The following is a 121,896-nucleotide window of genomic DNA, read 5'->3' as shown; positions in this document are numbered from 1 at the left end:
CTGATGAGACCAAGATTAATTTGTTTGGTTCAGATGGTCTCAAGCATGTGTGGCGGCAATCAGGTGAGGAGTACAAAGATAAGTGTGTCATGCCTACAGTCAAGCATGGTGGTGGGAATGCCATGGTCTGGGGCTGCATGAGTGCAGCAGGTGTTGGGGAGTTACATTTCATTGAGGGACACATGAACTCCAATATGTACTGTGAAATACTGAAGCAGAGCATGATCCCCTCCCTCCGGAAACTGGGTCGCAGGGCAGTGTTCCAGCATGATAATGACCCCAAACACACCTCTAAGACGACCACTGCTTTATTGAAGAGGCTGAGGGTAAAGGTGATGGACTGGCCAAGCATGTCTCCAGACCTAAACCCAATAGAACATCTTTGGGGCATCCTCAAGCGGAAGGTGGAGGAGCGCAAAGTCTCGAATATCCGCCAGCTCCATGATGTCGTCATGGAGGAGTGGAAAAGCATTCCAGTGGCAACCTGTGAAGCTCTGGTAAACTCCATGCCCAGGAGAGTTAAGGCAGTTCTGGGAAATAATGGTGGCCACACAAAATATTGACACTTCAGGAACTTTCACTAAGGGGTGTACTCACTTTTGTTGCCGGTGGTTTAGACATTAATGGCTGTATATTGAGTTATTTTGAGGGAAGAATAAATTTACAGTGTTATATAAGCTGCACACAGACTACTTTTCATTGTGTCAAAGTGTCATTTTGTCAGTGTTGTCCCATGAAAAGATATACTTAAATATCTGCAGAAATGTGAGGGGTGTACTCACTTTTGTGATACACTGTAGGTGCAATTTAAAGTGACCAATCCACTTTTTTTCATGAAGTGGTAGGAAGTACCTGGAAAAATCCCATACAGACATGGAAAGAACATGCAAAACTTCTTACATATAGCAACTAAAGATTTCAGCATTTAGCAGCAACTTCATCCAAAGCGACTTACATTACAGTTAGAGTCTGAGCAATTGAGGGGTAAGAGCCTTGCTCAAGGGCTCAACAGCAGCAACCTGGCAGTGGTGGGGTTTGAACCACCGACCTTCTGATAACTAGTCCAGTACCTTAACCACTAGACTACGACTAGTATGGAAAGTGATTGAAGTCAGGTCTTCAGGACTCATATTGTTGTGCAGAACTTAGTCTACCAGCTGTGCTACTGTGCTGCCCTCTTGTTAAAAAATGTGTGGCTTTATCATCTCACCATTACTGTCTTACTGGAGAGGTGAGCAGCAACATCAGACTTTCCTTCTTAGAGGAGCTGTCCACTGCCTATTTAAAGAGCCATACATTTCAAACACTCTGGAAGCATAAACCAAGCAGCCATGCAAGTATTCGCCTTCAGTAGCATATTAAAACAATATAGAACTGTTTAACTTATATAACTAATTGGTTTAAAAAAAAAGCCTAGCCCAACCCTGTGGAGACTTGAGACTGGGTCCTAGCTGTACCACCGATCTGATCAGAAACTCAAGACACAATTGGTCTTGTGTAAGGAATAAATGGACGGTTTGGCAATCATTCTCGTCATGCAATGCAACAATGACCCCTAGTGTCTGCTCAAGGCACAGCATGAATCACAAAAGAAAACAGAAAGCAAAGCGTGATCCTCCATTTGTGTTAAGACTCTCTATAAGAATCTGCCCCAGGGCTGTGAAAGAAAGGTTGGCAGCTTCATGTGCTGGAGGCATGTGCTTGTCTGTGGCCCTTCTCGAATAGTGAGGTTGTTGTCCAAGTGGCAGGGGTCACCAGAGTGCACAAGAGAATTGTTTATATTCAGAACGAGGCAATGCAATGTGAAAAAGTTATTTTAGACTCTAAAAATAAGTCGTGACTTTATCTATAGCTTAGCATTAAATAACATTAAACAGCATAACATTAAGACTTATGGTTTTCCTATCAATGTATACCATAGTATCAATGTACTGTGACATCCCTAGTTTAAGTAAATCTTGGCAAAACAAGACAATTGGATGCTGTTTTTACAGGAAATGATGAAGTTCATTGTATTCTCAGTCAACACCTGCACAATGTTGTATGAACACTTGCCATCTCAGTCACTGGCACATACAAACACTAAAGCAATGCAACATAAACCCCATGCTACCAAACTGCTACATCAATCACATTACTGCTTTATAAACATTATTCTCACTTTTTTGTAACAAAATTAAATTGTACAAGCCTGAAAGGCATTTTCCAGGATGAAATGTCTATCAGAAACATACAGAACATTTTTCAAGTTTCGATAAAAGCAGTTCAGTATTAGGTTTCATTTAAAAAATGTGTGTTTTGGATACCATAGTTGACGCTCCACATACTTTTATTGTAATTAAGTTCTGCTTTTCTTCATTTTTTAGTCCACCATAAATGAGTCTCTTGCAGCCCATTGTGGCAGTCCAGTGTTGCAATCCAGTGTTGCAGTCCAGTGTTGCTCCAGGCACCTGCCATCACACACATATAGAACATACAACCTGTCAGTGTAGTTTATTCAGTGGTGCACAAAACACTATAAAAAGCAATAGCCAGGAGTCTTGTTGCTCATGTTTTACTGTCAGCTCCGGCAACAGCTTTGATACCTGGATTGTATCTGGACTTAATCATGAAAGTGACAAACCGATTGTAATATACACCGATCAGCCATAACATTAAAACCACCTCCTTGTTTCTACACTTACTGTCCATTTTATCTGCTTACCATATAGAAGCACTTTGTAGATTTGCAATTACTGACAGTAGTCCATCTGTTTCTCTGCATGCTTTGTTAGCCCCCTTTCGTGCTGTTCTTCAATGGTCAGGACTCTCCCAGGACCACTACAGAGCAGGTATTACTTCGGTGTTGGATCATTCTCAGCACTGCAGTGACACTGACAGGGTGGTGGTGTGTTAGTGTGTGTTGTGCTAGTATGAGTGGATAAGACACAGCAGCGCTGCTGGAGTTTTTAAACACCTCACGGTCACTGCTGGACTGAGAATAGTCCACCAACCAAAAATATCCAGCCAACAGCGCCCCGTGGGCAGCGTCCTGTGACCACTGATGAAGGTCTAGAAGATGACCAACTCAAACTGTGCAGCAACAGATAAGCGAGAGACTTTACATCTACAAGGTGGACCAACTAGGTAGGAGTGTCTAATAGAGTGGACAGTGAGTGGACACGGTATTTAAAAACCCCAGCAGCGCTGCTGTGTCTGATCCACTCATACCAGCACAACACACACTAACACACCACCACCATGTCAGTGTCACTGCAGTGCTGAGAATCATCCACCACCTAAATAATACCTACTCTGTGGTGGTCCTGTGAGAGTCCTGACCATTGAAGAACAGCATGAAAGGGAGCTAACAAAGCATGCAGAGAAACAGATGGACTACAGTCAGTAATTGTAGAACTACAAAGTGCTCCTATATGGTAAGTGGAGCTGATAAAATGTATATATATGTGTAAAATATATATGTATGTAAATACAGTACTGTGCAAAATAGTTTATTTTTGTCAATTAACAAAATGCAAAGTGAATGAACAAAGGAGAACTTTAATTCAAATCAATATTTGATGTGACCACAGCATTCTTGCAACACATTCCAAAATAATTGGGACATTGAAGTATTTATCACTTTACAATGTTGACATTCCTTTACACAACACCTAAAGATGTTTGGGCACAGAGAATAAAAAGCGATTTAGTGTTTTGGGTATTATTTTGTCTTTGAAATGTCTGGATGTGTGCAACAGTATGGGGTCGTCGTCAACATTTTTGTTTTAAAATTCTCCTCACATTCTTTATTGGAGACAGATCAGGACTCGGGACCCTCTTCCTTCGCAGACATGCCTTCGTAATTTGTGCAGCATGGGGTTTTGCAATGTCTTGTTAAAAAAATGCATTCCTGACGTTCCTGAAAATCTCAGTGCTCTAAAATCTCAGCATACTTTTCTGTATTAATTCTGCCAGTACAGAAGCGTAAATTATCTTTGCCAGGGGCACTGACACAACTACATACCATGGACTTGTTGCAATTAACAGGCTGGGTGGTCCTTTTGTCTATGGTCTAGAGCACACCGTCTTCCAAAGAAATACTGATTCGTTTGACCACAGTGCACATTTCTACTGTGTGATGTCCAGAGAACCTGATGCTTCTTCTAGACATGGTTAATGTAAAGCTTTATTTTCCACAGCAAAGTTTTAAGTGGTATTTGTGTCTGTACTGTAGTGCTTAACAAAGTTTTGCCGAAGTCATGCCCTGTTCATGTGGTATCAGCTATTAATGAATGACAATTCCTAATGCAGTTCCGTCTATGGGATTGGATATCACAGGTGTTCAGCTTAAGCTTGCGCCCTTGCCCTTCACACTCTAAAAATTTCTTTAGATTCGTTGAATGATATTATGCACTGTAGAAGGAGAAAAATGCAAATAATTTCCAATCTTTTTTTGAGGAACATTGTTTTTGAACATTTTAATAGACCACTGAAGTCGTGTCGTCATTTTGTAGGCCACGCCATGTTGTTATGCCCATATTTGGTAAGCCTCTCTCGCATCCTGTAGTAATAAAACATTTTCCAAAGCTGTTACGTTTTGTTTTATGGAGATTTTTCTGTCTATTATCACTGGATCCTCTGAATTATGAAGTCGTTAAAGAGTCAAAATATGAATATTGCTACATGTAAGCTAATGCTACTGCGCACTGAATTGACGTCACTAGACTGGAAGCCTCTTAATGTTTTCTTTTTTTTTTTCTTTTATAAGCCTCTTAAATAACCGCACAAAGCAGCGCGATTCACCGGTGTAACAGTGGAGTGATATTCACAAGTTTTGGTTGCTATTTTTAGTAGGTAGCTACATTAAAGTAGAAAGCAAGGATGGTCGGGTGTTACGCCTTTGGTTGTACTCACCAAAAGCGAGCCACTCGTTCCGTTGATTTGATTGGTGTAGTTCAGTGACGTCTAATTAATGTGCAGTAGCATTAGCTTTCGTGTAGCATTATTAGTATTACGACCCTTTAACAACCTCGTAATTCAGAGGATCCAGTGATGTACAGGAGAAAAATGTACACAGGACAAAACGTACAGGGTTCTGAACATGTTTATTTAGCACAGGATGCGTTAGAGTCGATTTTTTGAAAACCCCGTTCATTTTTCCCCATAGGAAATCTGAGTTAGACCCGGGTCTCCAAATATGGGCATAACGAGGACTACAGAATGACGCACGACTTCAGTGGTCTATATTTTCTCATGCATTTGTTGACAAATTGATGATCTTCTGCCCATTTTTGCTTCTTAAAGACTCGCCTTTCATGGATACTGCCTTTGTTCCAAATCATGAGTACAATCACCTGTTGACATCATCTGTTTGAAATCATTACTAGCCCTAAAATGCCCCTGTCTCTTTTTCAACTGTGGGAATGGATGTATATTAACAAATGAAATGAAGTTGACCAGACAAAACATGAAATATCTTGGGTTTATACAGTCTACACTAAAATAAAAGTCAAAGTAAATGTAAGTATGTATTATTTACATTTACGGCATTTAGCAGACGCTTTAATCCAAAGCGACTTACAGTTGTGACAGTATACAATCTAAGCAATTGAGGGTTAAGGGCCTTGCTCAAGGGCTCAACAGTGGCAACCTGGCAGTTGTGGGGCTTGAACCGGCAACCTTCTGATTACTGGTCCAGTACCTTAACCACTAGGCTACATCTGCCTTTTAAAATTGAATAGCAACTGAATACTATTTTAAATACAAGTATTTGAACATCTGACCATGAGTTTATTGGATATTCCATTTCAAAAACAAATGGTGACATTTATCAGTTGTATCTTTTAGTTATAGCATCAGCCAATCTTCTGAGAAGTCTTTTCACAAGACTTACATATCTGTAGGAATTTGTGCCCATTTAGTCAGAAGAGCATTTGTATGACTGAGCACTGATGTTGGTCAAAAAAGCCTAAACTGACATTCCAGTCCAGTCTGCTGGTCACTGGACGTTCTTTAAACCAAACTTCTTCATGTCTTTATAGTGGTATAATGGTAAAGACAAGTTAACCAATCTTAAATATAACATGTAAGTCACAGATGGCCTGCAGATTTCACATTAAATTATTAATCACTGATGTGTTCTCTGTAACAGCAAACTATTTTCTCCAGTGAACAAAGCCCACAGCTAAGGGAAATGAAGAAAGAGCTGTCCACTGGGACACTTTTAAATAGATGGGTGTTTTTCCTCTCCCACTAGGCAGAATTACGTTTATCTGTGTTGATATTCCATCATATCTGAGCACTGTGATGTAAACTGGTTTACTGGAAAATATCAAGTGACAGTTTTTAAAGGCTACATGGTATGGTGGCAACATTGTGGGTTCAGCATAGTTTTAAATTCTGTTTTTTGGACAAATGGTGTGTTATCTCTCTTAATTTATCTGGAGATGTAACTGTAACTTTTTCCATCTGCAGAATGTTGCTTGTATTTGGTGGTAAGTCAAATAGATAAATATAGTTGTGAAGAAAAAAAAGGCATTCACTTATGATGATTGCTTTGAAAAAGCCTCTTACCACCAAGACCGTAAAAGCCTGAAAAAAACTCTACTTAAACTGGGTAAAAGCTCTCTACACAAAGAAAAGTTACTTCTAAAATCCATCATGGACAATTTCTTTTGCCATAATGAAGAAAATATAAATGATTGTGGATTAAAACAGTAACGTAATAAATACTCTCACCAAGCACTTTATAAGTAATACGTCTTTTAAACATGCATTCATTGGCTATTTTATTAGCTACAACAACTATACATATAAACTTTGTAGGCATGCAATTACTAACTGTAGCCCATCACACACAATTCAGCTCATTGGGTGGAACGGTGGCTCGGTGGGTAGCACTGTCGCCTCACAGCAAAAAGGTCCTGGATTTGATTCCCAGGTGGAGCGGTCCGGGTCCTTTCTATGTGGAGTTTGCATGCATGTGGAGTTCATGCGTCTGCGTGGGTTTCCTCCGGGAGCTCCGTTTTCCTCCCACAGTCCACAGACATGCAAGTGAAGTGAATTGGAGATACAGAATTGTTTATGACTGTGTTCGATATAACCTTGAGAAATGATGGACCTTGTGTAATAAGTAACTACCGTTTCTGTCATGAATGTAACCACAGTGTGTAAAACATGACGTTAAAATCCTAATAAATAATAATAAAAAAATAACTTAAGCGCATTAATGAAACATACATATAAACAAAACAAATAAAAAAATGTTTAGTGACAATAATTGATGCTAATCGAATTATGAGGGCAGTAATGTTTTCACAATTGATATTAGCATTGAATAACTTAATTAAATTAATTAATGCTCCCGATTTTTAGCGCGTCCAATTTTTTACCCAATTGCATTACACTTCCTCTCTACTGGTGCTGACCTCCGCCCCGATTGAGGAGAGTGAACTGACACACGTCCCCTGCGACACGTGAGCAGTAGCCGACTGCATTTTTTCATCTGCACCAGCCAGGTTCATATGCGAATCAGCCCTGTGCACGGCGAGCCACAACCTGATCAGCATTGTTCCTCTACTCTGTGCAAACGCCATCAACCAGCCAGCAGAGGTCGTAATTGCATCAGTAATGAGGTCCCTATCCGGCTTCCCTCCCTGTATGAACAACAGCCAAACGCTGTTCATATAGCCGCCCAGCCCAGCTGGATGGCATAGCCGAGATTCGATTCAATATATTCGAAATCCCAGCTCTGGTGTGCCAGCGTATTTTACAGCTGCGCCACCTTAAGTTTTTTGTCTTTTCTGCGTAATGTTTGGTTTAATGTTCTAAAAATTTTCAGTGTGATAAACTGCAATCAGAAAGGTGCTATTTTTTCCCCAGCGTTATATAAACACAACCAAACATGAGACACATTACACAGGACACACTAACACACATAATATGACTGATTTCAAAACAAGTTAAAAAGACAAAAGGAGAAAACCAACACTGACACAGTAAGATCATGCCTTATGAAAAGTTGGCTCCCACTACTCCCACTTTGCCACCCTGCCCATTAATCAAAATCACTTATTTATATACTTGATTTTTGTAGGTGGTTAAAACTTTCTATAGCCAAGAAAATGTGGACTCCCCCATATTAATGAGTTCAGGTTTAGCTAACAGTTATATAAACAGATAATGTAAAATCAATTACCCCGACTAGGCATAACATTATGACGTGAAGTTAATAACACTGATTATCTCTTCATCACGGCACCTGTTAGTGGGTGGGATATATTTGGCAGCAAGTGAACATTTTATCCTCAAAGTTGATGTGTTAGAAGCAGGAAAAATGGGCAAGCGTAAGGATTTAAGCAAGTTTGACAAGGGCCAAATTGTGATGGCTAGACGACTGGGTCAGAGCATCTCCAAAACTGCAGCGAAAAAGCATTAAAAAAGTGGGGAATATGTTTGTATTACTCTTTATGAATAATTGTTTAAATGATTAAATTGGTTCCTTGGAACACGCTGTTTCTATAGAGAACTGTACCAGAATAATTACAGAAATGTGTTATACACATTTCAACAGGTACATTTACAAAGTCGGTTGTTATTATTACTCTCTTTTTATTGGAATAATTTCCCAGTACTAAAAGAAAAGAAAAAAACTGAACAGAAAATGAGGCTGATGGGACCAGACTACATCTCTGATGTTATTATAGCCGTTAAAGACCACGGTGCCTTTCATAATGTGCACTACTCTTAAATAACACATCTTAACCGAATATCCTTTTTCAACACTGTTCTAAATTACATATACTCAATTACCCTGTGCACTCTGGTAACCTCTCCTGACTGCTGGTAAAGGACACTCGAGCTAGCACACTGGATGAATTTATCCAGTAAAGCTTTTTTTCTTGCATTTTTCCCAAATTTCCTCCCAATCTAGTCGTATCCAATTACCTAATTGCATTATACTTCCTCTCTACTGATGCTGATCCCCACTTCTGATTGAGGAGAGCGAGACTGTCACACGCCCCCTCCACATGTGCAGTAGCCAACTGCATCTTTTCACCTGCACGAGGTGAGTTTATATGCGGATCAGCTTTGTGTACGGAGAGCCACACCCTGATCCCCATTATCCCTCAACTCTGTGCAGGCACCATTAATCAGTTATGAGGTCCCTATCTGGCTTCCCGCCCTGTATGAACAACAAGCCAATCGTTGTTCATATAGCCACCCAGCCCAGCCGACTGGCAGAGCTGAGTTTCAAACCTACAAGTTTAAAATGTCAGCTCTGGTGTGCTAGCGTGTTTTACCGCTGCGCCGCCTGAGAGGCCTGTAAAACGTTTAATTTAAAGCAATTTTACAAACGTAGAGATAATCTTTTTAAATTACACTATACTGCCAAAAGTATGAAGTTGTTACCCCCTGCCAGTATACCAGTTTCCACTCATCCAGTAAGGCTTTCCACATCATTTTAAGTGTGTAATAAATTATTTCGCATAGTTAATTTTATACACTTGTTGACAATGCATGTGGCAAAAACACCATTCACCAAAACTGCCTGGCTACAAACCACTGAAGAAAAGAGTGGCAGTCACACATGTATAATACTAACAACAACAACAATGATAAATATTATTATTATTAATGGCACTCACTTGGTCTATTATGCTAACCCACTGCATCTGAGATCAGGGTACGAATCTCAGTGGTGCTACTGGCTGGGTGGGCATCTACACAGACATAATTTCCAATGTATTGGTGCGCTGTCTAGGGTATTCCTGCCTTGTGCCAAGTGTTTTCCAGGTGAAGTACTAGATTATGTTTTACACTGTGTTAGTTTTACTTACATTTTATTTCTGTTTTATTTTGTTTTGTTTATTGAACTGAAATCATTCAGTGTGACATTGTGTCATAATAGATGGAACTGGAAGGCTGGCAATTACTTCTATATTTATCTCAGGTGGTTGTTAAAAATTAAATTGAATACAAATGACTAATATTGGGTAATCTAATTCCTCTTTGAATGTGAAAGTGTGTGTTGTGATGGATTGGTGCCCTGTGTATTTGTGCTTTGCACCCATTGTTTATGGATAGTAAAGGTGCAATTGCAACCCTGACCAATTTAATCATAAAGCATTAATAAATAATAATAGGAGCACCCAGGTGGGGCAGCGGGATATTCCAATAGCACACCAGCGCCTAGATTCTGAACTCCTTGGTTCGAAACTCAACGTTGCCACCAGACGGATGGGCGCCATCTAGCAGGCATATTTTACAGTTCTTGCACAGAGGAATGACAGGACTATTTAGGCAGGGTCTTCAACGCTGTGTCGGGACCCTGATTGGCGGATAAAGGCGCCTGTGCAGAGTGCATGGGTGGAAAAGGGTTCTGTTAAGGGCTGCGTGTGGGTCAGAGGAGGCGTGAGCAGCAACTGCAAAAAATCGGGGATACCCAGCAGCGGAAGACAAATTGACTATGCTAAATTGGGAGAAAACTGGGAGAAAAACCAATAAAATATATAAATAATAAAAAAAAGTCTGTTTTTTATCATTGCAATATGATTAATAATTACCTTTTAATCGCATCTATTCTATTTAACTTTAAAGTTCACCCTCTTTCATATTTAATTTGTATTATGTTTCTACATCGATCAATGTTTCAAAAATGTTGTGCAGTTGAATTAATGTGTGTTTTTCAGGAGCTGAAGCAAAAGGAAACCAATGTGATTTATGTGCTGCTGTAAATATTTCTGTAAGAGAATGCAAGTATGTGCAGGAGAGATAGGAGCAAGTGGAAAATCAGCTTAAAATAACTGTGAGTATGTGGAGGCGCAAAAATGCAATATACATGGATATACAGACCAGAAGAAACCATGTCTTAGACATAGCACCTTAAATTGAAATTTAAATCATTACATTTTTCAACAACCTATTTTTATCCAAAAGTAAAACTCAAATAAGAAGGTTTTAACTGTGCACTTTCAGTGCATGCTCTCACCAAAAAGACATCATCATGAGGTTTATTCTCTGTGCTGAGGCATTACATTTCTTTGAAGGAAACGTAAATGGAAAAACATATTTTATTCTTATTGAACAAGAAACTTAAATAGAATTATTCAACATGAAAACAAACCCCAGACTTAAAGCTAAAAACACCTCAAACTGATTTGTAAAAAAGAAATCTTCTGATTTTAGTTTAAATTAAACCCTTGTATCCTTAAAGAATTAAAGCCAGTTTGCCAAGAAGAATGGGACATAATTGAACACAATATACATCAATCAGCCATAACATTACAACCACCTCCTTGTTTCTACACTCACTGTCCATTTTATCAGCTCCACTTACCATACCGGAGCACTTCGTAGTTTTACAATTACTGACTGTAGTTTCTCTGCATGCTTTGTTAGTCCCCTGTTCTTCAATGGTCAGGACTCTCCCAGGACCACTACAGAGTAGGTATTATTTAGGTGGTGGATCATTCTTAGCACTGCAGTGACACTGACATGGTGGTAGTGTGTTAGTGTGTGTTGTGCTGGTATGAGTGGATCAGACACAACAGTGCTGCTAGAGTTTTTAAACACCTCACGGTCCCTGCTGGACTGAGAAAAGTCCACCAACCAAAAACATCCAGCCAACTGCGCCTGTGGGCAGCGTCCTGTGACCACTGATGAAGGTCTAGAAGATGACCAACTCAAACAGCAGCAACAGATGAGTGATCGTCTCTGACTTTACATCTACAAGGTGGACCAACTAGGTAGGAGTGTCTAATAGAGTGGACAGCAAGTGGACACAGTATTTAAAAACTCCAGTAGCGCTGCTGTGTTTTATCCACTCATACCAGCACAACACACACTAACACACCACCACCAACATGGTGTCAGTGTCACTGCAGTGCTGAGAATGATCCACCACCTAAATAATACCTGCTCTGTTGTGGTCCTGTGGGGGTCCTGACCATTGAAGAACAGGGTGAAAGCAGGCTAAAAAGGTATGTAGAGAAACAGATGGACTACAGTCAGTAATTGTAGAACTACAAAGTGATTCTATATGGTAAGTGGAGCTGATAAAATGGACAGTGAGTGTAGAAACTGTCTTACTGTAGCTGTAGTTTCTAGCAAAATCTTTGCAACAAAGTATTAATGACATTCAATTGTGGTGTCTTAAAATGTTTTTTTCTTTCTAATAATTTAGATGTTTTAAACATGCTTTGTGTATGAACAGTCAAGCTGGAAAGTCTGCACACCCCTTTCACCTTCTCCACATTTTATTAGGTTACAGACTCATTCTATAAAAGATTGAGTTCATTATTTGCCTCAAATAATGTTGTTTCTGGACATTTTTGCCCATTCCTCTTGGCATATCCTTGCAAGCTCCGTCAGGTTGGATGGGGAGCGTCGGTACACGACCATTTTCAGCTCCTTCCACAGATGTTCGATTGGATTTAGGTCTGGGCTCTGGCTGGGCCACTCAAGGACATTTACAGACTTTCTTCACTCCGTTGTTCTCTTGGCTGTGTGCTTCGGGTTGTTGGCATATTGGAAGGTAAACCTTCGCCCCAGTCTGAGGTCCAGAGTGCTCTGGAGCAAGTTTTCTTCTGGGGTACTTGTGTACATATGATATTTTACATTCAGATTTTTAATAAATTAGCTAAAATATGTCTAAAAACCTGCTTTCACTTTGTCATTGTGGGTTATTTTGTGTAGAATTTTCATCATCGTTGGTGATTCTGCCAATTATTGTGATGTTGTCGGCAAACTTGATGATGGTGTTGGAGCTGTGATTTGTGATGCAGTCGTATGTGTACAGTGTGTACAGCATAGGTGAGAGGACGCAACCTTGTGGGCATCCTGTGCTGAGTGTGAGGACAGGGGAGGTGTGGTCGCCCATCTAACAGATTGTGGTCTGGAGGTAAGGAAGTCCATAATCCAGCTGCATATTGTGTGACTGATCCCAAGTGTGCTCAGTTTGGAGACCAGTCTAGATGGGATGATGGTGTTAAAGGTAGAACTGAAGTCAGTAAACAACATCCTGACGTATGTGTTAACTCCATCCAGGTGACTGAGTGCGGTGTGCATTGCCAGAGAAACTGCGTCATCAGTAGATCTGTTGGCGCGGTAGGCAAACTGATGAGTGTCCAGGGTGCTAGGAAGACTACTCTTTATATGACCCAAGATCAGTCTCTCGAAGCTCTTCATCACTATGGGTGTGAGAGCGATGGGGCGGTAGTCATTCATACATGTGATGCTGGACTTCTTTGGGACTGGTATAATAATAATACATCACATTTATATATGGGGTGGGGGGGGGGGGGGGGTTCACTGCGGCAGGTTATAAGCAGAACGGAAAATGTGTGTTTTAAGGTTGACTTTAAATGAGGTTAGTGAGTTTGATTGTTGAATATGAGGAGGAAGGGAGTTCCAAAGGCGTGGTGCAAGTCTGGAGAGTGCTCGATCACCAAAGCTATGGAGATTAGAGGAAGGAACGGTAAGCAGACCAGCAGTAGAGGAACGGAGAGCACGCATAGGCTTGTAGATGCAGATGAGGTCAGAAAGATAGGACGGGGCAAGATTATTGAGGGCTTTATATGTGAGTAGAAGGATCTTAAACTGGATACGATATTTTATTGGAAGCCAGTGGAGGTTTTGGAGAACCGGTGTGATATGGTGATGGGACCGAGTGTAAGTCAGAGTCAGAGTCAGAGAGGTTTTATTGTCATTTCAGCTACATACAAGTACATATTGAAACGAAACAGCGTTCCTCTAGGATCACGGTGTAACACGGTACAAAAAGTGCAAGACAAAACAGTGCAAATACAACAATAAATACAAAAAATCCTATAATAAATAACTACAAAAGATATTCCTAATTATCCCTAATCTAAACAAGTAATTAGAACACAGGACTAAAGACAAGTGTTAGTACATGATGGTGAATAGATGGTACAATGGTTCCTGAGGTAGTGACATGTTGTACATTAGCAGCGTAAAATTGGCAATGCAGATAAGGTGCCTAAAAAGTAGATATGGTGCAAAATACAAGTAAGGTGCAGAAATTATTGTGCATTTCCAGGAGGTGTGCAAAAATACAAGTAACATAGTCAAAAATGCAAGTAACAGTCAATACAGTTCAGTGTGTGGCAGCAGAAAATTTCCGGAGGAAATTGTTACAGTACTGAGTTGAGGAGTCTGATTGCTTGAGGGATAAAACTGTTACACAGTCTGGTTGTGTTAGTCCGGATGCTGCGGTATCGTCTCCCAGACGGGAGCAGAGTAAAAAGTCCATGTGATGGATGGGTTGGATCGTCCACAATGCTGAGAGCTTTGCGGATGCAGCGGGTGTTAAAAATGTCCGTGAGAGATGGAAGAGCGACCCCGATGATCTTTTCAGCTGTCCTCACTACTCGCTGGAGAGTCTTACGGTCCGACGCAGTACAATTTCCGAACCAGACAGTGATGCAGCCGCTCAGGATGCTCTCGATTGTTCCTCTGTAGAACGTGGTGAGAATGGGGGGTGGCAGATGAGCTTTCCTCAGTCTTCTCAAAAAGTAGAGACGCTGCTGGGCTTTCTTGGTGATGGAACTGGTGTTAAGGGTCCAGGTGAGATTCTCCTCCAGATGAACACCGAGAAATTTGGTGCTCTTGACGATCTCAACAGATGAGCCGTCGATGTGCAGTGGGGAGTGGTCCCTTAGTGTCTTTCTAAAGTCAATGACCATCTCTTTGGTTTTATCCACGTTCAGAGACAGGTTGTTGACTTGGCACCAGTCCGTTAGATGTTGTATCTCCTCTCTGTACGCTGACTCATCGTTGTTGCTGATGAGTCCCACCACAGTTGTGTCGTCTGCAAACTTAACGATGGAATTCGAGCTGTGCATTGCTGTACAGTCGTGCGTAAGCAGAGTAAACAGCAGTGGACTGAGCACACAGCCTTGGGGAGCGCCGGTGCTCAGTGTGGTGGTGCTGGAGGTGTTCTTACCGATCCGGACGGACTGAGGTCTCTCAGTCAAGAAGTCCAGGATCCAGTTGCAGAGAGAGGTGTTCAGGCCCCGCGTGCTCAGCTTTCCAATTAGATGCTGAGGAATGATGGTGTTGAATGCTGAGCTAAAGTCTATGAACAGCATCCTGACGTAAGTATTCTTTCTGTCCAGGTGTGTAGAAGCCAGGTGAAGTGTGGTGGATATGGCGTCGTCCGTTGAGCGGTTAGGACGGTACGCAAACTGCAGTGGGTCCATGGTGGGAGGCAGTAGGGTCTTAATATGCCTCATGACTAGTTTCTCGAAGCACTTCATGATGATAGGCGTGAGTGCTACGGGACGATAGTCGTTGAAGCATGACACAGATGACTTCTTTGGCACGGGTACGATGGTGGTCGTCTTGAGGCACGTTGGAACAATGGCGCTGCTCAGGGAGATGTTGAAGATGTCAGTGAATACATCTGCCAGCTGGTCTGCACATCCCTTGAGCACTCGGCCAGGAATGTTGTCTGGTCCAGAAGCCTTCCGTGGGTTGACTCTGTGCAGAGTTCTCCTCACGTCCGCTGTGGAGAGACGAAGCACCTGGTCGTCACAAGGTGGGATCATCTTCCTCGCCAACATGTTGTTCTGCGCCTCGAACCGAGCGTAGAAGTCGTTCAGCGCATCTGGAAGGGAGGCATCACTGTCACAGACGGGTGGGGTCGTCCTGTAGTTGGTGATGGCCTGGATGCCCTGCCACAAGCGCCGTGTGTCACCGCTGTTCTGGAAGTGGCTGTGGATGTTCTGGCCGTGTGCGCGCTTTGCTTCTCGGATCGCCCGGGACAGTCTGGCTCTCGCTGTTCTCAGAGCCGGCTGGTCACCTGCTTTAAAAGCGGAGTCTCGGGCCCTCAGCAGTGCACGCACCTCTGGAGTCATCCACGGCTTCTGGTTGGGTCTGGAAGTGATGGTTCTAGTGGTAGTGACGTCCTCAATGCATTTGCTGATGTAGCAGGTCACTGAAGTCGTGTACTCCTCTAGATCAGTGTAATCGCCGTATGTTGCAGCCTCCCTAAACATGTCCCAGTCAGTGCACTCAAAACAGTCCTGAAGAGCAGAGATGGATCCTTCTGGCCAGGTTTTCACCTGTTTCTGTACAGGTCTGGAGCGCCTGACGAGTGCTCTGTATGCTGGGATTAGCATTACAGAGATGTGGTCTGAGTATCCGAGGTGGGGGCGGGGCTCCGCCCGGTACGCACCGGCAATGTTCGTGTAAACATTATCCAGCGTGTTCGCTCCTCTCGTAGCAAAGTCCACATGCTGATGGAATTTAGGGAGAACAGACTTGAGATTTGCATGATTAAAATCCCCAGCGATAATAAACAGTCCGTCTGGATGAATGGTCTGCAGTTCGCTGATGGCTCTGTAGAGTTCGCTTAGTGCTAACTTCGCGTTCGCGCTGGGCGGAAGATACACCGCGACAATAAGCACGCTGGTGAATTCCCGTGGTAAATAAAAAGGTCTGCATCTAACAATAGCAAATTCCACCATCGGAGAACAGTACGCCACAACAAGCACAGAGTCCTTGCACCATTTGGTGTTAATGTAAACACAAACGCCTCCTCCTCGTGTTTTACCGGACTGAGCTGCATTTCTATCGGCGCGATACGATGCTAGCCCGTCTAGCTGAATGGCACTGTCTGGAATGTTGTCGCTAAGCCATGTTTCAGTGAAAATTAAAACACAACAGTCCCTGTACTCACATTGGGTAGTTCGCTGAAGTCTGATACAGTCCAGTTTATTCTCCAGAGAGCATGCATTTGCGAGGAATAACGATGGTAGAGCCGGCCGGCTTGGGTTAGCTTTTAGCCTAGCACGGACCCCGGCTCGCTTTTCACGCTTCTGCTTCCTCGAGCACCGCTTGCGGCGCCCCCTCCCCGGTCACCTGCTTCAGGTAACTCCGAGGACTGCAGGCCTGGTTCGCGAAGTAGGCAGAGTTCATGCAGAGTTCGCCGCAGATCATCTTGGAGGTTGGTTTCTGACTGTTTTCTCAATTGTAGCAGTGTATGGCGGTTGTAAACTGAGTCAAAAGTGGTTTCCATACGTTTATAAACAAAACTGTCCTAAACAAAACTTACAAACTTTTCTGCAAAACAACAAAAAAAAAAAAAAAACTTTCAAAAAAAAAATTCAAAAACTCCAGATGGTTCAGAACTCAGCTGCAGGTGGGCAGCTGAGTTCTGAACCATCTGGAGTTTTTGAATCAGAGAAGAACTGATGCCTGCAAGAAGGGAGTTGCAGTAATCTAAACGACTAGAGATGAAGGCATGGATTAGTGCTTCAGCAGCAGTCTGGGAAAGACATGGGCGGATTTTAGCTATATTGCGCAGGTGGAAGAAAGAGGTTTTGACAATGGAGCTGACATGGGATTCAAGTTTGAGTGAAGAATCAAGCAGAACACCCAGATTCCGGACCAGAGAGGAGGGAGACAGAACAACGTTATCAAGTAACAAAGTAAGAGGACCAGCTTTATTAAGGGCAGCTTTTGAGCCAATAAGAATGAGTTCAGTCTTATCACTGTTTAACATTAGTGAGTTGCATTGCATCCAGTTCTTAATTTCCAGGAGACACGATTCTAACTTACCAAGTGACGGGTTACAAAGGGAATCTAGCCTTAGATAAATCTGTATATCATCCGCATAACAATGAAAGTCAAGATTAAAGTGGCGGATAATCTTACCTAGTGGGAGAATATATATAATAAATAATAGTGGTCCAAGGACTGAGCCTTGCGGGACACCTTGAGTGAGAGATGAGGTAAATGACCTGTGCCCAGAGAGGGTAACAAATTGCTTGCGATCAGTTAGGTAGGAGGTGAGCCAGTCAAGAGCAGAACCACCAATGCCCAGCTCACTCAATCTATTCAGGAGAATGGAATGGTTCACTGTATCAAATGCAGCACTTAAGTCTAGTAGAACAAGAATGCTGATGGCACCGGCATCGGCAGACACAAGCAGGTCATTAACTACCTTTATGAGGGCAGTTTCGGTGCTGTGCTGAGACCGAAAACCAGATTGGAAGGGATCGAGTAAGTTATGGGAGTCCAGGAACGCTTTGAGCTGAATTGCAACAACGCGCTCCAGGACTTTAGAAAAGAATGGAAGATTTGAAATCGGCCGAAAGTTATTCAAATTGGATATATCCAGATTGGGTTTTTTAAGGACTGGAGTAACTGCAGCTATCTTGAACAGAGAGGGAACGTGGCCAGAAGACAATGACTGGTTAATGATGGAAGTGAGATGGGGAACCAAAGCAGACGCACAAGCTTTGACTAGAGGTGTAGGAAGGGGATCAAGGCAGCTAGTCGTACTTTTGGAATTTGTTATGATTTCATTGATAAGAGATACCGGAACAGAGTTGAAAGCAGGAAAACAGGGGGAGTTCAATGGCTGGGTAGTCAAGGGAGAATAAAGGGGATTTGTAGGCGATGAAGCCATAAGAGAGGTGTTGATATTGGTATAATGGTGGTGGTCTTGAAACAGGCAGGAACAGTAGACTGTGCCAGGGAAAGGTTAAAGATGTCTGTAAAGGTGGCAGCCAGCTGGTTGGCACATGCCTTCAGGACCCGTCCTGGAATGCCATCTGGACCTGTTGCTTTCCGGGTTGGCACCCTCATCAATGCTCTTCTCACTTCGTCTGTAGCTAGAATGAGTGCTGGCTCTTCTGTGGAAAGAGGCACTGCAGACGTGGTTGGTTGAGCCTGAGCAGTGGACTCAAAGCGGGCATAGAAGGTGTTCAGTTCGGCAGGGAGTGAGGCGTCTGTAGTCTCCAAGTTACTGACTTTGCTCTTGTAGTCGGTGATTACTTGTATCCCTTGCCACATGCGTCAGGGGTCTAAATTGTTGTTGAAGTTGGCTGCAATTTGTGTGCTGTACTTGTGTTTAGCAGCCTTGATGCCGACCCTCAGGTTACGTCTAGCAGTCTTGAGTTCTTCGGGGTTGCCAGATTTAAAAGCTGCATCCCGTTCTTTCAGTAGATTGCGGACTTCGCTGTTCATCCATGGTTTTTGGTTTGGAAATGTGCGGATTTGCTTTGTTTGAGTCACATCATCTACACATTTCTGGAGGAAGCCAGTGACAGATGATGCATATTCATTCACATCAGTCAGTTAGTCACTGCTGGCTGCAGTTTTAAACATATCCCAGTCCATGCACTCAAAACAGTCCTGCAATACTGATTCTGCCCCTTCAGGCCACACACGCACAGTTCTCACTGTAGTTTTAACCCGTTTCAGTAGCTGTTGGTATGTGGGTTTCATCAGTAGCGAGATGTGATCACTCTTACCGAATGGAGGCAGCGGGATGGAGCTGTAGGCATCCTTGACATTCGTGTAGACGTATATATATATATATATATATATATATTTAAGGGGAGGAGCATTTTCATGTAATGATGATGTGATAGCAGTGGTGCATCAGTGGCTATACGCTCAACCAAGAAAAATATTTTGCTGATGGCATTAAAAAGTTGGTACGACGCTGGGAAAATTGCATCGGAAGGTGACTTTAAAAAAGTGATGTCATTTGTTTTTGAAATTCTTAATAAATAAAGAACCCTTGTATATATGTGTGTGTATATATGTATATAATATTCAAAGTAAAAGACAGTAATTGTATAACCCAAAAGTAAATATATTTGCCTAAAGTACCTGAAACAAAACTTGTTTTCTACTACAATGTATTTGTTATTACAATTATAGTATATTAATATTGTGGCTTATATAGGAATGTAGGCCTAAAACATTGCCGTTATGCTGCCTTTTTAATGTTAACAATAGCATAACTCAACTTTTACCCTTAATGAACCATTCAACTGGATGTTGTCTGAAATTATGTAACTACTTCTTCATTATTGTTACTATTATTAGTAAATATATGCGATATACTCTAATATATTAGAGTTAAAAGACAATAAAGTAAAACAGCATGTAAACCTAAAAATTGACAGAAGTCCCTAGGAACAAAGTCATACAAATGGGCTATACAGTTTTAGGAGATCAGCAATGCAGGACAGAATCTTTCAATCAGTCATTTATTGTCTGTTTCACCACTGAGCCATCCCGGTCAGAGTCACGCACACTCACACCTATGGCAATTTAAGTAGTTCCAATTGACCTGAGTGCATGTCCTTGGCCTAGTGGGAAAAAATGAAGGACCCTGAGAAAAACTCACACAGACACAGATCCACCCAGAGGGGACCCTTCTTACCTGGCTGGGAAATCGAACCCAGGCCCTTCTTGCTGTGCAGCGACAGCACTACTCACTGTGCCACCATATATTTATACATTATGTATATTTCCCAAGTTATGAGTACAACCAACGGTATTTATTTGTATTGGAGTTACCTGCTACTGTGTCCTCTCAGAATCCAGTTTGGTTTCCCCATTCTGCTTTTCACTGTTGGACTTCTGTGAGAGACGGGTAGACATGGTGGCCGCCTGAACTACAGCTTTAAAGCTGCGCTTTCGTTTCTGCACATTCTGTTCAGGATGAAAGACGATGATGTACACTTTTGGTATGTAGAGCATGCCCAGAGACACAGAGGCACTCAGACTCATGGACACAGTCAGTGTTGTCGTCTGAATGTACATCTGCAATAAACAAGCCATACACAAATCTTCTATAACACAAATAACACATATAACACAAATAATTATTAAATTATAATTGACTACAGCCCAAAATAAAAGAAAAGTTAGAAGAGGTTTAAGGCTCAATCATAACAGCTTTATGTTAATGAACTACATTGCCGACCTCCAGTGTAAAGAATGCATAACAATGTGTCCAGTTCAACTTTTTTCCAAAGTTTTGGAACCATCAGCACGACTGCTTTACTTTTAATTAGCTTAAATGAAGGCTGAATTAATTATTTAAAAAATCCAATGTACGAGGATTCTTTAAAAAGTTTCCGCACTTTTTAAAGCTCTATTTATTAAGAATTTCTATTTATTTATGCAATTTCTCCCATTTTTCTCCCGCTTTAGCTGAGTCAATTTGTCTTCTGCTGCTGGGGATTCCTGATTGCATTTGAGGAGGGTATGTTGCTGCTCATGCCTCCTCTTACCCGTGCACAGTCCTAGTGGACCCCTTCTTTTCGCTCATGCATTCTGCACAGATGCCTCTATCCGCTAATCAAAGTCCTTGCACAGCGTTTTGAAGACCCCACCCACATAGTCCGGCCATCCCGCCCGTCTAAATTCATTTAAAATGTGAATTGCATATTCAATGGAATCTTAAAATATTTTATCCATTCCAAAAAGTCATGCCTAACATGCACATTGACATCATTTAGCAGAGTCTATTATCATATACAGAGTCGAGACTTATAGTAGAGACTTACAATTGTGAATGAAAATGCAATCAATTGAGGGCCAAGATCCTTGCTCAAGGGGAAATTCATAGACTAAACTGAATTTGCAATCTAGTTAGTACTCAGGGTGGCACGGTGGCTGGGTGGGTCGTCTCACAGCAATAAGGTCCTGGGTTCGATCCCCAGGCGGGGCGGTCCGGGTAATTTCTGTGCGGAGTTTGCATGTTCTCCCCGTGTCTGCGTGGGTTTCCTCTCACAGTCCAAAAAACATGCAGTCAGGTTAATTGGAGACAATGAATTGCCCTATAGGTGAATGGGTGTGTGTATGTGTTTATTTGTGTGTGTGTGTGTCTGCCCTGCGATGGACTGGCGCCCCATCCAGGGTGTTACTGTGTGCCTTGCGCCCATTCTTGTTTGGATGGTATGGTATAATGGACTTCAAGAGGGTACCAGAAGATTTTAGGCTCTCTTTGCCAACAAGCTAGAACTAATCAGCATTAACATAATCAAATCTTTTGCCATGGCCACCCCAGTCCTCTTGAATTAAGCCCAATTAAAACCCTGTGGGCTGAGCTGGGAAGAAGCATCTAAAAGAGAGGACCTGGTATTCTCGAAGATCTGTAGAAATGTTTTGTTAATGAGTGCTTTCCTTGCCCTGAATTTTGTAATGTCATTACATATTAAAAGGGCAGATTTGTTGTAATTTAGGCTATGGGAGGTTGCACAAGGTGCTTAATAAAGAGCTAATGCAAGTTTAGTTTAAAGCAGTTAATTTTTGATAATGGTTTTCATTTTCTAAGTATACATTTTCTTTGAATTATGGTTCAGTGTAAGTTCAAACTAATCACAAATGCAAATATGCCTTCGTATGCATTTTTACCAGGGGTGTCAATCAATCTGGAGCTGATTTTAAAATAACTTTCCAGCATTTTTTATTCCTGCTTGTGCATGTATTTTTAAACAGCTGATTCAGAAACAGCACACCCACACTGCCTGACTTATTGTAAATGAGCTTATAATTGTATAAACATGATCCTTAAAACCCTGATGTCTTTTGAAAGACAAGATCTATGATAAATAAATCAAACTCAGCTGACAAGAGCCCACCAGCTGTAATCATGTACACTGTCAGAGGAGTTAAAAGAATGATGTCGCTTGTGGTTGTTCACCTGGCAAAGGATAGACCGAGCAAGCAAACACTCCAATTCCTAATTCCCGCGTCGGCTGCTCTTGGCTTTTTTAAGTCGGGCGAAGGCATTGTCTCTCTGGCTCCCCCATGCTTGTCTTATCTGCCACCCACCACAATTAAACCCCTTGCTGCTATGAAGCTTTGTCTCCATGTCATGGTGTGTCTCCAGGAGATAAAGAAGGGAGAGGGGAGGAGGAAACGATGTATTTTCTGCACCTCTCATCTCTTCTTATGTTTTCTTGTTGCTATATGAAAACTCACTTCAAAAGAGAAACTGCTTAAGATGTAACTTTGGTGTGTTATCAAGGACCTGGCAGGTTGCAGCCACTTTTGGCACATTCATATTGGAATGCGTTTATTTTGCATAATTTTGGCACTTAGGAATGTTTGGCCCTTTGTTGCTGTTGAGCTGGGAGGTTAGATATTGTTGGGTAAATACTAGCTGTTGCTAGAAAGCAATTATTTCTTGTTGTGCAGATAAAAGCATTATGGGATTGCTTGCATTTTAAAGTCACCCGACAATGTAAGAACTGGATAAAGTTTTGTATTAGGCATAGTTTACCGTTGAGGTAAAAAAAATTATGTACACTTGCATAAAAGTAAGTTCTTTCGTAAGTTTAATGAGTTCTAGCAACCTTAGGGTGGAAATACACATACAGTGTATCACAAAAGTGAGTACACCCCTCACATTTCTGCAGATATTTAAGTATATCTTTTCATGGGACAACACTGACAAAATGACACTTTGACACAATGAAAAGTAGTCTGTGTGCAGCTTATATAAGAGTGTAAATGTATTCTTCCCTCAAAATAACTCAATATACAGCCATTAATGTCTAAACCACCGGCAACAAAAGTGAGTACACCCCTTAGTGAAAGTTCTTGAAGTGTCAATATTTTGTGTGGCCACCATTATTTCCCAGAACTGCCTTAACTCTCCTGGGCATGGAGTTTACCAGAGCTTCACAGGTTGCCACTGGAATGCTTTTCCACTCCTCCATGACGACATCACGGAGCTGGCGGATATTCGAGACTTTGCGCTCCTCCACCTTCCGCTTGAGGATGCCCCAAAGATGTTCTATTGGGTTTAGGTCTGGAGACATGCTTGGCCAGTCCATCACCTTTACCCTCAGCCTCTTCAATAAAGCAGTGGTCGTCTTAGAGGTGTGTTTGGGGTCATTATCATGCTGTAACACTGCCCTGCAACTCAGTTTCCGGAGGGAGGGGATCATGCTCTGCTTCAGTATTTCACAGTACATATTGGAGTTCATGTGTCCCTCAATGAAATGTAACTCCCCAACACCTGCTGCACTCATGCAGCCCCAGACCATGGCATTCCCACCACCATGCTTGACTGTAGGCATGACACACTTATCTTTGTACTCCTCACCTGATTGCCGCCACACATGCTTGAGACCATCTGAACCAAACAAATTAATCTTGGTCTCATCAGACCATAGGACATGGTTCCAGTAATCCATGTCCTTTGTTGACATGTCTTCAGCAAACTGTTTGCGGGCTTTCTTGTGTAGAGACTTCAGAAGAGGCTTCCTTCTGGGGTGACAGCCATGCAGACCAATTTGATGTAGTGTGCGGCGTATGGTCTGAGCACTGACAGGCTGACCCCCCACCTTTTCAATCTCTGCAGCAATGCTGACAGCACTCCTGCGCCTATCTTTCAAAGACAGCAGTTGGATGTGACGCTGAGCACGTGCACTCAGCTTCTTTGGACGACCAATGCGAGGTCTGTTCTGAGTGGACCCTGCTCTTTTAAAACGCTGGATGATCTTGGCCACTGTGCTGCAGCTCAGTTTCAGGGTGTTGGCAATCTTCTTGTAGCCATGGCCATCTTCATGTAGCGCAACAATTCGTCTTTTAAGATCCTCAGAGAGTTCTTTGCCATGAGGTGCCATGTTGGACCAGTATGAGAGAGTGTGAGAGCTGTACTACTAAATTGAACACACCTGCTCCCTATGCACACCTGAGACCTAGTAACACTAACAAATCACATGACATTTTGGAGGGAAAATGACAAGCAGTGCTCAATTTGGACATTTAGGGGTGTAGTCTCTTAGGGGTGTACTCACTTTTGTTGCCGGTGGTTTAGACATTAATGGCTGTATATTGAGTTATTTTGAGGGAAGAATAAATTTATGCTGTTATATAAGCTGCACACAGACTACTTTTCATTGTGTCAAAGTGTAATTTTGTCAGTGTTGTCCCATGAAAAGATATACTTAAATATCTGCAGAAATGTGAGGGGTGTACTTACTTTTGTGATACACTGTACATACTGATGCTGTGATGTGGTATGTGGTTGTGTAATATATTTTACCTTAGTGACATGGCTTACTTATTACTAATTAGTGGTTTTGATTGACCTCAGGTGGTAACTTTTTGTGTCTACAGTATATACAAGAGATCTTCAAAATGTTTCCACACTTTTATATTTTAGGAAATGGTGAGTGCAGGGGGAGTAGTAATTGGTCGTGTCTGAGAGACTGAGAGAGAGCTTATAGTCCAGATTTAGTGCCATCTGATTCCACCTTTTTGGACACTCAAAGAAGCTATAAGGGGAAGAAGATTTTCATGTGATGATGATGTGAAAGCAGCGATGCATCAGTGGCTACACGCTCAACCAAAAACATTTTTTGCTGACGGCATTAAAAAGTTGGTACGACGCTGGGAAAAATGCATCAGAAGGTGACTATGTAGAAAAGTAATGTCATTTGTTTTTAAAATTCTTAATAAATAGAGTTTAAGTACCCTCGTAAATTGGGCTAGTCTGACTGCACCTATAAGAACAGACATTACACTAGAACAAAGTGGATCATGGCTTGTCATATGGAGTGAATAACAGGTTCTAAAACCATCTGTTCAACTCTTTTTTTTTTTTTTTTGTTTGTGCATTTTCTTCAGTTTGTCTTCCGACTTTTATTGTATTTAATTACCCAACTGCATTATGCTTCCTCTGTACTAATGCCAATCTCAACCCTGATTGAGGAGAGTGAGACTGACACACACCCCCTCCGACAGTAGCCGACTGCATTTTTTCACCTGCACAAGGTGAGTTCATATGCGGAACAGCTTTGTGTACGGAGAGCCACACCCTGATCAACACTTTATTCCTCGACTCTGTGCAGGGCAGGCGCCATCAGTCAGCCAGCAAAGGTCGTAACTGCATCAGTTATGAGGTCCCTATCCGGCTCCCATCATGTATGAACAACAGCTAATCGTTGTTCATGTAGGCGCCCAGCCTGCCGGATGGCAGAGCTGAGTTTCGAACTGATGAGTTCGAGGTGTCAGCTATGCGTGCTAGCGTGTTTTACCACTGCTGTTACACCGGCTGTGGCTGCTCCTCCTCACCACCAGAGGCCACTGTCTCCAGAGTTGTAAGTGCAGCCACTTCCTGTTTGGTGGCCATTTTGTGAGGGTATAAATACCCCACATGTACAAACACAAGTTGCAAAGTCTTGTTTGGCATTACCTGCAATTCTGAGCAGTTTCTTGTGTATCTGATTATTGTGTATCTGATTATTGTGTATGACCTTTATTATTCTGTTTCCTGACTGTGAGTATCTCTTGAACCCTTTGGATTTGTTTGATTGATTATTTGAATACCCGTGTATGACCTTGGACTGTTTTTGGATTTTGACTTGGTGTTTACCCTAAATAAACCTGCACCTGATTCTAACTATTGCTTGTGAGTACTTCGTGACAACTGCGCCACCTAAGCGCCTAGTGTTTATATTTTGAATTATTAGAAGACTATTTGTGTCGGTATCGCCAATTTTCATTTCAAACAAATCACTTGACATTAACACTGATCATTTTGCATCAAATCAGTTCAACTGATAATGCTTTGTTTTCATTGCAAAACAAAAGCCTGTGGTAAATTGTAGAACCAACATACAAAAACAAGAAATACAAATGCTTCCCTTAGCTTGTGTTCTCTAAAATAAAAACAAATTTACATCAGTGTGTTATATAAAATTGAAACAAAAAATCAAGACGCAAGTTTAGCGTTAAAAATGGCGTCTCGCATCACCACACAAGTTTCATTTCAGGTCAGAGTTCAAAATGCATAACAATCATGCCTATGCGGCTCATATATTATTGCAGTTGTGATAATAAAACAAATATTATTGCAGTTGTCATAACAAAGCCCACCTATTTAAAAGGACAATATGATTTGTCAGTTTTACTGTAATTTGAAATTGGTCTTTCGTTTAATTCCTATTGTTTTCCCCTCTAGCTTTTCAAATGATGAGTATGTAAAATATTAATATTATGTGCTGTATAAACAATGTCTGTCTGTCATGACCAAGGCTGGAAGCTCTTATTACTTATAAACATCATCAAATAATATTAGTCAGTTTAATGTTAATTTGTGCCTCACAAGTGTGAAGAACACATTTAATGTAGTAAAACAAAAATATCTTTTGCCAGGCAAAAACTGTGTAGTTGCTGTAGCATTAGAAGAAATATTTATAGAAGGTAAAAGTAAATAAAAATCCATTTTACCTTTTCAGTAGACTGTGCTGTTCCAAAGAAGATGGGCACAAATGCCAGCCACACAATGCAGGTGGTGTACATGGTGAAGCCGATGGGTTTGGCTTCGTTGAAGGTTTCAGGGACGCCCCTGCTTTTGACAGCGTAGACAGTGCAGGTGACCATCAGCACAATGCTGTAGCTCAGGCAGCAAATGAGTGACAGGTCGGACATGTCACACTTTAAAATGCCACGTGCCAGCTCTGGGTTGGGTGGTCTCAGCTCATCGTAGTCCACAATAGTGTGCGGAGGCACCACACCAAACCAGACGAAGACTCCAAATACCTGCACAAAGACGATATGAAGATCTGTGGTGACTGTGGTAAGATTTTTGATCCACATTTCTGTAAAAGGAAAATGCTGTGAGTTACACTTGTTTAATATTGTTTTAAAGTAAACCCTGTTTGGTATGTCTGTTTTCTGGTCTATTATTTATGCTTTGCAAGTAATTTATAAAAAATAAATTTTATCAACCGCTTTATCCTGGTCAGGGTCTTTGTAGTCCAATGCCACCCAGAAATGCTGAAAGTATAGAAGAAAAACACCCTGGACAGGATGTTAATTACACAAACATTCACTTACCTGCTTACACCTACAGCAACCAATTTACCTTCTGCATGTTTTGGATGGGCACCCTTTCCATGGTGTGTTACTGCATTGCACCTGGTGGTTCCGCTGGGTTAAGAGTAGTTCTGTGTGGCCCTGAACATGATGAAGCATTGGTATAACATAAAAATAAAATAAAAATGTTTTGAATGGTAGGAGGAAACTGGAGTAGCTAAAGAAAAACCTCTTGAAGACTTTGTAAAACTTCCCACAAACACCCAGGATTGAGAACAGGCCTTTGGGAACCACGTCCCTATGTGCTACCCACTCTATCAGCTTAGCCACCTTGGCACTCTGTCCATCTATTCCTAATTATTGTGTTTAGGTCTTTGTTTATGTAAATGACCTTTGCCAAGGGCACTGACATAGTCACATACCATGACAGACCCTGGCTTTTGGACTTTTTGCTGATTACAGTCTGGATGGTCCATTTCGTTTTTGGTCCGAAGCACATGGCATCCATTTTTTCCAAAAAAGACCTGGAATGCTGATTCATCTGACCACAATACACGTTTCCACTGTGTAATGGTCCATCCTAGATGCCTCCGAGCCCAGAGAAGTCGACGCCGCTTCTGGACATGGTTAACATAAGGCTTCTTTTTTGCACAGTAAAGTTTTAAGTGGCATTTGTGCATGTAACTCTGTATTGTAGTGCTTGACAAAGGTTTTCCAAAGTTATCCTTCACCCATGTGGTTACATCAGCTATTGTTGGGTGGCGGTTCTTGATGCAGTGCCGTCTAAGGGATCAAAGCAAGCAATCTTTCTTTGAGGTACATTGTTTTTAAATCTTTCAATAATTTTCTCACACATTTGTTGACAAACTCGAGATCCTCTGGCCAACTCATTAAAGACTCTCCTGGATGCTTTTGTACCAAACCATGATTACAATCACCTGTTGACATCACCTGTTTGGAATCACATCATTATTTAGTTTTTTCACCTCATTACTCGCCCTAAATTGCCCCGTCCCAACTTTTTTTGGAATGTGTTGCAGGCCTTAAACAACAAATAAAATAAAGTTGAGCAGGCAAAACATGAAATATCTTGGGTTTAAACTGTCTGCAATCAAATAAAAGTCAAAGTGAATGTAAGGAACACTGCATTTTTATTTTATTTGCATTTTCCATACTGTCCCAACTTGTTCTGATTTGGGGTTGTATTTAATGCTGAATGTTAAACTAGACCGTATCCAGCAAGTACTGTGTTAAACATGTTCAAGTCTTAAATTGCAGTAAAAGAACATCCTGTTTTAAATCTGTAATTGTTGTAAGCACCCCCAGTACAGCTAAATGGGTTTAAATTTGGGATCCTAAATAACCCCTCTCCAAAGTAGAAGAAGGACCAAACTGCAGCAAAAGCTGTTGTGTGTTCATCCACTAACATGGTCTTTATTTAAATGCGACAGCTGGGTGGTGGGGGGAACTCGAGGACAAACCCATCCTCCCCACCTGTTCATCAAAGGAACTCAGTTGCTGATGCTACAAACTCAGAGAAGAAAGTTTCAGGTTGTGGAGGTGACACAGATGCAGACATAAGGACAGATGCTGCTGTCATAAAACTCAGTAGAACCATGGCGCTATCATTTAAGCTTGACAACACCTCCACCATCATGAGCAAAAGGACAGGCTTAAAAAAATCCTGCCGTCAATCAATTCAGCATGAAAAGGATGGATAATCTCCTCTCCCGCTCATGCATTTCCACTGAGTGAAGCACATCACACTCACGCTAAGCACACAGCATAATGGCTTTAACCATATTTCTGCTGTGAATGTCTACATCAGCAATTCCTACTTAGCAAGTGGAAGTGGCGGTGGAATATGCATGGGCTTTTTCAGGATCTAGTGTGGGCTTTTCTTTCCACTTCTGGTATATTAGTCACACTTCTGTAGCAGATTTTAACATAGATTCTGCTGCTGTTGCATATCACTAAGCTCCACGACCTGTTTGTTGCACTAGCTGTGTGAAGCTGAGCACTCAAACTGATGAAATGTGCATGAGCTTAGAAGCATCAACATAGTAATGCGCCAGTTATTGTGTCTGTCTGCTTAGAGATGAAAACATTTGAAATATGTGTCTGCTCTTTTTTTTTTACTTTTATTTGATTGCAGACAGGATGAACACAAGATATTTCATGTTTTGTCTGGTCAATTTCATTTCATTTGGTAATGTACATCCATTTTTGCATTTTAGGCCTGCAATAAAAGTTAGGATGGGGTGATTTAGGGCTAGTAATAAGGTCAAATAATAATGATGATATAATTTTAAACAGTTGATGTCAACAGGTAAATGTAAGCATGATTTAGAACAAAAGCAGTATCTATGAAAGGCTGAGTCTTTGATGAGCAAAGATGATCAGAGGATCTCCAGTTTGTCATCAAATGCGTGAGAAAATGATTAAATTGTTTAAAAACAATGTACCTCTATGAAAGATTGGAAGGGGTTTGCATATTTCTTCCTCTACTGTGCATAATATCATTAAACATTCAGAGCATAAAGAGCAAAGGGCGCAAGCTTAAGCTGAACACCTGTGATCTGTCTGAACTCCTCAGACAGCACTGCATCACGAACAATCACTCAACAATAACCAACTGAGCAAGGGATTACTTCAACAAACCTTTGTCAAACACTACAATATGAAGTTATTTTTACAAATACCACTTAAAACTTTACTGTGCCAAAAATAATCTTTATGTTAACCATGTCCAAAAATGGCATTAAGTTCTCTGGGTTTAGAGGCATCTAAGATGGACCATCACACATGGAAATGTGTGATCCAAGAAGGATGGGTCCCTGCTGAGTCTGGTTCCTCTCAAGGTTTCTTCTTGTAATTTTAAGGGAGTTTTTCCTTGCCACTGTCGCCCTCGGCTTGCTCAATAGGGGTTTTTGGTCTGCTGGTCCTGAATTCTGTAAAGTTGCTTTGAGACAATGTCCATTGGAAAAAGCACTATATAAATAAATTTAACTTCCAGATTTAAAAAAAAAAAAAGAAAAAAAAAATGTTGTGTGCTCTGGACCAAGGACCATCCAGACTGTTATCAGCAACAGTCCAAAAGCCAGGGTCTGTCATGGTATGGGGCTGTGTCAGTGCCCTTGGCAAAGGTAATTTACCCTTCTGTGATGGCAGCATTAATGCAGAAAAGTACATTGAGAACTTGCAAAACCACATGCTGCACACATTACAAAGGCATGGCTGTGGAGGAAGAGGGTATGAGTAATGGACTGGTTTGCCTGCAGTCCTGACCTGTCCCCAATAGAAAATTTTTGAAACGAAAAATGCAACAACAACCCTGTACTACTGTGCACATTAAGACGTGTTTGCAGGAAGAATGGGACAAAATAAAACCTGAAACACTAAATTACTTGGTGTCCTCGGTGCCAAAATGTCCTTTAACTGCTGTGAGGAAGAATGGCAGCATTACAAAGCGGTAAGTGTTTTTTGGAAATTATTGCAGGAGTGAAATGCAGAGCTGGATGTACTGTATATTAACAATGGGCAATGAAATAAAAGTCAAAGTAAATATAAGAAGCACTTTTTTTTCATACTGTCTCAATTTTTTTTGATTTGGGGTTGTAGTATGGCAAAATCTGCTGAACCAACACTATACATATAACAAGTTAGGTTATTGGTGGCATGGTGGCTCAGTGGGTGGCCCTGTTGCCTCACAGCAAGAAGGTCCTTGGTTTAATTCCCAGACGGAGCAGTCTGGGTCCTTTAGTGTGGAGTTTGCACATTCTCCCCACGTCTGCATGGGGTTTTTTTTCCAGGAGCTCCGGTTTCCTCACATAGTCCAAAGACATATAGTTGGGTATGAGTGTGTGTGCCTGTGTGTGTGTGTGACCTGTGATCGGCTGGTGACCTGTCCTGGGTGTTTCCTACCTTTCGCCCAGCTAGGAACTAGACCCACCACAACCCTTAATGCGATAAAGCGGTTGTAAAACAGACAATTAATGAATAAATGAAGTTAGACTACTATGATCCTAAACCACTGTGCATTAGAAACATGTTTAAGCCAAAATAGCATTAAATTAATTAATAATGCATGTATGCAAACGGAAGAGGCTTCACTTGGCTTGCAGATATGTCAGGGGAATGTGGAGTCATTAAGAATTATTCACTGGGAGGTACATACAAAAAATTCAAATTATTTAATCATTTTACATATTTTAAATAAAAATAATATTTAAAAATAAAGGTAAAACTGGTTGACTGAAATAACTAGCTCCTAACAGTCATATTTGCACACGTTATATTATTATTAACTAATATCATTTTTCAGCTATAAAAAAACTAACATATAAAAAACACCCCCCCCCCCCCCCCCCCCAAAAAAAAACAAACAAAAACAAACAAAAACGATTTAATGTACTAGATGCAGTAAACATAGACAAACAGCATCCACATAGACAACTTATGTGCTATCCTATCCTTGTGGAGTCCATGCCAGCTTGAGTGCATGCTCTCATTACAGCTAAAGTGGAAATACAGCAAATAGTAGGCAAATCAATGTACTTTTTTTCAGTGGATTTATCTGTTTACTAAAATTGTTATGTTTAATTTATGAAGTGTAATAAAAAGACTGGAAAAATTGTAAATAAACGCATTTTCATTAGGGCTTTGGACTTTTCGCCCCCACTGGAGAAGCAGAAGTTGCAAGTGGAAACTTATGAACAATGATGAAAGCCACTACTGGATGGCTTAAAAAATAAGATTTTAAGGAGCATCTTAAAGCCAGGATCAACAAATAAATAGCTTTACAAAGCTAAATAAATAAATTACGAACTTTTTAACCTCCTACCCTCTGGTAGGTGCTACAGAACCCTGCATATTAAATCAAACAGACACAGTAACAGTTTTTTTCCCAAATGCCATTAAACTTATTAATAACTACAACTGAACAGTTGTTTACATGCCACACTGCTTTACACATACTGTATTATACTGTCATTTCATTCATGCCTAGCATGTTAAATCTGTACATTGTCTGCATATAGTCTTGTCTGTATATTGTATTGTTTGTATACACTGATCAGCCATAACATTGAAACCACCACCTTGTTTCTACACTCACTGTCCATTTTATCAGCTCCACTTACCATAAAGAAGCACTTTGTAGTTCTACAATTACTGACTGAGTGGATCAGACACAGCAGCACTGCTGGAGTTTTCAAATACCGTGTCCACTCACTGTCCACTATATTAGACACTCCTACCTAGTTGGTCCACCTTGTAGATGTAAAGTCGGAGACGATCGCTCATCTATTGCTGCTGTTTGAGTTGGTCATCTTCTAGACATTCATCAGTGGTCAAAGGATGTGGCCCATGGGGTACTGTTGGCTGGATATTTTTTTTTGGTGGACTGTTCTCAGTCCAGCAGTGACAGTGAGGTGTTTAAAAACTCCATCAGCGCTGCTGTGTCTTATCCACTCATACCAGCACAACACACACTAACACACCAACCATGTCAGTGTCACTGCAGTGCTGAGAATGACCCACCACCCAAATAATACCTGCTCTGTGGTGGTCCTATGGGGGTCCTGACCATTGAAGAACAAGGTGAAAGGAGGCTAACAAAGCATGCAGAGAAACAGATGGACTACAGTCAGTAACTGTAGAACTACAAAGTGCTTCTATATGGTAAGTGGAGCGTAGAAACAAGGAGGTGGTTTTAATGTTATGGCTGATCGGTGTATTGTAGAGAGATAACAGCCGGAGACAAATTCCTTGTGTGTATAAACATACTTGACGAATAAAGCTGATTCTGATAAATTGTAGAGCTGCCATTTCTGAACATTTGGTATCAAAGTTAAATGTGCAAAGATGCATAACTTGGTGTAGGGAGGACAAAACCTGGACCCTTGTGCAGTAAAGACATTAATTTGGTTGGATGGAGAATTCCACAAGGCCCTTGCCTATTGTTAAGTACAGTGGGGATCCTTGATGATATATAACGTTTCTGGAGAAAATAATTTGGTCCAATGTTTGTTTTGCATGGTAGTATACAGTGTATCACAAAAGTGAGTACACCCCTCACATTTCTGCAAATATTTCATTATATCTTTTCATGGGACAACACTATAGACATGAAACTTGGATATAACTTAGAGTAGTCAGTGTACAGCTTGTATAGCAGTGTAGATTTACTGTCTTCTAAAAATAACTCAACACACAGCCATTAATGTCTAAATAGCTGGCAACATAAGTGAGTACACCCCACAGTGAACATGTCCAAATTGTGCCCAAAGTGTCAATATTTTGTGTGACCACCATTATTATCCAGCACTGCCTTAACCCTCCTGGGCATGGAATTCACCAGAGCTGCACAGGTTGCTACTGGAATCCTCTTCCACTCCTCCATGATGACATCACGGAGCTGGTGGATGTTCGACACCTTGAACTCCTCCACCTTCCACTTGAGGATGCGCCACAGGTGCTCAATTGGGTTTAGTCCATCACCTTTACCTTCAGCTTCCTCAGCAAGGCAGTTGTCATCTTGGAGGTTGTGTTTGGGGTCGTTATCCTGTTGGAAAACTGCCATGAGGCCCAGTTTTCGAAGGGAGGGGATCATGCTCTGTTTCAGAATGTCACAGTAAATGTTGGAATTCATGTTTCCCCTCAATGAACTGCAGCTCCCCAGTGCCAGCAACACTCATGCAGCCCAAGACCATGATGCTACCACCACCATGCTTGACTGTAGCCAAGATACAGTTGTCTTGGTACTTCTCACCAGGGCGCCGCCACACATGCTGGACACCATCTGAGCCAAACAAGTTTATCTTGGTCTCATCAGACCACAGGGCATTCCAGTAATCCATGTTCTTGGACTGCTTGTCTTCAGCAAACTGTTTGCGGGCTTTCTTGTGCGTCAGCTTCCTTCTGGGATGACGACCATGCAGACCGAGTTGATGCAGTGTGCGGCGTATGGTCTGAGCACTGACAGGCTGACCTCCCACATCTTCAACCTCTGCAGCAATGCTGGCAGCACTCATGTGTCTATTTTTTAAAGCCAACCTCTGGATATGACGCCGAACACGTGGACTCAACTTCTTTGGTCGACCCTGGCGAAGCCTGTTCCGAGTGGAACCTGTCCTGGAAAACCGCTGTATGACCTTGGCCACCATGCTGTAGCTCAGTTTCAGGGTGTTAGCAATCTTCTTATAGCCCAGGCCATCTTTGTGGAGAGCAACAATTCTATTTCTCACATCCTCAGAGAGTTCTTTGCCATGAGGTGCCATGTTGAATATCCAGTGGCCAGTATGAGAGAATTGTACCCAAAACACCAAATTTAACAGCCCTGCTCCCCATTTACACCTGGGACCTTGACACATGACACCAGGGAGGGACAACGACACATTTGGGCACAATTTGGACATGTTCACTGTGGGGTGTACTCACTTATGTTGCCAGCTATTTAGACATTAATGGCTGTGTGTTGAGTTATTTTCAGAAGACAGTAAATCTACACTGCTATACAAGCTGTACACTGACTACTCTAAGTTATATCCAAGTTTCATGTCTATAGTGTTGTCCCATGAAAAGATATAATGAAATATTTGCAGAAATGTGAGGGGTGTACTCACTTTTGTGATACACTGTAACTGACAACAAATATGAGGCATCCTTTTAGGAGCAGAAGCATCCTATGGTGCAAACAGTTTTTTTTTATCACATTGTTTACATATTCCAAGTCAGGTCAAGCTTCTACCATGTGAGTGGATCACTGGATTTGTACTCTATAAAAGATGCTGAGGCACACCCTGTAAAACTTACAGCTTTTAAAGCTTTCATGGTTAAAAGGATGTGGGCACCTGACCATTAGCATGCTGGGCAACCAGCATTAATATAGAGTTCACCCTGCATGTACAACAGATGTTGTGCGAGAATGCCTAGCTCAAGATTGATGTACTATTGATGTATCATTACAGAGAAAACTACCCCAGGTAATCCTACATACGGTGCTTACAGACGTCATAAAAAAGCTGAAGTATTCCTTTAATTAAAACACTACAGATATATCTTTTATTTACCTGAAAGGATATAAGGATGAAGGTAATGACAAGCTGAGATGTTGGACTGATAAACCTGGGTGGTGTCACTGACTTCTTCCCTTGTTCGAAGATGCGGTAGATACGGTTGGTCTTGGTCAGCATGGCTGAGTATGTGATGCACATGCCCAGACCAAGCAGCAGCCTGCGGAAGGCACATACCACAGTGCTTGGCTCAGCAATCATCAGGAAAGTGATGAGATAGATTAGGAAGATGCCTGTCAGCAGAACATAGCTGAGCTCACGTCCTGAAGCTCGAACGATCGGGGTGTCATTGAAGCGCACAAAGATGACAATCACAGATAGAGTGGCTGCGATGCCTAGGATGGCCAGAAACATTGGCACGATGGCCCAGGGTGAATGCCACTCCAGCTTGATAATGGGTGTGGGAGTGCAGGCTGTGTGGTTTGCTGTAGGCCTCATGTCGAATGGGCACATATCACAGGTCAACTCTCCCACCAGGTACTGGTAACCATCGCAGAGCTCACAGTGCCAGCAGCATGGCACACCCTTTACCATCTTCTTTCTCTCGCCTGGGTGGCATGGGAAGCTGCAGACGGAAGGAGGGATTTCATGCTCTCCACCAGACCACTGCATCTCCTCCACCTGATAGACGAAGAAGGGTTATACAATACAATTACTTAATTATTTGTCATTGATTTATTTAATTTATTTTATAATCCCTTCATCCTGGTCAGGGTGTGGTGAGTCCACAGCCTATCCTAAAAATCAATAACAATGTAGAATAGCCAGTCCACCTACTAGCTTGTTTCTTATGTTGTTATGGTAGCAAACGTGTGTGTTATTAATTTAGATCTACACCTTTTTCCTGATGCTCTACAGCTTACTATCAAATCCTTTTAGAATTTTAGCCAGCAGTCTATTACACTATTCCACCACTGCTGAGATTTGGGGTCGGATTTCAGAGGGGCTATCGGCCAGTTGAACATCTACACAGGCGTGATTGTGTTTGAAGTGAAGGGAGGTGGCTAAAACCCAGCAATGTTTTGTTGGCCTGTCCAAGGTATTCCTGCCTTTCCAGTTGAACTGGACCTGTTGTAACCCTGACCAGACAGAGCAGTTGATGAAAAGTATGGTAAATTATAATAAAGTACAAATTCAGCCAATCTGCTGTTATTTTAAGTAAAATGTGTGTAAAAAGGCATGCTATTAATTGTATAACAAATAATTCTGTAATTAATTAAGTATTAAAAACCTGCAAAATATTTTAGTTCTTTTTAATATGTATGCCCATATTTGTCCAAACTATATATGAAACCTATTAAAAATTGAAACAATTTCATATACTGACATACAGTATGTGTGTGGCCCACAGAAATATGTATGCTCATGTATTTGTTATAAATTTTTTGACATACGTATATGTAACATATGTCAAAAATGCTTATTTCTATTCTATTTCTAGTCAAGACTTGAACCTGGGATATCAGAATCTCTGCACTGACGTGCTAGCTGATTATCTCGCTGCGCCACCTGAGCACCCTTTTAATATATGTTATTTTAATAAAATTGCATATATAAATTAAATATACAGTGTATCACAAAAGTGAGTACACCCCTCACATTTCTGCAGATATTTAAGTATATCTTTTCATGGGACAACACTGACAAAATGACACTTTGACACAATGAAAAGTAGTCTGTGTGCAGCTTATATAACAGTGTAAATTTATTCTTCCCTCAAAATAACTCAATATACAGCCATTTATGTCTAAACCACCGGCAACAAAAGTGAGTACACCCCTAAGAGACTACACCCCTAAATGTCCAAATTGAGCACTGCTTGTCATTTTCCCTCCAAAATGTCATGTGATTTGTTAGTGTTACTAGGTCTCAGGTGTGCATAGGGAGCAGGTGTGTTCAATTTAGTAGTACAGCTCTCACACTCTCTCATACTGGTCATTGAAAGTTCCAACATGGCACCTCATGGCAAAGAACTCTCTGAGGATCCTAAAAGACGAATTGTTGCGCTACATGAAGATGGCCAAGGCTACAAGAAGATTGCCAACACCCTGAAACTGGGCTGCAGCACAGTGGCCAAGATCATCCAGCGTTTTAAAAGAGCAGGGTCCACTCAGAACAGACCTCGAGTTGGTCGTCCAAAGAAGCTGAGTGCACGTGCTCAGCGTCACATCCAACTGCTGTCTTTGAAAGATAGGCGCAGGAGTGCTGTCAGCATTGCTGCAGAGATTGAAAAGGTGGGGGGTCAGCCTGTCAGTGCTCAGACCATACGCCGCACACTACATCAAATTGGTTTGCATGGCTGTCACCCCAGAAGGAAGCCTCTTCTGAAGTCTCTACACAAGAAAGCCCGCAAACAGTTTGCTGAAGACATGTCAACAAAGGACATGGATTACTGGAACCATGTCCTATGGTCTGATGAGACCAAGATTAATTTGTTTGGTTCAGATGGTCTCAAGCATGTGTGGCGGCAATCAGGTGAGGAGTACAAAGATAAGTGTGTCATGCCTACAGTCAAGCATGGTGGTGGGAATGCCATGGTCTGGGGCTGCATGAGTGCAGCAGGTGTTGGGGAGTTACATTTCATTGAGGGACACATGAACTCCAATATGTACTGTGAAATACTGAAGCAGAGCATGATCCCCTCCCTCCGGAAACTGGGTCGCAGGGCAGTGTTCCAGCATGATAATGACCCCAAACACACCTCTAAGACGACCACTGCTTTATTGAAGAGGCTGAGGGTAAAGGTGATGGACTGGCCAAGCATATCTCCAAACCTAAACCCAATAGAACATCTTTGGGGCATCCTCAAGCGGAAGGTGGAGGAGCGCAAAGTCTCGAATATCCGCCAGCTCCGTGATGTCGTCATGAAGGAGTGGAAAAGCATTCCAGTGGCAACCTGTGAAGCTCTGGTAAACTCCATGCCCAGGAGAGTTAAGGCAGTTCTGGGAAATAATGATGGCCACACAAAATATTGACACTTCAGGAACTTTCACTAAGGGGTGTACTCACTTTTGTTGCCGGTGGTTTAGACATTAATGGCTGTATATTGAGTTATTTTGAGGGAAGAATAAATTTACACTGTTATATAAGCTGCACACAGACTACTTTTCATTGTGTCAAAGTGTCATTTTGTCAGTGTTGTCCCATGAAAAGATATACTTAAATATCTGCAGAAATGTGAGGGGTGTACTCACTTTTGTGATACACTGTATATGCTAACATATATGGATACAACATACTGTATAATACCATATAAAAATTAATCCTATAGATATTTAATATATGTATAAAGATTTAATATATGTACATACACACATTTCAGTATGGGTACTTCATATATGTTATAAACCTACAGTATATCTACATACATATCCAGAGGAACATGTATGTTATAATAATATATCACCTTACAGGTAACATATAAGTAAAAAACATTATTGATATAGGGGCATATATGTCATAGATTACATTTCCATGTGGGTATTGTGGATTTCCTAAAAATATGACAAAATATGTGGGGTCAAACATATATGCAGCAGCTTAGATTGTTAATTTTATAGTGAAGAAAACTTATGAAAATAAAGAGCTTATTGATAATATGTATTTTGTGCTAATATTTTAATTAGTAACATACAACCAAATCTTTAAGTGAACTGAAATTTGCCAAGTAGTTAAGCCAAAAAAATTTGCTGATGGCTGTCAAAAGTTATGAACAAGGATCTTTATGATATGCCCCATACAGGGGTATTTAAACTTGACCTGGCATGTAGCTGAGCCAACTGGTTTGACTCACTAAAAGTGGTCATACCAACATTAAAGAGTTTGTTTTAAAAAACTGTGCTTTGAAAGATTTACCACAAACTGAGTCAAAGTTCAACAGTACCAAAGATTTTACACATGCATCCAAAAAAGTAAGAGCAATGTATCAACCAATATCTAATATCAACCAAAATTGTCTTTAAACTGTCTTTTTATTTAAGTGTGCCTTGTATATAATAAACTCACATTAAGTCTGAGGAAATTCGTCCACTGGCCGATGACTTTATATCCTGGGCTGCTAGTGTTGGTTAACTGATACTGAAAGATGTCGTAGCGTCCTGGAGCATCTCCGTTCTCATTGAAAAGAACACTAGTACCAGCGCTGCCTACAAACAATACAAACAAAATACCCTCTGTTATTTATATTTATTGCATTTTATATTGACAAAATGCTGAGCATAAATATTTGATAAGAATGTGGATCCATCGTACACTCTGAATCAACCTCACAGCAACTAGTTTGTGAGTCATATAAAAAAATCAGTTTGATCTTCCAGCTTAGGATCAGGTATTTAACAGATTGGATGGTTGGATTTTACTTTGTTGCTTAACATAGTACAGTATGTGCCTATCTTTAACAAGAGTAGAGTTCAATAAAAATAAACAAAACTAAAAACACACATTAGCATGTGCAATTCACATTATGGGTTCCAAGGTGAAGTGTTTTTGTGCATTATAGAAACTATAGAAAAATATATAAATAAGAAATGAGAAAAGAAAAGTAAACATGAAATATCGGTGTATTGTTGTAATTGTTGTCAATGTATAAATTAAATAGATAATTTTAGAAGTGTCACGAGAATTAACAGTTCTGTAGTGTTCAATTGTCATAGCATAATGGATTGTGGAAAAAAGTCCTGGTCTTTATGTGGCTGAAGTGTCGGCCTGATGGAAGGCGCTGAAACAGGGTATGGCCAGGGTAAAACGGGTCAGTGATTTTCCCTGTGCGCTTCCTGGTTCTGGAGGCATGCAGATCCAGCAGTGTGGGCACCAATGGTCCTTTCTGCAGACCTAATGATGCGCTGCAGTCTTTTGGTGTCGTGTTTGGTGGCTGAGCTGCCCCACACTGTGATTGATGTGGTGACGACAGACTCTATGATGACTGTGTAAAACTGCTCCATCAGCTCTTGGGTAGGTTAAACTTCCTCAGTTGGTGCAGGTAGTAAATCTTCTGCTGAGCCCTCTTGATTGAGTGGATGTTGCTGTCACACTTCAGATCCTTGGTGATCGTTGTACCCAGGAACTTGTAGGACTCCACAGTCATTACAGTTCTGTCGAGGATGGTGAGTGCTGGCAGGGTTGGGGGGCTCCTCCTGAAGTCCACTGTCATCTCCACTGTTTTTACTGTGTTCAGCTCTAGAGTGTTCTGACTGCTCCAGAGGACAACCGGATCAACCATCCTTCTGTAAGTAGACTCATCACTCTCGCTGATGAGACCAATGACTGTAGTGCCATCTGCAGACTGCAGGATTTTAACAGAGTCTGTGGAAGTACAGTCATTTGTGTACAGTGAGAAGAGCAGTGGGGAGAGTACACAACTTTGTGAGGCACCCGTACTGATGGGTCGGGTCCCTGAGGTAAAATTTTCCAGCCTCACCTGCTGTTTTCTGCCAGTGAGGAGGTTGGTTATCCATTGGCAGGTGGGGTACGCTGAATTTGGTCAGTTTGCTGTGTAGTTGTCCCGGAATAAGTGTTGACGGCTGAGCTGAAGTCTAAAAACATATTTCGTGCATAGGCTCCTGAATAATCAAGGTGTTGGAGGATAAAGTGGAGTGAACTAGAATAAAGTTGAAGTCCATAATATTATTTATTGATATATATATTGAGGTACATAATATTGCATGCATTTACAATACTATATTCTTTATTTAGCCCAAATACTAGGTCTAATTTACCTCAAAGGTAGACCTACCTTGGTCTGATTTTGTAAAAAAATAGCCATAGTTAAACACTGTCACTGTATGTTGTCTTGCAAACACTACCCAACATAAATTTCGAAACAATTTTCCTCAAAGAAAGATTGAAAGGGGCTTGCATATGCCCCCCTCTACGGTGCATAACACCATTAAACAGTTCAAGGAATCTGGAGGAATTTCAGTGTGTAAAGGACAAGGGTGCAAGCCTAGACTAAACACCCGTGATCTCTGATCTTTCAGACAGCACTGCATCACCAAAGATCAATTTTAAAAAGATGTTATAAAAGTGTTATTTTTGGTTATTTTTACCAAGATTTAGCACATTTTTCTCTTTGTTTGACATTTGTAAAAGGTAAAAGTGAAATCAAAATGAAAGTGTTGAATCATAACTAACTATAGTATTTTTGTCAACTGGAATGAACCACCATTGCAACCACACAGCATCCACTGCAGCAGCCTGAAGATACAGCATGTATGAGGGAATCTGTTATCCCACTGAGTCTTCCATCTTTTTATACCAGCAGCTGCATACAGATGATCCATTGGTGCATACTTTAACTCAATAAATATTGCATATACAGAGCTCTATTTTAGGCCCGATTGGATTTTCCAAGCGAACCGTGAGTAGCCAGAGTGATAAAGGGGGTAGAGTGTAAGGGTCTGCGGTTATCACTTTTCCCTTTCCCTCTGGTGCTTGCTAACTGGTGTTGAACTGGGATTATATAAGTTATTGAGTAATAATTTTGAGAAGACTTGTAGTTTCTAATAACGATTCTGACGATTCTATTTTACTCAAAATTCTAGGATAAAACAAGGGCATAATGTGCTATTTCCATCTAAAATAGTGTTTTTTTTTTCTGTGATGAGATGCTCCCCTCGAGGCAAAATCTAAGAGAGAGTATATCTTCAGTAATGACACAGGAACACATGGTAAAAAAAAATCCTAATGGAAAGTTCTTTTCACAGCAAGCTTCTTACCAAGGCCAAATGGAACTGAGAAAATAACATTTTTTTAAATAATGTAAGTCTGTAACAGGGCGGGCGCACCACACCTGCAAGGTTGTAATTTATGAACCCAATTGCAGGATAATTAACCAGGGTACAACAATACTGTGACTAAGAAGCCACAAACAAAAAGGAGAAAGATGATTACTGAAACAAAATGGCTCAAATAACAGAAAAGAAACAAAAAAAAGAAAACAAAATCAACAGCCCCAAGCAGAGTGGCGATAGAACAGATAGACACACAAGTAGGAAGGATTACCCTCCATGTGCTCACCCAGAAAAGGAAAGAATGACATTTATAAGCCTACGCTCTCCCCAGCGAATGTTGGAAACATTACATGGGCATCAGCAATACACCCTAATCAAAAGGTAGCCAGGAAAGTAGGAAAAAATGGATATAAAAGAAAAAACATGAAAAACATGAATTACCACCATGTCAGCTACTCAGTCCACCAGTGTGTGATAGCTTACATTCATTAAAAAAGCATAAAAAGAAAAACCTAGTCAAGATGTAGGTGGTTATAAAAGGAGCAGACCAGCCACTCCATCAAATGACACGGCCCACTTGGCCGCTCAGGTGGCACAGCGGTAAAAACACACGCTGGAACCAGAGCTGGGATCTCGAATACCTCGTATCGAATCTCAGCTCTGCCTGCCGGTTGGGCTGGGCAGCCACATGAACAACGATTGGCCTGTTGTTTAGATATGGGTGGGACTAAGCTGAATGGGGTCTCTCTCTCATGACCTCTGCTGGCTGATTGATGCCGTCTGCACAGAGATGAGAAAAGAGTGCTCTCAGGGTGTGTCTCTCTGTACACAACACTGAGCTGCACTGCACTAGTCAAAGTGTAGGTGATAAGATGCATACAGCATGCTGCCCACGCGTCAGAGCGCTAAAAGGGAGAAAAAGGGGAGAAAATGCATAAACAAAATATATAAATATATATATATATTCCAGTGTGAATCATCTGTGGGGCTCCAGTCAAAAAGGTGCCGTCACACCACCTCTGGAGGCAGCACGACTGCATAGTCTGGTTTCACCATGATGGCTAAAAAGAGCTGCAGCTCTGGCTGAGTTCCTCAGAGAACAGATCAAAGAATGCTGGTGTTTACTCCAGGCGAAACTAAAGTACTGACCCTGCAGAGCATGTGGGTGTAAGGAAAGGAAGACCATGATTCAACACACGACAAAGAGACTGCACTTTCCTAGCTACACTGCCGGATTAAAAGTACAGACTGACACATTGGTTAAAGTTGAACAATCTGGTTCTAATTCTGATCAGGTTCTGATTCTGATCTGGACTTACCATTGAAGTTAACTGATCTGATGTAGCTCAGCAGTAATCGTCCCTCCACCGGGTCCATTTTATCACAGATACCCGTGGAGCCAGGGCACAGTTCCTGATGCATGTTGTGCAAGGCGTGAGCCATGGCGTACACAGCATCAATTACAAACTGTACCTTCCCCTCCTGCTCGTACACAGAGTCACGACTGATCCTCTCTTTACCTAAGAGAAACAGAATTAATGTAAAGAATATTACTTACAGATACATTCAGAAAGCCAGTAGAAACTGTGAAATGTAATGAATAACAAAAAGTCATGACACATCAGAAAAGTGAGACTAGACAGACTGGAAGTTCTTTGAAGTAACCCGTCACTGTCATTATGTCAAACTCAGTACTGGACATCCAAATCGTGTGTACCTTCATTTCCCCCCCAGGTTTATCATGTAGCCTCACCTGTGCAGGGGTTTTGGTGTGAGATTTATTGAATTAAATGTCAAGACTAGCCTTGCTGTACATTCCTATGGGTCAAATAAAGTCATACAAAATATCTTAAATCAGCAAACAGACCAATAATTACAAAAGTAAGTTGTATTTCAGAAGACAAGACACATTAACAAAGGACCTATGCTAAATGCTAAGCTAAATGCTAAAGCTAATCTAAACACAGGAAACATGAACCTAACTAAATCTAAACCCTAAGCTAAGCTAACATGAATCCTAAGCTAAACAAGAACTAGACTAAAACAGAAACAAGACTAAACAAGGCATGAACATTAACAAACAGACAGGAGCTAACAAGGCAAACAAAACAAACTAAACAAACAAACCAAAACAAGGCAAAGACAAAGACAAAGGCAAAGAGGCAAAGGCAAAGAGGCAAAGGCAAAGAGGCAAAGGCAAAGAGGCAAAGGCAAAGAGGCAAAGGCAAAGGCAAAGAGGCAAAGGCAAAGGCAAAGGCAGAGGCAGAGGCAAAGGCAAAGGCAAAGGCAAAGGCAAAGAGGCAAAGGCAAAGAGGCAAAGGCAAAGAGGCAAAGGCAAAGAGGCAGAGGCAAAGGCAAACCGGCAAACCGGCAAACAGAGTCAAAGTCAAATAGTCTCCAACCATGTTTCCCCAAGCTGCCTTTTTAAATCCACTGGTGCAGCTGTGGGTAATTTACTGAAGACCAATCAAAAAGGGGGAGTTGGCTTGAGCCTGAAAGTGCCCCTTTGCTGAATGTTTTCATGTTGCTGACTCTACCCACTTTGTGCTTCCAGTGGTTACTTGCCTCTCATTATTACAAATCTTTAATAGGGTTGAGGTCAAGGGCTCCATGCCAGAAAAGTTCATCAATATCACACTCACAAATCTTCAAATGCAACTTTGTAGGCATACAATTAATAACTGCAGCCTAAATGTTGTTCTGTGCACTTTGACACCCCCCTGTAGCCCATTTGCAATTAATAAAACACCTATAGGACCCTCCACTGACCAGATAATATTTGGGTGCTGGACCATTTAACATTCTCAGTCTTGCAGAGACACTTACTTACAGTACATTGTAATGACATGGTAGTGTTTGTTGATTTCTTATGAATGCAGGTGCAGCAGGACTGGTGAGATTTTTAAATTCTGTAACAGGCCGACCTTTTGTGCCCATGTTTGCTGGCATGGGGATAGAAACACAGATTTCATAAAAGTGCAGTTTTCTTTAAACTGCACTTCAAAAGCATTCTCTGTGCCTATATCAGGCATTAATTGTTTCACCTTCCAACTCAGCTGATGGCTGATTCACATGTTTTTTCTGACTTTTTGCCTGTTTTCCTGTCTCTTTGTTTTTGGTTAATATGCAGGACTAAAGGTCACGTCCCTGGTCTTTTTTACCAGTGTTATTTGTTCTAGTTTCTGGGAACTTAACAGACAGGCATGGCATTATTCTTGTGTATTTTGCCAACATTCCTGTGTGTAGCTGTCATGAGAGACCCTTCCTGGACCTGAATCAGTGGTGATGTGGCAGCTTTCTTGTATTTTTGCCAGCATTCCTGTTTGCAGCTGGATGTGAGTGACAAATAATGTTTAAAATTTAGCACTTGTGTAGGTGTAGTTGACACTTTCTGATCACATGAAACTGTTGGCTATATATTTTTGTTGAAATACTATAATCCTGCTGCACCTGTTTTACTCATACCTATAAAACACACTGTCCAGTTGGATTCTAGTTCTATTCTCAAATGGTCTACAGGGAGTTTTTATAGCAACAGATGGGCTACAAACAGTGCCTGTATACCCATTACTTTACAAAGATAAGTGTAGCCTATAAAATAATCAATGAATGTACCCACCTGATAGATGTACCTAATAAAGTACTCAGGGAGTGTACATGACCTTATCACTTACCATACAATCAACAATTAAGCACCAAGTCAGACCATGTTCACTGGAATTTGAATCTAATGGTTTAATCTAAACCACATCTTTGTTGTAAAAAAATAACCAAGATAAATAAAACTTTTGATAACTGCAGTAAAGAGCCTAAGGCATCACCTGTACATTTCTTCTTTTCTGGGTCAAGTTTGATTCCTGGACGTGTCAGTTTGCACCTGAAGTCATCCTCCCAGAACTCAGCAAACCAGATATTTCTGCGGTTATTCTCCAGAGAGCGAGATGTGAAGTATTGATCAAACCCTTAACAGAAGAGACAGAAAAGCAGCACTGTTTAAACAAAGACTTTAGTAAGTTTAAATGAAGACTTTTTGTATTTATAAAATCACAGGGTTACCAGGTGTTGGTGTTGCAATTAACTGGATGAACATATGCACACATAGATTTCTTCCACCTATTTTGATTTTCCACCATATGGAACAGTGATGAACATAGGTTCATTAGGGACAGTGGTAGCCTAGTGGGTAGAGCTATTAACTGAAAGGTTAAGATTTCGAATCCCAGCTCTGCCATGCAGTCACACCCTTGAGCAAGGCCCCTTGAGCAAACCCTCTCTGTTCCAGGGGTGCCATACAATGCAAGGAACAAGCTGGAATACGCGAGGAAAGAATTTCTGTATATGTATAAATGACAAATAAATTTTATTATTAATTCTATCAAATAAATTATATTATTACATTATTTTACTGTTCCAGGTTTCCTCCATTTGCATAAAATAATAGCTCTTACTGTGGTTCACTGAAGTCCCAGAAACTTAACAATGGCTTTGTAATGGGTTCAATTAATTTGTTCCGTATATGTTTTTGACTCTCTTCTGAACGTGGCATCGTGATGGTTCATAAGATTTTCTAGCCTGCTTTACATTGTCAGACAGGTTCTATTTAACTGATGTTTAGATTCAGCAGATCTGGCAGTAATCATGCCTGGGTGTGGCTAGTCAAGTTAAATCCAGTTTTTATTTAAATTTGGTTAGCTGGTTGATTTAGTAGCTAAATGGGCAATTTCTTCTTCACATAAAGTCAGGTATGACTGACCAGCATTTTCTCTTTAATAAATTAAATCATTATTTACAAAAGCATTTAGTACTTTGTACTTGGGTTATATCTTTGTCTAATATTAAAAGTAGTTTGATTGTCTGAAACAAAATATGCAACATAATAAAGAAATTAGTCAGTTCCCACAGTGCTGAACCACTGTATTCTCACATTACTTTGCTTGTTAACTGCATACAGTGAAACTTTGCTGATTGTTTTTTTTTTATGTTGCTGACCCAGTAAAAGCACCACTGTGTAAACAAAGACCTTCATCTATATTTAATCTCATTTTTTAAAGTCATATTATGTGTAACAGCTTCACAATTTAATTATAAACAGAAAATCAAATAAATAAAAAATGGATAAATAAATACATAAAAATCATCCCCAAGAATAAAACTATCAATCAAATTAGTGTATGCCAAAGTCGATTCTTATCAAATATTTATTATCAGTTTGGTATTACCGTCAATAGATGCTCTTTTAGGCAGGATGGTGACAGCTCCTTCTGCCACATCTTCATAGTCCAGGATAGGGGCGCTCTTCGCCCCCCAGCTGTCTGAGCCAACAAATCTAAAGTGACCTGTCAAGTTTGCCCTTCCAGCAGCCTCTAAAACCTGTCTTTACCAAAGATAGAGAGGAATCACAATTAACTTTTGGATACTGAAGGCACATGAAATTTACCAGTGTAACAAAAGTTCCCCATTGCTTGCTAAACATAAATAAGTGAGACGGGTAAATGGGGTGTTTTGGGATGTTTTCAATCACAATCAACTACTGTGAACTTCTTTGTTTCAACAATTATCAAATAATTATTAGCAAACCAAACTAAAATTTCGAATCTAATGCAGACTAAAAAATAACAAATCAACTTAGTTCTCAGAGTTGATCACAATATTCTGAACAGTCGTAGGGAGGGTTGGGTAAAAGTATTAGTATTTATAGCTGAATACTGACTACACCATCCTAGATGTTTTCTTTATAATAAAATACAGTGGTACCTTGAAACTCAACGTCAATTGGTTCGGGGACTGGCGTTGAGTTTAAAAGGCGTTGAATTTCAAGGTATTTTTTTGCATAAGGATGTATGGGAAACCTGTTAATGCGTTCCATGGTCCCGTGGACTTATACATTTTAGACTTATGTACAATAATGGGGTTGTTTTTGACACATACACTGTAAATAACACAGATATAATATAAAAACACTACAATAAAAAAGCTGATTCTTACAATTTCTCAGAACCTTAAGCTGTAACACAAGTTTAAAAATTAAACAGTGAGGAAAATCCAGCTAAAAATAGATACATGTGGAGCTTTCAGAGTGAATCTGACGGTTATTCCACACAAATGCAGATTCGTCTCATATTCACACTTTGATGATGTTATACCGCACCGCTCAAGCCGAGCGCTGAACAAAACGACTGTTCATTGTTAACTTGAAATTAAATAAATACATTTTTAAAGAACAAACTGAACACGCTGAGTTTAAGGGTACAAATTTCTTGATGAAGGGTGTTGAGTTTCAAAGATTTTGAGTTTAGGGGATGTTGAGTTACAAGGTACCACTGTATATCAAAAGTGTGACAAATTCAGATTACATTTGTAGTGAATTTTAAAAGAAAAAGCTGAGGTAACCCTATTTCTCAGTGTTGGTGGCAGGGGAGGTTCTGGAGTATTCATAAATTAAATGCTGCAGTTATTATATAGACATTATTTTCAGCAAGGTCCTTAAATATTGATCTTATAAATATGTTTTCTGCCAATGTTACTGGGTTCAAACATTGCTTTTGTTATTATGACACATAATTCTTTCATCAAAACCTACACACACATCATTTTATAGTGGTATTTCTAAATATAATATAATAGATTTAGCAAGTATTTAAACCCAGCTGAATACTACTGCAAATATTCTTGTATATTCTTGTCTTTGCAAACCTGGATTTGGGCAGTTTATTTTATTCTTTGTGGCAGATCATATTATGCTTCATCAGAATGGATGGCAAGCATCAGGAAGGTCTCTCCACCAATGTTTGATAGCGTTTAATCTGGGTTTAGTAACACAGTACTTGTTTTGCCCAAACAGTTATGTTTTTATATAATCAGACAATCAGAATATTTTTTTATTGTTTTAACATGCTGTTTGGTACACTACAAACAGGCTGTTATATGCCTTACACTTAATCCATAGGTTGCCCATCTCTGCACAAGAACCTATGCTGGCAAGTTTCATAGCTGTTCCATTGTGCGGTTTTCTCCTTTTGTAAATAATGGCTCTCACTGTGGTTTATTGAAGTTCCAGTACAGAAGTACAGAGCAATGACTTTTCAGAATATGCCATCAGGTGCTTGTATTTCTAGCCTGTTTCACATTTTCCAATTTCTTCTTCACATAGGGTCAGGTATTACTGACCAGCATTTTCTCTGTAATAAATGAAATCATCATTTGTTTAAAAGCCTTTTGTTTTTATTTGAGTTATTTCTTAGTGTAAAAGTAGTTTGATGGTCTGAAACAAAATATGCAAAAATAGAAGAAATTAATAATGGGCAAATAGTTTTAACAGCACTGTAATTTGTAATAGATGCAGTCAAAGAAGTCCTATTTATATGGGCACTAAGATGCCACATGCTGTAGTTGAGGAACTAGAAACTTCTATTCCATCAAATAAAAACTCTTTCTTGCTCTGTGTATATTTTGACCCATTAATAAAAAAAATTGTGGTAACATTTTTGGACAAAGAGAAAGTGTTCCCACCAAAGTTAAAAGAAAAATAACTAAAATAGAAATATTCTGTTCTCAGATTACAGTAGTAGCTTGTAACTCAACGTCACCTAAACTCAAAATCTTTGAAACTTGACGCCCTTCACTGAGAAATTTGTACCTTTAAACTCGACGTTTACTTTAAACTCAACATGTTCAGTTTTTTTTCATATGAGACGAATCTGCATTTGTGTGGACTAACCAAATTCACTTTGAAAGCACTTTGTAGTCAAATTCACTCTGAAAGCTCCACATGTATCTGTGTTTAGCTGGATTTTCCTCCTGTTTCACTTTTAAACTTGTGTTATAGCTCGGGGTGCTGAGAAATTGTAAGAATCAGCTTTTTTCTGAGAGAGTCTAAAACACTTATCGTTAAAAAAAAACTTAACCTGACTGAATGTATTAAAAGAACGACAGAGGAACACTAAACCTCTCTTAATTATTACTGCTCATAAGTGTTCTCCACTAATAAAATTCCTTCCTTGTTTTAGTACAATAAGTCATGCTAAGCTTTGTGCACCCAGCACAGCCTGCGCAAAAGCTATTGTGCCGCTTTTCATGTGAATGCGCCTTTACTGAACGGAATACAGTATTCCAAGATCAAGCATCTCCATGATTAAGAAGTGTAAGGAAACAATAGAGAAGTAAATGCAGGTTTTATTGTGTTTAACTGTTTTTAATTGTATTTCAGTGTTTTTTATATTATATCTGTGTTATTTTCAGTGTATAAGTGTCAGAAACAACCCCATTATTTTACATTTGCCTAAAATATATGCAGTTCCACGGGACCATGAAATGCATCAACAGGTTTTTCCATACATCCTTATGGAAAAAAATACTTTGAAACTCAACGCCTTTAAAACTCAACGCCTCTCCCAGAAGCAATTGACGTTGAGTTTCAAGGTACCACTGTACTTGCTTAATTGCATGATTAACTTTGTTACTTGGAGAAATTTTTTTTTATAAAAAAATAATAGAATTCAAGAAGAGTAGAATTCAATACATATTGACATTGAAGGCTTTTGGATGGCACAGACGTCTATTACGCTTGCCCACCACCACTGAGATTTGTGTTCGAATCTCAGTAGTGCTATAGACTGACTGGATGTTTACACAGACATGAGAGGCTATGTCAGGGGCTATGGCCAAAGAACCAATAATGGACTGATGCTTCATCCAGGGTTGTGCCCTGTTGAAACTGGACCCACCGTGACCCTGACCGCGACAAAGCAGATGATGAGAATAAAGCTAAATATTGTCAATTAATTTACTCCTGTTTATAACATTACTTTTATTTTATTGTGAGATAAAATACTAGATTGACTACTGTTAGTAATACGTTTAAGTAATAATAAGTAATGGTACAATAATGCTACTACATTACCCATAATATAATCATGCTTTTTTCTTTTGGACTAAAAACATAAAACATCATTATTTTGTTGATTGATCTGAGTGATCTAAGTCTTTTTACAGGAAACTTAAATAAGAACATAATAAAGCTTAATAAAAACAGAAACGCTTGTGCTTTAGAAATGGGTACATTGAGTACTTCATTTCAGAACTTGCACTGTAAACTGAAACAAAGGTGGTCAATTTACTAAACAGAGTGGTCCTCTGGGTGTTTTTTCACCTCCTAATAGGAGCAGACTGAACTGTGATTTAGCTGAAGAGAAACAAGACCCCCATTACAACTGATCTGAATTTACTTTTAGCAGCAGAGTAAATGCCATTCTCACCGTGTCAGAAGGCTGCACTTATTAACAGTGGAACAAGCTTTAATAAGTGTGAAACCTTAGCACCCACGTTTGTCCATGCCAACGTGGTGGGGAAGCTGTCAGCAACATGCCGTGCTGGATAAAGACTCAATCAGGAAACACTGCAAGGAACAGCCTGCCTTATTAGGGGTGTAAAGATTCACTGATTCCAGTCAGTTCTCCAGCCTCAATATTTACAGCACTGCTGCTCTGTCAGATGCCACATGTGATTTAGTACTCTAACGTTTGGCAAAGGCAAATGTCAAAAATCCAAGCAATTAAGGGTTTAGAGGTGGAACAGCTCAAAAGTAGGATGAAACCAATTACCTGAGTGGACCACTGGAGAGTTGCTTGAATCAGATAATTTGCCGGTTTTGACCGAACATTATGACTAAGGCCCTACCTAATTCACGGCCATGAAAATTTCACATAGCGTATGAAATATGAGGTTCAATATGCAACATAAGGCGATCCTAGCAATCATACAGCAATTAAGTTAGTGTAACACTTTTCTGTGGTGTAGTGTGCTGACAATGTTTGATATACGTGTTTATGTATTGAGTACATTTTGTCCATAATCCATTCCATAATCAATGGAAAAGTGTGCTTCTCTACACACGTGATCATCTCTCTGTAGTCTGTGCTGCACCTCAAAAGAACAAGCCAGTAAAGTTGTATGCTCCCGATAGTTTGTCCATGTACAGTTTATTTCTTTCTTTATAAACTCCAAACTCTAAAGACGCTTGGTTAAATAAGCAATCGGTTAGACAAAATTTTCAAGATGTCGAAGTCCAAAGCAGTTAAAAACACTACTTGGGTAACTGAGTTTGGACAACTCCCAACCTATTCTGTGGACACAGAGGAACGTGTGTCAAAACACGGACATCGTTTGATTTATGAGTGTTATTTGGTGACTTGTGAAATGTGGCACTTTTCTTAAAAAATCTGTGAAATCTGTGATCATGACTAATCATGACTTATAATACCTGCACTACTCAGTCTTGACTGAATGTATGGATGATGGAAAATACCTTCTATGTATAGGAACACCCCCATACACATAAACCCTTCATATTTGTTATGATTCAGGGAGGAAGGACCCAAGGATGCAGAGGGTTTAACTTAAAAGGGTTTTATTTACAAAATCATAAACATAATATACAATAAAATAAAGGAATAACAGTAACAAAAAATACTTCGGGGAATCCCGAAGGCAGCCGGTGACGCCAGACTGAAAGAAACAAGGGAAAAAACATAAAGGGGAAAAAGGGAAAGCGCGAGGCGCGAACCCTGGTCGCTCACCTCCAGGCTGGGAGCTTAAGCACGCTGCCACAGCAACGCTGAAAGCAAAACCGCTCCCAGCACTAAAGAGGCGAAGCGACCGGGTTCGCGAGATGGGAAACCTCGCGCTGTTGGCCGAAGAAGGGGGGATAACACCGCCGGTAGATAAATGGCACGGCGCTCACCAGCAGTTAATGCTGGTCAGCGCCATGCCATCTACCGGGTGTGATTTACTTGCGGATTTAAAGATTAAATATAACGGCGCTGTCACCAGCCAGGGTGGCTGGGAAGTGGCCGTTTGGCGCTGTCACCAGCCAGGGTGGCTGGGAAGTGGCCATTTGTTCCTGCGCTCCAGAGGGCGGAACGTGACGCTGTCACCAGCGGTAGCTGGGAGGGGGTCACGTTCCTCTGGGCGCAGTCATGGGGTCTCTAGGTGGCGGCGGCACGGCGGCTCGACGGCTCGGCGGCAGCGGCCCGACGGCGACCTGAGAGCGGCCACCAGGCGGCGGCGGCGGCACGACAGCTGCGGCACTATGGCGGCAGCTTGGCGGCGGCGGCGGCGTGGTGGCGCCCACTAGCGGTGGCCCGGCGGCAGCGGCACGGCGGCGGCGGCACAGTGCGGCGGCCCAACCTAAAGATAAAAAAAACAATAAACATAAAAGGACACCGCAGTGTCAAACAAACTCAAAGAAAGAAAAAAGAAACAGCCAACACGAGCAGAAGGTGCGACGGCTACAGCTCTGCACCTATCCCTTAAATAAGGGAAGGCACAGGTGTAGCCACTTCGCCCTAACGAGCTGGCCAGGTAATAAAAGGCACAGCTCGTTTCTGCTCTGTAAGGCCTGTGGCATCAGGGAGAGATGGTACATTCCCCTGATGCCACAGAGCCTAACAATATTGCTCAGATTTTTATAAACAGGAAGCCTGATCCTATCAGTTGTTGTAAAGAAGATATAGCATGATTGCCTGCCAGTCACACTAAAGGAGATATGACCTTGTATGTAAAGTAGGTTTGGTGTCTGCTCTTGAGAGTAAAGAAGACTGTTTTTCTCAGTTTGGGTAAGCATAGTGTGTTTTGGTGTTGTAAGTCTATCTTTTATACAACCTCAAATCAGAAAAAAGTTGAGACTATGGAAAATGCAAATAAAATAAAAATGTATTGTTCCTTACATTTACTTTGACTTTTATTTGATTGCAGAATGCCTGTGATCTTCAATCCCTCAGACGGCACTGCATCAAGAACCGCCACTCAGCAATAGCTGATATAATCACATGGGTGAGGGATTACTTTGGCAAACCTTTGTCAAGCACTACAATACAGAGTTACATGCACAAATGCCACTTAAAACTTTACTGTGCAGAAAAGAAGCCTTATGTTAACCATGTCCAGAGCCGGCGTCGAATTCTCTAAGCTCGGAGGCATCCAGGATGGACCATCACACAGTGGAAACGTGTATTGTGGTCAGATGAATCAGCATTCCAGGTCTTTTTTGGAAAAAAATGGACACCGTGTGCTCCGGACCAAAGACGAAAAGGACCATCCAGACTGTTATCAGCAACAAGTCCAAAAGCCATGGTCTGTCATGATATGGGGCTGTGTCAGTGCCCTTGGCAAAAGTAATTTACACTTCTGTGATGGCAGCATTAATGAAGTACATCGAGATCTTAGAGCATGTGCTGCCTTCAAGACGTCATCTTTTCCAGGGGCGTCCATGCATTTTTCAACAAGACAATGCAAAACCACATGCTGCACACAGCCTGCCTGCAGTCCTGACCTGTCCCCAATAGAGAATGTGTGGAGAATTTTGAAACGGAAAATGTGACAACGACGACCCCGTACTGTTACACATCTTAAGACGTGTTTGCAGGAAGAATGGGACAAAATAAAACCTGAAACACTAAATCGCTTGGTATCCTCGGTGCCAAAACTTTTAAGTGTGGTGAAAAGTGGTAAATGCTTTACTGTCCCAACGTTTTTGGAATGTGTTGCAGGCCTGAAATGCAGGAATGGATGTTGATTAATAAATGAAATGAAGTTAAGCAGACAAAACATGAAATATTTCAGGTTCATCCTGTATGTATGAAACTCTTTGTTTTTTTATTATTTGCATTTTCCATGCTGTCCGAACTTTTTCTGATTTGGTGTTGTACATTGTATCATTAATCATCTATGTCACAGACAGATTCTAAACTGCTAATGTTAAACCATATAGCTGTTAAACTAGATTTAAACTTTTAAAAGGCAAGCCTAAACCTAAATTCTAAATGTCACAACTTTTCCTGACTGAAGCTTTAAATCTGTTGACCCTCACCTACAGACTGACAATCTGCCGTTACTCAGTGTCATCTACTGCCATTTATCCTTTGTTATCTCAGCCACTGAGGCTGTCAAACCTTCAGCGAAAGCACTGTGAACCTGAGAAAGCCATCCTACCTGTGTTAAATATTAAAAGTCACCATATGGCAGAGATAAAATCAGGTAGGCTCTACACGCAGACAGCCCCCACACGCTGTAGCCTGATGAACTGACACCAGACTGCAGGCCAGGTCAGTCTCCACTTTAACTGCATTGGAATCATGTTCGGATTGTAATATTTGAAAAATGTCAGGTAAACTATCAGTTTTAATCAGAATGACAGGAACTGACACATGGAAACCTGTTTCTTGCCAGTCTGTTGTAAAAATCATCTAATATATGCTGCTTTTACTCTGTGATCTTGCTAGAAGTTCTTTGGATTATGAGAGCAAGTTTCTTTTCTTTCTTTCTTCACTGTCTTTAATAAAGGTTGCTGTTGTTTAAATAAATAAGCAATCATCAAAGTACACCTTAATTATCCGAATCAACTGTATAATTTATTAGTTTTCTATTCACTGATATCAAGGAAAAAAGGATATTAGGAAAAATTTCTGGCACATGCATGACCTACTAGGTAACCACAGCAAAGCAGGTGAGAATATTTGTACTACAAGAATACTGGTGAAATGCCCATAACAGGACAAAACAAACCTAAGATATTATAGAAATGACCCAAATCGACCCAAAAGATGTTTCCACTGTATGATGGTCCATCCTGGATGCCTCCGAGCCCAGTGAAATCGATGCCGCTTCTGGACATGCTTAACATAAGGCTTCTTTTTTGCACAGTAAAGTTTTCAGTGTCATTTGTGCATGTAACTCTGTATTGTAGTGCTTGACAAAGTAATCCCTCACCCATGTGGTTATATCAGCTATTGTTGAGTGGCGGTTCTTGATGCAGTGCTGTCTGAGGGATCAAAGATCACGAGCATTCAGCTTAAGCTTACACCCCTGGCCTTTATACACTGAATTCCTCCTGATTCCTTGAATCGTTTAATGATATTATGCACTGTAGAGGGAAATGCAAGAATGGAGGTTTATTAACAAATGAAATTATTTTATTGAGCAGATAAAACATGAAATATCTTGGGTTCAACCTGTCTGCAATCAAATAAAAGTCAATGTAAGCAATACTGCATTTTTATTGTATTTGCATTTTCCATACTGTCCCAACTTTTTCTGATTTACAAATAACAAAGCCAAAAACAAAAGAGAACCAAACCAAAATCCTTACTCTGAAGTCTAGGGAAGATAGAACAACTAGACGAATGAGAAAGAGAGGTTGGCTTTAATGTTGTGACAGATCAATGTATAATGCTAATGTAATGCAATCTACTGCAATGCTGTCACCATGGGAACGTTTCATCACTTTTTAGAATTTGTAGAAAGTCCTGAGATAGAAAAATTAACACATTAGCTCATTCCTGCTTTAGACTTTTATGAGTTTATTATTACAACACCATTCAGTATCTAGACATAGTTTTAGTGCTGACAACACATTTGTGGCTTATTTTTAGTGCTATTTGTCTTAATACGAGTGGCATGGTGGCTCAGTGGGTAGCACTGTCGCCTCACAGCAAGAAGGTCCTGGGTTTGATTCCCAGCTGGGGCGGTCCGGATCCTTTCTGTGTGAAGTTTGCATGTTCTCCCCGTGTCTGTGTAGGTTTCCTCCGGGAGCTCCGGTTTCCTCTCACAGTCCAAAGACATGCAAGTGAGGTAAATTGGAGATACTAAATTGTCCATGACTGTGTTTGACATTAAACTTGTGAACTGATGAATCTTGTTTAATGAGTAACAACCTGTCCTGTCATGAATGTAACCAAAGTGTGTAAAACATGACGTTAAAATCCTAATAAATAAATGTGTCTTAATACTGTTTTAAATAGTGCAAAGGTAAAACACGCTAGCGCACCGGAGCTGATATTTCGAACTCATCGGTTCGTCGTATGGTACGTCGTATCGAATCCAGCTCTGCCTTACCGGTTCGAGGCTGAGTGGCTGTATGAGCAACGATTGGCCGGTTGCTCAGTTGGGGGGTGGGACAAAGAACCGGATGTGGGTCTCTCTCTGTCAGAATGCGATTACAACCTCTGCCGGCTGATTAGAGGCGCCTGCACAGAGATGAGGAAGATTTGACACAATCAAGCAGCCTGTTTTTTTATGATGCTGTGTCAGACGTTTACATTTATGGCCTTTAGCAGACACTTTTATCCAAAGCGACTTTTGTGACAGTATATAATCCCAGCAACTGAGGGTTAAGGGTATTTATTTATTTATTCATTAGGATTTTAACGTCATGTTTTACACTCCTTGGTTACATGTATGACAGAAACGGTAGTTACTCATTACACAAGATTCGTCAGTTTAAACACAGTCATGGACAATTTTGTATCTCCAATTCACCTCACTTGCATGTCTTTGGACTGTAGGAGGAAACCAGAGCACCCAGGGGAAACCCACGCAGACACGGGGAGAACATGCAAACTCCACACAGAAAGGACCTGGACCGCCCAACCTGGGGATCAAACCCAGGACGTTCTTGCTGTGAGGCGACAGTGCTTACAACTGAGCCACCATGCCACCCAGAGGGTTAAGGGCCTTGCTCAAAGGGCACAACAGAGGCAACCTGGTAGTGGTAAGGCTTGAATCAGTAACCTTCTGATTACCAGTCCACTCTCTTAACCACTGAGGCTCCACTGTGTCAGGCTTGTTATAGTTGCCCAGTTGATACATTTTTAAGTACAAAGCATCTTTAGCATAAATTAAAACGAAAGATAATGTTTCTAATCATAGACTGTATGTATTTTAGACAGCCTGAAAACAGTGCTTTCATATAGTTTTGCACATTTGTAAATACAGATATTGCTTACGACATTTCAGTTTTAGTTACTAAAAGTTCATAATGGTGCCACCCAAAACACTGGATGCATGCAGGAACACACCCTGGATGGGGAATCAGTCTATTTAAGGGTATTACACACTCACCCATCTACTGCATGGTTTAAAAGAATAAAGGAAACCAGCATCTCACAAATACCAACCGTCAAATGTGATGATATAGGGAAACTTTCCTGCTTTAGGTGACAAGCTTTGTGAGACAAGCCTCTATGTCGCTAAGGGTTAGCAGTGGTTTCACCTGGCAACTTCCCCATGTACACAATTTTTCCCAATCACTTTTAAATAGTGAACTTATAAAGGAGGCACTTAGTTGGCACTTTATTTAGAGATGATGATTCTCATTGTGGTTCTGAAATTTCTTTTGATTGCATGATAATGTGTTGTTATTCATAGCCCACTTCACACTGATGTAAGGTTTTTATTCAAGTGATGTTCAGATTTACTAGAGCTGAAAGTATTCAAGCCTGGATATGTGTAGTCTAATTAAACATAATTATTAATTAAATTTAGTTGGGTAACTAAGGGTGAAATTACTTTTTCACACAGTTGGTGTTGGATAAACTTTTTTGTTAAATATATAAAACTGTCTATTTACAAAGGTTGTCTTTGTCTCAAACATTACACCTGTAAAATTTAAAACAATTGTCAAATGAGCAAAAATATCTAAAAATAAATAAATAAAGTGGTAAAACATTGAGTTTTTTTTCTTAATGGCTAAATTAAGGTTTAGACCTAAAATGGTTAACAAGGTTAAAAACATGTAGGACTGTAAGGTATAGCAATTCTCTTTAGAAAATTATTATATAAGCCTTTTAATAATCAACTATTATTTTTTGCTATTAATAAATCTAATCCTCAGTGACCAATCTTAGTATTTTCTCAGTATAATTTATAGTCATGCCATCTGAAGAGCAAATCTAGCTGTAACGAATGGGCTATGGTCGTGACAAGAGGGGGCAGACACACATGCAGAGATGTTTAACAATATTTAATTAGAACAAAAGATAAGACAGGGGTACACAAGACCAGGCAAACACATGACCTATGCTAAACACTGAGCTAACCACTAACGCTAATCTAACCACATGAACAATGCTAAAGCTAAACTAAATGCTACACTAACTGCTAACGCTAATCTAAACACACATGAACAATGCTAAAGCTAAACATGAACCCTATGCTAAACATGAACCAGACTAACACAAGACATGAACAAGACTTCTTAGCATGAGCATATGCATGGGCAACAAAATCATGACATGACATGGCGTGACAACCAAACCAAGACATAAGCATGAAAACCAAAATAATCTCCACCAAATGATCCACAGCTGCTCCCTTAAATACTTGAGCATATCACCTGAAACGAGGAGCAGCTGTGGATCATTGGTTACAGTCCAACCAGAATGAGGAGGCGTAGGCTTGACAACATAAACAAAAACTTCCTCAACCATGTGCTCCCAGAGACCGGGGTGTGGCACATACACAAACTCTGGGAGCACAGACAGGCTGCATTAGTGACACTAGCTTTTTCTACCCTGTCTTTCTTTCTGTTTCACAGCTCCCAGTGTAATATACAGTAATTTTCATGTCCTGTATTAGTTTATCAACACATCAAAGCCACTTGATTCTAACTATAGCTTTTATGATTTCAATCCACATGTACATGACCTAATTCATGCACCTAATTTAATTCATGTACAAATGCACCACATATAGCTCTAAAGAGAACAAAGATCAGACTGGATATACATTGATGAGCCAAAACATTTGGACCTCTATGTGCATTGCAATACCTATTTTGTAACAACTGTGCATGTCATGATCAGGGATATAATAAATGTTGGGCTGATTGTAGTACACAAAGAACAGAGTGACTTTGATAAGGGCCAAATCATTATGGCCATGTGTGCCAGACAGCAATGTGTGCTCTCTGTGGTGAGTACCCCCCGACAGTGGTCCAAGGAGGGACAAGCCATGGACTGCTGACTTACTGGGATTGTTAGGTGGCCAAGACTCCAAAAGACATGCCAAAAGGAATGAAGGCTATGGCATATTTTATGGACCAAAGAAGGGCTAATAATTTTACTATTGGTGGAAGGGATGTCGCTCGCTGAAGAAAAAGCAAGGCAAATCCCCACACACCCGGTGGAGAAGGAATTGAACCCATGATGCAGAATCTCAGGTCGTGGTAGAACAATAATGTGGCTGAGTAACCACAAACTAAAAAGGGGAATTATTTGAAAAGTAAAATGACCAAGTAATAAATAAAGGCTCATTTCTGCACTATCCCTGATCTATCTCCTATTTTCTGTAGCAGGTGATTAATTTATATAATTAGTGTCATTATTTTCTTTGTTACTTTGTATTTATTAATTAGCTGTTTTACTTGTGAAGTCCACGTCTTGACGGGTCAGAGCTGATTTGGCAGCATGTTAGTCAGTTGGTCCTAATGTTTTGGCTCATCTGTGTATACCCATATTACTTCTGCACGGTAAGAAATATTGTACAGAATATCTGTGTACTTAGAACCACATTGCCTTCACACAAACAATAAAGCTTACTAGAACAAACAGGTTGTGTACTTGAGAGATATAGAAGATAACAAGATCATACTCCAGTCCCCACACTGAAACTAGAATAACATACACTAAAGGGAACATTTAGACAAAATCTAATTAATGTAATTTTCTATTTGTTACAGAAGTGTTACTGTTGCTATGTTTTTGTTTTTTGTTAAGACAATGACAATACATTTCTTATTATTTATGTAGCTATAAATATAGAAGGTGCATGGCATAATGTGAACATATTGCATTATAAATAAATAAGTATTTGTCTTTTTCTCATGCATATTAGTACTGCCATCACTATAATACTACTGCAGGCTTACATGAGATACAACATAATCCACCAATAAAGTGCTATTTACTTTATCATTTTCACCCACTCTCTCTTTTAGATTTGGGATCTTAAACTTAAATGAAGAACACAGTTAACTAAATGCTCTATTCAGGAAAAATCTGGCATAATTGGTGACATGAATGCATCTTATTTGTACAATCTCAGAGTTCTAAAAAGGAAATGGATTTGCAAAACGACATAGAGCTTGTCTGGATATGTGTTCATTATTATTCGGATACCGACATAATAGTAAATTCTTTCTTATACATTGTTAAGAAATAATTCTTTACAAATTGCATGTGGAACAAATACTTCCCATTGACATAAAAATATGAAAATGCTGCAAAGTGTACATATTATAGCCAGCCTTAAAATCTTTGTCATTAAATAGAACAGAATAAAACATTTACGTTCCGGACTTTTAGCAAACATACCTTATTTATTTAATAATACAATCAGGAGCCATAACTGATACAATCTTTTAAACTGCTAAGAATGAAAAAGGTATTTTTGATAACTATCAGTATGTCAGAGCAGGGGCCTGCTGCGAGAGTCAATATTCAGGTCTATATCGTCTCCCCTTTTAAAGGTATCTAATGTATGTGTACAAAATTCCCCCCTCCTGTTTCTAATTTTTGTAATCCATATGTCTCATATTGAAACACAATGTCTGGACACCCTACCAATGGTCTGATAAACTATTTTTAACATGTTGCAGGCATTACATTTCAAATAAAATATGTCTATATATATATAAAAGTAACAACAACTAAACGGTTCCCAATATGAAAAATAAAATATTATGTACAACCCCAAATCAGAAAAAGTTGGGACAGCATGGAAAATGCAAATAATAATAAAACACAGAGTTACATTTACTTTGACATCCATTCCTGCATTTCAGGCCTGCAACACATTTCAAAAAAGTTGGTACAGTAAAGCATTTACCACTTTGTAATGTTGCCATTCCTTTTCACCGCACTTAAAAGACGTTTTGGCACCGAGGATACCAAGTGATTTAGTGTTTCAGCTTTTATTTTGTCTCATTTTTCCTGCAAACTTAAGGTGTGCAACAGTACGGGGTCGTCGTTGTCGCATTTTTCATTTCCGTCTGAGGGATCGAAGATCACAGGCATTCAGCTTAAGCTTGCACTCTTGGCCTTTACGCACTGAAATTCCTCCTGATTCATTGAAACGTTTAATAATATTATGCACTGTAGAGGGAGAAATATGCAAATCCCTTCCAATCTCACTTTGAGGTACATTGTTTTTAAACATTTTAATCATTTTCTCACACATTTGCTGACAAACTTTGCTCATCAAAGACTCAGCCTTTCCTGGATGCTGCTTTTGTACCAAACCATGATTACAATCACCTGTTGACATCACCTGTTTGGAATCTCATCATTAATTAGTCTTTTCACCTCATTACTACAATCTACAAATTTTAATTAACAAAAACAAGTAGTAAGTTCGTCAAGTGATGTTATGTCATGTCACTACTCCATCATGGCTTTGCGATGGTTGGCTGCAGAAATGAGTCAGCTATCTTTTAAAACTTAAAATCTTATTAACCTTAAAGCAGATGTGTCAAACTCAAGGTCTGTATTTTGGAGGGAGTTGTCTGTCTGTCTGTCTGTCTAGCTGAGAAAGGGGAAAAACTTGGTGAGGCAGAACAATTGTCTTAAAATACACTGTAACATCGTACATATACTGCATCTCTCACAATGCATGCCGATTTTGAGACCTGCAAAGTGATCGCATCCCGCCACTAGATGATGTTGAAAAATATTTACAAGTAATTCCAAAATGTACAAGAAGAGTAAACTGAAGCAGAAGGAATGGGATTTAATGAAAGATGAATTAGTGAAAACAAGTTTGTGCTTCAAGAAGTATAAATTTGGCATTTTAACACCAAACACAGAATTTAGCCTTCAAGAAAAACAACAAATTGTCCAAGACTTAAAAGGCAGACTGCAATCACAGCAGGATACATTACATTTGGCCCTTTGAGGGCCACCATAATGCAGATATGGCCCTCTGTGAAAATTAGTTGGACACCCCTGCCTTAAAGCAACCAGAAATAAGTCATCTTATAAAGGAAACCTTGGCCAACAATCAATACACTACTGAGAATTAGTGTTCTGTCCTGTCCATGTTTCTTTTAACTGCTTTTGACAAGTAAGCAAACCGAATACATCACTTTTACAGTATTATCAATGGAACCTGGTAAAGAAAATAAGTGTAAAATGTCTTTTCATTGGTTTGTTACCATACGAGGAAAAGAGAACGAGTTATGAATTCCATCATATTCATTAGTAACCATCTCTTACAGCTGTTGACTATAAAGTTCATTGACATTAATGGACTTTCACTTACTTGATGTCGTCCTCATTGGCGAAGATGATGACTCCTCGAGCATTGGGTGTCTCCATTAATCTCTTAATGATCTTGTCAAACTCTCCAGGCTTCGGGTCTCGTGGGATCTTTATGGACTGAGCAATACACAGACCTCCTGTTCCAGAACAAGATGGACACTGATGCTGAAATTTGTCACATTTATGGTGCCATGTTCTAGTCTATATTAATCTATATTAATGACCCAGAGAACACAGAACACAAAGACGGGTATAAATGCCTACATCTGCCCTGGACATGATCTCAATCTCTTTAGGACATACAGTGCTCTGTCTGATATTAATAGGAAAACTAATTTGGTTGGGTCAAGTTCCAAATGTCTGTGTCTCAGAGGATGAGGGAGGGTCAAATCTAATTCAAAACTGGACAGCTACATTACAGTACAGCAATGCACCTCTTTCTGTGCATAATTAGCTACTGGGATGAATTTTAAGGGTTGAAGGTTAATAAAAAGGTAATGTGTTAGAACAAAAGGTGTACGGCTAAAGAGTACAAGAGAATTCACATTTAAAGTCATAATGTTAAATAAACTCATATGTGATATGTCTGTAATTGCAGTCATGAAATGTTAATGATTCCTGAAACCATTCTTTTCTGGGATTTATTAAAACATGCACTTCTTTAGGAGTTTGTCTACCTCAGTCAAGATGTACAGAGCACTGTATTTTTTTTCAAACCAAACTTATCAAACCATGTCATTATGAACGTGACTTAGTGCACTGCAATCATGGTCATGCTGCATGTTTGAGGAAAGGAAATTCCTTAAACTGCTGCCACAAAGTTGGATATATACAATAAATGTATACAATATTTAGTGGTGTCCAAATTCCTTTGGCCATACATAGCACTTTTCCACCAAAAGAACTCTGGTTCTTAAACCAGTTCAGTTGGTGTTTTTTAGAGAACCACCCTGTGTTTCCACCAGTTTTTGAGAACCAGGCGTGCGTCATCAACGGTGGGTGTTGAAAGCAAAGTGTAGTAACATGATGACGGAGCATGTAGATTACCTGCGAGCATTTGTGCTGTTGTTACAGATGTTCGTTTTTATGCAAAAAGCATCAATCAACTATTGCTAATATGAAAACGTATATATATACTGTATATATATATATAGGTTTAGCTGTATTTACTTAACGTGTCAGAGGGCGGCACGGTAGCTAAGTGGGTAGCACTGTCGCCTCACAGCAAGAAGGTCCTGCGTTCAATCCCCAGGTGGGGCGTTCCAGGTGCTTTCTGTGTGGAGTTTGCATGTTCTCCCTGTGTCTGCGTGGGTTTCCTCTGGGAGCTCCGGTTTCCTCCCACAGTCCAAAGGTTTTACAGCTTCCCATGTGAAAGCACCCAAACTTCTCCAACTTGACACGGCCACAGATGACATCACGGTTCATGCTGAAAAACCTAGTATTCTGTGGTGCCAGATTCGAATGCTGGTTCGCTGTTTCGGACCTCTTTTTTTCAGTGGAAACACGCAAAAACCGGTTCAAAATCAAGTAATAGTGTTCCATATGCTTGTGATTTAACATGCTTTTTTATTATGAAGGCACAATGCATTAAGTTATTATTATTATAAGCTGTTGACATAATATTATTTTTATATGCTCGTTTCAACACTTTTCATCACTGGATCTCAAATGATTGTCCTGTCTCTACAGCGAGCCATCAACTTACAAATAAAACATAATCATTACTTCTTGCAGTAGTGTGGTGAACATTGCTGATTTACAACATTACTTTTCAGGTACAGTAAAACCAGCAGAGTGAACAGACAATCAAAAGGGCAAATAAACACTATAAAAAATTTTACTTTCAATGTAAGTAAAAACTCCTCCAGCCGATTGATGTCTTCAGATCTAGCTAAATTAGATCAGTGATCATCAGTTTCTCTTCTGATGTCTGTATTATAATTTTTTGTCACATCACAATAAAAAACCTACTGAATAGCTTTATTTTGTTATTTTTATTTTATTATTATCACTCTTCACAGGGAATCACACATTTAGAAATACACTTACTCACACCCAGGGAAAATTTAGAGCAGGCAATCCACCAACAGTAATGCTTTTTGGGAGGTGTAAGGCAACCAATATACAAACAATGACCATCAACTAGGATCAAACACAGATTCCGATGACCCTGCTGCTATGTGGCACCTATTCTGCTTTTAAACCTAATAAATGTCCAGCATTCTATTGACAATAAATACAGCAAAAAATTCCTTTGGGATCAATACAGTCTCTATCTATCCATCCATCCATCCATCTATCAAAGCTTTAGACTTCTTCAAGGAGCAGAACCCATTAGCTAAGTATGAGTTTTGGATGTTCAAGCTGGATTATTTGCCTATAACATGATAGATGTCTACATTCTCTAGTTTTGTTAAACAATAGCGTTCTAATATAGGTAAGGTCAAAATATAACAAAAATCAACATGAAGAGCCTTTGTAAGGTGTTACCACAAGCCACCAGCACAGTGTTATACACTTTGGCATGCACATTGGCATCAATTCTGCAAGTCACTGGAACTGTACTGGATGTATAGGAAATTTTTACTTGGGTGAAGATCTTATTACAGCAGAAGCCACATAAAAGGCTTTACATAATGTTTAAACTTTTAAAACCCTTTCAGTGACTATTAATCAGATGATGAGAATAACTTTGTATTGATTTGTAGTGATTTTTCTCTCTAAATGGGACAAGTGAACCCAAAGCATGCCAGTAAAAGGCCTTCCACAAAATAAAAGCACCTGGCTTGCACTAATGAAAGGAAATACGACACTGCCACTTGGCAGAACAAGACTTGAAGACTGAAAAAGATGTTCAGGTGTAAATATTAGTCTCTTTAAACAAAGATCAGTAGTGTCCAGACTATGTTCTTCTTTCTGGTTCTTTATGGATGTAAAAATTGGACAGTAAAAAAGCAAGAAAGGAAGAATATCGATACCTTTAAACTTCAGTGCTGGTGAAAACATTACAAAGTACATCCCCAAATCAGAAAAAGTTGGGAAAGCATGGAAAATGCAAATGATAAAAAAACACAGTTCCTTACATTTACTTTGACTTTTATTTGATTGCAGACAGAATGAACCTGAGATACTTCATGTTTTGTCTGCTCAACTCCATTTCATTTATTAACAAACATCCATTCATGCATTTCAGTACCCTCTTCTTCCGCAGCCATGCCTTTGTAATGTGTGCAGCATGTGGTTTTGCACTGTCTTGTTGAAAAATGCCCCTGGAAAAGATGACGTCTTGAAGGCAGCATATGTTGCTCTAAGATCTCACTGTACTTTTCTGCATTAATGCTGCCATCACAGAAGTGATAATGACCTTATGCACTGTAGAGGGAGAAATATGCAAATCCCTTCCAATCTTACTTTGAGGTACATTGTTTTTAAACATTTCAATCATTTTCTCACGCATTTGTTGACAAACTGGAGATCCTCTGATCATCATTGCTCATCAAAGACTCAGCCTTTCCTGGATGCTGCTTTTGTACCAAATTATGATAACAATCACCTGTTGACATCATCTGTTTGGAATTACATAATTATTTAGTTTTTTCATCTCATTACCAGCCCTAAATTGTTCCCTGTCCCAACTTTGTTGGAATGTATTGCAGGCCTGAAATGCAGGAATGGAGGTATATTAACAAATGAAATGAAGTTGAGCAGACAAAACATAAATATCTTGGGTTCAAACTGTCTGCAATCAAATTAACGCCAAGTTTTATTTGCACTTTCTCAACTTTTACTGTCCCAACTTTTTCTGATTTGTGGTTGTATATTTGTGGCTATCACAAGCAGCTCATCAAGGATCAAAAACACATATAGGCAAATATCAGATGTAATGTAAGTATATTTCTGACCCAGCAGATTTTGCCATTATTTTTGAAAGCCAACAAAAAAATAAATGAATTTATTTTTGGATAAGACCTAATCATTCACCTGCCCCTCCCAAAAAAAACAACAACGCATGTGTACTGAGTCATGGCATGTGTACTGAGTGCAAACCTTTGAATTCAGCTGTTTTTGAAGATTTCTGCATATGGCTCAAAATATGTGTACATTGATCATGAATTTGGCAATGACAGGCATTAATATCCATTCGGCCTCCCAGTTACAGCAGTCTTCACTCTACTGAGATTTTAAAGCGTGTAAGTGGGAATTAATGCCCATATAATCAAAAGAGCATTAGTGAGTTTAAATATCAGTCAGAAAAGCCTGGCTTGCAATTAACAATCAAATTTATTCCAAAGATGTTTAATGGGGCTGAGATCAGAGCTCTGTGTAAGCCACTGGAGTTCTTCCACACCTAATTCATCAAAGCAAGTTTTTGCGGTCTTTAGTCTTTATGCACAGGGATTCTAAAACAGAAAAGATACTGTACTTTTGCCACAAATTTTATTTTGTATGTTTGATTTATACAGGTGGGTTAGACAAAACAACTACTCAGCCTTACTTAATCATTAGGAGAGGTGTGCACATACATTTGGCAATATAATTTATTTTAACTTTTTTGACTATTGTTAACTATTTTAACTAAATGCTGAAACTGTTGATAGTAAACAGTGAGACTCTGATGTTGACTGTACTGTACCTGCCTCTCGAGAGATCTGAATGAAAGCATCCACTCCGCTTTCTCCATAGTTCCCTTCTGAGGCCAGCGTGGATACGTAATTCCACCTCAGTGCCTTTACAATATCCACCATGGCTTGAGCTTGATAGGAATCCGGAGGAACCACTCGTGAGAAGAAGTCGTAGCGATTGTTGTCACTGAGCTCCGGCGCTGTGGAAGCATAGCTGATCTGAGGAATCTAGAACAGGGAGAACAAACAAAAATATTGATATTAATATTTACATTACTGACTTTTTAGCTTTAATGCATGTATGCAGTAAATCTGATGCCCTGAATACCTTTGAATTTACACATGTAAACAGCACATTACACTATATAACTCTATTTATATATAACATCTCATTCCAAAACCATGAGAGTTATGCCAAGCTCATATTACACGACTTTCAAGTTGTACAGTTCACACTAGACAACTGGACGAGGAGAAATGATGAGGGGCTTAATGATACCATGTCCAAAAATGCACGTCAACAAGTAGTGACTGATCAAAGTTGTTTGTGTGCTGATGTGCAGAGTAAAAGCAAGTAGGAAAAATAAATGAATCCGAGTGGATTGGGCTACACGACCAGCATGGATTGTCTGAACTGTAGTGAGTTGGAGGTTAATAAATATTTTTTGCAATGCAGAATTGGTATTATGTTAAGGTCAAAAATACTGTAAAACTTGTGTGTGCCAATGTTTTCTGATAGAAACTATATTATGCCCCTGTCCCATGTTTTTACAACTCCTCCCCTGGGTTTCCTCTCACCCCGTATCTTGCATTCACATTGGCTGTAGTTCGACACCACACTCATTGCCAGTTGCCTGACTGATCCAGATATTTAACATGCTAGATATTTTTCTCAAGTCTGTGAGCGCTTGGCGAGACGCTCAGACCGAGTCGTTAAACAGTTGAACACACATAGAGGCGACCAGTCAGCAAGTAAAAATCAGGGCAAAAATCATGTAGTGTGGCATTATTGAGTTGGTCTTTTTGTTGGAAAAGCTTTCTATTCGTGTAACCCTGTGGCAGCTGTCCATGAGCAGTCGTGTTTCTCTGCGTGGCCTAGTTTAGTGTATTCGTGCAGTGTATGTCTCACAAAGGAAACCTTCCTGGAAGAGCAGATTGCTCCAAGGGCAATTCCTTTTCCGGAGCTGGATTCATTTACAAATCCACTGGTATGCACAGATAAGCACAAGTGGTCTGATAGGGGTTTCACCGGACAGTTCCCTGTCTGTTCTGGTTCCGAGAGTTGGCTTGTCAGAGTAGCCTGTCATATACCTTTCTTATCCACTTTCTCCAGTTTTTCGTGTCTTTCATTTCATACTTTGTTTCTAATATTTAGGCACAGCATTGTTCTGCCTTGATTAGATATCTGCAAATGGGCTCTGTTTCCATTCTTGCAGGTGTTTGGGGATCTGCCTTGCACTCACTGTAGCTTTACTACTAGATATTGGAACATGACTAACAAGACTAAAAGGATTATTTTCAATTAATCCATCAGAGCATTATTTATGCTGGTCATTAAACACTAATAACATTGTGCATTAAACATTGTGCAATGAAATCTGGTTCACAGTCTGCATTTTTATTTATCTCAATGGATTTAAGTGCTGTTGTGGTAAGAGCTTTAACATGCTTGTGTTTTCTTGCTGGCCTATTTGCTGCTGTTTATTTGTTTGTGTCGGTTATGCTGATTTTTGTGTGTTATTACTTGAATTCATTTAGTCATTATGAACATTGTTGTTCTGTCTTGATAGGGTTCATTCTTTAAAAACCTCAAGTGCAGGCTCACACCTTACGCTTCTACCATGTGGCAATCACCACTCTGTAACAAGTGCTATGCACATGCCTGATGAATCCTGCTAATCAACCTAAATCAAATTAAACCATGTTTTATAGACCATATTGGCTTTTTATTCATGGGAACTTAATAAGTCTTGCAGTGGATGACAGTCAATTTTTATGGCAAACATTTTTTGTAGCTTTGCTGCTAGACATTTGTACTACAGTACTGCCAGTTAACCACAGCTGCTCTTAGGGCCATATATTTGATAAACTGACTGTTTGAGATGCTATGACAGTATCACATATAAAATATCTGCATTATTAACTCTTCTATGGAGATTGAACACATATTTTTTGTATATGTAAAGCCTTGACACAACGCAGAAATACACACACATACAGTGGAACCTCGATTTAACAAACTGAAAAGGGGGCTGCACTAGTAAATAAAATGCGACTGTCAGAAATAGCAAGGTTTTTTTTGCATACGAAAACACAGCACTAAGGTCCACAAAGGGCTAAACATGGACATATGAAAAACAGTCAAATGAACAATGTAAATAGATATGTAAATATTAAAACTGGTGTACTGCACTGCTGGGGAGAAATTTCATTTACCTTGAGTGGTGGAGGTGTTAGATCTAACCCTAGATCGTATAGTGGGGACTCAGAGTATCTATTATTCTAAGTCTGAAGCACTGCTGGTGGCTACTGGTGCAGTACTGGTGCATAACTAAGCACTAGAACTAAAAGTTAAGCATAAAACACAGAGGCAAAGGCGAGAACAAAGCGATCCTCCTGACAAAACAACTGAACTATTTTTAAACAATCGGATCAGACATTTGGTTTTCCAGATTAAAACCCGAAATCCGTTAAATGGGGGTCCATTAAATTGAGGTTCCACTGTATGTATGTATATACAGTGTATCACAAAAGTGAGTACACCCCTCACATTTCTGCAGATATTTAAGTATATCTTTTCATGGGACAACACTGACAAAATGACACTTTGACACAATGAAAAGTAGTCTGTGTGCAGCTTATATAACAGTGTAAATTTATTCTTCCCTCAAAATAACTCAATATACAGCCATTAATGTCTAAACCACCGGCAACAAAAGTGAGTACACCCCTAAGAGACTACACCCCTAAATGTCCAAATTGAGCACTGCTTGTCATTTTCCCTCCAAAATGTCATGGGATTTGTTAGTGTTACTAGGTCTCAGGTGTGCATAGGGAGCAGGTGTGTTCAAATTAGTAGTACAGCTCTCACACTCTCTCATACTGGTCACTGAAAGTTCCAACATGGCACCTCATGGCAAAGAACTCTCTGAGGATCTTAAAAGACGAATTGTTGCGCTACATGAAGATGGCCAAGGCTACAAGAAGATTGCCAACACCCTGAAACTGAGCTGCAGCACAGTGGCCAAGATCATCCAGCGTTTTAAAAGAGCAGGGTCCACTCAGAACAGACCTCGCGTTGGTCGTCCAAAGAAGCTGAGTGCACGTGCTCAGCGTCACAGCCAACTGCTGTCTTTGAAAGATAGGCGCAGGAGTGCTGTCAGCATTGCTGCAGAGATTGAAAAGGTGGGGGGTCAGCCTGTCAGTGCTCAGACCATACGCCGCACACTACATCAAATCGGTCTGCATGGCTGTCACCCCAGAAGGAAGCCTCTTCTGAAGTCTCTACACAAGAAAGCCCGCAAACAGTTTGCTGAAGACATGTCAACAAAGGACATGGATTACTGGAACCATGTCCTATGGTCTGATGAGACCAAGATTAATTTGTTTGGTTCAGATGGTCTCAAGCATGTGTGGCAGCAATCAGGTGAGGAGTACAAAGATAAGTGTGTCATGCCTACAGTCAAGCATGGTGGTGGGAATGCCATGGTCTGGGGCTGCATGAGTGCAGCAGGTGTTGGGGAGTTACATTTCATTGAGGGACACATGAACTCCAATATGTACTGTGAAATACTGAAGCAGAGCATGATCCCCTCCCTCCGGAAACTGGGTCGCAGGGCAGTGTTCCAGCATGATAATGACCCCAAACACACCTCTAAGACGACCACTGCTTTATTGAAGAGGCTGAGGGTAAAGGTGATGGACTGGCCAAGCATGTCTCCAGACCTAAACCCAATAGAACATCTTTGGGGCATCCTCAAGCGGAAGGTGGGGGAGCACAAAGTCTTGAATATCCGCCAGCTCCGTGATGTCGTCATGGAGGAGTGGAAAAGCATTCCAGTGGCAACCTGTGAAGCTCTGGTACACTCCATGCCCAGGAGAGTTAAGGCAGTTCTGGGAAATAATGGTGGCCACACAAAATATTGACACTTCAGGAACTTTCACTAAGGGGTGTACTCACTTTTGTTGCCGGTGGTTTAGACATTAATGGCTGTATATTGAGTTATTTTGAGGGAGGAATAAATTTACACTGTTATATAAGCTGCACACAGACTACTTTTCATTGTGTCAAAGTGTCATTTTGTCAGTGTTGTCCCATGAAAAGATATACTTAAATATCTGCAGAAATGTGAGGGGTGTACTCACTTTTGTGATACACTGTATATAATATGTATATATATATAAAGCCAATTCACCTTCTGTATGATTTTGCTATTTTGCTGAAGGAAAACAAGTTAACCACAAAAACACCAAGCTCTCCCAAAATTAATTAGTGAAATTGCCAAGTTTACAAATTAAAGTGTTCTCCACATAATTTTGGCTAAAATGGTCAATTTGCTTCTTCAAAATATGATAAACATCTATTTCCCTCAAAAACTTTTCAAACATCTGAGACCATTAGAGAAAATGCTTCTCTTTTCTTGAACTTTGCATTCTTCTTGAATGTACTTCATCACAAATCATATAATCATTATTAAATGAGTGAAAAGTTACATAAAAAAAACCACCAGATGATCTATTTTATTCCGGCATGATTTTACTATATTAACCATGAGCATCTTGTAATATTATTAAATGCTTGTTTTTCTTCATCATTAACGCTTGATGGGGTCTGGGTCAGGTGACTTGAGAGTCATCAGTCCATAAACTTCTTTGGTCTTAAGGTAGTTGCTGTAAAACTGTAAAATTGGGATTTGAGATTTATAATGAAAAATGTTACATTCAATTCAAGCAAAATGCAACATAGCAGCTTTGTAACTAGTGGTTACCTAAGACTTTTCAAGACGATCAAATTTGGAGTAAATGGAACACTTTTTATTTGTTATTTTTAGATGAGCTATGTGAGCCATTCCACTGCATTAACACTTTACCCATTAGCACTCGATTTTCATACATAAGTTCAGTCTGATGATGGCCCTAATTATACTGCAGAGTAATTTTCCATTAAAAGAATACTTTGCAAAATGCTAATGTGCCGTTGGTTGCAATAAAGCTGGTTCAGGCCAGAAAATGTGATCTCTTTATGTAACTGCTTACTTATTATGAGTCTGTCTTTTTCATTTCCAGAATAAATGCAATCCTTTATTAGGTGTTAAATCTTATATTTAAACAGACAGTTTGGAGTTAATCACAATGACAAAAATTCACTAAATTACATGTTTTAAATCAGCGGAATACAGTATATGTAGTGTATTAGAACCTCATACACCCAGGCTATTTTTCTGAATTCATTGCCTGGAATGATTTTCCAGAAATAAAATTATTCAGAAATAGCTTTTCAATGTTTAAAATATTGGGTCTATGTATAATTCAAAAATATAGTCTAAATAACATTACTGTGACAATATACACCTATTAGCCATAACATTAAAACCACATCCTTGTTTTTACACTCACTGTCCATTTTATCAGCTCCACGTACCATATAGAAGCACTTTGTAGTTCTACAATTACTGACTGTAGTCCATCTGTTTCTCTGCATGCTTTGTTAGCCCCCTTGCATGCTTTTCTTCAATGGTCAGGACTCTCCCAGGACCACTACAGAGCAGGTATTATTTGAGTCTCTTATTAAATTATTATTGCTTGGCTCGCTTTGTGCATAGGTACATTTTTATGCTCCAAAAGAAAAAGCATCCAAGAGTCCTAATGTGAGCTTAAAAAATACCCCAAACCATTGTTTCTACACCCTTTTGTTTTTAATTGGAACTATGCCTTAAAGCAGACATCATTCTTCTTACATTTGGCCACTCAGAAACATTAGTCAGGCTGCCAGATGCTGAAACATAATACATCACCTTTATTCTTTACCATTATGCAAGCTAGTGCTTGATAACCAATTGTTGTTCTAAGACATTTTCACTCAAAGCGACAGAAGCTTTTTAATGCAGCTGATTCTACTCCCAAAGTTTGCCTCTGAAGATTGCATTATTGTGTGAAGACTTTGGTTTGTTCTCCCTGTGTCATGGATACTGTTTGTTACTAATTAAGTCTCTATATAGCTGTATACAAGTCAGCAACACAGGTAGACACAGGTAAATAGGTGAGGATAAGTGCACAACAGAAGAAAACAAAAGCATTTGACAGATTATGTACTAAAGATTAAACATTTTAATCAAATGAAGTGGTGCACAGTAGGGTGTACAGTTTTTGGACATCACAAAATAATAGGATAAAGATAATCTAGGGAAGATGGAATGCCTTTATTCCGATGAAGATAAAATTCTTTATTCGCATATATGTCAGAGTGTAGGGACACCCACTATCCGGCACCCCTGGACCTGAGAGGTTAAGGTCCTCGATCAAGGGTCCAACCATGGCTGCATAGCAGAGCCACACTCAGATAACCCACAGCTCTACCCACTGGGTAACCACTTTCCCAAACAATAACCTAACATCAGTCTAAAAATATCAATGTTATAACATCAGTGCTTTGTTAAAAACTTTTCAATATGTAAAACCACTAAAAAATAATGCATTTGCAAAAAACAGCATTTGAATTGAAATGATGTAGAGGTATACCAAACACCTTAAATAGCTCAGTGAGTACTTTTGGACTGATGATAATGAAGGTAAGAAGGAAGCCAGCAGTTACCAAAAAGAGTTGCAGGCTGACCCGAGAACAGCAGGCACAACACTTACCCAAAGGCCAATCAGTAATAAACTTCTACAAACGTAATTTTAATGTACCAACCATATAAAACAAACAAAAAAGTTGCTAAGAAAATGAATGTCTAAAATGCATGTGTGTACATATCAGCAACTGTGAACAATGGACAGATGACAGAAGGGTGGAAATAGAGGGAAAACTTTTTTGCTGTAATTTGTCTTGTCATATTCAGAGAAAATAAATGGTGTCTATAAAAACTTAAACTCATTTCTAAAAAAAGATGGTAAAAGTGCTTGCATAGCCCAGCCAATCACCTGACTTAAATCCTATTTAACATGCATACAGAAATTTAATATCACATTCATTAAAAGGACAAAATTATTCCCTATGTGGATAATTAAATAAAAAAGTGAATTATTTCTTTTCGGCTGTTTTTAACATACAGTGGTTCCTTGTAACTCGATGTTCTCTAAACTCGAAATCTTTGAAACTCGATGCACTTCGTGAAAAAAATTGTACCCTTAAACTCTACGTTTCCCTTAAATTCGATGTGTTCAGCTTTTTTGTTTTTAACAATGAATAGCCACTTTTTCAGCACTTGGCTTCAGAGATGACGTAAAACGTCATTAAAATGCGCACATGAGACGAATCTGCATTTGTGTGAAATAACAGACAAAAGCTGAATGTGTCCACATGTGTTTGTGTTTAGCTGGATTTTTCTCCTGTTTCACTTTTAAACTTGTGTTATAGCTGGGGGGGCTGAGAAATTGTGAGAATCAGCTTCTAAAACGCTTATCATTAAAAAAAAAAAGCTTATGTGACTTAATGTATTAAAAAACAACATAGGAACACTACACCTCTCTTAATGATTAAGAAGCGTAAGGAAATAATAAAGAAGTAAAGATAAAGTGCAGGTTTTGTTGTATTTTTATATTGATTTGAACTGTTTTAAATTGTATTTCAGTGTTTTTTTATATTATCATTGTGTTATTTTCAGTGTATAAGTGTCAAAAACAACCCCATTATTTTACTGCCTGAAATAAATGCAGTTCCACCATGGACCATGAAACGCATTATCAGGTTTACCATACATCCAAGGAAAAAATACCTTGATACTCAACACCTCAACGCCACTCCCAATTTACGTCAAGTTTCAAGGTACCACTGTGTCTTTGTTCATGTATATAACTTCATATTGTTCATTCCAAAGTATTAAATGTCAATACAAACATTCTGTATGTAAATTCAAAGTGTATATATGCATTATTAGATATATGCACATGTATATTTATTAACAAAATAAAAAACTCCTATATACTGTATGTTGGATACTTGTTTTCACAACACAGCATATAGAGTGTTACATTGTGAATCTCTTTACAAGTGGTTGGTGTCTGAACATAGCAACAGAGTAAATAAAAGCTAGTGTATGTAGGCTGGTATTTGGAATCTGACATTGAAATTCTCAAAATGCACTCACAGTTCTAAAGATTTTTTTTAGAAGTAATCTCTCTTATTGTGTAAGAACATTTGAGCTTTCGATCACAGTAATGAGTCTTTCTGCCCCCCCACTTTGTTTGCTCTGCTTGTGTTATAAAAATCCTGTTTTCCACTATGCACACCACGCATAAGCATTAAGCAAAATCACAGGATATACCACCAGATGTGAACCGTCAGGGTGTAAAATATTCTAAAAATAATATATAATAATCAAAATAATATGTGATCAAATATATTTTACATAAATACATATTTTTATAAACATAAATATATATTTTATATATATTTTTATCTTAAATTCTGCTTCTTTATATCCTTAATGGAACAACCCACAGATATAGATTTTTTCAATGCCACAATTTAATGCACACTTGTGTTTCGCAATGAAAACAAAGCATTAATAAATATTGAACTTTTGGTTTTTTTTATGCTTATTTATTAGAAACAAAATGGCCAGTATACGTGTGATTTTTAACCACTGAGCCATGATGCTGACCTATTACAAAATATAAATACTATAACTTATCAGAATGTACTTTTTAAAGGTAGCATAATTAAATAAGCTAAAATTATTTACATTGCTAAAGAGTAGCATTCTAAGCGTTTATGATACAGTCTCTAGCTGTGGGGGATGGGTCATAGTTTGCTACTGTGCAGTGCTGCAAAAAAGTAATTGCCCCTTTCTAATTGCCTCTTCTATTGCACATTCTGAATGATTAACATTATTACTTTTTCCCTAATGTCTGGCAAACAGCAAATACAGTCTTTCGTGGTAGAAACGGTATGCCAATTTGCTGAAACAGGGTCTGTACATTTGTTAAAAGTTCTTAAGAAAAAATCATCAGTCTATTGGCTTGACGCTGGGGCATAAACACAAAAGCAGGTCAATATCTGTCTGTCTAATAATGAACAGAATTATAATTTCAGGGTCCCTTGATTAAATGGATAGAGAAAAGGACAAAGTTTACAGTGCAATAGATGTACATTTCAACCCACAAACTGCATCTATATGATAGTAGTGGCTTATAAAAAACATCAATGAATGTATGTACCAGATAGGAATACCTTATGAAGTGATTGGTGAATTTAATGTGTGTAAACTGATGTGTTAAATTGTTTGTATGGCATATGTGATTGTGAGTGTTTGCATGACGTTCTTTTTGTAAATGTTCTTTTCATATGTACAGTATGCATGACAAACTGTATGCTAAATGTAAATGCATGTTTGTGTGCACATCACAAATATGATATGAATCCTTACAGTGTATGTTGTGTGTGGATATACTCTCTCACGTATCACGTATACGGATATTAAACACACTTGTTTTCTTGTCTTGTGAAGCTGCTTCTAATGCAGTGTTTTAAAGCAACATGACAAATTTGCCCTCAGGGCATAAACAAAGGAGCCAATCAATCTAGTCCATCTTCATCATTCTGCTTCTGCTTGTCAACCTTTCTCCAGGCAAAACAAACTGTCCCATCCACAATTTGTAAACCCACTCAGGCAGTCTGAGGTTTAAATGAAATTGAGTTTGCTAAAAGCAGAATTGCGAAGCATTATCTGCACCGCAGAGCTGTAGTAATAATAATTAATTAGACAGGTCTGGTAATCAGGCTGTAGCTACAAACACCCTGCAGGAAACAATCTTACTGTATTCATCTAAGTAAACACAACAGACTCTAAATAATTCAGCCTGCACTCATCCTGAAGGTCTTAAAGAACAACTGATAATGTTATTTAAAAAAAAACCAGACCGTCCAAATATATATATATATATATATATATATATATATATATACAGTGTATCACAAAAGTGAGTACACCCCTCACATTTCTGCAAATATTTTATTATATCTTTTCATGGGACAACACTATAGAAATAAAACTTGGATATAACTTAGAGTAGTCAGTGTACAACTTGTATAGCAGTGTAGATTTACTGTCTTCTGAAAATAACTCAACACACAGCCATTAATGTCTAAATGGCTGGCAACATAAGTGAGTACACCCCACAGTGAACATGTCCAAATTGTGCCCAAAGTGTCAATATTTTGTGTGACCACCATTATTATCCAGCACTGCCTTAACCCTCCTGGGCATGGAATTCACCAGAGCTGCACAGGTTGCTACTGGAATCCTCTTCCACTCCTCCATGATGACATCACGGAGCTGGTGGATGTTAGACACCTTGAACTCCTCCACCTTCCACTTGAGGATGCGCCACAGGTGCTCAATTGGGTTTAGTCCATCACCTTTACCTTCAGCTTCCTCAGCAAGGCAGTTGTCATCTTGGAGGTTGTGTTTGGGGTCATTATCCTGTTGGAAAACTGCCATGAGGCCCAGTTTTCAAAGGGAGGGGATCATGCTCTGTTTCAGAATGTCACAGTACATGTTGGAATTCATGTTTCCCTCAATGAACTGCAGCTCCCCAGTGCCAGCAACACTCATGCAACCCAAGACCATGATGCTACCATCACCATGCTTGACTGTAGGCAAGATACAGTTGTCTTGGTACTTCTCACCAGGGCGCCGCCACACATGCTGGACACCATCTGAGCCAAACAAGTTTATCTTGGTCTCGTCAGACCACAGGGCATTCCAGTAATCCATGTTCTTGGACTGCTTGTCTTCAGCAAACTGTTTGCGGGCTTTCTTGTGCGTCAGCTTCCTTCTGGGATGACGACCATGCAGACCGAGTTGATGCAGTGTGCGGCGTATGGTCTGAGCACTGACAGGCTGACCTCCCACGTCTTCAACCTCTGCAGCAATGCTGGCAGCACTCATGTGTCTATTTTTTAAAGCCAACCTCTGGATATGACGCCGAACACGTGGACTCGACTTCTTTGGTCGACCCTGGCGAAGTCTGTTCCGAGTGGAACCTGTCCTGGAAAACCGCTGTATGACCTTGGCCACCATGCTGTAGCTCAGTTTCAGGGTGTTAGCAATCTTCTTATAGCCCAGGCCATCTTTGTGGAGAGCAACAATTCTATTTCTCACATCCTCAGAGAGTTCTTTGCCATGAGGTGCCATGTTGAATATCCAGTGGCCAGTATGAGAGAATTGTACCCAAAACACCAAATTTAACAGCCCTGCTTCCCATTTACACCTGGGACCTTGACACATGACACCAGGGAGGGACAACGACACATTTGGGCACAATTTGGACATGTTCACTGTGGGGTGTACTCACTTATGTTGCCAGCCATTTAGACATTAATGGCTGTGTGTTGAGTTATTTTCAGAAGACAGTAAATCTACACTGCTATACAAGCTGTACACTGACTACTCTAAGTTATATACAAGTTTCATGTCTATAGTGTTGTCCCATGAAAAGATATAATGAAATATTTGCAAAAATGTGAGGGGTGTACTCACTTTTGTGATACACTGTATATACAGTATATATATACACACCAACTAGGCATAACATTATGACCACTGACAGGTGAAGTGAATAACACTGATTACCTCTTCATCACTGCACCTGTTAGTGGGTGGGATATATTATCCTCGAAAATTTTATCCTGAAAGTTGATGTGTTAGAAGCAGGAAAAATGGCCGAGCGTGAGGATTTGAGCGAGTTTGACAAGGGCCAAATTGTGATGGCTAAACGACTGGGTCAGAGCATCTCCAAAACTGCAGCTCTTGTGGGGTGTTCCCGGTCTGCAGTGGTCAGTATCTATCAAAAGTGGTCCAAGAAACAGTGGTAAACTGGCGACAGTGTCATGGGTGGCCAAGGCTCACTGATGCATGTGGGGAGCGAAGGCTGGCCCGTGTGGTCCGATCCAACAGATGAGCTACTGCAGCTCAAATTGCTGAAGAAGTTAATGCTGGTTCTGATAGAAAAGTGTCAGAATACACAGTGCATCACAGTTTGTTGTGCATGGGGCTGCATAGATGGAAATAGTATTCCTTGATGGCTGTGGCCTCTTTTAGCAGGATAATGCGCCCTGCCACAAAGCAAAAATGGTTCAGGAATGGTTTGAGGAGCACAGCAACGAGTTTCAGGTGTTGACTTGGCCTCCAAATTCCCCAGTTTTCAATCCAATCAAGCATCTGTGGGATGTGCTGGAAAAACAAGTCCGATCCATGGAGGCCCCAACTCGCAAATTACAGGAGTTAAAGGATCTGCTGCTAAAATCTTGGTGCCAGATACCACAGCACACCTTCAGGGGTCTAGTGGAGTCCATGCCTCGATGGGTCAGGGCTGTTTTGACAGCAAAAGGGGGACCAACACAATATTAGGAAGGTAGTCATAATTTTATGCTGACCTATTACAAAGTATGAATACTATAATTTAGCAGAATGTACTTTAAGGTAACTTATAAATTAAATAAGCTAACATGATTTTCATTGTTGAAAGGTAACATTATAAAAGAAAAGAGTCCATTAAGGATGGGAGTTTAAAAACCTGGACCATAGTAGGAAAAAAAAACTGCAAATGATATGCCAACATCAGTATGTTCTCTGGTTGCAATGAACTCTTTCTGACAATTAGCACATGTGGAATAGGAATGAGCTGAATTACAGTCGTTGAACGCTCACAATTTATCTGTCATCTAAATTAACTCATTTAAATGCTTTAATTCACATAAAAACACAATGTTCAGTTGAGGTATCCATGGAGACAGATTTTATTTTTGCAGATTTATAATTTGCCGGTGTAACATGTTGTCAGTCTGAATTGTAGGTTAATAATTCACCATCAATTTATATAATTATTGTTTTTATAAACACATGTAATTAACTGTTGGTTTCAATACAGCAATCAGAAAGCCAGCCAGTATTTTTAATGTGTGGTTCAAAAAACAATGCATTCCAATTAATGTTCATTCCCTTTTGTATACTCTCTATTTTCTATACTCATTAAAGTTAAAATAAAAAAGAACAATAACTGTCTATGGTGAAGTGTACTGAAAACAAACACAAAATGATAACAAAATGGTTTGGAGAGACTCAGCTGTGCAGCGGTCTATTACGCAAACCTGCCAGATTCGAACCCATATCTCAGGGGTGCTATCAGACGCATTCAGACATTATTAGCTATATTTAAGGATGGGGGGTTGAAGGCCTACCTAAATTGATAAATTGGCACCCTGTACAGGGTATTCTTGCCTTGTGTCTGGATTCACCTTGGCCCTAACCAGGATGAAGTGGTTGCTAAAAATGAAATTCAATGTTTTACCATGAATACAATAAAGGCATACCATGTGTGTGTTTGAAAACCTAGTGAGCTCTCTACATATACAGCATTTTACATCATCTTATGCACGCTCCTGAGAAGAAAGCTGTTTTAATTCTTAGATGCCTTAAAAAGCTGCCTAGTTAGGTACCTTAAATTTAAACGGTATTTTGACAGAATAATGAGGGAGCATTCAATGGTGAAGACAATCCCAGCATTCAGTGCTATTCTCACAAATAAATTACAAATATGGCGGATGAATGCAGAGCAACAAACAGAGTTATTTTCAAATGTAAATAAATTATCATTGATTTTTAATTTGTATAAACGTGTACAAGTGTCATTTATTTGCAAATTCGGGCTTGTCAGTGACAATTTAACTATTTTCGGTATACGTAGGGAGATGTTAGCTTGCATGCTAGTGCGTTGTGCCACTTCATCCCATTGGTTTGAATGGTATGAGTAAACGATGTAACGAGTAAGCAAAAAACGATGGAATTGCTGTCTAAGTAGCTTGTCCGAATAACCTGACTCATAAGTCGATAACTTACTAGAATCATCTTTACTTAGGCAGCTGCTTTTGTAGGCTCTAGAAAGCAAGGTAGCTCACTAGGTTTTTAAACAGACCCCATGTATGCCTTTGTGATCTTGTCCCTCTAACTGGCTTTGTCTGCTAGAGCAGCTTGTCTGTTTGTATTCCTGTCCCTTGTTGATTGATTGCTGTACTTGAGTAACTTAAGATACTTGAGTAAAAACCTTCTTATGGTTTAAAAGTGCTTCAGGTGTCTATATGTGAAATAAACTTCTCCAAATAGTTTTATCCTTGTCAGGGATGCAGCAGGTCCAGTTTAACTGGGAAACACTGGGTGCAAGGCAGGAATATCCTGGACCAACTCAAACAGCAGCAATAGATGAGCGATCGTCTCTGACTTTACATCTACAAGGAGGACCAACTAAGTAAGAGTAAAAACTCCGGCAGTGCTGCTGTGTCTGATCCACTCATACCAGCACACACTAACACACCACCACCATGTCATTGTCACTGCAGTGCTGAGAATGATCCACCACCTAAATAATACCTGCTCTGTGGTGGTCCTGTGGGGGTCCTGACCGTTGAAAAACAGGGTGAAAGCAGGTTAAAAAAAGCATGTAGAGAAATGGACTACAGTCAGTAATTGTAGAACTACAAAGTGCTTCTATATGGTAAGTGGAGCTGATAAAATGGACAGTGAGTGTAGAAACAAGGAGGTGGTTTTAATTTAATGGCTGATCAGTGTTTGTAGATTTGCAAAATGTGTCCTTGAGAACATGTAAAAGCATTAGGAAGCAGACAACTACGTTTTTTTTCCAAAAATATGTGTAAGCAACTAAAAAAAGTTTATTATTCACCTTGCACAAATTATACTTTAAGCTTAGCTACTGATGAGTAATTTTACTTTTAGTAAATTGTGTTCTTTTACCAACTCTTAAATCCAATGTCCTAAACACACCCACACACCCACAGTCTCGCTCATTTATTCTGGTTCTCTGTACAGCAGTAAATTTAGCTGCAGGTCTGAAAGGTTTCTAAAGGTTTAATGTCCCACAGGACTTTTCTAATTCTTCCACTAACAGCTGACTGATGCTTCATCTGCTCCTCAGCCTGCGTTTAATAGCTTCTACTAAAGACAATGTCCTTATTATAGAGGTGTGTGTGTGTGCGCGCGTGTTTGGGCATGTATGTTCCCTTGTTCATGTGTAAGTGCATGTGTGAGTGTGTTTGCAAAAGTGTGTTACAGGATTGAACTGAATCATTGAGTCTCATCTGCATCCTGCGGTGAATCTGAAACACTCATGCAGTCTGAATCCTGCCGTCTCCCCCAGCAGAAAAAACATCGAATAATTTCATAGCATGATGTCAGTTTGTACATGAACGGGTGTTTCAGAATGTACCAGCTTTTTGAACATTTACTAAGTATTAGATTAATCTACAAAGAAACAGTGTTACTACATGGTGCCCAGCGATTCTGAAACATGAAAATAAAATAAATTAAATAATTTTCAGTTACATTCACATGTGTCAGGGTAATAAAATTCCTACATGGATTTTGTTTCTCAGCATTTCTGTACTGATCTAAAATAGATTTTCAGTTCATCAATCGATTAGTTAAACTGAATTATAGATTTCCTGTTTATAACTGAGATGATTGATTAATAGACGCCAATTTGATTAAGTAAAGTGATTCATAGATTCCTGGTTTATAATCTAATCTGAATGATTTAGATGCATAAATGCTTTCTTGTTTGACTTTTAAGAATCAATACATGCTGTCTTCTGTTTAATATTAGGCCATCATTGAAAAAACAAGCATAATAAAAAGTTAAGAAATAAAGCACTATAAGTAAGTAAGTAAGTAAGTAATTAAATTTTATTCATATAGCGCTTTTCTAGGACCAGGCCACAAAGTGCTTTACAATAAAGTAAAATATAATAAAATAAAACACAAAATTAAAACTCGTAAATGCTACACAATAACATAAATACATTAATACAGTATCACAAATAGGAAACTATAAATGCACTATAAATACACTTACATACAGTACATATACATACACACATATACCCATACACAAACATACACTTAGAGAGTCTGATATCAAGTGGGAGACTATTCCATAATTTAGGAGCCTGGACAGAAAAGGCACAGTCCCCTTTCCGCCTCCGTTTGGTACAGGGCACAACCAGAAGCTCTTTATAGGATGACCTCAAAGATCTACAACTTTTGTGAGGAACCAGCAATTCACAAATATAATCAGGTGCTTCCCCATGTAGAGCCTTATAGGTAAGAACTAAAACTTTAAAATCTATCCTAAATTTTACCGGCAACTAGTGAAGTGAGGCCAGCACTGGACTGACCTGGTCCCTACGTCTAGTTTTTGTTAAAAGTCGGGCAGCTGCATTCTGAACCATCTGCAGTCTTGCCACAGTTCCTTGACTAAGGCAAGTACACAAAGCATTGCAGTAATCCAGCCGAGATGAGATAAAAGCAAGGATTGTTTTTGAAATGGAAGTCTTAAAATGACAAAACCTGTCTGATCTTTGCAATATTTCTTAGCTGAAGGAAGCAGGACTGAACAAGTTTATTTATATGGCCAGAAAACTGCAAGTGAGAATCAAACACAACACCCAAATATAAAGCATAAAGCATATAAAGAAAATATTCGGTAATGTGTGGTGTGATTACTCTGCTCTCTTTTTGCAGTGCACCAGTTTCACTAGCAGGAAAACAGCTCCAGATAATAAAACTACCACTTCAGTGCTTTATGGAGATCTAAATAAACAACATTGTCTTTATTTGAATGTGCATATTATAACTACAGTATTTTGAATAATAATGGAATATGATTTTAATATAATATTATATTACATATGATAATGATAATTATACAGAGTAACGGGGTATGTCACGCCACGTTATGGAGGTGCCAGATAAAATCCCTAAAAGAACAGCTTACAAAGGTAGGACAATACTGTACCTAAAAAGCCACAAACAAATTTTCAACTACAAAAAACAATGGAAACAAGGAAAAACAAAGCTCAAATCAAACATACAAACACACATAGTTTTAGCCTAGTGGTTAAGGTACTGGACTAGTACTGGACTATCGCTGGTTCAAGCCCCACCACTGCCACATTGCCCTTAGCCCTCAATTGTTTATACAACATACTGTCACAGTACTGTAAGTCGCTTTGGATAAAAGCGTCTGCTAAATACCAAAAATGTAAATGTACATATAAGTGGAGTAGGTGACATCACAATTCACACATTCACCCCACAGGAATACAAACCTATGCTGTGTCCAGCACAATGCTGGAAAGCTTAAGTGACCACCACTTGTCCTACAGGGGCCTCTACAACACGCCCTCAGTGCAACACACAACACAGATGTTAGTTTAAAGAAAGAGGTAAAAACAGGATTACCAGTGCAGTAGCTACTTGGTCCAACAAAGCATGATAACCCAAGTTTTTAAGAAGAAATATAGCAAAAGCAGGGAACCTTATGACACAGATGGTGACTAAACTTAGGGCGCATTAACATGAGAAGCGGCAAAACCACTTTTGCATTGCCTGTGCCGTTGTTTTCCTATGGAGTGAGGCGCTGCTGCTTATTTTGCCAGTGTGCTGTCCTGAGTGGCACAAACCATGCACCTTTGCTGCGTTGTGCTTGCAATTTTTGCAATTTCTCAGCACCCCAACACAACTTTAAAAGTCAAATAGTGAGGAAAATAAAGCTAAACATAGATGTATTTGGATGCTTTGACAGTTATTTAACACAAATGCATATTCTGTCATGGTGCATTTTGATGACGTTTACTGCACCGCTCAAACCAATCACTGAACAAAGCATTGGTTTGCACTGAGGCTCAAGGTTTCTCATGTGAACGCACCCTCAGAACAAATACAGACAGCCACTTCCATGCCTGATGCCACCTGCACCCTGTAGGAATCCTGCAGGTGGCTTGCTCCAACAATAAATCGCTGCCCCGCTGAGTTTCCAGAAAAAGAGCAAAAAGATGCAGGCAAAAAAAACCCACAGAAATGAAAGCTGAGTCTAGGGCATCCCAGCATACCGGCATCGCAAACTGTGTGTGTGAGTACAACACAACACCAGACAACACAATGCACCAGCAACAAGCTGTTTCATAAGGCTGGCATTTAAAGCTGCTCTCAAAGCTGAAACGCATTAACACTTAATGAGGCATAGAGACACTTTATTCAAGGAATTAACACTACGACTTATCTGCGCCTCCAAGCCCCCTGCCAGTGCTAATGGCTGTAAGGTGAGAATGATACTGCAATTTGTGTACCTTGCTGCTCTATACGCCATTGGCGCATTACATACGATGTGATAATAATTCCATACAGGTAAACTGTATCACCAGAATGTCATACATAAAAGGATATAAACAACTTTTTAACAGCACTGAAAAGAATTATTGATTAATTTAATTTATTAAATAAGTTACTGGATGAGGGATGTTTTTTTCTTTCTCAAGCTGGAGAAAATTAGACTCTCGCTTAGTGGCTTCTCAAACAAGTTTGAGAAGATGTGGGGCCTGTTTCTCTGGTTTGTGAGAAGGACGAATCTTCCACTCACTCCAGACTAATACTACTGGCTAGTTGGTTGTTTAACTGACTATAGATGAATATATATATATTATGTGTGGTGAGCTGACTGATGTTTTTTTTTTTTACTATAATCTACCTATAATAAATCTATAATGTAAATGTAAATGTAAATCTACACATGTAAGTATAAGACCTTTTTTTGTTTATGTATATTTTTCTTAATTTCTTTTTTTTTTAATTTACTTTATATAAAATAGTTTTTTATATTATATACAGGTTCCTTTTTTAATGTCTTGTTAAAGTACTATTGCTTAAATATTTGTTATGAACACTGAGACATTTCTATGTTTTATTAAAAATTCAGTAAATAAAGTTGGGGGGAAAAAGTTATTTTACAAATTATTAAAAAATACAAGTACAGATTTAAAAAAGTTAAAAAAACAGGGCAGTAAAATACGCTAGCACACCAGAGCTGGGATTTCAAATACATGGTATCGAATCTCAGCACTGCCATCCCTGGGCTGGGAGGCCACATGAATAACAATTGGCTGTTGTTCAAAGAGGGATGAGCCAGACCAAGTTTCCTCATAACTGGTGCAATGATGACCTCTGATCAGGGTGTGTCTCTCTGTGCACAAGGCTGATCAGCACATGAACTCGTGAAAAGAGGCAGTCAGTACTGTGCATGTGTCAGTTGCGAAGCTCCTCAGTCAGCAGTGGAGGGTTGTATCGGTAGAGGTGAAGCGTAACGCAATCAGGGTAATTGATCAGGTAATAAATATAATAATAATAGCTTTTATTTTCATGGACAAACTTGTATTCACTACTTTAACAGCCCCTAGAATTTCATCACTTGTATTTTAGAGGCAGTGGTGGCTTAGAGGTTAAGGCATCCGTTGGAATGATGAGAGTTTGAATCTTGGCTTTACTAGGCTGCCTTTTTTGTGTTTCTGGGAGAAGTCACATCATACCATGTGCTCTGACTCCCACCTACCAAACACTGTAGCTGGGATATTTGAAGAAAGGAATATCATTATTCTGTTTATCTGTTCAGGCCTTTTCTCAGTACAAAAATACACCAGGAAAAAACTGTAACAATACAGTAGATAGAGATCAGGTTGAAAAACGCTTGATTATGTCTCCTGAGTCCATTAGTGATATCCATAAACACTAATCTAGCAAATTCATTAAATAAACATGGATACAGTGGCATGATTGAAAAACACAAAGGCTGTATGACACCTCAACACCTGTCCCTCAGTTACAGGTCTTCCTTTTCCAAAACATCAAAGCGGTGATATTATCACTTCATCTGCGTCTAAGCGTGAACGATTTGTTTCATGATATTGTAACACTATGCAAAACTGACAGGCACAGATGAACACTTCTTTAGCACGGAGCCTTTTGTCATGCTAACACAGTGAATCTGTTTTTCACATTAAACCGAGAATATTAAAGCTATCAGAAAAGCATAAACAAACAAAACAGAAAGACAGCAAGAATATGAAGGGTTATTCAGCACTCGGATGAGCAGGACAGGGACTGGAATAATCACACATAGCAGTTCACTGCTCCTCTTTACTCAGATGTTAAAAGGGTCTGTTTTAATGAAGCTCAGCCCTGACAGTCTCACTGCTTTTGTTTCTTTGCTTCAGACTGTATATTTTTGATGTTTAATTAGGCTTAGCTAAAGCCAGCTGTTCTCAAAAGACTACAATTGTTTCACTCATGCACATTCATTCCTTTTTAAACAGCAGGACATCAGTGAATATATTACTTGGGCTTATTTATAGAAATTTCACATTAATCAGTCTGTTGAAAAAGATATAACTGATGTTTAGACATTATTTTGTATTACAACAACATGCACATAATCACGGCTTCAATTACTAAAAAAACACTAGTAATTTATTAGCTGTGATCTAGGGCTGCCGCAATTGTTTAGATTAATCGACTAATCAATAAAATAGTCTATAGATTAATCGATAGAAAAATAGTCATTAGTGGCAGCCCTAATATGATCTGCCATGTAATTTTTGTTTGGTAGTTTGTTTGTGTGTTTTATGTTCATGTAATTTTATTAAAAGTACATTTTATAGTATTATGAAACACTGGACGCAAGGCAGGAATACTCTTGACAGAGAGCTAATCCATTGCATGGCCATCCCCTATCTCTGACATGGACAAAATGTCTATGTAGACTTCTGCCTGGCTGATATCACAGCTGAGATGTATACCCATATTTTGCTGTGGTGGACTAACACAATAGGCCGCTGCACTACCCCAGCTCCCCTTATTGTTATTCATTATAATATTATTATGGGGGCAGTGCGTAGCTCTGGGTTTAATTCCCCAGCCTGGCAGCCAGGGTCCTTTCTGTGTAGAGTTTGCATTTTCTCTCTGTGTCTGTGTGGGTTTCCTCCAGATGCTCTGGTTTCCACCAACAGTCGAAAGACACGCAGTCAGGCCAAATGGAGCTACTAAAATTGCCCCTAGTGTGAGTGTGTGTGTGTGTGTATGTGTTTGCCCTGTGATGGACTAGCGACCTGTCTGAGGTGTTTTCTGCCATTCACCGAAAGAATTAAACCCACTGAAACCCTAACCAAGATAAAGCGGTGGTAAAACAGACAATGAATGAATTAATAATAATACAACATGTAGCAACCCTTTCTTATTATTGATTTCAGGTGCTTTAGCCTCAAACATTATAATACATTCCAAAAACAAATGATATGCTTTAAGGAAGGCTCCTTTTTGTTACAGTATGACTGTGCCCCTTTGCACAAAAAGGAGTTTATCAAGCCATAAACTGATGTGACCTACACAAAGCCCTGACCTCCCTGACACTAAACAGCTTTTGGATAAATGAATACATCCATTCCGAGACCTCACAGACTGGTCTTTTGACTAAATAGATACAAATTTCCACAGATAGACCATCTACAAAATCTTGTGGAGAGGCTTTCTAGAGGAGTGAAGGCTGTTATAGGCACAAAAAGGGGGGTATTAAAATTATTGCTCCTGGCTTTGGAATGGAATATAGTGTATGTAATATATATATATATATGGACTTCCAGCAAATGTAATAATGGTGTGCAAAATCTATCAGTAATGCTGACCTCATATTTCACTACAGTAAATGCTCTGAAGTCATTTCCATTTTCTTTCAGAACATGCTGGCTATCTCGAAAAAAAGGATCCTTTTTCTACTAATTCCTTCCTTTATAGAAGACTCATGTAGGATGGGATTAAAGGACAGTAAAAGTCTTGGCAGAATCTGCTGGGATATGAGTTTATACCATGCTGCAAATTGGTCACAGAGATTGTGCACGTCCTTTGCTTGGCTGGCATGATGACCACAGACAGGAACATCAAACATGTAAAGTCCTTTTGAACAATGCTGGATGGGTAATATACAACCAAAAATCAGAAAAAGTTAGGACAGTATGGAAAATGCAAATAAAATAAAAATGCAGTGTTCCTTACATTTACTTTGACTTTTATTTGATTGCAGACAGTTTGAACCAAAGATTTTTCATGTTTTATCTGCTCAACTTCATTTCATTTGTTAATATACCTCCATTCCTGCATTTCAGGCCTGCAACACATTCCAAAAAAAAGTTGGGACGGAAGCAATTTAGGGCTAGTAATAATGTGAAAAAACTAAATAATTAAGTGATTCCAAACAGGTGATGTCAACAGGTGATTGTAATCATGGTTTGGTACAAAAGCAGCATCCAGGAAAGGCTGAGTCTTTGATGAGCAAAGATGATCAGAGGATCTCCAATTTGTCAACAAATGTGTGAGAAAATTATAGAAATGTTTAAAAACGATGTACCTCAAAGAAATATTGGAAGGGATTTGCATATTTCTCCCTCTACAGTGCATAATATCATTAAACTATTCAAGGAATCAGGAGGAATTTCAGTGCGTAAAGGCCAGGGGCGCAAGCTTAAGCTGAACACCCGTGATCTTCGATCCCTCAGACGGCACTGCATCAAGAACCGCCACTCAACAGTAGCTGATATAACCACATGGGTGAGGGATTACTTTGGCAAACCTTCATCAAGCACTACAATACAGAGTTACATGCACAAATGCCACTTAAAACTTTACTGTGCAAAAAAGAAGCCTTATGTTAACCATGTCCAGAAGTGGCGTCGACTTCTCTGGGCTCAGAGGCATCTAGGATGGACCATCACACAGTGGCAACGTGTATTGTGGTCAGATGAATCAGCATTCCAGGTCTTTTTTGGAAAAAATGGACACCGTGTGCTCCGGACCAAAGACGAAAAGGACCATCCAGACTGTTATCAGCAACAAGTCCAAAAGCCAGGGTCTGTCATGGTACAAGGCTGTGAAAGTGCCCTTGGCAAAGGTCATTTACACTTCTGTGATGGCAGCATTAATGCAGAAAAGTACATTCAGATCTTAGAGCAACATATGCTGCCTTCAAAATGTCATCTTGTCCAGGAACGTCCATGCATTTTTCAACAAGGCAATGCAAAACCACATGCTGCTCACATTACACAGGCATGGCTGCGGAAGATGAGGGTACAGGTACTGGACTGGCCTGCCTGCAGAATAGAGAATGTGTGGAGAATTTTGAAACAAAAAATGCGACAACGGCGACCCCGTACTGTTACACATCTTAAGACGTGTTTGCAGGAAGAATGGGACAAAATAAAAGCTGAAACACTAAATCACTTGGTATCCTTGGTGCCAAATCTTTTAGTGTGGTGAAAAGGAATGGCAACATTACAAAGTGGTAAATGCTTTACTGTCCCAACTTTTTGCAGGCCTGAAATGCAGGAATGGATGTTTATTAATAAATGAAATTAAGTTGAGCAGATAAAACATGAAATATCTCAGGTCCATCCTGTCTGCAATCAAATAAAAGTCAAAGTAAATGTAAGAAACTTTTTTTAAATGTAAGAAAAAAAATTTCTGATTTGGGGTTGGAGATGTTTAAAAATACTTTTGTTTTCTTAAAATTAATTAATTTTTAAGGGGTAAGAATTTGTTTTTAAGGGTGGTCATGCTAATCTTTTACCGTTAATGTCTAATCAGCAAGGCACATTTATTTCTATTATTGCAGGCTAAATAAAATGTATTTAAATTTTTTGCTTTTTGTCCGAATTCAGCATGGTACAGCAACTACAAATAGCTGTAAGAATGAACTATTTGACAAAAATCACATCACAATACTTTTTCATTTATAAAAAAAAACACTATCACTAACTTTAACAAAGCACCATACAGTCCAAAGAATGTAACAACAAAAAACAAAGCAATTAACACATTTCATAACTTCTGTGCATGATAATTTGGTCAGCATTATAGAAGTACTTTTCACACCTGTATATTTATGGATATATGTATACACAGCCATGTAAAAAAAATAGGACATCATGAGAACCTTTGTCTTTTTGAACATATTTAAACATATGTACATTTAAGCTCCATTTGAACAGTATTGAGAGATGGAGCTTATATAACTAAACAAATAAAACTGAAAAAAATTACTTTTAAACACAAGTTGTTAAATGTACAGAACAAAAAAAGGTAGGACACCCTATTCCCTAATAGCTGGTATTTCCTTATTTGGCTAAAATAACCTCAATTAGACATTTCCTATAACCATCTACCAGTCTCTGACATCTACTGGGAGAAAGTTTTTCCCACTCCTCCATGCAGAATTCTTTCAGCTGTGTGAGTTTTGATGGGTTTCTTGCATGCACAGCCCGTTTCAAATCATCCCACAGAATCTTAATAGGATTAAGATTCAGGATTTGACTTGACCATTCCAGAACTCTCCATTTCTTTCTTTTGAGCCATTCCTTGGTGGATTTACTGGAATGTTCTGGGTCGTTGTCATGTTGCATGGTCCACCTCCATGCCAGCTTCAGTTTTTAAACAGATGGTCTCACATTTTCCTCAAGCACTCTCTGATACAATGAAGAATTCATAGTGGATTCTATGAAAGCGGCAAAGCAGCCCCAAACCATGATATTTCCACCTCTATACTTCACAGTTGGTATGAGGTTCTTGTGTTCAAATGCAGTGTTGGGTTTGCGCCAAACCCAAATAATTCAACTTTGGATTCATCTGTCCAAAGCACATTTTTCCAGAAGTCCTGGTCTTTGTCTAGGTGTTCTCTGGCAAACTTTAGTCCTGCCTGATGTTTTTTTTTCTTTTTTGACAGCAAGGGTTTCCTCCTTGCAGACCTCCCATGAAAATCAAACTTGTGCAGTATCATTCTAATGGTAGATGCATGTACCTTGACATCAACTGTGGCAAGAGCTAGCTGTAGGTCCCGTGATGACATTGTATGATTATTGGAGACTTCTTTACACATCTTGCGGTCAGCTCTTGGGCTGAACATGCTAGGACGGCCTGACTGTCAATTGTTTTAAATGTTCTCCCATTGTAAATGATTTTCCGAACAGTGGAATGGCTGATTTCTAATTGTTTTGAAATCTTTTTAAATCCCTTCCCAGACTCATATGCATCTACAACCTTCTTTCTGAAGGTCTCAGAGAGCTCTTTGGATCTTGCCATGGTGATAACACTCACTTAAACAATCAGGAGCAAACCAAACTAATGTCTGAGATTTAAATAAAACTCCTCTAAAAAATGTCCTCTAACGATGGTCTAATCATTTGCAGCTAATATGGTGCACCTGATTTTAATTTTAGACATTTTAAGTAGTAATAAATGTGGGGGGGTGTCCTAACTTTTTCCTATTTTTGTAACTTCTGTTTAAAAGTATTTTTTTTTGTTTTATTTGCTTAGTTATATAAGCTCCATCTCTCAATACTGTTCAAATTAAACTCAAATGTCCGTAAGTTTAAATATGTTCAAAAAGACAAAGATTTTAATGGGGTGTCCCAATTTTTTCACATGACTGTATAGTTATATTATCCAGCTTTAATTGGCAGTTTTATAATACAGCATAAATTAGCTTGAATTAGATCAAGATTAATTGTGTTTGCTCATACACATGTAATGCTTATTAATCATGTAAAATGTTAATAATTGCTCACATTAATCTGCTTTTCTGCTTCTATTATTACATCAGTGTTGAAAGTCAGTATGTTCATGTTTTTAGGTTAAACCTGCATAATTAAACAGTGCTGATTTTTGGATGACAGACAGCTTTTGTAATTTTACTGTATTATATGGTTTGGCATGATGACACCTCTTTTTATTTTTGAACTCTCCAGAGAGAGCTGGCTAATTTGATATGTAGATCAAGCATTTGTCAATTAGCACCGGGGTTCTTTGTGATGCTTGAGGTGTTTTTTGCCTGACTGAACATGTCAAAGAACTTCTCATGTTGTGCTGAACGCCATCATTCGCTAACCTGTCGGTTATGCCAATTTTCAGGTACACATAATTTGTAGTTACAATTTGGATTTTATTAAATTCAAGATTTATATACAGCACAACCCTGATCAGGATTAAGTGAGAACTAAGAATGAATATATAAATTACTAACTAATTGTTCTTTTTCCAAAACAACTTTCAAGCAAATTCATTCGGCAACTAAGAGGCTGCTGTGAAAGAAATAAGTACCTGCCCCTGTTTTGTCTTCATTCATAATATACATTAAATAGTCAAGATTTAAAATGTCAATTTTGAAGCAGGGGCTTGGTAATTTATATATTGATATAAAAGCTCACTTGACATTAAACATTGTCTTCCATATACTGTATTTGCAGTGTTCAGTGTTTGGCAGACCTGTTTTTTTATTGGTTCTTGAATTACATTTAAGCAGCCAGGCAGTTTTCTGTGTACAATTTAATGACACTTTGCCATTAAAAAGTTGGTACAATGCTGGAAAAATGCATTGGAAGGTTACAATGTTCAAAAGTGATGTCATTTGTTTTTTTGAAATTCTTAATAAATATAATTTTAAAAAATGCTGAAACTTTTGGAAAAACCCTCATAAATTATACTGTATATTAATAATACAAGTGATATATTAATTTTAGGGAAACAATAAAGTTGACAATAGTGACGAATGTGCTACACAGGAGACGAGGGCGGACACACATGCAAAGAAGGTAAACAAACGTTTATTTAAAATGACAAGACCAGACACAAACACATGCTACTATGCTTACACAAAGCTAAATGCTAATGCTACACTAACAACATGAAACATGACTCTAAACTAACCTAAGCTACACTACACCCTAAACGTGAACAAAGACAAAGTGACAACCCAAAACATGACCAACAAAACATGACAAAGGATAGCTCAAACCATGACAAAGTATTCCTTAAAAGCATAACAAGTCAAAATAGCCTCCACTGAATGATCCACAGCTCAGTCCTTAAATACATGGAGTATACAACCTAATGAGGTTCAGCTGTGGATCATTAGCTTCATTGCAAAGGGGCGTCAACTTGGAACCGTAAACAAAACCACCCCAGGCTGGATTCGTGACAACATAAATGTACGCAACTCTTTAAAATCTGATCTCAGTGGCCCTATGATGCTTCCTTGACGTGAAAAAAAGTACCTAAAAATGTACATGTAAAATAAAAATTTTAAATATAAGAAAAGATGGGCTACACACCAGAGCTGACAACTCCTGAGTTTGAATATCATGGAAATGCCAGAGCGGATTCCTCATTACTGCTGCAATTATGAGCTTTGCTAGCTAATCAGTGGTGTCTGCACAATGTGTGGTGTCTGCACTGCTTTTTATATGAACCCGCCTCATGCAGGTGAAAAGAAGTGGTTGGCTGCTGCACTCATTAGTCAGGAATGAGGGTTAGCAGCAGTGTAGGAAGTGAAATTTTATCAGGTAACTGTATACAACTGAACTGGGAAGAAAATTGGGGAAAATGCATTAAAAAAGATGGGCTACAATCAGAAATAGTACACATGGTCAACCTATGTAGTAGGTGTATCCTATGAAAAAGTCTGTACACATTACATTGTCACCATTTAGCAGATGCTTTTATCCAAGGTGACTTACAATTGTGACCACATAAGGTGCAGAAAATTGAGGGTTAAGGGGCCTTGTTCAAAGGCTCAACAGTGGCAGCCTGGCATTAATGGGGCCTGAACCAATGACCTTAGGATTACAAGTCCAGTACTTTAACCTCTGAGCCATCACTGATCACTACATACAAAGGTTGATAATCACAAAGGCAGTGCTGTATTGTTTAGTGATATTTAAGAGCCCATTTCAGGAAAAAGAAAAATCAGCAAAACCCAGACTTTTATAGGTCTGCAGGGAGAATGCGGGTTATAAATAAAGTTTAATAAAGCACCAGAGAGTCAGAGAGAGAGTCAGAGAGGTTTTATTGTCATTTCAGCTACATACAAGTACATATTGAAACGAAACAGCGTTCCTCTAGGATCACGGTGTAACATGGTACAAAAAGTGCAAGACAATACAAAACAGTGTAAATACAACAATAAATACAAAAAATCCTATAATAAATAACTACAAAAGATATTCCTAATTATCCCTAATATAAACAAGTAATTAGAAGACAGGACTAAAGACAAGTGTTAGTACATGATGGTGAATAGATGGTACAATGGTTCATGAGGTAGCGACATGTTGTACATTAGCAGCGTAAAATTGGCAATGCCGATAAGGTGCCTAAAAAGTAAATAAGGTGCAAAAATACAAGTAAGGTGCAGAAATTGCTTGTTCAGTTCCAGGAGGTGTGCAAAAAATGCAAGTAACATAGTCAATACAGTTTAGTGTGTGGCAGCAGAAAATTTCCGGAGGAAATTGTTATAGTACTGAATTGAGGAGTCTGATTGCCTGAGGGATAAAACTGTTACACAGTCTGGTTGTGTTAGTCCGGATGCTGCGGTATCGTCTCCCAGACGGGAGCAGAGTAAAAAGTCCATGTGATGGATGGGTTGGATCGTCCACAATGCTGAGAGCTTTGCGGATGCAGCGGGTGTTAAAAATTTCCGTGAGAGATGGAAGAGCGACCCCGATGATCTTTTCAGCTGTCCTCACTACTCGCTGGAGAGTCCTGCGGTCCGACGCAGTACAATTTCCGAACCAGACAGTGATGCAGCCGCTCAGGATGCTCTCGATTGTTCCTCTGTAGAACGTGGTGAGAATGGGGGGTGGCAGATGAGCTTTCCTCAGTCTTCTCAAAAAGTAGAGACGCTGCTGGGCTTTCTTGGTGATAGAACTGGTGTTGAGGGTCCAGGTGAGATTCTCCTCCAGATGAACACCGAGAAATTTGGTGCTCTTGACGATCTCAACAGATGAGCCGTCGATGTGCAGTGGGGAGTGGTCTCTTAGTGTCTTTCTAAAGTCAATGACCATCTCTTTGGTTTTATCCACGTTCAGAGACAGGTTGTTGACTTGGCACCAGTCCGTTAGATGTTGTATCTCCTCTCTGTACGCTGACTCATCGTTGTTGCTGATGAGTCCCACCACAGTTGTGTCGTCTGCAAACTTAACGATGGAATTCGAGCTGTGCATTGCTGTACAGTCGTGCGTAAGCAGAGTAAACAGCAGTGGACTGAGCACACAGCCTTGGGGAGCGCCGGTGCTCAGTGTGGTGGTGCTGGAGGTGTTCTTACCGATCCGGACGGACTGAGGTCTCTCAGTCAAGAAATCCAGGATCCAGTTGCAGAGAGAGGTGTTCAGGCCCAGCGTGCTCAGCTTTCCAATTAGATGCTGAGGAATGATGGTGTTGAATGCTGAGCTAAAGTCTATGAACAGCATCCTGACGTAAGTGTTCTTTCTGTCCAGGTGTGTAGAAGCCAGGTGAAGTGTAGTGGATATGGCGTCGTCCGTTGAGCGGTTAGGACGGTACGCAAACTGCAGTGGGTCCATGGTGGGAGGCAGTAGGGTCTTAATATGCCTCATGACTAGTTTCTCGAAGCACTTCATGATGATAGGCGTGAGTGCTACGGGACGATAGTCATTGAAGCATGACACAGATTACTTCTTTGGCACGGGTACGATGGTGGTCGTCTTGAGGCACGTTGGAACGATGGCGCTGCTCAGGGAGATGTTGAAGATGTCAGTGAATACATCTGCCAGCTGGTCTGCACATCCTTTGAGCACTCGGCCAGGAATGTTGTCTGGTCCAGAAGCTTTTCGTGGGTTGACTCCGTGCAGAGTTCTCCTCACGTCCGCTGTGGTGAGACGAAACACCTGGTCGTCACAAGGTGGGATCATCTTTCTCGCCAACATGTTGTTCTGCGCCTCGAACCGAGCGTAGAAGTCATTCAGCGCATCTGGAAGGGAGGCATCACTGTCACAGACGGGTGGAGTCGTCCTGTAGTTGGTGATGGCCTGGATGCCCTGCCACAAGCGCCGTGTGTCACCGCTGTTCTGGAAGTGGCTGTGGATGTTCTGGCCGTGTGCGCGCTTTGCTTCTCGGATTGCCCGGGACAGTCTGGCTCTCGCTGTTCTCAGAGCCGGCTGGTCACCTGCTTTAAAAGCGGAGTCTCGGACCCTCAGCAGTGCACGCACCTCTGGAGTCATCCACGGCTTCTGGTTGGGTCTGGAAGTGATGGTTCTAGTGGTAGTGACGTCCTCAATGCATTTGCTGATGTAGCAGGTCACTGAAGTCGTGTACTCCTCTAGATCAGTGTAATCGCCGTATGTTGCAGCCTCCCTAAACATGTCCCAGTCAGTGCACTCAAAACAGTCCTGAAGAGCAGAGATGGATCCTTCTGGCCAGGTTTTCACCTGTTTCTGTACAGGTCTGGAGTGCCTGACGAGTGCTCTGTATGCTGGAATTAGCATTACAGAGATGTGGTCTGAGTATCTGAGGTGGGGGCGGGGCTCCGCCCGGTATGCACCGGCAATGTTCGTGTAAACATTATCCAGCGTGTTCGCTCCTCTCGTAGCAAAGTCCACATGCTGATGGAATTTAGGGAGAACAGACTTGAGATTTGCATGATTAAAATCCCCAGCGATAATAAACAGTCCGTCTGGATGAGTGTTCTGCAGTTCGCTGATGGCTCGGTAAAGTTCGCTCAATGCTTCCTTCGCGTTCGCGCTGGGCGGAAGATACACCGCGACAATAAGCACGCTGGTGAATTCCCGTGGTAAATAAAAAGGTCTGCATCTAACAATAGCAAATTCCACCATCGGAGAACAGTACGCCACAACAAGCACAGAGTCCTTGCACCATTCGGTGTTAATGTAAACACAAACGCCTCCTCCTCGTGTTTTACCGGACTGAGCTGCATTTCTATCGGCGCGATACGATGCTAGCCCGTCTAGCTGAATGGCACTGTCTGGAATGTTGTCGCTAAGCCATGTTTCAGTGAAAATTAAAACACAACAGTCCCTGTACTCACATTGGGTAGTTCGCTGATACAGTCCAGTTTATTCTCCAGAGAGCATGCATTTGCGAGGAATAACGATGGTAGAGCCGGCCGGCTTGGGTTAGCTTTTAGCCTAGCACGGACCCCGGCTCGCTTTCCACGCTTCTGCTTCCTCGAGCACCGCTTGCGGCGCCCCCTCCCCCGGTCACCTGCTTCAGGTAACACCGAGGACTGCAGGCCTGGTTCGCGAAGTAGGCAGAGTTCATGCAGAGTTCGCTGCAGATCATCTTGCAGGTTGGTTTCTGACTGTTTTCTCAATTGTAGCAGTGTCTGGCGGTTGTAAACTAAGTCAAAAGTGGTTTCCATACGTTTATAAACAAAACTGTCCTAAACAAACTTACAAACTTTTCCTGAAAACAACAAAAAAACACCGTTTTTCGACCCCAGAGCGGCCGCTGCGTGTTAACGCGCCGCCATCTTGGATCATTCATCCAATGATTTACCACTCTGTAGAGTGAGACAAGATAGCAACGCCAATAGCTGGAGCTGCTGGGAGCAGAGAACAGCGAAGTGCATGATTAGTTGAACACGATTAGTAACCCTGACTAATTACATGTTGTCAATTAACTGCAGCCCTGAGCTTTTGGAGTTGAGCCTCTCGCCACAGGGAAACTAAGCATCTGTTCTTCAGCTAATTTACGGACGAATCTGGCTATACTGCTCCCAGTAGCACATAAAGCTGAGATTATAGGGTTTCCATGATCCATGTATAACATATGCAAGTCACACGCAGTTAGGTGTAGCCAAATCCCATCCATAGACTCATCCTCCCCCATCTAAGATAGTCAAGACTAACAAACACAGTTAAAATATTATGTAATATAATATTACAATAGTTTTCTTATCACCAGCTTAATGCTTTTACCCTGTGTCATGTGCATATACTTTACATTACACATGAGTGATAGCTCAGTGGTTAAGGTACTGGACTAGTAAACAGAAGGTTGCCGGTTCAAACCCCGCCACCACCAAGTTGCCACTGTTGGGTCCCTTAGTAAGGCCCTTAACCCTCAATTGCTCATTGTGTTCAGCTCATTGTGTAAGTCGCTTTGGATAAAAGCGTCTGCTAAATGCTGAAAATGTAAATGTAAATGTACACATAAAGTCAGTTAGGGTCAAGTCTGGCTTGATAACTGTGAGTAAATACCTTGCAGGAACTGGGGGAAATTTCAAGTAAACTGCAAGAAATTGGACATGTCTGAATGCTGTTATGAATTTTATTCTGGCTTATTATCTTGTTTATATGATGACTAATGCTGTTTGTCTCCTCCAGAATGACGGTGTCTACTTCAACATGGCACACGGGAGTTGCTCAGTATTTTCAGCAAGAGTGTGAAAAAAATGTAAATAATACTCTGTGGCTATATCATAACTAACCACCTATACAGGTGGTGAAAATGAGGCCTGTCTTTGTCTTGTTGAAATAACTATGGACCTCTCAGTAAGAGACATCACCTTGATATCAGCATTTCTCTCTAAAAGTAAATATAAACCTTAGCATCAATGGTACCTTCACACATATGCAAGTCATCCATGTTGTGGGCACTGATGCACCTTTACACCATGACAGTTGTAGACTTTTGCAGCTGAATAATAGTTTTCATCTTTGTCGCAGAGAACTCAATGTTATTTTTTTTAAGAAACAGGCTGAAACGTGGACTTGTTTGACCACAGAACATGTCTCCATTGTCTGTCAGTACATATGAGATAGGCTTGGGCCCAAAGAACATGTTAATGTTTCTGTATAGAATTGATGTCTAGTGTTTTCTTTGTGAGGCTTTAGGTTTCAGGTTGCATTTCTTAATGCAGTGGTTGACTTTGTTAAGTGACAACAGTTTTCTGAAGTACTCTCGAGCCCTTGTGGCTATATCTATCACAGTAGCATGATGGTTTCATAAGCACTGCCGTCTGAGGGCTCCAAAGTCACACCTATTCAGTAGCAATTTCCATTGGGATCTCTCCAGAATACCTTAATCTATTTACAGTACTATGTAAAGTATAAGGTAAACCCATCACTGCTTGTACAGTCTTTGTTGGATTCTCCAGCCTACAGCGCCCCATGGGCAGCATCCTGTGACCACTGATGAAGGTTTAGAAGATGACCAACTCAAACAGCAGCAATAAATGAGTGATAGTCTCTGACTTTACATCTACAAGATGGACCAACTAGGTAGAAGTGGACAGTGCTGCTGTGTCTGATCCACTCAAACCAGCACAACACACACTAACACACAACCACCATGTCAGTGTCACTGCAGTGCTGAGAATGATCACCACCTAAATAATACCTGCTAAAAAAAGTATGTAGAGAAATAGATGGACTACAGTCAGTAATTGTAGAACTATAAAGTGCTCTTATATGGTAAGTGGAGCTGATAAAATGGACAGTGAGTGTAGAAACAAGGAGGTGGATGTTATGGCTAATCGGTGTGTGTGTGTATATACAGTGTAGGAAATAAGTATTTGATCCCCTGCTGATTTTGTAAGTTTACCCCCTTACAAAGACTTGAACAGGTTTATTTTAACAGAGAGAGACAGATTATCAACAAAAAATCCAGAAAAAAAAACATTAAATAAAAGTTATAAATTAATTTGTATTTAATTAAGGGAAATACGTATTTGATCCCCTACCAACCAGCAAGAATTATGACCCCCACAGACCGGTTATGTGCCCATGAGGCACACAAATTAGTCCTGTCCCTGTATAAAAGACTCCTGTCACAGAATCAGTTTCTTCCGTTCAAATCTCTCGACCACCATGGGCAAGACCAAAGAGCTATCAAAGGATGTCAGGGACAAGATTGTAGACCTGCACAAGGCTGGAATGGGCTACAAGACCATCAGCAAGAAGCTTGGTGAGAAAGAGACCACTGTTGGTGCGATAATTCGAAAATTGAAGAAATACAAGATCACAGTCAATCACCCTCACTCTGGAGCTCCATGCAAGATCTCACCTGGTGGGGTAAGAATGATTCTGAGGAAGGTGAGGTCAGTCCAGAATTACACAGGAGGAGCTTGTTAATGATCTCAAGGGAGCTGGGAGCACAGTCACCAAGAAAACCATTAGTAACACACTTCGCAGTAATGGATTGAGATCCTGCAGTGCCCGCAAAGTCCCTCTGCTCAAGAAGGCTCATGTACAGGCCCGTCTGAAGTTTGCCAATGAACACCTGAATGATTCAGAGAAAGCTTGGGAGAATGTGATATGGTCAGATGAGACCAAAATTGAGCTCTTTGGCATCAACTCCACTCGCCGTGTTTGGAGGCAAAGAAATGCCCAGTGGGGATGGTGTTCTTGGGGTCATATCCAGCATTTCTCTGCTCCCAGCTCCCTTGAGATCATTGACAAGCTCCTCCCGTGTAATTCTGGACTGACCTCACCTTTCTCAGAATCATTCTTACCCCACCAGGTGAGATCTTGCATGGAGCTCCAGAGTGAGGGTGATTGACTGTGATCTTGTATTTCTTCCATTTTCGAATTATCGCACCAACAGTGGTCTCTTTCTCACCAAGCTTCTTGCTGATGGTCTTGTAGCCAACTCCAGCCTTGTGCAGGTCTACAATCTTGTCCCTGACGTCCTTTGATAGCTCTTTGGTCTTGCCCATGGTGGTCGAGAGATTTGAACGGAAGAAACTGATTCTGTGACAAGAGTCTTTTATACAGGGACAGGACTAATTTGTGTGCTTCATGGGCACATAACCGGTCTGTGGGGGTCATAATTCTTGCTGGTTGGTAGGGGATGAAATACTTATTTCCCTTAATTAAATACAAATTAATTTATAACTTTTATTTAATGTTTTTTTTCTGGATTTTTTGTTGATATTCTGTCTCTCTCTGTTAAAATAAACCTTCCATAAAAATTATAGACTGTTCAAGTCTTTGTAAGGGGGTAAACTTACAAAATCAGCAGGGGATCAAATACTTATTTCCCCCACTGTATGTGTATATACAGTATATATATATATTTGTGCATTTTCCCAATTTTCCTCCCGAATTAGTCATATCCAATTACCCGATTGCATTACGCTTTCTCTCTACTAGTCGACTGCATCTTTTCACCTGCACTAGGCAAGTTCATATGCGGATCAGCTTTGACGGACAGCCACACCATAATCAACACATTATATTCCTCGACTCTGTGCAGGCACCATCAACCAGCCAGCAGAGTTTGTAATTGCATCAGTTATAAGGTCCCTATCTGGCTTCAAACCCTGTATGAACAACAGCCAATCATTGTTCGTGTAGCTGCCCCGTCCAGCCAGATGGCAGAGCTGAGTTTCAAACCGATGAGTTCGAAATGTCAGCTCTGGTGTGCTAGCGTGTGTTTATAAATGTGTTTATATTTACAAAATACAATCAAGTTGATCAGTGAAAACATTGGGAATCTTTCCTTTCTACATTTTTCAATTAAATAAAGTTTCATAAGAATTGAAAAAAATCACAGATTCCTCTTTTTGTTTCCTAACTTTTCTGAAAATTGTTTTGTATTATTGTGGATATTTTCATTCATTTGTAACCTACTTGTACGTAGCCTAAACATTTTTACCAGACAATATAAATTGTGGAAGAAAGTGACAAATTATGCCTTTTGTTTGTCTTTAATTATGAGCATAAAAGAGTCAATATTTCAGCACATATCAAAGTACGGTAGACATAAATTTACCATTTTGTCTTAATTAAGATTATGTCACCAATTGGCTATGGGAAGGGAAAAAATGATACGGCCTCATAATTTGCTATTCATAGCCTCTCACTGTCAGCTCACATAAAAAAATGGATAAGTGCAATGAATGCAATCTGTCACGGAAGCAGACTTTTATAAAGTGCAGAAAATTAACAGAGAATTTTCTCTCTCAGTGGGGTAGTAACTGCCTAATGAACCAAAAAGCTATGTTTCTCAAAACAGCAAAATGCTGTCAAAACATGTCAAACACTGATTACCATACTATCTAATGTTTACTACCCTGTTTTCCAAACTGAAGTAAGTCAAAGAATTCTTACATTTGTACCGACACTATATGGCTAAAGTATGTGGAAACCTGACTATTGTTGGATATCCAATAATACCAGAGTAGGTATTATTTGGGTGGTGGATCATTCTCAGCACTGCAGTGACACTGACATGGTGGTGGTGTGTTAGTGTGTGTTGTGCTGGTATGAGTGGATCAGACACAGCAGCGCTGATGGAGTTTTTAAACACCTCACTGTCACTGCTGGATGGAGAATACCCCACCAACCAAAAATATCCAGCCAACAGCGTTCCATGGGCAGCGTACTGTGACCACTGATGAAGGTCTAGAAGATGACCAACTCAAACAGCAGCAATAGATGAACGATCGTCTCTGACTTTACATATACAAGATGGACCAACTAGGTAGGAGTGTCTAACAGAGTGGACAGTGAGTGAACACGGTATTTAAAAACTCCAGCAGCGCTGCTGTGTCTGATCCACTCATACACACACACTAACACACCATCACCTTGTCATTGTCACTGCAGTGCTGAGAATGATCCACCACCTAAATTATACCTGCTCTGTGGTGGTCCTGTGGGGTCCTGACCATTGAAGAACAGCATGAAAGGGGGCTAACAAAGCATGCAGAGAAACAGATGGACTACAGTCAGTAATTGTAGAACTACAAAGTGCTTCTATATGGTAAGTAGAGCTGATAAAATGGACAGTGAGTGTAGAAACAAGGAGGAGGTTTTAATGTTATGGCTGATCAGTGTAATTCCTGCACTGTATTCAATGCCAAAACACACTTGCTGACCCACTGACTTACCTCAAACAGTCGCAACACATTGGCCACCATTATGGAGACGGAGCTGGCTGATGCCCCGATCACGCCCACCACTCTCTCTGGCTTGCGTATAATTGGCTGCTCACCACTGGAGCACCGGATGTCAGAGGTATCCTTCTGGATGAGGGCCTGGACGAAGGTGAGCGACTGCTCCAATGCATACGTGTCCCGCGAACATGTGTCCAGAATTCGCACCCCCAGTGTAATGTTGGGCAGCAGGTCTGGGTCACTGTTGATCTGATCCAGAGCATACAGCATGGCCTCCATACGATGAATCCCTTTTTCCTTCTTGATCTCGCCACACGGAAGACCCGATGGGCCTTTGGCATGCACAGGGAAGAGGCCACCCAGGGTGATGTCACCAGGAATTTTGATTGAGTGCGGGTGCGAGTGCTGGTGCGCTGTCGAAGCCGGGCTTATCCACATCCACAGAATCCATAGAAGGCAGCACCTCATGGTTGAGTGACAGCTGCTTAGGGAAGCAGGCTGAAGTTTGTGCAAGAAAAACAATGGCGGTAAGTGAGATGCCATGATGTATTAGGTTTTTACAGCAGTGAATCTTGATCCACAACCCCAAGAACCTGTGATTAAAAAAGTGAAAAAGTATGAGCATACACCTTTATGTTGATATACATTTTCAGTAAGTTGTGGGAATTTTGGGATGGATATCAGTGTTTATAAAAGAAAAGTTAAAAATGATGGCACTGTAACAGAGCTTATATGGTTGTCACACAGCAAAGGGGTTCCTATTGATTTAGGTTAGATCTATACACTGGTTTACTGTTGAGGAGTTTTGCATGTTCTTTATGTTTCTGTGTTTTTACCGGTGTAGCACCTCCCAAAATACAGTAGGCAAACTCTAAATTGGCTATAGATGTAAAACTTAGTAAGGGATTGTGTGAGTTGCCCAGCTATGAATAGGCATTTGTCCAAGGTGCACCCCCAGACCCTGACCAAGAAGAGGTGGTTAGTGAAAATAAATTAACAACATAAACATTCAAACATGCTTAGAAATAAGAATAGGGTTAGAGTTGGGGTTAGGGTTAGAAAAGAACATGCTGCTAGTAAGTTAGCAAAACCCTCATACTGTATAAATATTTAAAAATAAAAATCTGAGTTTATCTACTTTATTTTTCTGGTTAATGTTGAATGCAAAATATATTTATATAGGTAAAAGACTTCTCCAAATCTTTATTTCAGACCAAAATGCTAGTAACAATATTGCCTGGCACATTTCAGCTAACTAACTAACATTCTGAGATGGCTGATAAATTTGCTAGCTTGCTAACAGTATAGGTTAACTCAGCTTAACTAGCTAAAACACATTTTGAAATAGTTTGACTGATGGTATTACTGGTGGTACTGTATAAATTATTTAAGAAGGAAAAATTATGTTGAAGTTGGTAAAACATTCACAAAACAATTACATTTTAGCTAGATAATTATTAGCAATAACTAGCTGCACTCCAAACTAAAAGACAACCCAGACCAGCTTTGGCTGGTAGCTGGTCTAAGCTATTTTTGCTTTAAAACCTTAAGCTATAATTAGGCAGTGCTAGTTAAGTGTATAAAACACAAATACTGCTGGTTAGTGATGTAGCTGATAATGTTTTATGCAACCAACATTTGTTGTTATAATGCTAATTATACTGTTTTGGTCATCAATCAAATTTTATTTTGTTTAAAAAAAACTGTTCAGCTTAACCCACCAACAAATTAGTATTTGAGAGTAGACAACAGCTTTGACCAGCAACCAGCTAACGCTGGTATGTGCAGGAAGCTCAATTAAATGTCTACTGTCAATTTCAACATGCTGACTTTTTTCGTAGATGTTGTGAGAGACAAATGTTAATTTACACTAAAAGTATTAATACCTAATCAATTAGAAAATGTAGATATGCTTAGGGCATGATTGCCAGTACTCATATTCCAATATTCCAAGAATGCTGCTACAACAGAATGTTCCTAGATGTGTACGTGGGGTACATGATAAGAAGTACGTCGATTGCATTGTATGACGTCCAAAACCCAGTTCTAGCTGGTTCATGCCCGTTCCTATGTTCTAGCTAAGAAATCTCTGTTAATGGTGGAATCTTCCACTGTCCTACAAAGACACCAACAGGAGTATATAAGGGTGTTTATTTTTTCCTGTGCTTATCGCATTCACAGTCTCTGTGTGAGATTTTGTCGGTGTGTCCCTTCTCTGCAGACAAGATTAGAACTCCTTTTCTACTCGCAATCCAGTCTCTGAGGTATTTCATTAAGGGTTACTCCACCACAATGTATTTAGTGATTTTATTAAGCAAATTTCATAACCTGCATAGTTAGGGTAAACTTTTTAGCTATGATCATTGCTTATAAATAAAGATGCTCTTTCATTTCAGATTGACACTTTGCTTACATCTTATCTTTAATTAAAAGCTGTGATTCTGTTTTGGTTAAATCATGTAACAACTTAACATTCGTAATGGGGAGGGTGGCACCTCACCACTGTGGCGGCAGGTGTAGTCTTGCAAGACTGTGAAGAATGAACCCAAGATAAAGGATACTTAACCAAGGTAAAACAATACTGCGGATAGAGAGCTGCAAACTAATAAAACTACAAAATAAAGGGTGGCAAAAAACAGAAATCAATAAAAGAAACAAAAAGATCTAATAAAGACTGCAGCCCAAAGCAGAGATAAGATAAAAAAGATAGACAAAGCATCAGTGGAGCAGAGAATACTACACTCCACATGCCTACTCAGAAATACAAGAGAAGCTCACCCCACTGGTACATCTCTAGTGTATGTCAGAAAACTGAGGTAGCCATGTGCTCGTCCCTTAGCAACATCAACGACAAGCCCTTAATGAAACGCACAGCTACTAAGGCTGCCAGTGTATGACAAAAATGAAAAAGAAGCAAAACAGGCATTCCATTACTGATGAAGCCCATGTCCAGTGTGGATTCAGCTGTGGGGCTCTGCTCAATAGATGCCATCATACCACCTTATGAGGCAGCTCAGAGTCCAGAGCGGTTTGTCAGCGACAACAAAGATTAAAGAATGCCTATGAGTGTATAAGCTGGCAGAATTAAAAGCAGAGCGTGCAGGTGTCACTGAGGCATGGACATGATACAATACAAAGGCAATGAGCCAGCAAGCAAAAGCCCAAACAAGACTGGTACTGGTATAGATGCACAGACTGTCTGATTAAAGAGACAGAACAGATGGGAATGATTCTGTGATCTGAGCCCCCTGCTGATTTCTGTGGCAGGTGTACCCATTAGAACATTACTGCTCACTTTTTTTTCTGCCATCTACCAACACAATTCAGAAATTCCGGCCACTTGAATGCAAGATTATTTTTCTTAATTAAATTTTTGTATATTATTTATTTTTATCAAATAATTTCATTAATTGCTCTGGCACCCAGACTTCTATTGGCTGACCCTTGTTTACACTGAAGTATGCTTCATCAAAAGTTCACAAACTGTTTAAATATATATGTGGAAAGTTGTTTATCATCTGTCAACATATTGTAGAATGGAAGTCAGTTGCAGAAGGTGTTTTTGACAGATAGCAGCTGTGACGTATTATCCACCATATCAACATTGCCGTCCAGAATTTCTGTCCCTCTCCCATCCACCACCAATCCATTTCCACAAACGGTTCAACCACACAATTTTATAAACCACTTCTTTATTTAAAAAATAACTGTAAACATGTCTCTTTGATTAGGTTCTTCCCTTGGCACCATCATAATACCCAGCTACATTCACAGTAAACAGGCCATGAAATTGGCACGATATTGGGGTGACCCTGCGAAGATCTGTTGTACAGACTGCAGATTGCAGGTGCGTTCTTCAGCAGACAGACCGCTATCAGCAGGTTAGTTTGAGTGAATGAAGAGCATTATGAGATGGCAGATGGCAGAGCGCCAGGGAGCTTGTCTGATTTAGAGTGATAGCAAGGCCAGGTGCGACAACTGCTTTTCACTGAGCTCTGTGGATAGAAAGTGTAGCTATGGGGAACAATACAGCGGGGCAAAGGGCATGAAAAGGAGAGGTGTATGGAGGTAAAGAAATAGAGAGGAGAAAGCAGATGGGTGGAGACAAAAGAAAAAGCACCTGGTAAAAAGTGAGTACGGGGAAGATGAAATAGGGTTGTGATATTAACACAAATTTTACTGGTTTACCATTTATCCATTCATCTTCAATAATTGCTCTACCCCAGTATGTGGGGTGGCACGATGGCTAAGTGGGTAGCACTGTCGCCTCACAGCAAGAAGGTCCTGGGTTCAATCCCAAGGTGGGGCGGTCCGGTTTCTAACAAAGAAATTAGCAAATATGTGCTGAAGAAACTGTGATTAACAGAATACCTGGAGCAAATTGACACTTATGCTGATGACTGACAGTTAGGGGAAACTGACAAGTCAATCATGTGCCTCCATGCCCCCACTGCTGGCTATATTTGGCCAGGCAGAAGGACATGATCTCGACAGCAACCAATAAATTATAAAGATCCCTAAACTAAATAAAAACACACACACACACACACACACACATAAAGGTAGATGGGACAATTAGTCTACCCTAATAGGTCCATATACATTGGACAATTTTTTGTGTTTATGTGTCTGGTGGCTGTGCACACTGCTACATTATATAATATTCTTAAAATGCACCCCAGAAAGACATGTATACATTTTAAATTGCTGTAGGCATCATTATTTTGAACGGCTATTTTGAACTATGGCACTTTAAAACTACCATTAATTTTTTTAATGGCAAATACATTTTTATCAGTTTGGCTGCATTTCAGCAGTTTTTTCTCTATCTTATGGTTCCTTCATTGGTTTGGAACATTTTTTTTAATTCATTTTAAATGAATTGCTTTTACGGTTACAATCCAAGCAAGGACCCAAAACTGAAAGTGCTGGGCTTGCACCCTCTTTTTAATCAACAACCCATCTTAATTACTGAGCCACCATTATCTATAAAACAATAAAACAAAACATTATAGCTAGTTTATCAGATTGAACGGATTCCTTTATTTAATACATAAGTAGAAAACAAAACACACTGTTTACCCTACTGATAAAATAGCACAGACCCAATAAGCAGATTAACATATTGCGGCGAGTAATAGAAAGGCAGGGGCGGTCCACCTGCATATGTCATCGGATGTGGGAGTGAGGTTTCCCATGAAGCAGTGTGTCCATGGCTGAAACATTGCAAGTGTTAAAATGGGTTTTATGGGGCAGGTAAAAAGGATGCAGTCGGCTACTGTGCACATGTCAGAGGGGGCGTGTGACAGTCTTGCTCCCCTCAGTCAGAAGTGAGGATCAGCATCAGTAGAAAGTAAGTGTAATGCAATCGGGTAATTGGATGCCAGAATCAGAATCAGATTTATTGGCCAAGTATGTGGATACACACAAGGAATTTGTTTCCGGCTGATGGTATCTCACTAGTAATAATACAGTGTACAAGCAATGTATACATTAAACATTAAACACAAAAACACAAAATTATACAAACTATAAGATTATATACACATAATATACAGATATGTAATTTAGCAGCATCTGAAATATTTACAAAACAGTAAAGTGCACAACATGTAGGATGAGTACTACAGTGTAGTCAATTGGCAGCAGATGAATATTGTTACGCTTAGGTCTGTATAATCAGTCATTTATTTATTTAAGAGCGAGATATGACTAGATTGGGAGAAAAATTGGGAAAAATACAAAAAAAGGGTTTTATGGTTGGGATAGTGTGGGGGAGCTTATGTAAATGTATTTATTTATTAGGATTTTAATGTCATGTTTTACACTTTGGTTACATTCATGACAGAAACGGTAGTTATTCATTACACAAGATTTATCAGTTCACAACTTTGCCAAACACAGTGATGGACAATTCACCAATTCGCATGTCTTTGGACTGTGGGAGGAAACCGGAGCTCCCAAAGGAAACCCATGCAGACATGAGGAGAACATGCAAACCCTACACAGTAGTAAACAAATTTGATAAAATGTTTTACCATAACCGTCATCTGTTTATTGCATGATTATTTTTTGTCAATTCTGCTCTTTTCTTATGGTATGTATGGTTTATATTTATATCTTTTTATGTGATCCAGTCTTTGATGCAGCTGCACTTATTAACATACACCGATCAGCCATAACATTAAAACCACCTCCTTGTTTCTACACTTACTGTCCATTTTATCAGCTCCACTTACCATATAGAAGGACTACTGACTGTAGTCCATCTGTTTCTCTGCATGCTTTGTTACCCCCCTTTCATGTTGTTCTTCAATGGTCAGGACTCTCCCAGGACCACCACAGAGTAGGTATTATTTGGGTGGTGAATCATTCTCAGCACTGCAGTGACACTGACATGGTGGTGGTGTGTTAGTGTGTGTTGTGCTGGTATGAGTGGATCAGACACAGCAGCTCTGATGGAGTTTTTAAACACTTCACAGTCACTGCTGGACTGAGAATAGTCTACCAACCAAAAATATCCAGCCAACAGCACCCCTGGGCAGCGTCCTGTGACCACTGATGAAGGTCTAGAAGATGACCAACTCAAACAGCAGCAATAGATGAGTGATCGTCTCTGACTTTACATCTACAAGGTGGATCAACTAGGTAGGAGTGTCCAGTAGAGAAGACAGTGAGTGGTCATGGTATTTAAAAACTCCAGCAGCACTGCTGTGTCTGATCCATTCATACCAGCACAACACACACTAACACACCACCACCATGTCATTGTTACTGCAGTGTTGAGAATGATCCACCACCTAAATAATACCTACTCTGTGGTGGTCCCATGGGGGTCCTGACCATTAAAGAACAAGGTGAAAGCAGGTTAAAAAAGCATGCAGAGAAACAGATGGACTACAGTCAGTAATTGTAGAACTACAAAGTGCTTCTATATAGTAAGTGGAGCTGATAAAATGGACAGTGAGTGTAGAAACAAGGAGGTGGTTTAATTGTTATGGCTGATCAATGTACAGTATATTAACATTGGTAATCAATAAAATTAAATGCTAAGAAGAGGTTACTAACAAGATTTTGTACAGATTATTCTTTTCATGTTTTAGTTTAATTTTTAGTTTATATTTGTTTCTGATTGCTAAATGTACATAGTAGCCAAATACTTTTTTGCTTTGAGATAAATTGCTTTACAAAAGTTCACAAAATGTATTTTATGCAGAGGACTAGCTTAAATAACCACAGTATAAGCTCATACCCACTTCATACTTTTGCACACTATGAAGTCTGATAGCCATAAACAGTGGATATTGAATTTTTCCGCAAAATTAAATTTGACCAATATTCTGCCACTTTTTTTCTCCTGGAGTTCTAAGTCAGACCAGCAAGCCAGAAGGTCCTGCTTTCATTTCACACAGCTGAAACCTGTCAAATTGAAAAATTGAATATGGAATTTGTCCGACATTACGCCTTCCATGCTTTCATTTGCAATAAGAGACTCGCAGTGTCAAATTTAAGCAACAGTATGTGTGTGTGTGGTTTGTGTGGTTTGTGTGTGTGTTTCTGTGCAGGAGCAAGCTGTCATCCTTCAGCTGAAATTAAAAAGAAGTCATAGCTAATAATGCAAACTAATTGTTTTGAAAGAGGTTTTATCACTCAGCAAGATATAATTTAATTCTGTAAGCTGGCACAGGCTCACAATCAGACAGTAATGCGAGGAGACATAAGCGGAGCGCACAGTCCCATAAATATAATTTTCCTGCTGATGAAACATCACTGGAAGCTGCTAAACATAATGGGAGGTTTTAAACACGCACAGAGGAGCTGCTCTAGGTATTGCGATTGTGCTTTGTGACAGTTTGCATACTGACTCTGTTATCATCCATTTATTTTGCAAGATTAGTAAATATAGCCATGTTTTCTAGGGCACTACTTACATGTACAGGCTCATAGTGTGGACAGATGTGAACTATAAGGTTGTTTATGATGAGGATTTGCATTTATCCTTTGAAGACTCACAAGTCATCAATATTAATAACAGTGTACATATATCATTATATCATTGTGATTGCTGGACTTTTTATCACATAACCACTATATGATGAAAGCCTATGTTTACATGAATGACATCCAGAAACATTATAAAAGCGTACCGCGTCTTCACATCAGAGGCAACAATGCAACTGCAACTCACAGTAACAATCAATAATTTGGCCATGGAGGAACATGCTGCACTTAAAAGCCTATTTCAGACTCATCCATCAAAACTTTTCTCCCACTCCATTAATAAATGCAATTACCTAAAGCTTTGCAAGAGCGGAGGAGGACTGATCAATGTGTAACCTAGTTATCAGCACAGACTTTTCTACGCTTTCCTTTATTTAAATGTACCCACATTTTCACTAGATTATGCCTACATTGCATTTTATATATTATAATTTGCATTATTATTATTATATATTACATATTTTCATTTTATTACTACTTTAATATATGTTTTTTTATGTTTGCAATTTATTTAAGTATTGACATATGTATCTTGTGTCTAACTAAGGACACAACAGAAACAGGCCTTCCACAAAGCTGTTAAAAGCCATAAAACTGGAGGTATATAATTACTCACTTACTTTCTTAGGCGCTTATCCAATTAGGGTCGTGGGGGGGTGCTGGAGCCTATCCCAGCTTTTCAATGGGTGAAAGGCACACAGTAAAACCCTGGATGGGGTGCCAGTCCATCGCAGGGCAGACACACTCATTCACCTATAGGGCAATTCAGTGTCTCCAATTAACCTGACTGCATGTCTTTGGACTCTGGGAGGAAACCGGAGCTCCCGCAGGAAACCCTTGCAGACATGGGGAGAACATGCAAACTCTGCACAGAAAGGACCCGGATCGCCCCACCTGGGGATCGAACCCAGAACCTTCTCAGTGCTGCTGTGTCTGATCCACTCATACCAGCACAACACACACTAACACACCACCACCATGTCATTGTCACTGCAGTGCTGAGAATGATCCACCACCCAAATACTCTCCTGTGGGGGTCCTGGCCATTGAAGAACAGGGTGAAAGCTAAAAAAAAAAGCATGCAGAGAAACAGATGGACTGCAGTCAGTAATTGTAGAACTACAAAATGCTTCTATATGGTAAGTGGAGCTGATAAAATGGACATTGAGTGTAGAAACAAGGAGGTGGTTTTAATGTTATGGCTGATCAGTGTAACTTTCCACTTATACTGTACGTTTTAGTTATTAAACACAGTTCAGTGCTGGTAAAAAGGTAAAGTGGCAACAAATGTGATGTTGACAGAGGCCTGAAGTATGCTGAAGATAAACCACCAGTTAATAAGAACTATATCATTGCTTATTTCTTCGAGGAACAGCTTCTTCGAGCCTGCTCGAATCTGTCCCTCACTCTATTTACGGATTTCAACCGACGGCTCATCACATCAAACATACAATAAAGGTGACACAAAGCATGAAGAATGACTTTTTTCTGTGTAGCGTGATCAAGTGTAGAACAAACGGTGTTGCATAAGAGCCCTTATTGGAGTGAAAAACAGATTAACAGAAAAGAGAAGAGAATTTGGCTGGATTTTGGCCTCCTTGTTTCTACACTTACTGTCCATTTTATCAACTCCACTTGCCATATAGAAGCACTTTGTAGTTCTACAATTACTGACTGTAGTCCATCTGTTTCTCTACATACCTTTTTAGCCCCCTTTCACCCTGTTTTTCAATGGTTAGGACCCCTACAGGACCACTACAGAGCAGATATTATTCGGGTGATGGATCATTTTCAGCACTGCAGTGACAATGACATGGTGGTGGTGTGTTAGTGTGTGTTGTGCTGGTATGAGTGGATCAGACACAGCAATGCTGATGGAGTTTTTAAACACCTCACTGTCACTGCTGGACTGGGATGCACGCAGAAGCCTCCAAGTGGCGCATCCTGGGCAATGCTTGATGACAGAAGCTGTATTACAGTAACTGACTGAAGTAGCCAATTCTGCACCAACCGACCGCCAACAAGATCAAACCTTTTCTTGATAACACAGCGAGCCACGATGCCAGCACTAGTAGTTACCTCAATTAACATTGAAGGATACACTATAACAAAGGCTGATGTGCTAGCTAGCCACTGCAACGGATATGACATCATCTGTATGCAGGAGACCCACTTGGGCCCAACGAGCAACCGGCCAAAATTACCAGGCATGAAACTGGTAGCTGAAATTCGTCATCCAAAGTATGGATCAGCCGTATTCGTGAAGCCCCAGCTGGATGTCAGTGACATTCATACCAACAGCTCAGACATGAACGTGGAGACTATTACCATCTGCATGCCAGAGATCTCTATTACCTCTCTGTATAAACCACCCAACCTACCGACCTACCACCCAAATGCAGAAAGAAGTATGCTGTTGTGATCGGAGACTTTAACTCTCACCACACAATGTGGGGCTATGACTCCACTGACAGTGATGGTGAACTAGTCGAAAGCTGGATGGAAAATATACAGCTGGAACTGATACACGATGCTAAACTCCCAAAGTCCTTTAACAGCGGCCGCTGGAAAAGAGGTTACAACCCAGACCTTTGCTTCACTAGCCAGAGACTATCACATCTGAGCGAGAAAGCAGTGCTGAAACCCCTCCCAAAGTCTCAACACCGCCCGATCTCAATCACTATAAAGCCTGCGATAACTAAGTCTGAAGTTCCCTTTAGACGCCGTTTCAACCTCAAGAAGGCCAATTGGGATCATTATAAAAAGGGAATGGAAAATGCTCTTCTGGACTTCGAACCCTCACCTGACAACTATGCCAAGTTTGTCCAGGCAGTGAAAAGGACAGCACGTGCTCACATCCCACGAGGATGCCGGAAAGAATACATAGCTGGCGTTACAGAGGAATCATCACAGCTGCTAGAGCAATACGAAACGGAGTTTGAAAAGGACCCATTTTCAGATACCACTCACGAATTAGGAGAGGCACTCATAGAACTACTGGGAAAAGAGAGGCAGAGAACCTGGCAAGACCTCATAGAAAACACCAATATGTCTCAGAACAGCAAAAAAGCCTGGTCCACCATCCGTAAACTAAGTGGAGATAAGATCACACCACCAACCATACCGGGTATCACATCGAACCAGGTTGGGAGTCAACTGGTAGCCAACGGGAAGCGAGTAGGCAGGCGCAGGGCTAAAGGATACCATCACTCCACAATCATCCCAGGAAACCAACAGAACATGTCTGTACTAACCAAGCCTTTCACTATGGAAGAGTTTGAAGCAGGACTTGGCACCATGAAGCTGGGCAAAGCTGCGGGTCCTGACGACATAATGACTGCGATGATAACCCACCTAGGCCCTGTTACCAAACTATGGCTTTTGAATATGTTTAACACATGCCTTCAGACCCAGTACATCCCAGCACACTGGAGGAAAGCTACCATCATTGCCCTCCTAAAACCAGGGAAAGACCCCAACCTCCCAAAAAGCTACCGGCCCATCTCCCTACTATGCATCACCTACAAGCTGTTTGAGAGACTGCTCCTTACACGTCTATCCTCACAGATAGATGCCCAGCTAATCGACGACCAGGCAGGCTTTAGACCCGGAAAGTCATGTACAGGACAATTGCTGAACCTAACCCAGTACATCGAAGATGGATACCAAAAGAAGCTTATAACTGCTGTCGCCTTCGTCGATCTGACAGCAGCCTATGACACTGTCCAACACAGGCTGCTGATCAAAAAACTTTATGACATGACAGGTGATGCTAAACTATGCAGTGTAATCAGATGCCTCCTGAGCAACCGAATGTTCTACGTCACATTCAATAACAAGAAAAGCAGATGGTTCCATCAGACTAATGGGCTGCCACAGGGCAGTGTTTTGGCACCCCTCCTCTTCAATGTGTACACCAACGACCAGCCCCTACCAGAAGGATGCAGCAGGTTCATCTATGCTGATGACCTAGCACTGACAACACAGCAGTATGGCTTCCCAGAAGCTGAGTCAACACTGGAAAAAGGCCTATCAGATATGTCAACATACTATCTACAAAACCACCTGCGCCCAAATCCTGGGAAGACCCAAATCTGCAGCTTCCACCTCAAAAACAGGGAAGCAAAACGGGAGATTAAAGTAACCTGGGACGGCATGAGGTTAGAAAACAATCAGTATCCAGTATACCTGGGAGTAACCTTAGACCGTACCCTGAGTTACAGAGAACACATTAGGAAGACAAGAGCCAAGGTCTCCACCAGAAACAGCCTACTACGACGATTAACAAGCTCTAAGTGGGGGGCCCACCCAAGCACACTACGAACAACCGCATTAGCCTTGTGTTTTTCCACCGCTGAGTATGCCTGTCCAGTATGGAGCAGATCCTGCCACGCACACAGAATCGACCCTATTCTCAATGAGACCTGTAGGATAGTGACTGGGTGCACTAAAACAACTCCAGTACCCTGTCTCTATGCTCTCTCAGGCATTGCTCCCCCCAACATCCGGAGAGCAATTACCACCCGAGCTGAGCGGACAAAGCAAGTCAATGACACCCGGCACCTACTCCATGCACATTATGTCGCCCACAAACGACTTAGCTCCAGGAGCAGCTTCTTGGACACCACAGATGCACTGGAGACCAGCCCAGCCTATGCCAGGGTCAGTGAATGGATCAAAGAGTGGAACAATCTAGGCAGCCAGACAGCTCAGTGGACGGAGAGAGGGATCTTCCCAAATGAACACCCTGCCTCCGGCCATGACCAACCATGGAATGTCTGGAAAACCCTGAACCGCCTGCGAGTCGGTGAGGGGCGCTGCAAGGCATCCCTGAAGAAATGGAACCTAATAACAACTGACTCGTGTGTGTGCGGTGAACTCCATTCCATGGAACATCTTATGAGATGCAGTTCTGCTCCACAGTGCACTGCAGAAGACCTGGCTGAACCAAACGCAGCCGCTCTCGCCTGTGTTAACCACTGGAAAGACATGATCTAGATGACGGCTGGACACGAAGAAGAAGAACTGCTGGACTGAGAATAGTCCACCAACCAAAAACATATCCAGCCAACAGTGCCCCGTGGGCAGCGTCCTGTGACCACTGATGAAGGTCTAGAAGATGACCAACTCAAACAGCAGCAATAGATGAGCTACAAGATGGACCAACTAGCTAGGAGTGTCTAATAGAGTAGACAGTAAGTGGACACGGTATTTAAAAACTCCAGCAGCGCTGCTGTGTCTGATTCACTCACACCAGCACAACACACACTAACACACCACCACCATGTCAGTGTCACTGCCGTGCTGAGAATGATCCACCACCTAAATAATACCTACTCTGTGGTAGTCCTTACCATTGAAGAACAGGTTGAAAGCAGGCTAAAAAAGTATGTAGAGAAATAGATGGACTACAGTCAGTAATTGTAGAACTACAAAGTGCTTCTATATGGTAAGTGTGGCTAATAAAATAGACAGTGAGTAGAAACAAGGAGGTGGTCATAATGCTATGGCTGATCAGTGTATATATGTACAGTACAATGAAATTCTTTATCTGCATATCCCAGGTTCTTTAGATGCTGGCGTCAGAGTGCAGGGGCAGCCACTGTACAGCACCCCTGGAGCCAAGAGGTTTAATGGATATGCTCAAGGGCCCAGCAATGGCTGCATGGCTGAGCCAGTATTCAAACCCACAACTTTTTAGTTTGTAACCCACAGTTCTACTCACTATGCTACCACTGTTCTGAAGAGTGCCTCAAAAAAACTGCAAGAACTTAAAGCTGAAGATAAGCAAATAATTGCAAATCAAGAGGATGCTGCATTAACTCATCAGCTTTTAAGAAAAAGGGATGAGACAGAACATAAGATGGTAAAGAATATGCAGGAGACAACTCTTTTGAACAAACAGTAAGAAGATAATACAGCAAGAAAAGTGGATGTAAAAACTGTAGAAAAGATTAAGTGGTTAGAAGTGCTGTAGAGGAGTCAGTCACTCAGAAATTTATTCAGTAAGAAATTGTGATTTGGCTGTTTAAGACCAGCTCATCAGTCTAAGAGGTGTAGCACCTAAATGGTCTGTGACAAAATGTCACCTTACATGCCTGCACGAAGATGACTCAAAGGGCCAATCTCTTCTTCTTCCTCGGCCTTTGTCCCGTTCGGTTGCGGGGTCGGCTCTCGGCGGATCATGATCCGCATTGATTTGGCACAATTTTTACGCCGGATGCCCTTCCTGACACAACCCTCCCTATTTTATCCGGGCTTGGGACCGGCATTACAATGCACTGGTTTGTGCATCTAGCGGCTAGGTATCTACAGGATAATTCAGTGTTTCCAATTAGCCTGGTGGCATGTTTTTGGACTGTGGGAGGAAACCGGAGCACCCGGAGGAAACCCACACGGACACGGGGAGAACATGCAAACTCCGCACAGAAAGGACCCGGACCGCCCCACCTGGGGATCGAACCCAGGACCTTCTTGCTGTGAGGCGACAGTGCTGCCCACTAAGCCACCGTGCCGCCCATGACTCAAAGGGTCAATGACATTTTAAAATAAAGCAACAGGCAACACAATTACAAGACATCAAGAATGCTACGTCCAGTTTATGTCCGGTTGTGTATAATGGTGAAAGCAATTAAAGGATGGCATCAAACTCAAACAAGATAGTCATTATGAAAGGCTCTTACCTATGCCATTTGTCATGGCAGATGTTTTTTGCTGTGAGTTTGTGCCTGCTTCGGAGGAGGTTATTTTTAAGGATATTCTTGTACTTGGTGCATTCATCCTTCCTCACCTCCCTTTCCAAGCTTTTCTTGCCCAGATTCCCAGTTTGGCCAGATGATGAATTCTAGGAAGGTTCAAGGTTGTGCCAAGCTTCTTTCATTTCAAAGTGTTTAATGCCACTGTGGTTTTGGGAACACCCAAAGACGTATAGCACTTTGGTCTGCCACCATTGTGTTTTAAGGTGCTATATAAATAAACTGTGCTTTGCCTTGCCTTATATTGCATAAAGCCTGAATATATTTTTAATATCTCTGCCCTGATTTATGCTTTGCCACAATTCGATTGCAGAGATTCACATACATTTCCTAGGACTTCATTGCTTGTTTTTTGCCTTGACAATGCAGTGTAATTTGTGAGCCCTTACAGAGGCATGCCTTCCTAAACTATGTTCAATTAATTTTAAACTGCAACAGGTGGACTCCAATTGAGTCCTAGACACAGCTCAAGGATAATTAAAGCAAACAGGATGTACCTGACCACAATGTGGAGCAAAAAACAAAGGATCTGAGTAGTTTTGCCAATCAGTTTTTGCTTTTTAATTCATTTAAAAAAACAAACTTTAAAAGCATCTTTTTACTTTGTTATTATGAGATATTATAAAGTTATAAGGTATAAAGTAATAACATTATATTTGTTATTATTTGTATTCAGTGACGGAGAATAGGTATGGGGAAATCAACAATGAAGTCACTGGACAAGGTCTTCAAATCAAGGAACATTTCACAATTGACGAAAATACGCCTTGTACATAGTTTAGTCTTCTCTGTGGTAACATATGGATTTGAAACCTGGACGATAAAGAAACAAGACAGAAGAAGAATCAACGCCTTCGAAATGTGGTGTTGGAGAAGGATGTTATCAATACCTTGGACGGTCAGAAGAACACACAAATCAATTTTGGAACAAATCAAGCCAGATCACTAAGCTACGACTTGCCTACTTTGGACACATCATGCGAAGAGAGCGATCACTGGAAAAGGACATCATGGTCGGAAGAATAGAAGGAACAAGGCAAAGAGGAAGACCAGCAACTCGATGGCTCGACACAATCACAGTAACGGCAGAGAAGACCCTGGTGGACCTATCTAGACTTGCACGAGATCGATATTGCTACAGATCGTTCATCCATCAAGTCGCCATGGATCGAGATCGAACCGAAGGCCAATAAAAAAAAAACATTTCAATACATTTCAGAATTTATTATTATTTGGCACTGGATAGCAAGTAAGAGCATTTGTAAAACTGACCATGCCAATTCCTTTGTACAAAAGGTGGTATTAAACATCAACAACAATAAATGTCTGTGATATATCATTCACATGCATGAGTTATTTCTATTCACGTCATTGTTGTCATAGCAACAAAACAAATAGTGTTCTTAATTTTAATGCTACAATGTGCTCGGCAAAACAATCAGTCTGGTTTACTTCTAAGGTAAATTTACCTACGTATGTAAAATCTACCTATTTTTTAAAGGAGTAAACAATTTTATTTTTCCCTGAGTAGCTTTGCATGAATCATTAATCATTTCATTTTCTTTATGTCTACAGTGTCTTTATTCCCATTTGCTATTTAAAATTTTGATTATAGCAACTATTTCATGATATTTCTAGGCACTGCTTTACTGAGATGTTAATAAAAAGTTAGATGGTCAGATAAGTCCTTTACTTCTGGACAAGCTGACGTCTCGAAGCATGTGGTTCGTGAATCTACAGAACAGTAGAGAACTGAATGTTTAACCTGTGTGCTGTGCTATAGGAAGCATTTGGCTTAGCTGAGCGTAGCTGTGCTGTGGGAAACGTTTGGCTACAAATCAATACAAAGTAATGCTGACTGATTACCTGATCAATATGATGAAACAGTATCTCTTTTCATAGACTGTGACAAGAAGAGTATGTACACTATATGCTAGAGACTTGACATTCACCTGATCTCAACCCATTCTAACACCTATGAAACATTTTAAACATTCTTTAAACCACCACTTAATATGGTAACTTAACATCTTATTAAGACAAAGTTTGTTGTTTTTCTTTGTTGTCCATCTGCATTTAATACTGTTGAGTAACCACTATAATTAGTATAATATAATAATCCTGTGGTGTGAAAAAAAAAAAGTCAGAAAAAGGGTGTAAAATGTGTGTTTCTGTGTTAGGAATTGGCTTCTGGTCCAATGTGTATTCTTGCTTTGTACCCAGTGTTTTTAACTGACACCTGATCCACTGTAAACTTGACCAGGATAAAGCTGTCA

At 40.1% G+C, this 121,896-nt stretch overlaps 1 protein-coding gene across 1 annotated transcript; it reads right to left on the bottom strand.

The window, feature by feature from the left end:
• Positions 1-2,382: 2,382 nt before the first annotated feature.
• Positions 2,383-105,407, bottom strand: grm6a (glutamate receptor, metabotropic 6a). The gene is made up of 11 exons (XM_062998779.1): positions 104,859-105,407; positions 68,120-68,336; positions 63,488-63,623; positions 47,617-47,771; positions 46,219-46,359; positions 43,717-43,917; positions 39,675-39,814; positions 35,667-36,290; positions 27,007-27,318; positions 20,329-20,574; positions 2,383-2,450 (listed from the first exon to the last, which is right to left on the bottom strand). The coding sequence occupies exons 1-10, from the start codon at positions 105,405-105,407 to the stop codon at positions 20,332-20,334; spliced, it is 2,718 nt and encodes a 905-aa protein (XP_062854849.1). The 3' UTR covers positions 2,383-2,450; positions 20,329-20,331.
• Positions 105,408-121,896: the final 16,489 nt, after the last annotated feature.

Source organism: Trichomycterus rosablanca, chromosome 7, assembly GCF_030014385.1.
Source record: "Trichomycterus rosablanca isolate fTriRos1 chromosome 7, fTriRos1.hap1, whole genome shotgun sequence".
In the NCBI taxonomy this organism is placed as follows: Eukaryota; Metazoa; Chordata; class Actinopteri; order Siluriformes; family Trichomycteridae; genus Trichomycterus; species Trichomycterus rosablanca.
The sequence above is the reverse complement of the archived record's forward strand: the minus strand, read 5'-3'. Positions and strand labels throughout refer to the sequence as shown.

Excerpts from the sequence above, each read along its gene's own strand:
- grm6a (XM_062998779.1), bottom strand. The coding sequence starts at position 105,407 with ATGGCATCTCACTTACCGCCATTGTTTTTCTTGCACAAACTTCAGCCT. Across the intron at positions 47,772-63,487 it reads GCCAATGAGGACGACATCAA|ACAGGTTTTAGAGGCTGCTG; the intron begins GTAAGTGAAAGT and ends TCTTTGGTAAAG. Across the intron at positions 39,815-43,716 it reads CAGATCAGTTAACTTCAATG|GCAGCGCTGGTACTAGTGTT; the intron begins GTAAGTCCAGAT and ends TATTGTTTGTAG.